At 39.0% G+C, this 134,920-nt stretch overlaps 5 protein-coding genes across 11 annotated transcripts; all 5 read right to left on the minus strand.

Annotated features, from left to right (window-relative positions):
• Window positions 1–3,264: 3,264 nt before the first annotated feature.
• On the minus strand, window positions 3,265–46,017 carry drd2a (dopamine receptor D2a). 2 transcript variants are annotated; one of them, XM_084418685.1, is made up of 8 exons: window positions 45,865–46,017; window positions 17,293–17,603; window positions 13,641–13,750; window positions 13,086–13,222; window positions 11,486–11,685; window positions 10,345–10,428; window positions 9,667–10,015; window positions 3,265–4,565 (listed from the first exon to the last, which is right to left on the minus strand). In XM_084418685.1, the coding sequence occupies exons 1-8, from the start codon at window positions 45,902–45,904 to the stop codon at window positions 4,378–4,380; spliced, it is 1,419 nt and encodes a 472-aa protein (XP_084274811.1). In that variant the 5' UTR covers window positions 45,905–46,017; the 3' UTR covers window positions 3,265–4,377. The 2 variants fall into 2 exon arrangements, with proteins under 2 accessions (XP_084274811.1, XP_084274812.1); XM_084418686.1 differs by lacking the exon at window positions 45,865–46,017 and adding an exon at window positions 20,101–20,485.
• Window positions 46,018–48,909: 2,892 nt separating this feature from the next.
• scn3b (sodium channel, voltage-gated, type III, beta) lies at window positions 48,910–71,439 on the minus strand. 6 transcript variants are annotated; one of them, XM_084418689.1, is made up of 8 exons: window positions 71,260–71,431; window positions 66,863–66,963; window positions 58,789–58,887; window positions 56,512–56,675; window positions 56,191–56,425; window positions 54,407–54,545; window positions 51,357–51,438; window positions 48,910–50,533 (listed from the first exon to the last, which is right to left on the minus strand). In XM_084418689.1, exons 3-7 carry the CDS (start codon window positions 58,841–58,843, stop codon window positions 51,375–51,377), a joined length of 657 nt encoding a protein of 218 aa, XP_084274815.1. In that variant the 5' UTR covers window positions 58,844–58,887; window positions 66,863–66,963; window positions 71,260–71,431; the 3' UTR covers window positions 48,910–50,533; window positions 51,357–51,374. The 6 variants fall into 6 exon arrangements, with proteins under 6 accessions (XP_084274815.1, XP_084274814.1, XP_084274813.1 ...); XM_084418688.1 differs by lacking the exon at window positions 66,863–66,963 and having other exon boundaries at window positions 71,260–71,439; XM_084418687.1 differs by lacking the exons at window positions 66,863–66,963; window positions 71,260–71,431 and adding an exon at window positions 59,219–59,531.
• Window positions 71,440–73,726: 2,287 nt separating this feature from the next.
• On the minus strand, window positions 73,727–74,702 carry LOC311296341 (uncharacterized protein). The gene is made up of 2 exons (XM_084418045.1): window positions 74,577–74,702; window positions 73,727–74,458 (listed from the first exon to the last, which is right to left on the minus strand). Exons 1-2 carry the CDS (start codon window positions 74,631–74,633, stop codon window positions 74,207–74,209), a joined length of 309 nt encoding a protein of 102 aa, XP_084274171.1. The 5' UTR covers window positions 74,634–74,702; the 3' UTR covers window positions 73,727–74,206.
• On the minus strand, window positions 74,674–77,195 carry LOC311297340 (uncharacterized protein; the record flags this gene model as incomplete). Its single annotated transcript, XM_084419589.1, has 7 exons — window positions 77,011–77,195; window positions 76,791–76,928; window positions 76,100–76,420; window positions 75,287–75,390; window positions 75,105–75,211; window positions 74,932–75,011; window positions 74,674–74,708 (listed from the first exon to the last, which is right to left on the minus strand). The coding sequence occupies exons 1-7, from the start codon at window positions 77,060–77,062 to the stop codon at window positions 74,674–74,676; spliced, it is 837 nt and encodes a 278-aa protein (XP_084275715.1). The 5' UTR covers window positions 77,063–77,195.
• Window positions 77,196–77,511: 316 nt separating this feature from the next.
• LOC311297341 (uncharacterized protein) lies at window positions 77,512–106,773 on the minus strand (the record flags this gene model as incomplete). The annotated part of the gene is made up of 41 exons (XM_084419590.1): window positions 77,512–77,801; window positions 77,898–77,988; window positions 78,073–78,233; window positions 78,331–78,410; window positions 80,715–80,877; window positions 80,976–81,187; window positions 81,451–81,577; window positions 82,266–82,415; window positions 82,593–82,725; window positions 82,867–83,014; window positions 83,941–84,068; window positions 84,148–84,293; window positions 85,089–85,301; window positions 85,396–85,595; window positions 85,816–85,942; window positions 86,027–86,251; window positions 86,854–87,033; window positions 87,255–87,329; window positions 87,494–87,633; window positions 89,241–89,349; window positions 89,431–89,599; window positions 89,680–89,831; window positions 90,234–90,398; window positions 90,472–90,618; window positions 91,232–91,452; window positions 91,982–92,124; window positions 92,208–92,311; window positions 92,824–92,973; window positions 93,072–93,263; window positions 100,201–100,380; window positions 100,483–100,689; window positions 100,862–101,041; window positions 101,129–101,232; window positions 101,351–101,513; window positions 101,606–101,611; window positions 101,837–101,939; window positions 102,578–102,756; window positions 103,936–104,070; window positions 104,202–104,316; window positions 104,412–104,630; window positions 106,690–106,773. 41 exons carry the CDS (start codon window positions 106,771–106,773, stop codon window positions 77,605–77,607), a joined length of 6,123 nt encoding a protein of 2,040 aa, XP_084275716.1. The 3' UTR covers window positions 77,512–77,604.
• Between the last annotated feature and the right edge of the window lie 28,147 nt (window positions 106,774–134,920).

Below are 134,920 nucleotides of genomic sequence, written 5' to 3' on the forward strand. Positions count from 1 at the left end.
CTGTAAAGTGCTTTAGTAGAAATGTGTTTACTTAGAAATGAATGTAAATGTGGTGGTTCTAGTCGATCAAAAATCCCTTCAAATCATAACAAGGTTTTACTTTGAGCCGAAGGGATAGGTTCAATGCTATTTCCTCAAATAATTACATAATTGTGTGGACAAATGACTTCTATTTGCAATTCCTGATAGCATTGCCCTGTTAAATGAATCAGCGCTTTGTAGTTTGACTGGGTGGGGTGTGTGGCGTATGGTCCAGTAGGCAGCATGAGCACTCTTATTAACACATCAGAAAAACAAACACAGCACCTGCCTGTGGCTCAGCTGGTCCAGCTTAATTCTCTTTAGTTGGGCTCATAGGAGTGGGGGTTACCGTGCCAAGCAAGTGATTATAGCTTCAGTGCTTTGGGAGCCATCACACACCCTCCCTCCTTTTCTCTCTCTCTCTCTTTCTCTCTTTCTCTCTTGCCTTCAGAACTCATTCTCAGCCCAACATCTCCAGCAGCCCAAAGATTTAAATCCAATTGAGATGAGTTGAAGAGACAAATTAGTCCAAAACATGCTGTACGAGCTTGAATTAGTAAAGTGAATGACTACGTTTTAACCCTTGTGCATCAATATAAAAAAGTTTCTCTGAGGTCCATAAAAAAAAAACTGTCATAAAAATTTGATGTTTTGGAGCACAGATGTAAGTTTGGTCTCATTTTAAAGAAAACCCTTGGCTGGGTTATGGAGGTTTAAGTTTTTAAAAATGCATGATAATATGAAAATGATTATGATAATTATTTTATATAAAATATATACTTAATAAAAGTGTTTCAAACGTGAGGCTGATATCTCAAAAAATGAGCTTTCAGTAAGATTGTTTTTTTTGGGGCGAAGTACCAAATTTTCCCCATTAGATGCCAGCAAAGCTCAACTGGTGCACACAGTGGTTGGATTTGTGATTTTCGGTAGAGTTTTTCTCTCTCAAATATTACACAGCCCCCCCCCACACACAAACCACACTCTGACATCATACCACACAATTATCATTGCATAATTTATCTAATTGGCTCTATAATCTGCAGAAGCAGAAAACAGGAATAAAGTGAGTATTTGAGTAACTGAGAAAATGGCACCATCTGGAAAAAATAAGAAAGATTTAAATTTTGAAGCCTTGCCAACAGAATGAAAGCCTATCAAAGGCACACTATGCAGTTTCTGTTTTTCTCAAACAGCGACCCCTAGAGTCGCTGTGGAGTACTTGTATTTAACATTACTGTCGTAAATACCACTCACTCGGAGCCGTCGTTTTCTTTTCCTTGACTCTTCCGACTGCGCTTTCTTTGTTTTCTTCGTCGACTCTGCCATGATTCACGTCTGAAATGCGTGCAAGTGTCTTCCATAGAGGCTGCTTCATATGTTGTTGATGTATGTGACGTTGTGCCGTAAAGCAAGTCGTGATTCTCGTGAGATTTGCCCCCCTGCTTTGCTATCGGGATGATTCGCCCTACTATGAGTTCGTTTACCATCAAAATGATTTTTAAGCTGTTATATTAAGGTACAAATCTTGCATAGTGTGCCTTTAACAAAGATTGCATCATGTATAGTTAAATGGCCCTGGGACTAAAAATTGCAGTTTTAATGGGTGTCAATGGGGACATTTTTGTCCTTAAGTTCCTAAGTGTAACTATTTTGTGTACCTAGTGTAAAATAGATTTATTAAAGGAAAAGGGTGAAATAGTAAAATTCCAGTAAGAATACACACTTGTGCCAATTTTTTTGCAGTTGGCAAAATTATAAAAAAATACGTAAAAACTGAAAAAGACAAAAATGTACATGAGGACACACAAGGGTTACATTTTTAGCTCTTTTAGAATAGCTTAAATGATTCGTAAATGTTTCCTTTCCTCCCTTGTCACTTTCTGTCACCTTTCACATTTCCAAAATGACTTAATTTCCCATCCACGACCCCTTTCTTGTTAAGTGCCGACAGCAATCAAGGGCTGTTGAATGCCTCGTCTAATGATGAAACCTGTCTTTGCATTTGTTCCTCATTGACTCGCAAGAAAAGTAGACCTGATTGCAGGGTATCAAATGAGCAATTTTGCTAATTAGAAACTGTCCAGATTCATGACGTTTCTTACACGGAATGTCGTAGTTTTCTTCCAGGAATATTTAGAGCAATTTACCAAGCTGACGCTATTTTTCACAGGTAATTTAGTCAGCTAATGAGGCATGAAGAATTTTAAGTTCTTAATCTATGTCTATTGAAAAGTCAAGTGTGGGGTTTACTTTGCTCAAGTGTTTCTCATTTGTCAGAGCAAAATCATTATTCACAGACCTCATTTACTGCACGTCCACATCCATCCGCATTTGTGATTGGAATGCAAGCAAGTGGTGAAAAATGTTCTCGGCAGATTTTATTTAGAAATATGCAATGATTGATTAGTGCCCTACACCCCGTCGTTGAGGGTCAAGCACCACAGATTTAATCTCATCTTAAGGCCTTCAATGCATGTCTATACGGATGACCCTGGGAGTTCTGACAGTGATTTGTTTTTCACAATCAATGCAGGATGATCATTTATAACATGTCCCTTTACCTTACACACTGAAGTTTACTTTGTGATACATTTATTGTTATGTTATAAGATTACACTTAATGCCAACATATTAGTAAATAATTTAACTTTTTTTAAATTAAGATTTTACAAGAATTTAAAAGTGGAAAGTGGAGAATCGTTTTCTCTGTTTTCCTCTACTAGTAGATGCTGTTTCTCCACTGGCAGCCAATCAGAAGGCTTTGTGGAGGCATTTGAAAGAATGCAATGGATGTTTTTCTCTTTCTGCTGTATTTCGACGTCACAGCTCAGGGTGGTTGTGGGCTGATTAAGGGCTTTGGACTTTAACATTGTTTCCAGGGATTTTGAATTCAAAATGCACATCTGAAGTTCTGCAAGTTTAGCAGTGTAGTGGTGTGTGTATAACCAACAAAAAGCAGTGCGTTGATCATCAGCTGTGTCCACAGATGGCTGCCATAGGGCTAATGGCATCGTGTTGTCCACAGAACATGCATTCATTTCAAATGTTCTGTGCCACAGCATTTGAGTCAACCCTCAGGCCAGAGAGGAACTTCGTTTAAGCTCCAGTGTTCTTTTACCCCATGAAGTTCACAGGGAAGTCTTTCCCCAAAGTTCTCGCAAGGTTTACGATGATGAACAAACTAAGATTTTGCTATCGGATAGCAGATATTGTCACTATCACTAAAACATCTGTCATGATACGGTAAACCGCCAGTGCACGATTACTTTTATTCATATAAGCCTATATAACTGTGCAACATACATCTCATGAGAACATGCATTACATTGCAACGGCAGGCCCATCACATTCAAGGTGTGTCATATCAAGCATGAAAAGCTACGTATATAAACATAATAAATAGTCAAATGGAACCTTAAATAAAATTTACACTCATTTTGCTGATGCTCTCGTCAATCCACACAAACCAATCGTCAGGGACTGCATGCAGTTCATCCTTATTCTCCCCTTTTACTCCGTCAGTATTATCGTATCTTCCACCAAGACAAAAAAGGAACCGAAATGGTTAATGCTTCCACCGGGAACATTGACAAACGACGGTCAAGGTTGTTATGTTTGAAAATCTCAGCATTTTACTGAAATTATATACTTTGCTTTTTTTTAAATGTTAAATCCACTTTGCTAGGCATGGCACAAATGCTTTGATATTTGTACAGAAATTACAGTATGACCTGGCTGAATGTATTAAGGATTCTGCCTGCTGTTAGTTGCTGAGAGTACATCTAACAAACATATTATAAATGTGGGACATAACGTTGCAGACATGACTGGCATCAATAAGCTTTTCAACAGAAAAAAATTACAACCTCCATGCAATGCATGGCCTATTGGCTACTACAAAGCATCTGTTTGTATCGCAGTACTGCATGTCCTACCATGATTTAACATTTCCACCTACTGTAGCTGCATTTAGTTTCTGAGCAAATAATCAAAACAAAAAAATAATACTGACAAACAGATAAGCAAAGGCATTGCTTGAAGTTGTGTTCCAAACAACAATCTTTGTCTGTGCTGAAGAGACTGCTTAAAAAGCCCCATCTCCCCCAGGGATTTTATATGCATTTTTCTTCTCTTTTTTGGGCAATATGATCTTGGAACAAAATCATTTTTATAATACAGGCAATTTATATACATTCCTTTAGTTTTAATCTCCGCGAAATGCAAGCGATATCGCCCCCAGGCCATAGTCCGCATGGGATCTGATTTTGATTCTTTAAATAATGTTTTACAGTGTGTCCACTGCAGATGAGGTATTATTTCCATCCCTTCTGCTCCATTGAAGCGAGTTCTCTCTCAACAGTGTAGAATCTTAATAAAAGCTTTGCGAAACTCAATGTTGAAAGTGGTGTATATGATGGGATTGACCGCACTGTTCACGTAGCCCAACCACGTAAAGGCAGTGTAAAGTTCAGGAGGGACTTGCCAGTAAGTGTTCACAATGTGTGTGATGAAGAACGGCAGCCAGCAGATGATAAATACACCTGAAAATAAAGAAAAAAGATGTTGAAGAAAATATTTGGGTGGGCAATGTTAAGAAACTGTGCTTTATATATAAACAGTTTCATTCAGGGGTTTTGCAGAGACACGTTTTTTTTTTTTTTTTTTTTGGCATTACAGGGATTATTCAAAACAAATAAATAGAAAAGAACAAAGGGAGGAAGCACACCACAAGTCAAACATACAAGTGAAACATGAAACCTCCATCTGTATCCCTTATTTGTTACCTTTGACTTGGAAGTCTGTTAACATACATATAAAAGTCTTGTTTCCACAGAAAGTCAAACTTGCTTAGGAGGAAAACATTTGGATCCTTTTTGAAAAACATTGACCCGATTTTAAAGTAATTTAACTGCATCGGGACGGGATGTGTCAGGCTGGTGGACAGGAGTAGAGGCAGGCAGGTTGGACAAGAAATCCTCCATGTCACTCAGTTGTTTGAAGAATTTGGCGCCATCATACTGCACTCAAACCGCCAGGCAAATCCCACTCCCTTCTCGCGGAGACGTTTTTTAACTGCGTCAAATGCCTGTCTTTTCCTGATGATTGCAGCCGAAAAATCCTCGTAGATGGAAATGGTATGTTGCTTGTACAGCAGCTTTCCGGCAGCTCGAAAAAACAGCCTGTAAAATGCTGACTTTATCCTGAAAATTGTGGAGCTTCAGTATCACCGTGCGCACGTTCTATTTTAATCTGGCCAGGCTTAACGTCGATATTCAGCAAATTGGACAGCCATGATTTTGAAAACAGAACGGGGTTAGTGGCTTCCTCGCCCTCGGGTAGGCCGATTATTCTGATGTTGCATCTCCTGCTTCTGTTTTCCAAGTCATCTATTTTGTCAAGAGCTGCCTCAAGAGTCACCTTCATCTTGACCAGATCTGCGTTGTCTCTGGGAACGGTGTCTTCCATCGGTCATATGCGTGCCTCAGCTCCAGCGACACGGCCTTCAACCTCAGTAACGTGCCGTCACCACGGAGAGCTTCTCCATCAATGGATCAATTTTGTTTTCGAGTGCTTTGTCCACTCCTGCGAGTACTTCCGAGGTGATACGTTTGGCTAGCACATCCATTTCGCCAGCGTTTAATGATCCGCCATTTCCGGTGTATGCGCCGGAGTCGGTAATTCCGATTGTTTTCGTCTTATGAGCGTGTAATTTAGATTCAATCTTTTCTCTGACATACCTTGTGTCAGCAACGAAAGACTGAAAGAGTTAAAAATCAAAGGGCTCCACAGCAGCTCGGCAGAAACGCAACTACTCCGCCATCTTGCGTCACGTGACTCCCAGAGACATTTTTTTAAATTCATGTAGTATTGTGCAGCTCACTAAAACAAATGGAAGATGAAATGCCATGTCTTACTTAAAGCTGCAGTCCGTAACTTTTTTGGATGAAAAATTATCCAAAATCATTTTTTGAGCAAATACATAACCAGCCAGTGTTCAAAACTATCTGCTTGCCTTAGCTCGATTCAAAACGGTAAGCTTGTAATAATGTTTTTAATTCCAGTGGTACTGATGGATTTCCGCGGGAAATTCGAGCATGTCTTTGCGTCATTACGTCACATCTGTACACATAAAGAAGGTGTCTCGGCTAGTAGGCTATATTGCGTGTGAGGATGTTGGAGGTGAAGATTTATAGCCTTTTCTCACAGCACTTTATATTATTAAACTTATAAATTTTATGGCGGATCCAGAAAGGTTCAAACGACAATCACCAGTGACAACTAGAGATTCACCCGTTGTAAAATGCAAAAGACTTCAGACTTCTGAGTGGCTCCAGAAAAAAAGAGACTGCAGCCGGGCCATGCGAAAACAAGGATAATATCGGAAGGGCATTAAATGTAGTTACTCAATGCTGATGTCTGTTAACATTAACAATTTGAGAACAAAGTATAATTTGCACGGTTTGACGTGATATGATAAGCGATCGTTAGATTTAATCAGCGCTATTTACTGCAATGCTTTTTTTTTCCCTTAGTTGGTCAGGACAAAAGTGGATGTTACTTACTTGTTCATATGACATTTTCCAGTGAAAATTCTTATGTTGGTCATACTTCCAAAAAGTAGAATCTGTGACTGCGAATGACAGTATCCACACCGGCGTGGTGACTGACAGCCGTACATTCTCCTCAAAACATTGGATTCATCCGCGCTGTGCCGTGGCGAGGCACAACCCACGTAAAGTTGATAATTCCGCGAATAACTGCAATTGCAGATTTCGAACAGAGATGGCGACAAAGAGGAAAAACTACGGACTGCAGCTTTAATGTTAAATGAAAACAAACAGTGTTGTTAAAGCTGAAGTGTCTAATTTTTGCACCATTATCTTTGTATCACCAAACAGGAAAAAAATGTAAACAGAACACTTAGTCTGTCTGCTATTGGTTAGGCAATCAGATAGTACCAACCCCAGAGTCACACTATTGGCTGAGACAGTGTTGCTGTTGTCAGGCTGGTCATTTCACTCAGCGGCCATCTTTGAAATGAAAGCTTACGATTAATTTTTACATTTGAAATCACCATTGAAATCTGACAATTTTCTCATAAATTTTGTTTCTTATGTTCTTATTTTTCCCGGCTATAGACCAGCCGTGTACAGTCCTAAGTGTGCATCTCAGAACACTGACTGTTTCTTCTAATGGCAGCTGCAGTGACGCGATGACTTTACCAATCGCGATTGGCTCTTTTATTTAGAAGGCGTGACTTATTATGTCATACTGCATGTTGCACTTTCGGTTACGCTTTAGGTAACTAGGTGACCTAGTTACATTGTACTTAAATAAGTACTGAGTAATATTACTTAACTCCATGTACTTACTATAGAGTTACGGTTAGGGTTTGGTTTAGGGTATAGTTACTTGCAATTATGCATAATTTACTGTTACTTACTATAGTATGTACATGTAGTGACGTCACCTTAAAATAAAGTTTTACTGCACTTTCACCCATTCATAAGTAATATGAGTGCATCGTCTTTCTATATCTAAAGTCTTTGGTGATGATCAAATAAACAGCATTGTTTTCAAAGTGCCACAGAGCCAACTTATTTACACTTTACGAGCAAATCAACCAACAAATCGTCGCTGTCGGGCGGAATCCTCGCATCTCCAAAAACATAATTTTTCAGGAAATTAAAAAAACTGAATTTTTTTTAGTTATTAAACATTGTAACGTTAAAGTTGGTATTATACCTTATATTGCTATCATATACTGTTGTGTACCAACATTAACACAACATTTCCCCAAAATCATGTTTAATCGGAGATACAAGATTTATGACTTGGGAGCAGGGAGATACGAGTTCACACTGTCATTGATAAGATTGGTACGGACACAGACGTCGCTGCTGCCAGCAGTGTTCATCAAAGTCTGCGGTCGCGTTGAGCCTTTTGACAAGAGACAAGGCTTTAAGAGCTAATCAAAGCTAATGATTGTGGTAAACATACATCTTCCTAAACTCTATTTTAAACGTTTAAGATAGGCTTTCTCAAACTCGGTCCTGGAGGGCCACTGTCCTGCACAGTTTAGCTCCAACCCTGATCAAACATACCTAGCTATGAGTTTCTAGTGATCCTGAAGACATTGATCAGCTTGCTCAGGTGTGTTTGATCAGGGTTGGAGCTAAACTGTGCAGGACAGTGGCCCTCCAGGAACGAGTTTGAGAAACCCTGGTTTAAGAGCTATGAGTGATGCAATACCAAAATAAAACGATGAACTGACTAGGCTGTCTAATAGGCGGAAATTAGCCTAATCTGCACGCACATTTACCTTCGTGGCTCACGGGCTTCCTTTCTGCACTTGGAGCATTACAGCTATCAATTTTTAACAAAACAGGCCTACTCAAATGTATCTAACCTAAATATTTTCACTCGTTATCCAAAGATAGGCTTACTTGGTGCCAGTAGACAGCCCTTTTTTCTCCCATTAATAAAAACCTTGCTATTTGTGTATTTGACATGCACAGTGCCAACTTCGAGTCAGTAAAATAATAAAAACCATAATTTAATGGTGGTATCCAAAACATTTAATTCAATTCAAGTATTATTTTAGATACATTTTAAAACTTCAATGCACATGTATAATAAGTCTATAGTAATAATAAGCCTAGTAATAAGATATTTAAAATACATCAATAACTGATATCATAGTTTAACACAGATAAAATCATAGTTAAGGCTTGCTTTACGTGTTGCTCGACGAGGATTTCTTAATCGTTGCGACTTTCAATCTTAATAAGACAAAATGCCTCGGAGGCTCCCGCGGAGTGAAGAAGAGGTGGAGTTACGAGACTTCTCAGACAGCTGAAGTGTCCAATGGAGTTAAGAGATTTGCTCTCAAGCTATTTTCAACACTTTAGATTGGTTAATAATTTGTAAAAATAACAGACCCACGTGGGGACTGACCAATAGCATCGATTTGTGAAAAAATATGAAATTTGACAAAATTTGGACATAGGAGGTTTCCGCCCGACAGCGACGAAATGTTTTAAAGGGGACCTATTATGCAAGATTATTTTTATATTGTTATTTAACATAATTATTTGTCCGCAGTGTGTGTATTGTGGTAAAAATCCATTCATAAATCGGTAACAGATGCTACATCCGAAAACAAACACTTCCCTACTATATAGTGTGCAAAAATAAAATTGGGGCAAAGAGTCCCAGGATGACCGCGAATGTCTCAAAATGAGCCGTTCAGGAAAGTACTCCAATGTCACCTCACACTGGAACAAGCCCCGCTCATGTACAATGTCACCGCGATAGAGATGACAATCAAAACCAAACAGGTGTTTTGTTCGTTTTTGGCAGATTATCCACGACACGAGCTGTAAAGCCACAGCACTGTTCTGGAAAGCAGGTGGGGAGCAGCAGCTCATTTGCATTTACAGATTACAGCATGTTTTTGGTTCCACTCAAAAATGGGCATTGGCAACATGGTATAATAAATGTATAATAAATGGTCTGTGTTGTTTTGTGCTGAAACTTCACAGACACATTCTGGGGACACTTGAGACTTATATCATGTAAAAAGGGGCATTATAGGTCCCCTTTAAAGTATTTTAACATCAAATAACATCACACACTTACCAAGGACAATAGCTAACATCTGAGTGGCCTTCTTCTCCTTCTGCTGGGAGATTTTACGTTTGTTAAGAGTTTTGACCGATGTCTGTGTTTTGCCAGTGGGGGAGACCTGGATCTCAAATGCTTTGGCCACTTTAGTGATATTGCTGGTGTTGCCATTTCTTTCAGGTTTGACACCAGCTTCAGGCGATGGGGGTGATATGTCAGTCTCTCTTACATTAGAGCTAACCAGCCTGCTGTGATGTTGACCTGCAGCAGACTGATCCTGCTTCCTCTGTTTCGGAGGGTTTAAGTTTGTGATCTCATCCATTTGGATGTCGTCCCCATTGTTTACCACCTCCTTTATGAAGATCTAACAAAAAAAGAGGTGAAAAATAAGTCATTTGGGCTAAATGTATAGCTGAAGTGCACATGATATAAAAAGAAACGAATCCCCTACAAAACAAAAATGGTTTACTCTATCAAACAGTTCATTTCATAACAACTTGTTTATTGTTTCAGTCAATATAACTTATTAGAAAGTTAACCGTGGGTGCAGAGATTAACATTTAATATTTGCTGACACATTGTCATTTCTCAAATGTCATCTGTCATCAATACTTCTGGTGGATACAACAAGCAGCAGCTCAAAAATCCTGTGAGCGATATTTTGAAAGAGAGCAAGAGTAAAATTGGCTGTACCACGTTTTTGTTGTTCACAGGAAAATTCCCGCTGGACTTGACGATCACAGTGCACAGTTTCACATCATCAGGGTGAGTGCATTTCTGAAACACACATGGGAGAAACACCAGACTGTTTTGACAGATTTAGACCAGAAAGGAATTAGTTGTCCAGCCCCAGGTTCAGTTTAAATTTATTTGCAATTATACAAATCGGAGAAACATGCAACTGCAAGGTTAGTAATTCCATTTGGTTACATTGCTATTTTTTGTGTGTGCAAATGTCAGCTTATAGATCATTTTTATAGGTAATGCGCAGGAAAAGTTTCCAAATCCTTGAACATTTTAAATTACCTGCTCAACATAAGGATGATTGCTAAAGCTTTGCATTCTCAGTCTACAAAGCATTCGTTTTAGATAGAGATGTGGCAAATCTGAAGCTCATTTTAGGTCTAAACCCAAAAGTTCAGTGTTCTGGAAACTTGCTATATAGATGGATACGTATGAGTTTTGCACTTCAAAATGAAAGCATTCCTGAAAGAAACATGATGTTGATCTGAAGCCTGTTTTCACATCAGAATGCTTTAGAGGAGTCACAACAAACCACTGATAGGAGAAGCGATGTTTACTTATGCCGTCAGGACACAGCATGAGAACTCCCTAAACACAAATGGCTCTCAATAATGCACTGATGCCCTTGAAGAAGCTTAGGATGGGTAGATAAGCTATCAGTTTCTTTGAATAATGCTATATTGAATTTATTCTGCTGTGGCATGCGCTCCATGGAGAAGCCTGAATGTCACTGCACTGTGTAAAACAATGCAAAGACTAACAATGTATTATAATAACAGTGTTATGAAGCAGTGGTCATTTCCTGCATTGATTTGCAGTATGTCGGGAGAATCAATACAAGCAGAAAAAAAGGAAAAGGTCATTCTAGACAAGCTATGATCACAGATGCACAACCTGAAATATGTACTACTATTCATTACTATCCACCTGCTCATTACTGATACACTGCTAATGGGAATTACAGTGCTGATGAATTACTATGAAATTCATTTGACACTGCAGTTTTTTAACAATCCCAATTCACTAAACTATACTGGAGTGCCAAGTAAGTAGAAACTTTCACAACTCGTCATCAAGCAGCTGTTCTCACCTTTATAGTCGAGCTCATATCCATGTCCGTTGCCGGGCATGTGCGTTTAGTGTTGACACGTTTCCGTCTCTTTCGCAGTACCACGTAGATCTGCACATATACTAGCAGCGTTATTATGAAAGGAACGTAGAAGGACACGATGGAGGAGTACACTACAAAGGCAGGGTTTGCGATAACACACAGAGCATCATCATGGGTGTCTGTAACAGAAAATACAATGAAAATGAGCTAGGAAAGAAGATGCCAACATTGTTATATTTTACAAGTTTTTGTCTAGTTTTTCAAACAATCAGTGCATTTGTTTCAACACATTTTATATATATATAAAAAATGGCATTGTCTGCCACATGATAGCTAGCACAAATGTCTGGGTCCATGGTTTCATATGGTTTTGAAAAACATTTTATACAATTTTCAAGAAAAGATTCATTTTAATTGCCCTTAACACACTGGTGCTCTGTAGGAGTTCTCTCTATGATATAATAACACACCACAGGACTTTGAGTTGGGTACAAAAATTATTCAAATATTAATAATCATTAATAAACATAATACGTGTATCTAACAGTGCAAAGCGCCCAACTTATCTTGCAGTGTGATTCATGCCCACGAGTACCTGACCCCCATCCTCCCACTACAAGCAGTCAAGCAGAAGAATGCTGATTATATTACTTTCTCTAATATAACTTTCACATGAAGCCGTGACCTAATTTATTTGAGCTGCCCTTAACACCAGTGTGCATGCAAGATAATGACACTAATACTCTGTAAATTCAGCTCTTTAAGTGCAAGCCGTTACATTGTACCATAATAATATTTCTAAGCAGAAGCCAATTTTTCAAGCTTAAGACAAGGTTTGCACGGAGTTTAGCTATCATATTCCTTATGGTTATTAATTTACATGTAGAATATAAAATGCAGCAAAGACAGTTAAGCACAGTAGGAAATAAACATACAGATATAAAACAGTATATTGGCTTCTAAGGATTCTTTTTATAATGTCTATTCAATCATTTACTCGTCTTCCACAATAATTCAATGTCTTTATCTTCATTTAAAGACATTTCTCAGCAGATACATAAAATTAATTACACCGATTAATTAATCAGATATGAATAATTGGATTACAAAGTTTAACAGTGCACTACTGTTCAAAAGTTTGGGGACGATAAGGTTATTTTAATGCTTTTGAAAGAAGTCTCTTGAGCTCACCAAGGCTATCAGAAATACAGTATAAACAGTAATGTTGTGAAATATTTTTAGAGTTTAAATGTATTTCAATTACAATTTAATTTTAAATGTAATTTATTTCTGTAATGTCAAAGCTTCAGTGTCATTATCATGAATGTTGGAAACAGTTGTGCTGCTTAATATTTTTGTGGAAACATTGATACATTTTTTCAGGATTTTTTGAGCAAACGAATGGTCAAAAGAACAGCGTTTTTTGAAATAGAAAGCTTTTACAAGATTATAAAAAATGTTTTAATGCATCTTTGCAGAAGAAAAGTTTTAATTTCTTTCTTTCTTTCAAAAAAAAAAAAAAAAAAATCTTACTGATCCCAAACATTTGAACAGTGATAGACTCCCAGTCCATATTTACCAGTATTATTGAGTCCAAACAGCAGTGGACATGATATAGCAAAAGACAGAATCCAAACGACAGAAATCATGACTGTGACCCTCCTCTTAGAGCTGTAGCGTGTGTTGTATAACATAGGCATGGCTACAGCTGTGTACCTGTGGGAGATACCAGACACAAATAATTAATTGTTGTTTTAATATATGACCTGTTTCATATTCTTACATGTCTCTGGACATGATTTTCCTAATATATCTGTAATCATCTGACTATTATTTTTGGTTTTTCCCATGACCTCTGTACTCCCTTCTGTTCTTTCCTTCTAATATCGGATTACTTACTGTATAAATAGAGACGTTTCGTATGAACCGCTATTGATCTACCAAGTGTTCCTTACTATTCTGAGCTCATGCAAGTGACGATGTACAATGTAGTTCTCATCGTTTGTCTATATATAACAACCTCAGCACCAAATGCAGTTTATTTTCAGGTGTGTAAAAGCTGAGGATGGTCCCTCTGAGCAACCAAATTGTCTTGGTCAGCATTAGACGACTCTTGTAACGGCAGTGGACCTACCTGTCGATACTGATGGCACATAGATTGAGTATGCTTGCTGTACACATCATCACGTCCAGGGTGACAAAGATGTCACAATGGATTGTGCTGAACCGCCACTCTCCCACCACCTAGGAGGACACACATGCAGCTTATTTTTACAACACTACATCGGAATGCAAACCTACACTGTTTACATGTAAATGTGCAATAGTTAGTTACTTGCACTGCATATTATTAATACAGTATCTTTAGATTATAAATATCCATGGTAACACCACAGTCACTTGCTATACTCGTCTGAAAGTCTGGGAGTCGATTTGCAACAGCTTCAGCCACTATAATAATGTTTAAAGCGATAAAATATTGGCATTTTCTCTGGTTTCATTGATAAAACTGGCAGAGAGAAGCAATATAGCACAGGTCAGCCTCATCCACAGTTTGCATCTCCTGAGTTGGCTGGCAGAGCTTTCTGAGCCTCCTCTGATTAATGCGTGCCCTCAGGCAAGCCGAGGGACTCAGAAAGCTCTTGATGGTCTTAGGTCCCTGCCTTTGGAGTTTGCATCGCTGTCATTGATTAAAGAATTATTTGACACCTCTAATGAAAGCGGCTGTGAGTTGCCGGAATCAGTTCATCACCATATCTCTAAACTAAGATGAAATGAGCCTCACCGCTATCATTCTCAGACATCGCTAGTGATCAAAACATGTCCTTGCACTAATAGAGGGAGAGAGAGGGGAGAGAAATAGAAACTTTTTAAATTGCTGTGCACAGATAGAGTTGTGTGGCATTCAGACATGACCTGAGAATGCATTTAAATTCCAATTTAATTTCGGAATTTAAGGAGAAAAGATTTAATAGAGTATAATGTATTCAGCATCCAGCATCCCCGTGACCCTAAAGGACATGTGGTTTGGAGAATGGATGGATGGAAATGCTATATTAACAAACTTATTTCAGACGTATGTTTCTTTTAGAATTCATTTAGAATGTCTGCTAGTTACATCGTTATGCTGGTATGTGGTGACAAATAACTGTTTTAATGAGTGAGAATCATTGAATCAATTCAAACAATTCGTTAAACACCACTGATTCATTCAGGAATGAGACACTAATGAGATGCACAATGGTTGATTCTGCTTTTTTTAAATAATTTCGTTTTCAGAGGAAAAATAGACAAAGTAACTTGCAATATTGTAATTAATTCTAAGTTATTCATATACACGTGATGTTTATATAATCAGTAAATTAAAATTTTGATCTGAAGTCTAAAAACAATGTGGCACTAGGTCTAATCAGTTGAAACCTCTGTAGTCTGATTGTGTTGAATTGCAAATCAGTAAATTCATCCTGCCATTACTTTTCAAATTCATTTGAATTACTATTCAATTCAAATTCATATTTGAAAATGAAAATTATGTCATTAATTACTCACCCTCATGTAATTCATCTTCAGAACACAAATGAAGATCTTTTTGATGAGATCCGTGACCTTTCTGACCCCTCCACAGACAGCAATGCAATTACCACTTTCAAGGCCCAGAAAGGTAGTAAAGACATTGATAAAATGTGATGCGATCTAGGAAAACCCGTCGGATGTCGCGCTGGGCCGTTTTCAGTAAATTCCAAAATAGTTTGAATGTCAGTTTTTTTGTAAATTTTTTTTTTTCATTAAATTATTATTCTATTACATCTTTTCTCTTATCTCTGAAAATATATTGGCAAAATTCCCTTGTTTAGTGCAGAAAAACAGCGATTTATAGTGTCAAGCTGAAAATACTCTCTTTCTCTAATGCATTCTATGCGACCATTAACGCCCGGCAGAGGTGAAAAAAACAAAACAATCGCCGTATATCCCATACACCTGTCTGTCTCGTAACACTACAAAGATAGTTTACCTTTAAAATAAACCACATACATGTACAGTGAATGTGTATAGTGCGCATTTCGCGCCAATCCTGTTTAAACTATAACGTCACGCAGTTTCATAACAATCGCGAGATGGACGCGTCTCAACGGTGACAGTTATTTAAACCTGTTTTTCTCAAAATTCCGTTCCAGAAAATCATAGAGATCGGCCGACTTCAGATAAACATAACTTCTGCTACCAACAAGCTATGATAAAAATAAAAACAGATTTGGAAAGGGCTTGATACCAGCATCCATATGATATCAAAACCTGTAATAGGTCAAATTTCACCATGTGGTGGGTTTTCCCAGATCGCATCACAAATAGTCCATGTGACTACAGTGGTTCAATCTTAAAATTATGAAGCAACAAGAATACTTTTTGTGCGCAAAAAACAAACAAAAATAATGACTTTATTGAAGAATTTCTTCTTCAGTCTCCTACACTGTTTATGTTGTAACCACAGTGCAGCGCTTCCGAGTTGTACGTCAGAACGCTGACACCAGTTGGTCGACGCTGTTAACGTGAGCACCACGACACATGCGTGTGATGCTGATGCAGGAGCTGGCCAATACAAAGCCTGCGTTCTGACGTGAAAGCACTGCACTGTGGTTACAACGTGAACAGCGTAAACCACTGTAGTCACATGGACTATTTTAACAATGTCTTTACTACCTTTCTGGGCCTTGAAAGTGGTAATTGCATTGCTGTCTGTGGAGGGGTCAGAAACCTGTGTTCTGAAGATGAACAAAGGTCTTGCAGGTTTGGAACTAACCCTTTAATGAACAGAAAGAGGGACATTTTTTAAACTGCATTTGGCCCAACCCTGCAGCTAAGCTAAAGCACTTGATTCGATTGGTCATTTCTTGCTAGCATAGTTAGGTTCTTTTTCATTACACATTTTCATCATGTTCTGAAGATATTTTAAAGTTGTTTACGAAAAACGTCTTTTGGAATGATGATCTCATCTGTCCTAATAACAATATTGAGGACATTCATTTAGCAACGCACCAACAGCAATTTTTTTTTAGCCAATAATCATAAATTTCATTTCTTCCATCTCACAGAAGCACTCCTTAATGTTCTATTCACGCATACAAATGATTCAAGCTAAATAAATTATGACCATGATTTATTAACTGAGAATGCAGTTACTCAATGCTGCCCTTTAAGAGAAAAACAACACATCACAAGATATCAAAAGGTTAATTTGATACAGGGAGTTATAATAAGGCTGTAAATTGAATGTGCTACATATGTACAGTAGTGTCACATTTTTTCAACCCATTGTTCAGAGCTCAATTTAAAATCACACAATCAACCTGCTTGCATTTATCTCAGAAGAACACGAGTCAAGATTATAATCTTTATGCACATTTCAACCTATGGATTATGCCTGCAGTCTGATAGCTTTGCTAATATGTTTGGCTCAATGACATACCACAAGGGAGGCTTCTCTTGATTGAAAATAACTACTAACCCGTGGCTAGGATCAGACATCCAAGAATTAGACATGTGCTTGTGGCTACTGCAAATTGATTGGTTAAAATGAGGTTTAAGACAATGGTGCCTGCAGCTCTTCTTAGTTAATTCTTGCCCAGATTGACTCTAATGAGTTATGAAGATGGCGAAAGAAATTACAGTCTAATCAGTTGAAATAATTGAATAATCTGTACTTGCATTATTACAAACTACATATGGTTCATGGTTAAAATCATTTTAGCATTCCCAACAAGGAAGGATCCGATCACGCTGAAACCTACCTCGAGGTAAACCACCCATGGCATCACAAGTGTGGCAACTAGCAGATCAGCCACAGCCAGGCTGACTATCAGGTAGTTGGTGGTGGTCTGCAGGGCTTTCTCCCTAGAGACGGCCATACACACCAACACATTGCCGAAGACAATGACGAAAATGAGCAGCGTGAGAAGCATGGCGTAATAATTGTACTGATGCCGTCCCCCTTCTTCCGTGGCATTGAAGTCCCGGGATCCATTTTCATTTTCAAAGAAGCTCTCATTATAGGCATACTCCGTGAAGACTTCCATCAGATGGTTGAAGCCAAGCTGAGACTCTAGAACCGAAAGACAAGAAACCAGACCAGCATTTAATTTTTTTTAAGTCACGTGTCAACCAGTCAACCCGTCTTATCACATCAACCAGATCACGCAGCATGTCTCACTAAGTTTTGGCATGAAACATCAATCTTTTATTGGAACACCTGAGCAGAAGCTTTCATTAGAAAGCTCAGGGCTGTGGCCTTGCGCTGCGTGGTACACTGTGTAAAGTCTATCCTTTATTTATGGGTGATAGTTCGCTTAGCTGCCCTGAAAAGCCTGTGTTTGAACTCTAGATCTGACTTGACTAACTAGGACAGGAGTCTCCTCCCTCCCTACTGTTTCCCTTGAACGATGTCCAAGAATACATACAGAAACATAAGCAGTATCAGCTCAATAATAAGTGCAACAAAAGGGCTTGTCGTTTATACTGTCTTTGCAAATTGAGAAGAAAAAGGAAACCGCACAATGAGCAGTTGTTATTTGTTCAATATTTAGCCGATTTTGCAGAATTCGTGAGAGCTCAGCACGAAATTTATTATAGCCCATAACGAGGAAATTAATTTGCATTTCATGACAATTTAACCTATTGTGGCCATCTCAATGATATCAAACTCAGGACAAAAGTCTACTTGTCTTCTTAAGTTATCGTGTATTTATGGCTTTGAGATGGAAGGGACAAGGTACAGCTTAAATAGACAGTTTAGGGGATTTTTAAAAAATGTCAAAACTCAATGGGGTCCAAAACAACACTGGATGCCATTGACATTGCCATTGATCACTGTATGGACAAACAAGATTTTTCTCCTCGAAATATCTTTTTATCGGTGTTCCACAGATAAAAGAAAGTCACACAGGTTTTGAACGTCATCCTAGAGATATATTTATCATATCAAAGTTTTATAAGTGCCTGGCTACATATTAAAATGTGGCAAATTCCATTTTGAACACATCACACCTGTCAATTTGCACTGCCTTAATTGCCTTGATTTGACTAAATCAGAACGATATGTAAGAGAAAAGACAGAGGCAAGAACGCTTGAACCTTGCCGCACCCTGAACGTAACATCACTCAGGGTCTCAGCAGCGCCTCGTCGGCAATTGTGCAATGTAAATGAACAAATGCTGTAGGCAGAACTACAAAAGCTATGTTATTGTCGCTTAAACCGTTCAATATGATAGTAAAAAAGGCATTTTGCTGGGGGAAAAAACCCATTCAAAAACACCACAATCACAGACGTAACTCACTCTTGTGTGAAGGGACCACCCCTTATTGGTTTTTCCACATAATTGCCTCTTTAGCTCTCTCAGTGTCGGTTTTGATCATGAAAGCTGTCTCAGAGTTGACACTCCCTGCAGAGGAAGAAATTATGTTTTTTCATGCTTTCTCATATCAGCCATTGGACTTTCATAATAATGTGCGATTGTGATTGTTTGTTGGGTTTTGAATGGGATTTTGAATCAACAATTCGGGATGTGCATTTATCTTTAGATAAGTGTTCATTAACAACTGAATCAAACCTAAAAGAAAGCCTCACACACTTCAGTATAAGCTTTAGTCCCTGCAGCTGTTTTGTTTTTGTTCATTAGAATAAAATTGTTTACACGAGGAACTTCTACATATGTATTTAGATTCAAATTAAACAAATTTAAACATTTGATAGGCTACTGTGTACTTATTGTGAACATCTATCTACCTATCTATCTATCGATAGATATTAATATTTTACTATCAAAATTCTCACCATATGCAGTATATATATGAAGAGTTCAGATGCAAAAGCCTCTAAGTGCCATCTGAAAATTTCTTCTAGAATGGTCATTTTTATCAAGTTCGTATATTTAAGTTCTGTAATTTCACTTAAATGACAATTAATAGGTCATTTTCATCGCCATTTAAGTGAAATTACTGAACTTAAATATACAAGCTTGATAAAAATGATCATTCTAGAAGAAAATTTCAGATGGCACTTGCATCTGAACTCTTCATTGCATATGGTGAGACGTTTGATTACTTTAACATAAATGCATTCATAGTGCAGTTTGTAGTGTTTAGTAGACAGTAGTAGTTAAAGACATATAGTATAATTGTCCCAAACATAAAAACTACTAAAATTAAACGATTCTAAGTTAAGATTAATTGAAAACAACATTGACAATGTCTATATTAATCATGGGTTAGATCCTTATTTTCTCTCCCTTATACCCTCTTATTCCCTCTCTCCCTCTCTCTCTCTCTCAATCGCTCTCTGTAACAAACACCCGCGCACACACAGAGATATTACAGTAATTGAGTCTCTTTGAAAAAAGGTTGAATTAATTGGAGAAGATAACAACCCGATTTTCCACATAGTCGTCTGAAACAAAGGCTTGTTTTTCCACACGCAGTGGAGTAAAGTTTGTCTGAAAGTGTCAGCATCAGCGAACATCTGTTAATTAGCAGCTCAACTGTTTCCTAATTATTCATGTACAGAAATAACTAGTTCACGAACAAGAGAAGATGCCGTGCTGTACCTTCAAACCGCAGCTTTCATCCAAAGAGCGGAAGTATTCCGTTTCTTATATTTTAAATCCACTTTTCTCCATCGGATACACTTGTCCATCCGAGCGACTGTAACTGTATTTCTCTTCTGTCTCAAGTACAGCTCCACGGGTGGATACAACCACTGTAAACCGGCGAGCACGAACACTACTTCCACGGGGTACTTTCATTTTGGTGGTTAAAAGAAAGTGAACATGATATAAATATGCCTTTCCTGGTTTTGTGGAGGTTTTAAACTGCACTTAGCAGGAGCAACCCATATCCGTTTGAGAGTCCAAGCGAAGTGTGAGCAATGCGCGGTGTGAGCGCAGCATCCGAGCGCGCGCTTTACGCACGCGGTAACCTTCAGCATCCACTGAGGGACAATCTCAGTCCCTCCAACAGAGATTGAGAAGGTTGGAAAACTAGGCGGGGCTGTTACATAAACATCAGTGAGAATAAAATACAAGCGTTGCATTCTTTAATCACAATCTTTTTCTTTTCAAAACCCTGTAACTGATCTTATAGTAGGCCTACTGATTTCTTTCTTTCAAGAAATGAATAACGATTCATCTTTAAACTGGAAACTATCTATTAGTGTATAGTTACTTATATGTTTTATATTTTGGGTTTAATAAAAAAAAAATTGTTGGAAAATAAAATGATTAAAATAAAGGTGGTGATTTGGATTTATTTAGCTTTTTCTTTTTCATCCCCTACCTTGGGCAAAAAAATTGACCAAGCCAAAAATGGCACAAATATTTAGTGGTCTTTTAATGGTCTTAACCATTTTAATCACAAATCACTGGTCAGGAAAGAATTGCACAAATACTGTAGATAAAGTAAATTAGCATGGAATAGCCTCTCCCTTTAAACCGTGTAAACTTGCAGACAGCTTTTTACAGGACGAAGAGTCAGCGTTGTTCCACTCAATGTTAATGGCTTCAAACAATTCATGATTTGTTGAAATTGTGTCCCAGTTCGTTTGAGTTTAATGTGAGACCAAATATTTATTATACGGTTCAAATCTGGACTCTGTGCAGACCAAAACATGAGCCTGATGGACATGAGTCACTTCTTGGTTAATTCGTTACATTTATATAGCGCTTTTTCTGAGACCTCAAAGCGCTTTACATAGAAGGGGGGAATCTCCTCAACCACCACCAGTTTGTCTTTGCAGTTTGAGCAGGAGAATTGTCTTGTTGAAAAATAGCATCTGATCCATTCCTCTTTAGATAACAACTTTTCATTTATGGGAAGCAAGCCATTCTGCAATGTTCTCCTGTACTCCAAAGCATAATGACTTCTCACAGTGAAGTAGCTCACCGATACCAGTAGCTAAAAAGGCTCCCCACACAATGACAGCTCTTCTTTCATGCTTCGCTGTGATAAAGACGCATCTATTATTATATTTCTCAGCAGATTTTTCTAAGACTGCTCTGGAGCATCACCATGCAACTCGTGTTTCATTGCAATTCATCACTCCACACAACTTTCTCTTTTCTGCCAAAAATATTATTCTGTCTTTGATGTTTTTCTGAGACAGCAATGGTTTTTTAAGTAGTGCATTTGCTTACACTTTCCTGTGGTTAAGACTATTTAAAAGCTTAGTGTTTAGCCAATTCGGGCTTGGCCTATAGAGTGTATGTCAATAAATGTCTTTTCATCTCTTAAAGTGCCCCTGTGGTGAAAATCAAGTTTTTAATGTTGTTTATATGTCTATGTGGTGTTTTTAAGGTGCTTTAAGACAAACCATGTGCAAATTCATAAGTCAACACCATTGCTGAGTATTTTCTCCTTAAAACTTAAGTGAAAAAAAGACGCGGTTTAAAATCGCTGGTGTTTCTGCCGTCACAAACTACCTTGTAACCAATCACGTCAACGTGCTGGCTTTAGCATATCATTAACAGCGAACAAGCAGGGGAGTCTTGAGAGATGCCACGTTATCCCGGTATATTTTTTTTGCTGTATTTTGCTGTATTTTACGATGTTATGATGAACTATATGCCTTTCTCCACTGACGCTCTGAGTTGTTCAAAGCGTTTCTGATGATTGTTAAGGCAGCTGTCTGACTCTGAGATGGCGAATGGGAACATGGTTTGTGTGACACATTAGCTGTTTTATAACATAGTCAAGCAAAGGCTAATCATATTAATTACCCTGTCCGACATTGTAAAGAGCGATACCATTGTACAGCATTTACTACAGTAAGTTGGCCGAGTGAATCTGTGAGCTGGCATGAGTGAATGGAGGTGAGGATAATTAGTATATTCATGGATACGCATCTATTAAATGAAGCTATTTTAAGACATGAAGAATTTTTTTTCACAGGAAAAAAATCAAAGTTGGTGATCAAAGATGAGTTTGATCATATAGTAGTAGGCTACTTGGATAGTTACTTGGTGAGACAAGATGGCGTCGTTATGTTTGGCAAACCGTCTGTCTCTCTTCCTATTGTGGACTCTGTTTAGTATTTTCTGCTTCTCTGTGATCAATACATGGCCTACAACCTTCATCTATGATCGGCAAATGCTGCTAGATATAAAAACTTTGCCGGCGTTGGATTTGGACTACTGTCCCTGGCTCCCTCGATGTGTCTATGGTGTGCCCACTTCCCCGGGTTTGTCGAGGTGGAGTGCACCCTCAGTATCTGCACCCGCTAAACAGAGGGATTCAATCAGAGAGCGATCCCCCACCGCTTAGGATGGCATTGCTCAACGTGCGGTCTTTGGTAAATAAGACTTTCATTCTACATGACTTCTTTATCTCACGGAACCTGGATTTTCTGTTTATGACGGAAACTTGGAATAAACTGGGGGTCTCAAGTCCCTTTTCCGTAGTCGTTTCCCAAAACTGCTCATTTCTTAACTCTCCGCGATCTTCTGGTCGTGGGGAGGTCTGGCTGTTGTTTTTAAAAACTCCTATCACGGCCACTTCATCCTGATAAACGTTTATGAGAGCTTTCAGGTCCAAATGTCTTTAATGGACATGGCAAATCCAGTATTATGTGCAGTTGTTTACCGGCCCCCACAGTTTAATATTTTTTTGAGTGACTTTCTGGGGAATGTACGATAAAATGTTACTGCTTGGTGATTTTAATATTCATATTTGCTGTCCCAGTAAGCTACTAACCAAGGATTTTTGTAATCTATTTGGATTCTTTTAGTTTTTCTCAATATGTACAATGTCCTACACATGTTCATGGTCATATCCTGGACTTGGTATTTGCTCACGGATTTTCTATCACGGACATGGAGATAAGAGACAATGGGTTTTCTGATCACAAATCTGTGACATTTACAACTGCCTTACCTCGTCAATCAAGTACTAAACCTGCTCAGGCTCGATGGGTTCGTCATTTTTCTCCTGCAGCCTGCGAGGACTTTGCTACTGCATATAAAGCAGCTGATGAATTATTAGCAATGAATCGGCTCTCAGAAAGCCTGTACGCTGATGCATATCTCAGTCTTTTTAGTAATACCTGTTTGGACGTTGTTAACAACATTGCTCCCTTAAAAACTAAACGCTCTATCAAAAAATCTTCACCCTGGTTTAATGACTCTATTCGCTTACTCCGACAAAACTGTAGACGGGCAGAACGCAAATGGCTCAAGGACCGGCTGCAGGTATCTTGCGATATTTGATGGGAGTCTCTCTCTGGTTTTCAGAAAGCCGTTGAGTCTGCTAAATCCAAATTTCTTTCAGAGATTGTCTCAAAAAATCATCATAGACCAAGATTTTTATTTTCCACTATAGATTCTGTTTTAAACCCTGTGGTTGATGGTTTCCCTGATGTGTCTGCTTTTTTATGTGAAAACTTTTGATCTTTTTTTGCCCTGAAGACAAGGTCAAGACCACAAACACTGTTGATTTCTCATGTTTTCTCTGAAGTGCCTAGGTGCTCATCTACCTGGAGCATGTTCGATCCAATTTCTCTACATACTTGCAGAGATATTGTTGAACATCTAAAACCTACCTCTTGTCCATATGATATTATTCCGACACACTTTTTTAAGCAAATCGTCAATATCATAGGGCCTGATCTCCTGTTTTTTATTAACATTTGTTTGAGTACTGGTACGGTCCCTGACTACCTAAAACATGCTTCAGTTACTCCCCTTCTGAAAAAATCGAATCTTGATATATCTGACTTAGGTCATTTCAGACCAATTTCTAATCTTCCATTTATCTCAAAAATCTTGGAAAAGGTTGTTTTCACTCTATTACAATCTTTTCTGAGTATAAATTCACTATATGATACTTTCCAGTCAGGATTTAGGAAACTACGCAGCACCGAATCTGCTCTATTGAAAGTTACTAATGACATTATGCTGGCTACACATAATGGGAGTGCTGTTGCTCTGGTCCTTTTAGATCTCAGCTCTGCTTTCGATATGGTTGATCATACAATTATTATTTCTCGACTGAATAATTATGTAGGCATTCAGGGTACCGTTTTAAATTGGTTCCAGTCTTTTGTAATACTTTACTTGATGACATGACACCTTAATAATCATGACATGACACATGTCATGAATATGAAGGAGGTTTTATGCATGTTTATGACAACTGTCATTAAGTGTCATTTGCTCAATTATGACATTTTTTATGCAAATATGACATTGTTTGAGATGTCTTTGTTATGACAACTTGACATAAACCAATACATCATAACCTGTCAGTGTCTTTGTCATGACAACTTGACATACACCAATACATCATAACCTGTCATAAATGTGTCATAAACATGACATAGCAGATTAATTATCGAACTTAAGAAACTACTTAGCTTTACTGTCATGATTATGAAGGTGTCATGTCAGTATTATGTGCACTCCTTCAAGTGTTACCCAGTCTTTTTTAACCAAGAGAAACTTTTCTGTATGCATTGGAAATCATACAGTACTTCCTCAGCAGAACATCTTTCCTGTGGTGTACCACAGGGATCTATTCTAGGTCCGATACTATTTTCTTTATATTTGCTGCCACTGGGTTCCATTTTTTCCAAATACGGAGTATCATTTCATTTATACGCTGACGACACCCAACTGTACTTCCCATTAAACGAAACAATTCAAGCTCTTTAGAAGTCCTGCTTGCATGTTTTCAGGAAGTGAAACTATGGCTTCCACACAATTTTTTAGCTTTAAATGAGAATAAAATTGAAGTAATACTGTTCGGACCAAGTGATTTTTTATGACTGCCACCACCATGCTTCACTGTTGAGACTGTATTGGACAGGTGATGAGCAGTGCCTGGGGACTTTATTCCGGACCTTGGCGAGTTAAATTCTCATGTTACCTCATCTGCAAAAAATGTAGGTGTTCTGTTCGATTCAGGCCTCAAGTTTGATAAACAAATTAATTCCGTCGTAAAATCATGTTTCTTTCACTTACGACGTCTTGCAAAAGTCAAATCTTTTCTCTCTCCAAAGAACTTCGAAATAGTCATTCATGCGTTCATCAACTCACGACTTGACTATTGCAATTCACTTTATTTTGGAGCTAACCAATCATCTATTGGGCGTCTTCAATCAGTTCAAAATGCTGCTGCCAGGCTGTTGACTGGTAGTCGAAAATTCGATCACATCACTCCTATTTTAACTTCTCTACACTGGATACCGGTCAAACAGAGAATTGAGTTCAAAATTTTCGTTTTAGTTTTTAAATCGTTACATGGCCTAGCACCAAGGTACTTATCTGATTTAATACATTATCACAATCCTTCCAGGTCACTTAGGTCTAGCAACCTTGGATTGCTCTCTGTGGAATAGCCTACCACTATCGATCAGAACAGTGTCATCACTTGCCACTTTTAAATCAAAGCTTAAAACACATTTTCTTAATGTGGATCTTTAACGTATTATTCAATTTTGAATCGTAATATATTTAATGTATTATTTAATTTCTTGTCTGTAATTGTATCGACTGCAACTTTTGTTTTTGATTATATTGTCCTGTTCAGCACTCTGGTCATCCATGGGTTGTTTTTAAATGTGCTTTATAAATAAATAATGAAATGAAATGAAATGAGTTTTATGGGATACAATTATTGACTACAGGGGGACTTTAAAAGTCACCACGTAATCAAAATAGTAAATTCTTATTTTTTATGGAATATTGCAGTGTTCATAATACATTATTTTTTTTTTTATTCATGTGCCCTAGTAGTATTAAATCAAAAACATTAACTTCCCCTTTCAACAACATAACTTCTTTGATGACGTGCATCGACGCAAGGACTGGGGAGTAAAGCCTTCCCTCCAGCAACCTGTCAATCATGAAATCGCAGCAATTATCAAACGACCACAATTCAACAATCATGCCGACTTTAAATTGCTGTTATCTGTTATTGCTCAATCTCCTGATTACAAACAGTTGTGACACATTTTCTAAAACTATTACATGGTTCAGCCAGATATGAGCAAGCATCACTGGTACCCACAGAAGATTATTTGTGCTCCTTTTCTTAGGGTAAGGATTGAATTCAATGCCCTCAAATGGTCTTCAAGAGTGGACACAAAACACAAGCCCACACCTGCCCTACAGCAACAGAAAGCTGCTTTGAGGATTGGATCAGAGTGCACAGACTTTAGACATGGTGTGAGTGGAGTTCACAGAAAAATGAATTTGGTGCCATGTGTGCTTTGGCTGTGAGACTATAAGCCAATGGAATGAAACTGTGTCGAGGTTATAAGTGCAAATACTGTGTGCAAGACTGATACAGCTTTAACAGCATATAGGAGCTTCAAATATATACAGTGGGTACGGAAAGTATTCAGACCCCCTTCAATTTTTCACTCTTTGTTATATTGCAGCCATTTGCTAAAATCATTTAAGTTCTTTTTTTTTTCTCATTATTGTACACACAGCACCCCACATTGACAGAAAAACACAGAATTGTTGACATTTTTGCACATTTATTAAAAAAGAAAAACTGAAATATCACATGGTCCTAAGTATTCAGACCCTTTGCTGTGACACTCATATATATTTAACTCAGGTGCTGTCCATTTCTTCTGATCATCCTTGAGATGGTTCTACACCTTCATTTGAGTCCAGCTGTGTTTGATTATACTGATTGGACTTGATTAGGAAAGCCACACACCTGTCTATATAAGACCTTACAGCTCACAGTGCATGTCAGAGCAAATGAGAATCATGAGGTCAAAGGAACTGCCTGAAGAGCTCAGAGACAGAATTGTGGCAAGGCACAGATCTGGCCAAGGTTACAAAAAAAATTCTGCTGCACTTAAGGTTCCTAAGAGCACAGTGGCCTCCATAATCCTTAAATGGAAGACGTTTGGGACGACCAGAAGCCTTCCTAGAGCTGGCCGTCCGGCCAAACTGAGCTATCGGGGGAGAAGAGCCCAAAGATCAGTGTGGCTGAGCTCCAGAGATGCAGTCGGGAGATGGGAGAAAGTTGTAGTAAGTCAACCATCACTGCAGCCATCCACCAGTCGGGACTTTATGGCAGAGTGGCCCGACGGAAGCCTCTCCTCAGTGCAAGACACATGAAAGCACACCTGAAGGACTCCAAGATGGTGATAAATAAGATTCTCTGGTCTGATGAGACCAAGATAGAACTTTTTGGCCTTAATTCTAAGCGGTATGTGTGGAGAAAACCAGGCACTGCTCATCACCTGTCCAATACAGTCTCAACAGTGAAGCATGGTGGTGGCAGCATCATGCTGTGGGGGTGTTTTTCAGCTGCAGGGACAGGACGACTGGTTGCAATCGAGGGAAAGATGAATGCGGCCAAGTACAGGGATATCCTGGACGAAAACCTTCTCCAGAGTGCTCTGGACATCAGACTGGGCCGAAGGTTCACCTTCCAACAAGACAATGACCCTAAGCACACAGCTAAAATAACGAAGGAGTGGCTTCACAACAACTCCGTGACTGTTCTTGAATGGCCCAGCCAGAGCCCTGACTTAAACCCAATTGAGCATCTCTGGAGAGACCTGAAAATGGTTGTCCACCAACGTTTACCATCCAACCTGACAGAACTGGAGAGGATCTGCAAGGAGGAATGGCAGAGGATACCCAAATCCAGGTGTGAAAAACTTGCTGCATCTTTCCCAAAAAGACTCATGGCTGTATTAGATCAAAATGGTGCTTCTACTAAATTCTGAGTTAAGGGTCTGAATACTTAGGACCATGTGATATTTCAGTTTTTCTTTTTTAATAAATGTGCAAAAATGTCAACAATTCTGTGTTTTTCTGTCAATATGGGGTGCTGTGTGTACAATAATGAGGAAAAAAAATGAACTTAAATGATTTTAGCAAATGGCTGCAATATAACAAAGAGTGAAAAATTTAAGGGGGTCTGAATACTTTCCGTACCCACTGTACATTAATGAATGGAGATTGATTTATAATCACGTTTTCAGATTTATAGCATGTCATATATGTGTACTACATTGCCAGAGCCTCACTAGTCAGCCAGACGATGGGCTATTGCTCTCCTTAGAGAAGGATGATAAGATGTGGGTGAATAAAAAAAAACCCTGTTGCCTTAGAAACTGGGGACAACAATTGCCCTTCAGTTTTTTGATATTTCTCAGAAAGTAACACCCTTGAAATGAAAAATCTGTCATCATTTACTCACCCTTATGTCTTTCCAAACCTGACTTCCTTTCTTCTGTTGACCTGACATACAGTGGTTCGCAAACATATCTCCTTTTGGATTCTGCCGAAGAAAGTAAATAGCATGTAGATGAGCAAATGATGACAGAATGGCCTTTTTGGGTGAACTATCCCTTTAAGCACAATCCAAAAATAAAACATACTGTAGTTGAACACAGTTCAAGCAGCACTGTGGTTACAGTATACCAAAGCCCTATATATTTATACCAAATCCCTATATCTTAAACTATTCAGAAGTGGCTTACAGCTCTCAAGTTGAAAAGTTCAGTGCTCAAAGCCTGGTGGAAAATGTAGGAGTTCTGCATTTATTTGGCTCTGAAAGTCAAATGTGAAAGTGACTTCTGGTCTCTGCTCTCGGCACGCACTTTCCTTCCAACAAGGTGATTCAGACCAAAAATCTGTCAGTTATTCAAGTAAACAGAGTAGAAAGAAACCCTTCTTTTGATTGACTTACTTGGAACTCTATGCATAAATCCATGTTGTAAATGAAAGGACGTTTGTCATAAGGGCATAGTGTCAGAAGTGTGTGTATGAATTAAAGAATAATTCACTGAAAAATGTGGAGAATACTCTGAACACTTACTTACCTTTCTTTCCTGGTATTTACCCTACTTTACTGTGTGTTTTAAGCTAGTCCCTTGTCCCTGTCCACTTTCATTTTATGCAATAGAGCAGCTCAGACATTTTTCAAAATATTTTATTTTGTGTTCCAAAGAAGAAAGTAAGTAATACAGGTTTGTAACAACATAATGAAACAACATTTAATCTCTTTAAATCCTCATAATAACTCTAATTGGATGACAGTTCATGTACACTAAGTGATTAGATAATACAGTTATAACATTGGATCATGATTGATTGATTTTTTTGTGGAGGTTTGATGTTCATATATATATATACTCGAAGCCACCAGGATGTGCAGAGCTCCATCACAAATGTTAAAGGGTAATTTTTAAAGGTCAGCTTGTTTAAAAACTTTCCAATGGATTGTTTTGGGGACTCAGATCTGAAAATGCCATTCCACAATGATGATAAATCACCATGCTTAACACAAAGTCGCAAAACTTTCAGAGACTAATGTCCTTTAAAGAATGTGAGGGACGGCCTTACATTACCCAAACGACTTGCTTTCATCGCTCAGGAGATTACTGTACAGTCTGATCAGGAACATTTTCTTCAATTTAAGGGCTGTATCATAACAATAAAAACTTCTCTATTTAAATAACTGACCTTGGGTTCCAGCAAATTGTGGGAGAGAGAGCCACATTATAACCCAACTCAGAATGTGTGGCCTCTATTAACTCCTGCTGATGAGCAGACTTATATAGAATGCAAAACAAATCACGCCGACTTTCATAGCAGCTGCTATGAAATGTGATTTTAAACTCTATGCAGAATTAGTAATGGCAGCGAGCGCTATGAAAAGACTCCTTTAAAATGCAGACTTGTGTTGATTCAAAATTTTCTTAGAGAACAGATGGTAGAAAAAGTGTTTTTCTGACTCGGTGGTTGTAAAGACTTGACAATGGCACATGCAGACCTTGAGAGCTGTCTGTTTGGCAGGTTGATGCAATGAGCTTTTGGCCAAGACATCTTTGAAAAAGGTGCACAGAAGCATGATTGCTTTTCCCATGTCTTTGAGCAAACTCTCCGTCTAGTTTATCTATGAATGGAACTTCTAAGCACCCTTTAACAGTTCAGTGCCTAATATTACACCAGAAAAAGCACTTCAAATAAATCTAATTACATATTCATATATTTCATAATATGTAATTATTTATTTTTATTCATTTGTTTTGAAACTTTTCCAAAGCATCAACAAAGAGCTCCATACATTTTCAACATTTATTTTTTTCCTCCCTTTTTTACCATAAAGAATTATTATTAATGATAGCAATAATAAAAATAACAAAAAAAAATACAAAACAAATTAATTAATTAATTTAATAAATAAAAAAACATATCCTAATCTCAAATAATATTATGACTACAAACATCTCGTCTCATTCTAGCTGCACCTGCTAGTGGCACGTGAGGGCTTGCCTGCATCTACCCCGTTTAGTATAGGGACCCCTAGTGTCTAATTAATTCGACACAACGTCGAAATGAGCGACAGAAAGGGAACGCCTCGGTTACTGTTGTAACCCCCGTTCCCTGATGAAGGTAATGATACGTTGTGTCGAATGAGTTAGACACTAGGGGTCATACTTGGGAGCCCCAAAAGCCAATGAAGTCTGGCCATCGCCTCAGGGGTCCGTATACTAAACGGCAAAACTACTGATCTGTGTCACGAGTCTTGGCGGTGCAGATGTAGGCAAGCCCTCGCGTGCCACAAGCAGGTGCAGCTAAGCTAATTCACAACCTTCCAACGCCCAGGGTAAATAGGTTTTCCTATTTCAGGGGGACCTCCTCACCTCTTGGAAGACATCACTCCAGCTCCAGGGCCTGCGTGAGGACAGTTGGGGTCTGGCTGCCAGTCTAGGCTGAGGCGCGGCCAGTGCAGGCTTCGCAGGGGGCCGACCTTATTGACGCTTCACACGCTTCACCTGTGGAACCTCTGGGTACCCCCAAACTGCCCCACCGTTGAGGGTAGTGAGATCAGAGGAGCCAGCAAATCTTGACCGGGCAGAAAACGGTGCCTTCCACGATTTCGTAATCGATAACAGCTTCACTTCCCAGAAGAAAGGAACTGGGGCAGAGCATGGCTGTGCATCACGCTCAGACCCCAGGAACCAATCGTCCAACTGCGAGCACTCGGGGCATGGTGGAGGAGTTCACTCCAGCCCAATGCTTGTGGCTGACCGGGCAAGCACGGCTGCCAACTCCACGTCAGCTTCAGACTGGGCCAACACGCCGGATGGTGGATGCCCAGCCGAGTCCTCCACCTCGGAAGGCATAAGCCCGCCCTCCGATGCTGCGATGGACAGCTCACCTTCCTCACAGTCTCTGAATGAGATATTAAGCTCACCCTCAGGTGAACTGCCTAACGAGCGTGCTGAGGAATGGGAGGCCCGCAGGGATTATCCCAGTGGAAACTCTCCAATTGTAACCCTCAGATCGTCCTGAGCGTTCGCCGCAGAGGTCTTGTAGAAGAGCAGGTCAAAGGACCAAGACGGGAAACAGCTGAAGTGACTCTCAGCCTTTTGTAAAAGTCCGAGAGTCATGATCGCTACGTTCCCATGCACAATCGCTGTCTGAGCATGAGTGCGGCCCATTCACTGAAGACAACGCTTGCTATCTTTATAAATATATTGTGAATCTATCACTTTCAGTCAACAGAAGCATTAAATACATTGCTAAACAAGCCTGTTTTAATTGGCATCATTTTAGTTTACTATACTGTTCTTTTCAATTCTTTTTGGCTGATGTGGCTGATTTCAGTCTCAAATATTTTGTGATGATAATATACATAAAATGTAAATACATTTAGCCTGTTTTCCTGGAATAATTGACTCTTGACAGTGTTATAAAGATAAATGACATATAGTGTCTAAAAAATGTGTTCCATAACTCCAAGGTGACAAATGAATGTTTTAGCGGAGTCTCCAAACAGTGTTACTCATCTTCATTAAGAAACTGGTCACCACTCAAGGTTGAGGTCCGACAGGGCCGTGGTGACCTTCAGTATTTAGCTAAACAGAAGGATTGCTACATTATTGCAGGAAACGATTCATCATGATGAATGCTCATACCGCAGTTCTTAGCGTTAGACTCTATCATCTTATGTCACCCATTTCCATCAGTAAGTGCATCTGGGACACTTCTGATACAATATTAATGAATGATGCTATATATATTAACTACATGCATCCAGTTCATGGGTTTATTAATTTACATTAAGTGCGAGCAGTTTAGATCCTTATTGCCGATTTGCAAAGAAAGGTTATAAGAAGAGATTTGATGAAGGCATAGGCTGATGTAACATAAATCTTGTTCCTGTCAATTATTCATTCTGCTGACAGAACAGAATAAAATGGGTTACTGATAGAATGATGAGATTAGAAGCAGAATTAAGTAGGCAAAAATTATTATTATTTTTTTTTTGTCTTTTCACATTCACTGATTTAGCTGGTGATGGACTATCTGATAGCTGAGGCAATTTGTATTATATTTTAATGTGAATCGAGTTAGCTATTAAAAGTTTATAATGAATAAAAAAAAAAATGCATTGAAGATTACTTTTACCTTGAGAATTTTTTAATTAATTAGCATCATGGAAACATCAACTTGTAGCCTTCAAAACGTCACTCTTGTGCTCATTGTGTTTTAAATGGTGCCATATTAAATATACAGTACTATATTATACAACTTGTTTAAGATTATTCTATACCCATGGCTAAACCTTTTGAGTTAAAATATATATATATCACAAATATCTATAATAATGTAGCCACACACACACACACTGTCACAATCACGTTAGTTTGGACTCATTATGTTTCGTCACTGTCACTCATTTGTTGTCACGGCCACGAATTATGTTCAGCTGTGCACTTATCAATCACTATTATTATCACCTGTATATATATATATATATATATATGTTCCGTTCTGTTTCAGTTCAGTGTCCGGTATTGTCTATTGTGGATATGTTGTGTGTAGCTCTGTTCGTTTGGGTTACCCATTGGATTTATTAAATATCACCTTATTGCCTTTATTATCTTCGTGTTTATACAAACTGCCCCGTGACATAACCATAGTGATTTTATATAGAGATATATCTATAGGCTAAATGGCAGCAAGTGACTGTCTTTTATTCTTTTATGAGTCAGTCATTTAAATCATTCACTCAACCAACTCATTCCAAAACACAGATTCCTTCAGAACGAATCACTACAATGTTGATTGGAGATGTGCAAAATTCAATGGCTGGTTCGCAAAAAAAAAATGCAGTGCTTAAAATTGGGAAAAGTGCGATTTCTGAAAAATGTTGTTGAAAGTGGATCAGATCAAGCACCACATTACTCTTGTAGCCAGTCAGCAGTAGGGGGCGTAAATACACTCGGATGGTGGAGGAGAGAGAGGGAACAAGAGGGAGATTTGAATAAAGACTGTAGAAAGAGAAATGGCTGAGACTGAGAGACATTACAAAAGAGAAACGCTTAGAGGAATATCACTGGAAAAAGAAGGGTTATGATTAGGCAAGAGCTTTAGGACCTGCGTTAATATTAGAAAAGCATTCCAGTGCTGGAGAAACCCAAGCAGGAAGGCCTGGAATTTTGGCAAGAGTGGTATGCTCACTCTTGCATTTCGTGTTTGTGCATTTTGGGGGGCGGAGCAATGAAGGGAGGGGTGTTTGTTTGGGTTGGTTTCAAATATCATCAGAGTTTCTCAAAAATCGCCTACTGCACCTTTAAGTTAAAAGTTCAACTTTGAAAAAATGCATCTTTAGACCGTGCTTTTTTTCTTTTATTCCATTGTCTTTCATCTCACATTTTAAAGGCAAAATGACATTTTGTGAGAGCAGCCCTTTAACTTGAACTTACCGTGTCTGCATGATATGAATAGAATATGAGTATATGGTACAGCCATTCACACAGAAAATGCTTTTGCATTTAAAAGCACAAAACATGGGCTAAATGTGCAACTGTCAAAGACGTCTGTCTATAGCGCATGTTTACCTAGAAAGACAACGGAGAAGCAGCACAGCGGAATGCAAAAATACACAAGTGGTGTTTCTTTTTTTGAGACTGCCTTGATGATCTGATCTACAGTACATGCTTTTCTCAAATATCCCCGCAACTTTAAACGATCAATCAATAATAAGTTATTCATTAACCAAATCCATCCATATTCCTTATTATGTTCTCTCATCCCAGACTAAACAGCATTCATTTGCTAAGGATGGCTTTCAGAGGGAGATCATGGCTGAGTTTTTGATAAGAGAACATCTGCCAGGCATCCCAGATCTCCCTCATCACATCCAGGTCTTTGACCCAGAACGTGGTGATCTGGCTCTGACCGTGCATCTGCCTTTTTAAGCCTGTTAAGCTGTGCTGTGCTGTCAAGGCTGTGAGCCTGCTGCTGCTAAACGATAAGTAAGAGTTAGATAAAAACTGTGCCGAGGAAACACTTACAAGCCTTATCCTTCTTTTCACTGATATGCAAGAATGAAGGCAGCAAAGCACTTGAAAAACAAAGATGGGGATGGGCTGATCAAGAAAATGCAAAGCATGTATAATATTGATTATTTCCTCATTAGTTTGAGACTATCTAGATCTACCTGAATGTCTTATTTTTTCCTATTGATAGAGGAACATTAACGCATGCAAATGGGGTGAGTGTGATAAAGCAGGCCCAAAGTGATGTTTCTGTTCTGACATTGACAATTTATCTGAGTAAGTCTGAAAACTCCATCTCTGTCGCAATGTAGAATTCAACCTGCTCCTAGAATGTCATTAAAAAATTCACAACTGACTGACTCACTATTCCCCTCCACCGGTTGGGTATGGGTGACTGACAAGAGTTGTCATCCATTTTTATAACAAATCAGACAGACTGCTCTATTGAATAACACTTCCCATACATTAAATTATTTTCTCTTTCTCAGCGCCCCGCAGAGCGTTTAATGGTTTGTGTGTCAGCAGGAGAACTGCTGACATAGATATTTCGTTTTTGACAGAATAGGAGAAAACTTTCAAGGTTGCTTTTGAAAAACAACAATATGAGATTAATCATACACTGCTTGTTTTCCTGAAAAAAAAATATATATTTCACGAGGAAATAAAATTTTCCTACATATTTTGACCAATAAGAAGTCACTGTACTACAAAAATTCTCTTTAGTCCAAAAGCTCTCCAACATTTACCATTTGCACTCTGCAAAAAAATGACTAATTTTCAAATGTGCCATATGAGTCAGTTTATAACCCCTACACCCCCCCGGTTCGACAGAGATCAACACATACCGCATCAAATTAGTTCCGATTTCTTTTGAGGAAAACACTTCCTTTTGCACAATTCTACGTACTCCATAAAGTAACATGGTTGATAGTTAAAAAATTAGATGGGAGAACAATTGATATTTCAATGCTTTTGTGTTCTCTCTGAGAAACTTTTGTGATGGAAAAACTGTTTAAAGTCCGCGTGAACCGGAAGTTGCAAACGACTTTTCTCCAGTGCTGTGACGTATTTCCCAGTGAAAAGGAATATTGAACAGAGGGCAGGGTTTTACTCTAGCGCTCCTCCTCTCCATCTCTCGCTCATTACAGACTAACGATTTGAGGGGAGTGGTTAAGCGTTTCCCAAACCAAGCCGTCAAACCTACGTCATCAGAGAAGGTCCTCCAAGGCAGAGGGGAGGGGCATTTTCAGATTTTGATTAAAGATTACGAAGCCAAAAAAATTTTTTCTGTGTTTTAACTTGCACGGATTAATTGTTCACCACAAGACTAGTAATATGCGCTAACAAAGTAAATAGGGTCCATTTTGATTTCATGCCGACTTTAAGTGCTTTTGTGAGCAAATACCAAATTTGGAGCGCAATAGTTTGGCGAAGAACGCAAAAGCAGTCTTGGGGAAAGTTACTCCCCCAAAAAGTTACTAATTGAGTGAGTTAGTTACTTTTTATGGAAAGTAATGCGTTACATTACTTTTGCGCTACTTTTTGTCACCTGGGCTGGGCTTGCTAGTTTGTTTTTTAATAACAAAAAATAATTGGGCAAACGTAAAGGCCCTTTCCCATCAAACCGGAAATGAATAAGCCTCAGGCTGAAGGAAATGCAAATTCATGCCTGTCAGCAATAAAATAAAATAAAATGTTTATCTAAAGTCATTTTTGCTTATTGGTATGGTTGAATTGTTTCATCGAAGGTCAGCAGGAAAGACATTGGCTAATAAAGTTCGATTAATTACATAAAGTATATTTGTATTATTTCACTTTTAATTATTGTTTGTGTAATATTCTGAGTTATGACTCAGACTGAATCTGTTTTTGTGCAAGTGAAATAAGTAAAGAACTGCTATAACCATCATGTTTACACAGCACACACAACGCCTCTGAGCATCACTCCCGATTCCCCTCAACATGGGGACTGAGAGGTGTCAGTCAGTAAATGGGAAAACAAAGTAACTTGCTTTACTTATTTGAAAAAGTAACAGATATTTTGTTGTAAATTTAAAAGTAATGCATTACTTTACTTGAAAATGTAATCTGATAACGTAACTTACATTACTTGTAATGCGTTAACCCCAACACTACACAAAAGCATTGAAATATACTGTAATTTTTCTCATCTCATATTTTTCCCATCACCATGGGGATCCGTATAATTCAGACAGAGACATTCAAGCTTTTATTAATTGCATGGACAAAGGGCTTTAGGAGGCATCCATAAAATGGACATAAAAGGTACTGAATAAAGACTTTTCATAAAATAAACCTTGAATTTATTTTTATATTTGGAGGGGGGTGGGGGGACCAGTCAATGATACTGGTACTCAACCTGCTTTCACACACATCGGTGAAGTCTGGCAGGAGTGTTGCACTTTTAGAACATCAGTGGGATACTGGCAGATGGGAGTGAGAGGGCAGAGTTTGGGATCACCATGAACTTTAGCGTTGTGAAAGCGGGGCGTGTTCAACACTTAATGTCCCAGCATGTGTAATTGGGAGGCAGATGAAGGCGCTGTGTGCCGTGATGTATTCATCAAACGCTGTTTTCATAGTTCAATGAACCCAGTAATTATTGAATAGTGAAATGAACTGCTGTGAAAAGCATCAACTCAGCTGTGTCGGAGAAAGGCCAGGCAGTTAAGATCTTGTTTAACATATTGGTGTTCAAGAAGGACGTAAGTGATGCCCTTTTTTTTTAGGTCTGGGGATCAGTTCTGTGTCTTGACATTATGGTTGATGTGGCATGATGACATGAAGACACATTGAAGTATCTTATTTATGTCCATTTCTTCCTGACCTTTTTACAGTGTAATTGATTAAAGGGGTCATGACATGGACTTCCGTTGCTTGAGGTTCACTTATAATATAAATAACGTTTGCACACACACACACATGCAGAAAAACAATTATTTTCAACCCTCATTCTAAACCCTGTGTCCTGTTGTCGACAGACTCAATTGCGTGGAGTATGTGTATCCAGTGTAGACAGCATCAGTGATTAAAATGAGTTCAATTTGCTTCTTGATGCGACGCGACGTGACGCTCGTAGGCAAATGGTGCGATGATTCATTGATGCCTCGCTCTTGCGGAAGTCATATGCAAATGTATTGCCCGTGTGACGTCACAAATCTCACAATATCCAAATGAGCTGTTTTAGAGCTTGATTTAATAAATGCTTTGTTTATAATGAGGAGGATATTTGAAACTATGAAACTTGCAGGATGTTTTAATGGTACAACGACCTCTTATATGTCAAAGGTCAAGGCAAATATGATATCTCATGTCACTACCCATTTAAGGTAGGTCTACAATAACTAGAGAAAGCTATCCATTTATCTGCAGTAGCCGTCCAGAAGTACGCAAAATGTGAAATCAGCCCCTGGTGAAATATCTGTTAAAACACAAAGAAATATTTGCAAATAAAATGTTGCTTGCAAAAATTTGTACTTCATCAGAAATTGACATATTGAATGGCCGCCAGTGGAGAAAGAAGCAATTACAGCATCTACCAGTAGAGGGTAACCAGCCCGCTTGACCCCTTAAACTGCTGTATAACATTTCAGTATCATTTTATGTCTGCATACGCATGACTGTAACTCATATACTCAGGGGATTTTTGTAATTCCTCCAAATGCACAAGTTAGCAACAAATTGAGAGCACATTTTGGGCTAGGATATCCAGTGTGATGATATTTAGAGCACTTTGGTCTAATTAGAGGTATTTGAGCACAAGGTGACTGACTGAATGTTTAATGGAACCAAAGGTCACATCCTCCAACGGAATCTTATCTCATAATACCTTGCTGAAGCAATTACAGTACTTCAGCTCTGAAACAGGAATAACCTTTCCTCAGAGGGTGCTTGATCCTTGTTCACTTTTTTGACATATATTAAATAATCCAATGCAAATTCAATACCTCACTGAATACACATATTGTATGGCACAATCTTGATTTATAGTATGCTGTCAGATTTTTCCAAGACAAGGCATGTTTTGTGGAAACTGAATGCCACTTTTGGTTATTATACAATGATTTCTGTCCTTGATTAATTCTATCTGTTCCTGTTCCAGTGCTACAAATAGAGCTCAGGCGCATGATTGAGTTCATACTGAGCAGGGAAAAATCGCCTGCTCTGCTAAACCTGCAACTGGGCGACTGTAAAAAGCTAGGATGGAAAGGTTAAAACCAGTGTTGAACCATTGCTTGGGAAGCTTAAGAATATTTTCCTCCCTGCCAATATCCAAAACTACTTAGTTCTGCACCACAAGGGAATCGGAGGCAAAGCAAAAGGATCCCTGCCAAGTGTTTAAATTGTTTGTACTCCTTCGAATGGATTGAAATCCAACATTTTCATGCTAGTCAAAGTTAATCTCTCAACACTGATCCTTTCAAAGAGAAAACTGTTTTCACAATCACTAGTCAAAGAAAGTTTCTCTTAAACTGACTCATTTTGGTTTATGTATTTAGTGAGATTCAGAGGCACTTATCATATATGTAGATGTTTTTATTCTGTCTCTGCAAGGATTTGGTTTTTGTGGCGTGAATGTGGTAAAAAGTCCTGGAGGAGAGAATGTATAATTAGACTAATTTACATCATTTTTTTCTCCTTCTTTCGTAATTTATTTGGCGTTTGGATGGCTAGGCATTGTAATTCTAGAGCCATATGCTAGAAAACACTGTCTGAGAGCAAAACCATGTGGATAAAAATGATAAATCTAAATTGTCAAGACACCTTATTGTGACAAATGATGTTTACTGAGTCATCAGTGCAATAATCATAAAAACACTCAACAGGTGATTTACAAAAGCAAACATTATTTCAGTTCTATCAGAAAAAGTGCCATGAGAAAGAAAACAAGCATGGCTTATCATGTTATTTTGTGCTTTTATCCTTCCTTACATGACTGGGAACCTTAAGGTTTAGTGACACCAAAAGAGTGAAGATAAATCACAAATCAAAAACAAACATAACATTTAAAGAGCAGAAACAAAGTCTGCCTCATGCAGTAGAAGGTTCAAGCATGAAAAGTGACACCCAATTTACTGCCAGAAATGAGCAATTGATTGTATTATTTCTACAACAGGATAACATGATTGCATGCAAATGAAATGTGCACAGATAATGTTTACTGTAATTGGCCTATTATGCTGAACCTGGTTCAAAACCTGCTGTGCTGTAAACAGATTCAGTTTGTGCCATGAAAAGCCAATAGTTGATACCTGTCATCCAAAAGATAAAAACTTCAGTCATCAGCAGATGTAACAATCTGTCCCAGCCTCTTCACTGTCATTGATTATGCTGTGAGGATAAGACTCAGTCTTTCACAGAGTGTTCACAGCCCACAAAAAGAGCCGATGTCCTCGAGAGTTAGTGGTCCTTACACAAACTGATGTAAAATGCTTAAGATAAGCTGAGAAGTGATAATGCGAGCTCTTGGTTTGGACATCTTGTCCTCTTAAAAACGCATTTTTCACAATTTTGCATGCCATTTGGATGACAACCCCAATAAATGAGAGCACTTCACAGAGCAGCACTTCAAAGACAAGCTAAAGCCAGCTAGTGTTGACAGATGTGATCATTATTAACTAATATTTTCCTCTTCACAGCTTACATGCTCATATATTTTATTAGTAATTGAGTAGTTTTCATGTGCACATATATATATATATATAAGCAACTGCTTTAATCCCACTGCAGTTTTGAAAGCTCTTTTTAAATGAAGCTAGTAAGCAGTTTATATATATATATATACTTATTTTTCATTGTAATAATATTTCACAATATTACTGTTTTTACTGTATTTTTGATCCAATACATCTAGCCTTGGTGAGCATAAGATACTTACCAACCCCGAACTTTTTAACAGTAGTGTATACATATTCACACTATTTAGTACACTACATACATTACAAATCACTTTTTGCACATGAAAAAAGAAAAGAAAAGATAAATTAGGAAATCTAATATCAGGATATCTGAGTTGGATTTGATAGATTTAGATTATTGGGGACTAGGCTCTACATGAAATATAATAAAATAATCATCAAAGAAGGAACCTTTAGAACTTCCACTCCTGCTGTGATATCAGCTGCTTGTCTGTGAAACTGAAGACGTAAATGTCTGAAAGTTTCATAACCTTTTTATGGATTTTAATTGGTCCTTCAGAATGGACCGCATACTGACCACTGCCTCCACTGAATGATCTTAATGAAATATACCTTAGCAGCAATTAATGGAAATTTGTAATCAAGAGCTATATCAATGTCCCTCAAGGAGAGCTTCTTATTTTTAATCATTGCACTTAATGAAATTCTGGCATGATAAATTATGCACATGCTCCTGCGGTCTCCATTGCTGTGTAGTTTAATGGGAGAAGGGTGTTCTTATGATTTTGATTTTGAATGTGGCTGATGCAATTTCCAACAAATGTGTTCTGTGTGGTTGTAAGTTAGTCTTTAATGATGGAAAAGTATTGGCCTTGTTTGTCCAAATCCATACAAGGCTGGTCTGTGCAATTGCTGTGATACTGGTGACACCAAACAAAACTGCTAAAATAATGACCGGTTTCAAACAGGCTTCCTAACTACTTCTTTTACTGGTCATTTTGAATCCGCATTTTCAGTATACTCATCAGAAAGAGAACCTACAGCTTAAATACTGTAGTAGAGGCATAATAATGATGCACTACGGAAGACATTTTTGGGGTTCAAACATCTTTCTGTTGTGCATGGTGCTAAACTTAGAGATAGTTCGCCCCCCCAAAAAAATGTGCTCACCCTTATGCCATTTCCGATGTATGTGACTTTCATGAATTCGCTTGCATTATGGATTCACCTTGATGGATTATTTTCTTAAAAATCTTCATTCGTGCTTATCTGAAGAACGAAAGTCATATACATCGGGGGTAGCATAAGGGTGAGTAAATGATGAGTAAAAAATTTATTATGAGGTGAACCATCCCTTTAAACGTACAGTATGGAATGTTTCGCCGCTAGGGGTCGCTAGCCTCTTTACAATAACAAAGGCGTAGTTTGATGACGCAACATTTGCTAAGAATTATGGATCTTGTCGTCAACGTCAAGCCGACCGATCTAATAATGTTTATGGATGACTGAATACATAGATGTTTTTATCATGACTGTGATATGAAGCAGTTCGGGATTGCTAAGAGACAGCTATCAGCTCCACACACGACGCGAGTCCCGCGGATACAAAAGGAATATGGACATTTCACTCTACCGAACTACACGCAAGTGCAGAATTACAACTCACAGGTCAGTTTATTAGACAAATTAAACGTGAGGTAACGCAGCGCTGTTTCACTTGGTCTAACATTACACTAGCACACTAAACTGCATTTGAATGTGTTGAAATGAATGTGTTAGTTTGTCTGTATGAGACTAGCAGTAAGCTAGATCAACATTAGAATAACATACCGATCATATTCTAACATTTTATCATTGTTGAACTATATAACACTGATTAGTTTTATGTAAATGTGCTCACCTGTTTAATAAAGTACATGTAGGAGCGGTCGAAGTCTCGGACATGGAGCTCTCGTTTATTGTCTATGGGAGCTCTAGGCATCTCGAAAACACCGCGCTGATATTGATTCTCATTTTAGTTCTCCTTTTTTATCCAAAGTCTGCTTGCCATGGTCCATAATGTTTGAACGAAACAACAACAGCGTGCAAATAGACATTCCGAACTACACAGTGGTCCACATCTGTCGCCTTGGTTTCTATCAGAGGGCTCTGGTTGCTATGGCAGTACGAGCGGAAACCAGGGACAACGCGGATATGACGCCATTGACGGCGACAAAACGGAAATAAAGAAACGGGACGTGTCTTCGAATTAAATTACAAATTTCTCCTGGTTTGAAAGTTGTTGGAAACAGTCGGGATAATGTAAGTACACAACTAAAAAATATATATAACATAGATATAGTGATTTTTGCTATTTTTAAAGCAAAAAAGTTACATATTGTGCCTTTAAGTGTGAGCTAAAATCACTGTGCTGATTATGTTTCACAGCTTTCGTAACTACAAAGAATTTTAAAAAAGGGAAGCATCTTGCGCTTCACTGCAGAACTGAAGAGTAGCTGCTACATCTCTGTGTCTGATTTAGCACTACACTGATGTCCAGGTGTTCATTACACTAACAATAGAGCACATACGTCACCGTGTGCTGTAGTCCACGCTGATTCTGCGACACTCATTAGCAATGCGGCCTGGGTTGTTAATGCTCTTTTTGTTTAAGGCAACACACTGGCCTGGATTTTAAATACAGATGAAATAAATTAGAGAAAGCCAGAGTCTGACATGTTGATATCAGTGCGTGTGTGTTCATGTTTGTGGTTTTTACTCACTTTACAACTTCTGCTGATTCCTGCTTTCTAACGTTTTGAGCCAGTGATTTCACTATTGCCTTGCGACAAAACCATTTACATATACAATTACTGTGCAGACCAACCAATTCCGAAGGTATTCCAGAGTCACAAACTCCGTCCACAGAAACAGAGCAACATTGCTCAGAACATTGTTGTTTTCCCACTCTGAGATGTTAGTATGCGGAACATGCTCATATAGGGGTGAAAGCAAGTGACAGTGCCACAAATAGAAAGATTCGCTACCGTGGCTGGCTTAAGCAAGCCGCTCACGATGCCCCTCATTTAAAGAAAACAGAGTTTCACAACAAAGCCTGAAAATTATCTTTGTGCACAAGCAGAGGACAGTATGAGAGACCGTTACTAATTATCTGTGAAATTATTAGAGTGTGGAACAGTAATGGCAGAGCATCCTAGAGGAACATCCGAGTGATAAGCATTTCTAAAAGGAACTGACAGATTCCATATTAACTATGCAATTCTGTGGAAGGAGATTTAAAATGAAAACGTAAAGCAAGAATAACTCTCTCGTCTCTCACAGCAATGTTCTCATTAGTGTAGATTTAAATTAGATCAATTCACTCCTGAGGCTGTAAACTGAATTCAGCTTTCTCTCAGAACAGTCTGTTTGCGTGAGAAGCAGAGATGTGTTTTAGTGATGAATGTGTTATTTTACGTTTTATGGTTTGCGATGACAACATGCTGGGCACTGGTACATGACTGAATTACTGTAATTTAAGCTTATGCAAAAGTGAGGCCCAAGGGCAGTCACCATGACGTTGAGCTCGAATTACTCTGAAGTCTAGAAGCCCATTGTCTTGCTGCGGAAGTCCTGACATTGACCACAGGCCCTCTGTAATTCACTTTTTATTGAAGTTATAACTTGACAGGGAAAAGTGTTTCATATTTAGATGAAGTTCCTTTTGCTGTTAATTAATTAAAAAATTTATATTTGATTTTGAAGTACCTGTAGGGGGAGACCGGGGATGAAAGTAACACCTTTTGATTGAGCATCGGCAACTCAGCGGTTGTTTGTGCTAGATCTCTTAAACTTTGATACATGGTAGCCATATTCGTCTCCAACAAATAAAACTCAATTGATTCACAGATTATGTGAGTTAAAGCTACAATATGCAAGAATTTTTTGCCTCTAGAGGGCGCTACATTCCAAACAACAACAATGGCGTAGCTTGATGACGATGTGAAGGAGCGTGGAATGATGGGAACTGTCGTTTTAAACTCCACCGTGGATGTAAATCAGTCAGACGGGAATCAAAAAATCATGTTCATGGATGAGGTTAAGTTTTATTTTTATAATGACATGCTTTTTGTGGCGAGGGGGGCGTGGTTCAGCGCGGTCTGTAATGGGAGAGAGAAGAGACGAGTGTCCCGCAAGTAGGTCAAGTGCAAATGACGAACACCTGTGTCTTATTGCTGTGATCCACGTGGAGAGACCGCTTATAAGCCGCGCGCTGGAACGAGAGAGAGACTGAAGAAAAAATTGGACGCAGAGAAAGAAAACCGGTGGATCCGAGCTCTCATTTTTGAACTGTTTTGTGCCGTCGCGGTTGCCACGGTGAATGCGCGTTGTGCACGACTTTTGTTTGTTTTGCTTTGTTTTAATAAAGTACGAGTCCCAGTCACGCCGACCCGTCTTCTTCCTTCCTGACTCTTGAACCTCATCACTTTTATTTCATTAAAATGAATTAACCGCAAGAAAAGTAAGGTTTAATACTAAATTGGTTATCATAGATGTTACTGTATGTCGAATTCATTGTTGTGATAACGCGGCGCAGCTTTACGTGTTTTACAATTGCTTTACAATTGCTGTGTGTGTTTGTGTCTGTACTGTATTCCTGTCTCATTCAGTCACTGGCTATGTTGCCACCAACCTAATTTTATGTGAATTTTGTAATATCACATATGCTGGAAATGGCAAGATGCGCATAAATTCTAAAAATGTGAAAAAATGTGCTCAATGAGGCCGATAATGTTTTTATCCGATAAGAAGACTTGCGCATAAACTATGAAGGAAACGTATTTAGCCTACCACAAAAATGTGCATCAAAAAAAAATTCACGTGATTTTTGTCTTAACAGCGGATGTGATTGATAACTGGAATCATCATAAAGGGTTGTAACATTTTTAATGAACTGTTAAAACGATCCCCACCCCAAACAGCCATAACATAGCTAACTGTTTTAGCATGTGGGTTTGAAGTTAGCATGAATGCAAAGCATCAAATTAAACTAGAGAAATAGCTACTTTAGATTATGCAGGTGACATAACTCTACAAAACATTGAGTGTTTGAAATCATCTTAATAATTGTCACCACAGCTCTTTTCTGACTTGTCAAATTTACAATTGACCCCATGTTACAACACCCGGTCACCCCTATAAATATCAGTGTGTGTGTTGCATATTTCAAAGCCTGAAAGTCATAGGCTAATCATTTGCTATTCTTGTAGCAAACTCTTTTCTTTCATGCTGACCTCACTGTCGATAAAATGTACATCTTTTTTTCCCCCTATCAGTTTATTGTGTGACAAACAGTCCCAAGTGTTATTTAGGTGATTGAGAGTCGAATAAAATCAGAGTAGACTCACTGAGGTGTGTCGGTTTCTCCTCTGGCCTGCTGTGCTGCATCAGATCATCCACGCCCCTTCTTTGATTTTTTGGTCATTTTTTGGTCTTCTCAACTTTAAGGAATAGATTTCTGCCTCCTTCTTATTCTCTACCATTATTCAATCTTACAGATCTCCGAGTTGAAAAAACATTCCACCGCGCAGGCTACTAAAATGAGTTCAGTGGGGGATTTGCGCTTTGTAAGGAATGTTCTGAGAGCACTTTAATCAGCGGGACTCTATTTGCCTTTCTTCTGCACCTAATCTCTGAATTTTGAGAGGCAATTACCAGACAAAACAAAGAATCATTTTTAATTTAAGAGGCGCACACTCAGAAGCACAGCACTGTCATAAGAAATCCCAGAAGGACATCAAAGGATGTTGACACTGGCAGACAGATCAAAATGTACAACTCTGAGGTAAGAGACGCCTGCATTCAGCACACGAAAATTAACCTAAATCAATTTGTTTTCAGATGTTGTCTCCCGGGACCTCTTTACAAATGTCAGCCACAGGAATTGGTCTCTGTATGTGTGGAATAAGTCTATTTCTATGGATTTTCGTCCATGAGAGTGATATTCTAGGACCATCACCTCACATAGCAAAAGCTGTCACTGTAGATCCATTAAACGTCGTTTAACACTACAAATCATTGAGAGAAGTCGCTTACCCGCAATGTTTTTACAGTGGTTTTGTGTGTCGTTATCAAAATAAAAGCACTGCACTCTTGTGGTCAAAGAACTCATAGCAGAAATATGTCTGTAGGCCTAGTTGTCACTTGTCAGTTTATGAAGTGCCCAACTGTTTTGGACACTTTGCAACAGTTGAAAATTGAGCTTTAAATTGGCTACCAATAAATCATAAAACGTACATTTGTATTAGGGGGGAAACAATTTGTGTGCTGTTAAAATGTACATTTTTTGTTTTCAAATACATATTTAATGAAGTTAATTTAGAGACAACTCATGTGTGACAAAATCTGCATATATTTCCACCATTAAAGAGGTATCCTGCGATGTAACTGCAACGATATAACATTTTTAACCCAAATAAAGTCAAGTCTCCTTTATTTATATAGCGCTTTATACAATTCATATTGAAAATACACATTTTATTTGACATGTATAATTAAATTAGTCTGTCAAAAATACATATTTTATTATATTTTAAGAAAAAGTTTTGTCTCCCAAATTGGGTTTGGTACAACAATGGATGTCGCCCCTTGAAATCAAAACACGCTGCAAATAGCACAGACCACAACGGAAATGTTTCCAGATGACCCCAATAAGTGATGAACCCGGCTGGGACGTGCTTACATCTCAAAGTCTACTTTATTTTATTTTATTTTTACTAAGTCTGTTTACCTTTAAACTGACCTTTACTGTTATCTATAAGCTAGTGTGCTCCAAAACATAGACAAAATTCACATTTAGAAGATATAAGCAAAACTTAGTTTCTCACTTCCGCCAATATGGATCAATGATTTTGATGACATCACTCTGCACTTCAGCTTCTCATCAGATTTTTGGTCCAATAAAATGCTCTCTAGAATCTAAAGCGTCCAGCCCCCAATATTATAAATAGACGCTGAAGCTGCGGCTAAAATCGGTCACTTGTTGTTCACTACAGTAAATAGTACACTGTAAAAAATGAATCATGAGTCTTGTAATTTTCATTAAAAAAATTGAGGTGATCATTAAAAATATTATGTATATTTTATTAAGAAAATTGTGGTTAGGGTTTTATTGAAAATATAGAGAAAATTTCACTAATAACACCAAGAGATGCATTTTCCTATTTTTTTTAAGGAAACATACACAATTTTAAGGCTTGAATTGAGGAACTGATAAACCTCATAAAATTAAGGAAAAGGGGCTACCTATTTATTTTAAGAAAATTAGCTCATTTATGCGGTTTTATTTAGACACACCATTGTTTGTTCCCAGCATGCTTTGCACATGGCTGGAAATGGAGAGTAAATCTTGAAATTAAGTGTTATTTCATGTGTTTTTGAGTAAAGGGAAACATCTGTTAATGTTTAATGTTCAGGTATGTTTGACATTTGAAAGAGTTTCTATTATGTTAAAGTTTTGATCGTTACCATTGTGCAGAAGAGTAGGGCTTATGGTTAGGTTGTGAATAACTGCATTTATTTAATATTATGAAGCATATTGTTATATACATGTAGCAATAACGCTGCTAATGATAGTGCAGTAATTGATTCTGTGCTGTTCTAGCAGTATATGGTCTTTTTATAAAACAATATATCTCAAAGTTAAATATAAACTGGTCATATCCATTCACTTAACTTCACACAATTTTGAGAATAAAAAATACTTCAAATAAAAAAGCACATTTCACTAAAAAATTGTGTGTCATAGACTAAATAAATTAGGGCGTTTTACATGATTTATTCAGGTAGATTCCATGAATGAAATCAAGCTTTAACTACTCAAAAATATTATGTGTAATATTGTTACCATAATTTTTTAAGTAAATAGCAGTAACATTTTTTACAGTGTAGCCTACAGTATAGTGCACTGTATAGGCCTAGGGGATAGGGAACGATTTAGAGAGTGTAAATATGCTTTCCATTGGGGCGAAGTCTGCTCCAGTTCAGAGGCAGGATAGCACAGAGCGGAACATTTCATGTGTCACTCTTCTGTGGTGTCCATGGTTTTACGCTTGTAAGATTGTCCCAATTTTTTTTATATTTAGTATTTCCAAAATGTCCCGTGATCTTTAAACTTTCGTGATGGCGGCCCCCATTTTAGATACTAATTTATCTATGGCGTAGCCTACTGAAACTTCTTTTAAATAAAAAAATAAAAAAATGTTGTATACCAAGCATCATTCCCAAAGTTGGTTTATAAAACCAATGAAACTGCTACATGTAGGTATGTTGTTACTGCCTTCCTTGGAAAAATGTAAATAAAACATAATGATAATACTTTTAATAAATTCTGCCTCAAGTTTGCTACTCCAATTGAAGACTGACCCAAGCATACTCATGCAGCACATTGAATTGAACTCCATTACATTTTAATTGCAAAATGAATAACTATGAAAAACGTCCACTTGAGTTAACTGCAGTTGCATGGCATGAACTACAGAGGGAGACAAAGACCAATTGTTGACAATACAACACGCCCTATTTGTTCAATAACGTCATTACATATTCTATGTATATTATGTAACTGTAGAATATTTGTTCACTGTGTATGTGTGATTATATAGCCCGGCTAGGCAAATACTTTAAACATGATCAGTGCTATAAGACAAAGTTCTCAATTTTCAAGTATGCATTATCCTAAAAAAAAGTAATTTGTTAGTGCACCTATGACATAGTCTGAGAAGTGTGATTATTTATGGTTTTGAAAATGCATGCTTTTTTTTTTAGAGTTTTAATTTAAAATATTTTAGAACCCAGATGCCATGTGTTAAGGCTGGGGGAGAAATGTCTCTAAATAATAAGCAGTCAGACATTTGTTTTTAAATGCATTGCCTGGTTTAATATACATGGCAAGCTTTGACAAGTGATGAGCAGCTCCATTATAACAGGGTAGAGCAAGTGCAGTGTTTGTGCGGTGGTAAATGACCTATATAAAACAATGCAAAAGGCAAAGTTAACAGTGAGTCAAGCCTGCACCACTGGAAACAAAAAAACAAAAAAACATTTAACATACAAATCTATATATTCATAACAGCAACAGTGGAAAAAAGGAAATACAAACAGCTGAACAGATTTTGTTACTACTTCCAGCTATCTGTCAAATGAGTTTGTGGAATTATAAAGCAAATGTTTAAGGTACGGTATATACTGTATATCCCATCCCTGCTGACTGACATGCACACTGACCAATAGCAATAGGTTGCAATGTGGCTTCAGTACAAACTGCCATTGTTGACAAAGCATCCAGTGGAATAATGTAATGACGCGCATTGATTGTTAAATATTAATCCCGTAAACTTGCTTTAGTGCTGCAAGAATGTCTGCAATAACCAATGTAAACGCAGATGACAGCATGTGTTCAGTCACACAAAGAGCATTCACAGCTGAACAGTGTGTCCTCATTACAGCCGTTTACCTGCGCCAGTTTTATTATTGATTGCAAAGTGGCAAATCTAAGTGACGCTGAAGCACTATAAAAAAACAAATACTATAATGAGATTCTTTGAATAGAAAACACTACAATAAAAACCAAGTCTAATTGGAATCCAGACTTATCTTCATCTATTTCTATCAAAAGAGCAAGAGCAGCGTATACCAAAGAGGGAAAGGCTCACATGGGCATTCTGACGATAATGATTGACATTTGTTTTTTTTAAAAGTGCGTGTATAGGCAGTATGATAGCTCTTCAGCTCTGGGCTGCTGTATTTGTGTCTCTACTAAGGCAAAAGTTGAGGACAGACACAGACACATACAGATCTTCATCAGTCTGAGATTAGATGCGAGTTACTGCTGACTTCCACTGAGACAGTGGGAGATAATGGACCAGTCGAGATTTTGTTCCACACATCACATTATCAAGACGAGAGGGATTTGATTTGGCAGGTCTCCTGGTTTCTCAAAGCAGCTTTCAGAGTGTCAGAACGATATCAGAGCCTGTTCTCCATTTTAAACCGGTTTCTAGTAAGACTGGTCAGTACCTGAAACAGAAAGCAATGTCCAGATTTGTATATTTGTAACACAAATCCTATATATAAATTGCAGTTGTGTTCCATGTCATGATCATGATCATGATGATAATCATGGAACATAACACATCATATATATATATATATATAAACATGATTTGATTAGTATGGAAATGCAGATGTTTATTCATGTGGAACACAACTGCAAATTTTTTTTACTACTATATAAATATATACTGTAGTATAATAATACTGTAGTAATACAAATTTGCAGTTGTGTTCCACATGAATAAACATCTACATTTCCATACTAATCAAATCATGTTTCTATAACATTCCATACTGTCTTCCATAGGATGTTACATTACCCCCATCAACAACAAAAATCCTCAAATTAAAAATCACTCTGGTAACACATATCAGATGACATTGCAGGAAGCTGCTTAGAATAAATTAACTAAATAAAAAACAGTGCAAATTAAAATAAATGGATCCATGTCATTTCACAACTATCTATGCATTCTAAAATCATCGATCAAGGAGTTTACACAGAGAACAATCCATGACCTCAGCATTCCCGCTGCTGTACTTTACCTCTTATTGAATTATGTTGAGAGATCAGCTGAGGTTAGTAATTGCTGGACAGATATGGTAGTGAACAGAGGAGTGGCATGAGCTTGAGTGGATGGGAATGGAGATCCAGTGATGTAAAGAGAGGATGTGGACAAGGAAAGAGAGAAACAGACTGTGATGGTGGAGGGGTTCTAGTCAGCTACTCGGGATGAGTGGGGAATTACTGATGACGTTTCTACTTGAGAGGTAAATTCAAAAATACCGTAATGGTGTAAGACTGTTATTCCGTTACAGCAGGGCCCGGGTTTTCTTTATTTTCAGAGGGAATGGCTAAGTAGTCTGTCCTGTAGACACATGGGTACAAAAGAAAAAGGCAAAAACTAAGAGTTGAGGGTGCACTTCTGCACCACCTTAGGTCCCTTCAGCAAAGCAGCAGTCAGGACAATTACCATCACCACATTAAAGGGATAGTACACCCAAAAATAAAAATTACAACTTTATTTTTTCTTTACTCATCATCATGTTGCTCCAAACCTGTATGGTGTTTTTTCCCCCATGGAACTCTTTGAAAAATCATTATGCAGCTCTTGCACAGTAAAGTGTTAACATGTATTTGTTAGGAGCAATTTCAACCTAATTTAACCCTTAAATGTGTAAGGGAAATCTAGTGTATTTAGGTCACTGATGTTAATAAAAAATAATATATTATAATATAATATATTTAGTGCTGTCAAATCATTTTATCGCATCTAACATGAAAGTTTGTGTTTGTATAATATATGTGTGTTCATATATATATATATATATATATATATATATATATATATATACAGTACACACACACATACATATATATAGATATATACACACACATTATATTAACGCAAACTTTTATGTTAGATGCGATTCATCGATTTGACAGCACTAAATACAATATAATATTTTGTCTTCAATAAAATATATAAATATAAAAAAAAAAATTTTCAGTGTGCCATATAGCAACAGTTCATAGTGACCAGGTGCTCCAAAAAGTACAAATAGACCCTTACAAATATAATAAAAGTCATAATTTAAGTCCAAATGTAAGTCATTATTCACTAATATATTTCTTTGGCTAAACTATTCCTATAATACTCAATGACTCTGATTGAATATTCAATGATGCTGATGTTTGGGGATCTCCATGTTTCCATCTGCTGGCAGAGTGAGGACAGCAAAATAAATCACATATTCATATGACTGACAAACAAATCAACAAGAAATGACTGACAACAAAGTAAACTTATGGTAAAGAAAGAGCAGGAAGAGATCAAATGACAGTCAGAGATCAATGAGTATCAGTTTGGAATCTGATTACAACAAGTACTCCTGATGTGCCACCAGGCCCACCACTTTTTCCCATCTGCTCTACATGACTGATGGAATTAGGTCGCACTAATGCACCCTTTTAAAAGCACTTATGCACACATTACCCATATGCCTGTGTTTGTGTGTTATGGTAGTCCATCAAGTATCCAAACAACTCAATAATCTCCAGAATACAGCATTAAATTCATCACTAATGATTGAACTTTCAAGTTAGTCTATAATGATGAATGTCATGTCTGAGTAAGAACATGTTTTATTCAGCTGTCGAACAGGCCGTACTTACGCCTACACAGTGGATTGAATGATGAAGTAAACTATAGAGAATGGAAGTAACATTTTGATGGACTTATATGGACCCTTTTCTCAGAAGAAGAGACATAGGCTGCATTTACACTGCAAGTCTAAATGCACAAATCCGATCTTTTGACCATATCCGATTTTTTGGCCCGCCTGTTTACATTCACTTTAGACAGCACTGGAATCCGATATCTGTTTACATTAATTCCCGCCCAAAATGATTTTCGGTGATCGTTTTACTATGCACTTGGTAGACCCTTGTTTTGAATGGCTGTGCTATTAAAATTATTTATATAATTCATGTCGGGTGGTCATGATTATTTGCCAGCATAAACAAGATAACAAGTGTCATGACTCATGAATTTTTTGCAGCGCAAAATCAGACGGAACAGCTATAGTCCGGAGATAATTTTAGTTTATCTACAGCTCAGATCAAGAATTCTGAAGTGAATAAAAGTAGCCCTATAATATTTTCTTTTTTAATCAATTCGAATGAATTAACCAGAGAGAGAGAACCAGAGAGAGAGAGTGCGCACGAGTGAGTAACCTAATAGTGAAGCTTGTTGGTTTAATTACAGCGAAGTTATCACCTCAGTGCTGAGAAATATAATGTAGCTTTCAGTAGTGAAGCTGTTTTGTTTATAAAAGTCACGGGCAGAGGTTGAAATTCAGCTTCTGAATGTTCCTGTGTTCGGGCAATTTCTTTTCTTTACAAAGATAAATATAAAGTTCCCACCTCAATAAAAAGCTGTGAGCGAGCGCTTACAGGCACGTCTGCCTCATAATACAACATTAAAAAGCTATCTTGAACGTGGTCATCCTTGCCTTGTGGTGGCTTGGAATTCAATGGGGAATCGGATATTCGTGTTTAGACGTGGGTCGGATGTCCAGATATCGGATATGTATCTGATTTAAAACCACATTTGGAATTGGCTCAGACTGGATGTGAAAAAATCTGATCTCATGCGGATTTTTGTGTTTACACGTGTGCAACAAATTCTGATCTGTGTCAGATGTGAGTAAAAGATCGGATTTTTTGTGCCAGTGTAAACCCAGCCTGATTGTGGCTGAATGTTATGTTTATTGATATATTTATTTTTCAACTTGCCCATTTAGAATATTTAACAGTTTGGATCCGTGCATTATTTCTTAAAGTGACAGCAGCCTAACATTCCTGCTGTCTGTGTTTTTAATGTCAATCAAACAACAAAAGTCAAGGAAATAATCACTGCTCTTGACTGAATAGCTTTTGTAACTTAAATGATGATTAATCTTTATTTAATTTATACAGTGAAGATTATTTACAATGTTGTTTTACATTTGGTAACTTTATTCAATTTCTGTACCTGAAAACTACTGTTAGATACCTGAAAAACTGTTTATTTTATTTTGTATCTTTGCTTTATTGTATTTATTTGTGCTGTTGCTTGTAGTTTGATTATTTGTTCTTATTTCCTTTATTTTTATTTGACAGGACTACTTTTCCCCTGAACAGAGCACATACCGAACCGTACAGAAACGGTGACCCTAAAACCGTGATAAAAACCGAACCGTGAATAATTGAAACCGCTACACCCACACACATGTGTATGTTTTAGTGAACTTGTTTCTTAGGTTATAGTGTTAAGTTCACATGAAAATACTCACGCAGAGTCCTGTGCCTGTTCGTCAGATCTGGAGATCTTCCTATAGCAGTAGATCATCTCCACCAGCAACCAGAATGTGAGAAACACCAGGAGCACATACATCATGATCTCGGAGTACAGCGCTGCGATGTCTTGACTCGCTAAGAAAATGAAAATATGTTATCAGATGGAATTTTGTATAATTAATTGAGCAATCAGAAGAGGCTTGCCAGACAGATACTGTGCCGATAAGGATGTTTGTGATGAATTCAATCTCACTCTCAAGTGTACAGGGAATGAGGACAAAAGTGCAGAATGCATGATTGGGCAAATCAATGCTGTAATGCACTAGAATAGTTTTCAAAGCTATTTTAGGTCACAAGGAACTATAATGGTTAGTAAAAACAAAGTGCAACTATACGTCACCTCAGAGATGAGCAGTCATGCTTTGTATCCAGGTGATACATTTGTGAGCAACTGGTTTCATATAACAATTTTAACCACTTTTTTTTGTGTGTGTGTGTTTTAATCTGTTTTTTTATTATATGAACAAGCACAAGACTACAACAGCATGCATAGTATGTCTGTAATCAGAAATGAATTGACTGCTGGCAAGAATTCATCTAAATAATTTATGAAATTTGCAATTGATTTTACTTGGTAAATCAGATTTTTAAGCGAGTAAGTAAGCAGAAATAGATGGATACATATTTCTGCATGTCCTTTAGAAGACACATTACAGTAAATAATTCACATGCAATTGCAAACACAAAACCACACAATAATACAAACATGCTCAGATACTTCATGTCAACTTTCCCTTGGAGGACAGTGAGACTCAAAAGTTAGATTTCATACCATAAATAGTCTATAAAAAGAACAACATAGAGTGACTGTGTGATCAGAGGTTCTCAGCTTCATCTTTCAGAGCAGAAGCCGACCCACATTGATCTGATTATATTCATAATGTATCCACAAACTATTTTGCATTTAAAAAATGTTTTTGTAAAGTTGAGAACCACTGTGTATACATAGACATTAGTGCAGCGCATGTGACATTTTAGAGAAAAAATAATTTGTACAAAATGATTTACTTAATCTTGCGTGATTGTTAAAAAAAGGATGTGATCACATTATAAAAAGTTTATTATGTATGTCTCATGCACTGCGGTGAATAGATCTTAAATGGCATGGAATGTAAAAGCACAGTTGTACTGTAAGTTTGTGGTTCTGGAAGGCTGGTTGCAATTCAAATTATCCTCTAAACCCATCACTTAAATACAACGTTGTTTATTTCTATCTGCGAACCGAGACACTCGCAGATAGAGATGATGCATTGGGGTTGCATGATTAAATATAGACAAATATACATTAGGTAAAGTATATTCGATTGAAGTGAGAGGAAGTACTCTGCATTCAGCAATCTCAGGCATCCAGATAATAGCATACAAACCAGAATCTTTACATTACCCCTTACAACAGATAGAGGTGTAAGTGGTTGTTTAGATAAAGCCCTGAAAACAACTTCCTGCCTTCCAATAAGTAAGCTTAAATAACAATAAAAAAAAAGAACAGAGCACACCATTACTAGAACAACACAAACAACATATCAGGACATCGTATTGAAGGAACGACTCTGTACTGAGCTCAGTAGTATCTGATTTTCAAGTTACAGCATGTTTGAAAATGGCTTACAGTGCAGCCATCCAAATCAAACTGTAGAGATGAGGTAATCAGATCAATTATTGCTAGACAATACTGTGATTCCAGTGTGAGAAATGTCTAGCGGTGTGTACGCTCACTTACCTTCCTTTTTCACCTCCAGATCGATTGTGGTTATCTTGGTGGCAGAATGCTTGAATGAATCGAACTCAAAGAAGCGGGACACCTTACATTCGTATGTGCCAGTGTCATTTAAAGTGACGTTTTTGATACTAATGGAGAGGTCCTGCAGGTCCTTGCTGCCGTTCCACGTCAGACGGCCCTTCCACTGCTCTTCTACGTCCTTTGGTTCCTGCGGCTGGCGGTCATACAGATAGATCTGTATTGGAGAGATGATTATGTGTCAGATATATATTCATTTATTAAATACAACATGTATAAAAAAAAGCTAAAAGGTGACCTCACCAGCATTGTTTCTTTATATGGACTGATGTAGGTCCACTCCACTTTGGTCTCGGCAGAGATCTCCTCTCGTTTCATGCAGTAGATGCAGGTTAACTTCATAGCACGCCCTACAATGGCCTCTGAGTTGGATGGCACATCCACACACACCAGCCGGACCTCCTGCACTGCAGAAAGCACAGAGAGTATTACTACATACACACATGCAAACTTCATAAATCTATCTGTTGGTCGATCGGTCTGTCTGTCTGTCAATCTAGCTAGCTAGCCATCGCTCCAAAGATGGAAAAGAGAGAAAGATCATATCCAACTATCTATCTAACTATCTATCTATGAGACCCGTATCTACTGGACAGTCCCCTAAAAAAGGCCTCGTCGACATGACAGCCATCAGCACAGATCCTCAGCAGAGACCACAAGAACCAGACAGGTCCTCCGCACAGACCCTATGGTCAACTTGGGCTACATACTGGCGTGATGAATCGATCTTCAAGCAAAAGAATATTTGAATGCTACTGATCATCATGAATCATAATCACACCGTGTTCGTTGGCCAGAGGAGAACTGGCCCCCCTACCGAGCCTGGTTTCTCCCAAGGTTTTTTTTCTCTCCATTCTGTCACCTGATGGAGTTTGGGTTCCTTGCCATTGTCGCTTCTGGTTTGCTTAGTTAAGGACATTTAATATTCAACAATATTATTGATCTTATTGTTCTGACTGTATTGACGCTGCTGTATGAGAAGTGAACAGAGCTGGACGATGACATCACTGTTTTCTGCAGAACTGCTTTGTAGATGAAATGAACTAATTTAATAATTGATGATCTTTACAATGGAACTGAATCAACACTGACTGAACTGACTTTAGCTGAACAACAGCCGAAATACATCATTTTCCTGTTATCACTGTAAAGCTACTTTGTAACAATCTATCAATCTATCTATCTATCTATGTCTATCAGTCCAACTATCTATCTACCTTTCAACCACATGTAGGACATACAATCATGCCTTTAATGGCCATTGGAGTGAAAAATTAACACCTTTCCAAAAATGTAGCTTCAATCTGCATGTACTTTATGGAGGTCAATTAAATCTGAGGCAGAGTTTTCTCAACGGAGCACCGGAGAATGAAAAAAAGAGAGCGAGAGTATTATCCATTACAAGCTACAATTCCAGAAAGAGCTCACAGCACATTCTTCTCCCGATCAGACAGACACATGTTCAGTATTGACCGCAGAGAACACCCCATTGAGCAGGGGCCGGGCCGAGGCCTCAATGATGTGAAGATTGTTCTGGAGTGTTCACTCGACTGTGAACATAACCTCTCTGCCATTGTTGAAACGGAGACCATCTTACATAACTCATTTGCCTCTAGCACAAGCTGTCAACACTGATCGTGCCTTTTCTGTTTGAAGGGTCATATGGGCCAATGGAAACACCAAATGTAGTTGTCCAGCCCACAAGCATTCTGTAGATGATGTATAATAATAACTAGTTGTGACATACTTCGGCACTAGTCAAAGAATGTGAACTTGGTGGTAGATGAAATACAATTCTAAATCTATTTCAGAACTTAATATTCTGATTACACCAGACTGCCACAGTCTGTGAAGAGAGGCTGTCTGAGTCATTGACACTAATGTTACTGTTTACAGCTGAATCAATGCCATCTCTGTATGCAGGGATTGTACTTGTATTTGATATGTAAATTTGTGGCTCATAATGTTCAAGCACCTCACAAATCTCAAACACTGTCTATACTAATGCTCTGTTGTATAATTAACTGATTGCTGTGTCCTAGGAGATACAGTAATTTAAGAGGCTAAGGGCAGCGAGTTAATGAGAATAATTTCTGATTAAAAAAATATTGATCAGGATGACCCTACAAACATCTTTATCTAAAAGCAATGTAATAGCATGCTGTAACCACACATTGATGTCTTTTACATTTACATGGGAGATACAATGCAATAAATTTATCTTCAGAGGTCTATTTATGTTTCTGTATTGCATGTATGACAACCACACGTTAGAAATGGCTAACAGGACAAAACCTAGTATGCTTATTTTTAATATGATCAGTTTAATACAATTCAGTTCCTATAAATAATATAAAACTATAATAAAAAAATGTATTATCTCAAACTATTAAACCATTACTGTATCTCACTAGTATTTTCTTTCTTTCTTTTTACTTTTTAAATGACAAAAATGTGTCTGTTACAAAATACTCGTTATTTATAGTTCGAATTATACATTTAAAATATCAAAACACTTACCAGCAAATAGGAACAGCAATAGCAAATGCAACACAAGCCTCATGTGAGTTGCCATGCTGGGAGTTGTAATAACAGGGCGGTGTCTCAGATTGAGTCCTGCTGTTAGTACAGAGAGAAAAAAGAAAAACCGACACTGAAACTTAATTTGAAAGAAATTAAATACTTTCTATATATATATATATATATACACACACACACACACAGATCTATATGACTGACAGAATATGGATTCCAGCACCACGGACAGCGCCCAATCGCGCGCGACTGTCAAATACTCACTATTTACAGCAGATGTTTACATCGCTGATACAGAGAGAGGTCTGTAAAGATTACACACTATGACTGAAACAATGAAACAACTCGGAGCTGAGGTTTACGGGACGGAAAGAACGTTTTTATGTTTCTCAAGAAAAAGTTTGAGGTTTCTTACCGAGATACAAACATCCGTAAACGTCTTAAGCTAGAAGCGGACGCTGCTGTTCCATGGCGACGCTCGTGAATCTAAAGACCTGTGGATCTTAATGATTCCGGTAGAAAATGCGCGCGAAGTAAAGAAATCCAGCGCCTCCACAACGAGCTGCTTCAGAAGATGTCAGTAACACAGAAGGATTGCTGATTCCTTGTGTTTCCTTTTGCATCCAAATGAGCAGTACAGATGCTTCATCGTCAAACCACCGCAGCTGTAGAATAAGAGACGCCTGTCTTTGTTTTTCTTACTAAGTAGCCACTTACTCATGACAGACATGCTCAGTGCGCATGCGCCGCTTGATCCACTTTCAAACTGGCTTTTTTTTTTTTACTTACTTGGCGCTTCTTATTATATTGTGAAATTTACTAGCAATTTCTAAGTCAAAATTGTTTCTACACCAATTTGTTTTCAGTGTAATAGAGTGTTTAATAGCAAGTTTCAATGTGACAACTTACCCCATACAGTGTGACATGTATTTCCTCACTTTTTTTAGTTAGTTATTTTTAGATTTTGTTATTTTAATATCTTAAGATGTCAGTGCCATTGTTTTGTCTCAAGATGCACACCAGTAAAAAAAAATTCTAAGACACATTTATAAAAGCTACTTAAATGTCCTAATTAAACTAAAGGCCAATTTATACTTCTGCGTCGAGTGTATTCCGTAGTGTACGCCGTAGGCTACGTACGTAGGCGACGCCGTCGTGAGCATTTATACTTCTGCGTTATGTCTGTGTTGCTCTGCAGTTACACCGCTGAAACGCTATTTGGCGGGGGCGGGTTTTAATGTTCCACTGTGTTTAGATTCCTCGCGGCTGTTTTGAGTTTAGGCTACTAAGCGACTGAAAGAGAGCGGATCACGTTGGAGTTGGAGCTTATCGAGGTGGAAAAACAGTTAGTTTTAGTGAAATTACTAAAACTAAAAAGGCAGAAACGAGAGGCGTCGGAGGAGATGGTACGTGCAACCCGTGAACCTGTTGACGGTTGAACCGAATTTAGAAATGACGGGCGGTGCAGAAGAACACACCGGAAATGCGTAGGAGGAAACGCGATGCTACCAATCACAGATCTTGCGGTCCGCATCGTCGCGACGTGTAGTTAGATTTTTGAGGAGGTGCGCGTCAGGGTACGACGAAGGGTACGACGTATGATACACGTCTATGCGTATGCTACGCCGTACCTACTGCGCGCACCCGACGCAGAAGTATAAATTGGCCTTAAGGCCTAATCCTGGCTTAATATAAACCCTGTCTGTGAAACCAGACCATAGTGTTCAATGAACTGTATAAATGTTCTAAGCAATATCAGTGGAAATGTTCAGCTTCTTTTTCGTAGCCAAAACCGTGTCTAGTACACAAAAATGGACCTTCAAGAATGAACCTAGATCGTTCTATTCAAGGCCCGATGCGATGCCTAATGTGTGAATTGTTCATACGTGGCAGTGGAGTCCTCACGCGCAACAGAACGTGACAGATGTGAAGCCGAAGCTTCGTCAGAGCCCACACATTTAACACACATCAGTGAGTTGTACACCAGCATCCATCGTTCAGTCATCAGCTCCTGTCTTCTCTCCCCTCATAAACAACATCCATCAACCCCAGTGAGAACAGCACATCATGAGCTGTATGCATCTGAAGGCTTCTATTGTATTCGCTGGAGAACTGCATTTCATCATTCAAACCCACACACTGGTCCTACTTAACCTACGCGTGGTCGGGGAAGCGGCTTCAGTGCAATTACTGCAATTATTATACGCATACCGAATCTATAACCTTTCCAGCTCTCAGTCATCACATGGATGACGAGTGCTGAAGAAACCGACAAATGCAAAATGGCATTTTGAGCTGAAATGTGCCTTATGTTGAAATAGCGCACAAAATCAAAACACTTTGTTTTGGCTATTGACTGCATTGCTATTAAGTTAAAACACTTTCAGTCACATGACTGACAGCACATATATATATATATATAGGTCAAACGCTTGATGAAAAACATCTGAGAATGAGGATAAACGTGTTTCCTGCACTCCAGTAATCCATACAGTCTGAAATGCATATGCAAATGCTACATGTTTATGCTCTCGACGGCTTAGCCATCAGTGTACATTTATGCCCATCTTGCTTTTCTATACACAAAAAGGACTCGTTACGGTACCGTCGTCGGGAAGGATATTTGTTGGGATTAGATCCCTGTTTGAATATTAACACAAACATAAGAAATGCGTCTAATCTTACAATTAGAATGTCGACGATTTAATCTGGACAAAGTAGTAATGTATGGGAACCCGGTGGAGCTTAGTGCAAAGGTCAGAGTTAAGGATTACAGATTTCATCATTGGGATTATGGCTGCTTTATTATGTTGATCTCACAGGAAGACAAAGAGCACATGATTCACAGTCCTAGACCTACACAACAAACGGTCTGATTGTGTGTTTCCACCAGTCGTGCCAAATGCTTTCCAATCTATTCGGACAAACAGGAAATGAATTGTGGAAGGGATTGAAATGGGTCTCTCTTAGGGTGGTGTGTCTGTACAGAGCTCTAATACAATGGCAGGACTGCATTGCTTAAAGAGGGAGAAATTGCCAGCAGGCTTGGTCTCAGCACAGGCTAAAAATGGCAGGCCTGGTGGTTGCTATACCCACGATACTGGGAAACCATGGCAACAGCAACGCAAAACGACAGCATGGAGAGAGCAGGCCAGTGTAATGCTTTCATCCAGCAGTGGAGGATAAAACCCTGTGTGTCTGATTATTAGCTTCAGTAAATGAATAGTTTACACTATAGATAAATAAATAATAATATTATATTATATTATTATATAGTTATATAAATATAATTTAAAAAATAATTATTTATATTTGAAAATGTTTTAAACTCAAAGTCCAAAAGTTTGAAACCACATTTTAAAATCTGCAATTCAAAACTGAAAACGTATACACGCGCACACACACACACACACACACACACACACACACGAAACAGTTTTAGGATTTTTAAGAGTGTAAAACAAAATTAAAGGTCCCATTGCATGGATTATTTTATTGATTTTAGAATGTTTCCTGGGGTGCCCTTATAATAATAATGGTAGAATGTTTTTTAGATCAAAATTTGTTATAATTTAGAAATAAAAGGCATTTTTCCTAGCCTGATTTTAGCCTCTGATTTGAACACTCTGTTTGAAGGGGCGTGTCTGCTGTGAGACTTCAGTGTAAACGCCGACTGCTGTGACTGGCTGCTGTGATACTTCAGTGTAAACGCCCACTGCTGTGATTGGCTGCTGTGAGACTTCAGTGTAAACGCCCACTGCTGTGATTGGCTGCTGTGAGACTTCAGTGTAAACGCCCACTGCTGTGATTGGCTGCTGTGAGACTTCAGTGTAAGCCTGTTGATCACGTGAAAGAAGATCTTATCATTGCAACACAGTTTCTGCACTCTCACTAATGATTTCACCAATGCAAACATGATGTACATACAGTAAGAGCTTCGTTGTGCAGCGTTACAGCGTCATTGATTTCTTAACGAGTTTTGGCAAAGTGTCCAGATAAACTCGCGCTGTGTGATTGACAGCTTGGGCGACTGGAAAGGGATTGTTCTTTGATCGCTATCTGTATATTAATCACAGTTTAAGTAAGATTATTTCCATCCTACTAAGAGAAACGACGTGAAGTTGATCGTTTAGTCACTGGCTTGATTTAACGTTACTGATGCAAACAGTATTGAACGACTTTGAGAGAAAGATTATCTGTCTGAACTTGAACAATTACACATCAGACATTCACATAACCCACTGGTTCTTCAGAGGTTCGGATGAAGGAACTAAAAAAATACCTTTGTGTTCATTAGTACATCCAAACACTGAGCAACTGCCATGCTTCGCTCGTTTGCAAGCCATGATGTCTCTCGAAGAAAAACGATTCGGACGATGATTTGGCTGTACAGTTCCGCCTGGCCTTGAACATGGGCTGGCATATGCAAATTTTTGGAGGCGTACATATTAATGATCCCGACTGTTGCGTCACAATCATAGACTGTAAAAAAATATGGACGTAGTGTCCGTGACGTCACCCGTAGGTTTCTGAAGAGCATTTTTGAAGCCTAAAGTGGGCGGAGTCGGCCGTCGCCATCTTGGCCTCGCGTCACCTTGCGTCACTCTCGAATAACAGAAAATGGGCAAAGAGGCTATCTGAGAGTGGAGCTGGAGCTCAGGCTTGGGAGGTAATGCTATAGAGCTGGTAAGTCCCGCCCCCTTCGCTAACCCCGCTGGACCTCTAGGTTGAATGCAAGTGAATGGGAGAAAATAATTATTTTCTGGTCCCGTTTGAATTGTGCCATGAATGTGAATATATGTTGTCTGTGAATTTTTTACATAATCTTTTCAAATGTTTCAAACGCGTCGAAAGCAGCGAAGAGTTGTAGTCCACAAAGTGCTCTCACACAAAGTCTAACCATATCAAACTTCTACCCGCTAAATTGTAGCATTCTTCACACGAAAGATTATATAAAAAATTCACAGACAACATATGTTCACATTCATGGCACAATTCAAACGGGACCAGAAAATAATTATTTTCTCCCATTCACTTGGATTGACGATTTTTCAACCTAGAGGTCCAGCGGGGTTAGCGAAGGGGGCGGGACTTAGTACCAAGTCTGCGATTGCACAGGGCCTCGCGCTAAAGTGACAGTTGATGATGTAAAGCCAATTAAAAGTTCCTGTTTTTGCCCTTTGAAATATTATTAAAAGACATGGCTACAAGTGAGACTGTGTATCGTGGTTCTGTACTATTCTGCTAGTTGAAAATGTATTATGCAGTAACTATTACTCTGAGAGAGTGTGTGTGACAGTGATTTATGTGCATAACAGTTGGTCCGTCAGCGCGGCATCGCTCGTCAAGTTCGTAGAGAGCTTATTCAGTCCATTTTAAAGGGTAACTAAACCCCTGGTCAGAGCCTGACTCCACCCACTGGCAATATTTGAAAAATGCTGGAAAAGTAGGCAGAGCCCAGTGGAGAGGGGGCGTGCATCTGAAACGTATCTCTCTGCAGGCAAGGGCGTGGTTAGCTAGTACTCTCTGACGTCAGAGGGTACCACAACTTCCAATAGGAAAATTCAACTGCAGTAGCCACCGTTCAACCTGAAGAGGGCAGCACTCAGACGTTTTTACACCATATTTTGTAAAATTAAAACACTTTAAACACAAATGTAAAAAAAATTACTTGAATAAATGAACAGCACTAATAAAGCCCCATTCTTACAGATCATTAACTAAAAAAAGTTGGTTTAGGGTTTAGTTACCCTTTAAATTCTGATTTTGGCCGCCTCTCAAACGGGTTAAACCATATATTACCTATGAAGTTCAAGTAAATGCGCTAGAAATCCGCGCTCATTCAATTATGTGCATTTATTGCATGGACGGAGAAAGCGCCGACACATGCAGGATTTCATCTGACGGTACATAAGCATATTATAATCTATCAGTTCCGTGAGAGCAGACCGAACGAGCCTTTATATCTATAGACGTTTTTAAATCTGAAAACTCCAAAAACCAACGAAATTGTCAGACATCCATTAGTGCATGTTCACAGAGGAAAACAACTGAAATACAGCGCTGGTTGTTCTCTCGAACGATACTCGACGACAACGACGGAATCCTAAGCCGTGGGCGAAGTAATGGGTGTATAAAATTGTATGAAAAAATCCCGAAAAAAGCACAAACACTGCAGAGATGGCAAGTTCAGCAGCTAAAATCTGCTGAGGTGAAGTGACGCGGCTAACAGCAGGCAAACGGCTAGCATTGACATCAGTGGGAATCCACCTGTCACTCAAAAGTGGACACACCCTTAATTATGCAGAACTTTAAATATTAATCAACTAAACGGATGAGTTATAAAAAAATTCACCCCCCTCACAGTTGTTATGAAGGGCAAAATTAGCTGTATAGACCAAAGCCACATAGAGATCCAGGCTGTAAACATGCTTTTTTCTGCTGTAAAGTTGGTAATTTTAACATGGGGGAGATACAGATTTGACTCACTTCTGCAGCCAGCCTCAAGCGGCCAGTCAATGAATTGCAGTTTAACTCACTTCCGTGTTGGTTTCAAGAGAGAGACGGGGAGGTTGCTGCTTAGTCACAATCGGTGTTATGTGGAGATTCGCCTATTTTTCAGGGGTGTTTTTCAAAAACGAGATTTAAAGGGATACTCCACCGTTTTTTCATATTAAACTATGTTATTCCCTTAAATAAGACGAGTTGATACATACCTCTCTCGTCTCAGTGCGTGCACTCAATCGCTCTGGCGCGCGGGAAACTTTGTTAGCACTTAGCTTAGCCTAGTTCATTCAATATGGGCCAAGAAGAGAAGCTACCAAACACCTCCACGTTTTCCCCATTTAAATACAGTTACTCGCGTAGTGTAACTCGACCTAGGACGGTGACACAAAACAAAACGTTGCGCTTTTCTAAGCGTGTAAAATGGATAACTATATTGTATGGCGGAATACCATAGCAAGTGCTTGGAAGCACTTCGACTTCGGCGCAGTAATATCTTCACTAGAGGGAGCGGGGGCCGGTGAGAGGATTTTTCACGAGTGAAGATATTACTGCGCCGAAGTCGAAGTGCTTCCAAGCACTTGCTATGGCATTCCGCCATACAATATAGTTATCCATTTTACACGCTTTTTGGGTAGCCATGTAATAAGCGGGATAATGTATGAGGGTAATCCGCTTCGCGTCGGGGTCCTGATCAGCCTGTTGGGGTTGTATTCGCTACAACAACCGCCTCGCTCTACATTATCCCTTACATATAATACAATATATAATCTGAGAACATCTGGGTTTAAAAAAATTAAAACTGGAAATAAGAAAAATTTGAGGATTTAAAAAAAATAAAACTTAATTCAACTTTTAAAATTTGTGATTAAAATTGTGATTAAACTGAAACGATTATGATAATATCATTTGTAATTAATAAATTATATTAAATTTGAATAATAATAATAATAATGCAAAATAGACATTTTCACTAATGGTCCATTTGAGTTCATTTGAGTTCGCCTTGTAGAAGGAAAAAAAAAAACCTGTTTTTTGAAGCTCATAATGGGAGAAGATCAATCCTAGGACAGAGCATCATGACCTGCATGATTCTCAGAAACGCTCTGCATGCTGAGTAGGTCAAGAAACAAAGAGGCCATTCTGTCAGTCTGCATAAATTGAAAGGCACAGCAGTCTCATTGTTTTCTGCTGAAGTGTTTAGCAATAAAAGGATGTTTTTTTCAGCAGTTTAAGAACAAGTTCCTGACAAAGACGACGTCTCATCCTAACTGTGGAACTCCAACCCTCTTACTGTTGCAAAGAGAGACGTGTTCTGACATCTTCACTAGGTTTATGCTTTCAGGTTTAAATGCTATCAAAAATTGGCATATTGTAAATTATTCCCAACAGGGAACACTTGCCACATCCTACATTTGCATCCTACTCCATCTCTGTTTGAAACCATCTCCCATGAGGAAACACTCTAGCTTTTACCACCTACTGTTGAACCTCCTCTCAATACAAACCTACAAAATATATTTTTTTCTGACCTTCTCCCATCAATCTCACTCACCTCATCAATCCATTCTTGACCAATGCTGCATCAGATTTGAACACAAACCCCACAGATATTAGTAACCACCAGCAGGAGCTCTCCTTTTCATCTGGAATGGGCTATACCAAAAAAAATTGGGATTATTTTGTATCTATCTGAAGCTGTCGCACTTTAGTTGATAGCCATCTTTATGCTCTGTTATGTTTGTGGCAGTACAGATCAATTTCTATAATGATGCACACAAAACAAATGACCAGGTCTCAAGAGACTTTATACACATGGAGAACTCGCATTCGTTATCACTGAATAACAACGAGGAGCAAGATAACACTAGCAATTCTCAAACATCACTGGACTCAAGAAGAGAAATTACTGTCTAGCACTATACCATGTGCTTCATTACAAAACCTTTCAAAAACCTCTGCTCAAAAGTATCTCCGGCCCCTTATTATCTGGTGTAAACCATTTAAAATAAGAAAACAGTAGATTTCAATAGACTTTCAGGTTTACTTACATTCATTTAAATTTACTTTATTGGGAGGTCTATTGAGTGGAACAGTGCCCGCCCCTTTTTCAGTGGCACTGGTTCCGGGAATATTTTTATTTCCATTCATTTTTCTCCAACATTTTTCTTTTTTTAAAGTTGTTAAAGAGTTATAAGCCATGAACCAAGCCAATCAGCTAAGAGGGCAATCACAACACTACACATTTTGATTTGAAGCAAAACGGTACAAGACTGTACTTAACGGCTTTAGTGAGGGAAAGAACTACAATCCCATGAAACATTGCGAACAGAATCAAATTTAAAAAAGATGGAGAAATATAAAACTACTAATTTAGAAATGTTGATTTTAAATATAAAAACAATATATTTTAAGTTTATTGTAAAACATGCATATAAATATAAACATTTAAGTCAGGATCTCAAGCCCCCCACACACACCCCAACCCCAGCAAACACATTTACGTTGTGGCAACGTCTGTGGCACGTTGCATTTCTGCTATGGCAACGTCACTGTCAACATTGTAACAAGGTAGACGTGACAGGGCTGTAGCAACATTGTTGCGCAACATTCAGCAACTGAGAGTCGACGTTCTGACAACTTTTTTTTTTAATGCTAGATAGGCCTATAGACCTTATGCGCCAGAGAAACGAGGGCACCGCCATCTTTAGAATATTGTCTTTTAACTTCCGTTTTTGCGGTCGCTCTGTATATTTCTATGGCATTGCTGTCCAGGAGTAATTAGCTTTTGAAGTGGATTTACTTAATGTAAAGTTAACGAAAGTTATCACGAGGACTGTACTGTTTAAAGCATATCTTAATTAGTTGAGGTAAATTAAACGCAATACTCACGTATCCTTGCTCGATGAAGAATGAGACAACACAATGAGCCCAACGGGCGGTTGAAATTTAAAAGGCTGATTTTCGCGCTTCATGACAGTGACGAGTAGGTTACATATCTCGTCCAGTGGTTGTCCAGACCAGTGGTTGTCCAGACCAGTGGTTGTCCAGACACCCTAGGCACAACCTTAAGCAACCCAGCTAACACAGAATGTTGGCACAACGTACCCAACCTTCTAACAACGTTTTAACAACATGGCCAGAAGGTTGCTATAACTACATTGTGTGGTGAAGGTTGTTACAGCGTTGTCACAATGTTGACATTGAACCACCGTTCAGGGCCAGGTCGTGCCTGGGTGTCTGGACAACCACTGGACGACATATGTACTCGTCACTGCCCTGAAGCGCAAAAATCAGCCTTTTGAATTTCAACTGACCATTAGGCCGTCTCTCATTCTTCATCGAGCAATCCTTACGTGAGAATTGCGTTTAATTTACCTCAGCTAAATAAGATACGTAATTATTCAAACACAACCTAGGCAACTACAACTTTCTTGTCTAATGTGACATTTATGTGAACATGTTCTGGTCAGGTATTACAAACATTTAATAACTTAATGCCAAAAGTATGAAGCCAAAATTACTTTAATGATGAGATTGATTTCAGCGCGTAGGCTACTTTTTGTACGTTAATGCTTTTTCCTTTTTTTTCTTGTATTTTGGAAACGCACAGAGAAAAAAAAATGTTTGTAACTGCTCGCACAACTGTTTTTTATTCCTTTCATTTGTCATCTCATTCGTTTCTTTGCTAAATTTTCTCATGTCTGCTCATGCTAGTTAAAGGTATAGTGGAGGATTTTCTTTTTCCGGGTGGATCATCAAGTCTATTGGTCCTCCTAGTTGTCAATCATTCTAGTGATATGTTTACGTAAGGCCATCGTACGTACGTGCTCATCCCTAGGTAGTTTTCGCTTTCTGCGCATGCGCACTTTCAGGTGTATGTGTGTGTTGAGCTACAGTTTCAGCCATTCATTGAAGCTCGCCGTTCTCACCGGGTTTTTTCAAAATGTCTGAGGGTCGCAAGAGAAAAAGTGTCTACGAATTGTATGACAAGAAGAGAAAGGCCTCTGAAGAAAGAAACAAGACCAGATTGTTTTTGGGAGAATATTTCACACGCCGGCGTGCGCGTTGGGCTTCCCACTGATGCCTCAGTCGCGAAGTTTCTACTCGACAGGTAAAGTTTGCCATGCTATTTGGAGAAATCCATTTAAATTCACTGCTAGTAAAAGTTAATGTAAGCTATGATTAGCGATGCTAGCCCTGGCACAAGTCACGCACCGCGCAGACACGGTCGGTAAACATCTCAATTTGTCTAAAGTAATTATGACCAAATGGTAAAAGGTATCACGCTGAAATGTTCTAAAACCTTGTGTGTTCATTTTTGATAATTCCAATGTGTTCACCATAGTATTTATTACACAAATGCAACAAGCTACTTCTCCATTGCAGATCATGTCTTGAGTCCTCACTCAATCGATCAGTATAAATAAAACACGGAAGGGCATTTGACATTTTGTCTTGCATGAATGTTTTTGAGTTAGTTTATAATTTGCAACATAATGTGCCACCAAACGTGACTAGCCAAATTTGGATGCCCTTCCAAACAATCTACTTTGATGCATATCTGTGCACTAAAATATAAAAGATGTTTTATGCTTGTACTTTGTTAGAACAAACAACTGACATGTGTATAAAGTAGGCTTGTATGAGCCATGCCGACAGCAACTTGTAAACAGAGTGTGCACGAGGAGAACTAGGCTCGTGCATGCTCTCTCCTGCTGCACACGTTTAATAGGCGTTCCCTCTCGGGTGCAAGTAGAGTGTTGCACATGTGCATTTTTTCAAAAAGTGGAGAGGCCAGTTCATTTCTAAAATTCGGGAAAATCCTCCACTATACCTTTAAGTTTAATCCACTCCCTGTTTTTGTTTTCTCACAAATGTATGACTTTTGGAAGTGCAATTTGATTACCATATGCAGTTTTAATAAAGTTGAATTAGGTAACCTAAATAATAATAGGGATAAACAATATTTAAAATTAAAAAAAATTTTTTAACATATGACTAATTAAAAATTAGCCATGAACGTCGTCTCTCAGTTGCGGAATGTCGCGCAACAACGTTGCTACAGCCCTGGCGCGTCTTACAATTCTACGTTGTTACAATGTTGCTAGCACGTAGACAGCGACGTTGCCAAAAAAAAAAAAAAAAAAAAAAAACTGAAATAATGCAAGTTGATGGGTTAGGACCTGTTCACATATCGCGTCTTTTGCGCGCGCAAGTTCGTTATTTCAAATGTAGGCGCGCGATATGCGCGCTCATAATGGAAGCGACGCGCTCGCTTTTTCCAAGCGCGTCCGCGCCGCATCGAGATAAAAACATCTCAACTTTTCAGAATGCCGCAAGCGCACCGCAGGTCACGTGACAAGAACCAAGCTTAGCAACGACAGACGTCTCTGGAGCGCAACCACCCGAGCGCTTTGGAAAAAGGAGAACGCGGCGCGCCTAGCGTTTTCTATGCGTTTTTAGGCGCGATATGTGAACGCCGCCTTAAGCAGAAGAAAATACCATGGATTAACAACCTCACAGCTCATAGTAGGTCTGTCTTTAAAGTCTTGTAAGTGATGGTTCAAAAATTAATTTCTTTATGGAGAATATGAATTGTGTTTTTACTTCCAGAACACTACTGTTGGCACTCTATAAAAAAAGTCAAATATGGCAGCCCCATTCTATGAAATAATTGCTTTGTTTTCTGAGGAGTTTAATTTGATCAGTCTAGCTTTACAGTAGAAATGTTATCCAAAGGTTATTCTAAGAAATAAGCTTGAGAAAAGTACCTAACCTATTTCATATAGTTCATTTGTTTATATTTCTCTGTCAGTTTTGATGTAGACAGATGTCATACATGCAGTTTAGCCTACTAAGAGGCATTACCAACAGATCTTTCTAGAAGATCGAATATCTACAAATGGAGATTTATATGCCATTATAGGACTAATAAATGACAACACTTACCATAGGACGGTCACTTAATGGACATGTCAGTGGATCTTCATCCCTATAACAGAGGACAATATTTCTGCCAGTAAAACAGTGGTTTCCATAATAAGCTACACTGCACAGTGGACTTGAGATCTGACTATGAGTTCATTACTCAAGTAGAGTGCTCTCAGGTATTGCAGCTGTCCATTTAATGAAGAGAGCCAGGACAGAAATAGGCACGATCACAGCTACCTCCTCCAGAAATACAACATGACAACCTGTTCTTTAATAATGTATATTAAACAAACAAAGCAAAAACAATTATATTTGCATTTCCTGCTTGCCAAGCAGCAAAAGAATAGTATTAAAGTTTTTGTTATAGTTATTAAGGTTAACCCAAAAAGATTGATATGCACAAAATAACAACGGCAAACACAAAAACACTGACAATTATAGTTATTGTCACTACAATAATAATAATAATAATAATAATAATAATTATGATAACAATGACCATTATTATTGTTTTTGTGATAAGTGATGTTGTTGCTACCTCTACAACTAATATTAATATACAAAACAATTACAACCCCAATTCCAGAAAAGTTTTACGAAATGTCCCAACTTTTCTGGATTTGGGGTTGTGCTATAATTATTATTATACTGCAAAAAAGGATATATACTGATATGAAACATTGTAGCAGTGTCGATAGAGGATTTAAAAACTTTAAATAAAGTATAACGTTTAACACTAAAATGAATGCCCCATCTAGGAATAAATGTAAACATCTACAAAATAAGGTTTGAATGTGAGAATAATAAGTTGTATGAGGGCCTTGCAATCACTGTATGTACTTCAGCGGCAGTACACTGAGGCTGACAGGTATGTGAAGTGGAAAGTCTGCTCTGGATGCCACGTGGGATACACTGTTTGTTTAATCTAAGTGATAAAGGCAGACGGCAAACAGCCAATGGAAGTTTCTTGAGCGTATCAGCTCAAGGACAGAGAGTTGTAACACCGATAGAGCGTGATGATAGCTACTGCTTTCCCTTCCCAATCTGTTCACAGTCTGTTCCCCTAGGCCTAGAGGAATAGAGTTTAGCCCGGCTCAGAGCATGAACACGCATGAACTGTTAAGATTACTGACTGGAAAAGCAGAAAACGAAGCAGAGATAAAGCACGTCACATAATTTACTGCTCAGAAGAGAGTGTGTTTAATTAGTAACATTTTACATGTTTTTTGAGCCGACTCCTAAGAAATGGGAAACTTTTTAGTATGTACTGAAACAAGACTTGGGTTTCAACTTGGGTTTCATTTAGATTTTATTTAGGGCTGACAATCATGTTGATTGACAAAAATGAAGATAAACCATTTAAAAACACCTAAACTTACGTAATTTTTAAAAGAAATTAATACTTTTATTCAGCAAGAATGCATTAAATTGATCAAAAGTCATAGTAAAGACATTTTCATTGTTACAAATTATTTCAATTTTAAATAAATACAGTTTTATTTAAAGGTGCATTAAGCAACTTTTCATGTTAAAAATACCCGTTTTTCTAACCCATACATGCTTAAACAATTGCCTGATGGGCTGAATGAGCCCTTCTATGATCACTGCGATTGCCTCTATAATCCTGTACAGTAAAATAAATAAGAGGGATTCGGGTCGGAATCGACTGGGCGTGACGTCATGCGCGTTCACGCTCACCTGGCTATGTCTGGCAGGTTTGTGTATTCGTCGCCATTATCCGCATCAGCGAAGACAACTCAAGCGACTTTTGCAAAAGTAAAAGATGGATTCAAAGAGACCGGCTTCTAGTTCATCCCAAAACCCAACGCAAACTCCACGTAACCGCGTGCACAACTCTGGTTGCAGTTTCGCGTGTCGCCAGAAGGGGGCATAGTTCTGCAAAAACTCAGAGACTTGCGCAATGCACCTTTAAATGTTATTTAAATAAATACAGTTTTATTCAGCTGACTCTCAGCTGATCCACGTCTACCTATAGATCTTATGCGCTAGAGAAACGAGGGCGCCGCCATCTTTAGAAAATTGTCTTTTAACTTCCGTTTTTGCGGTCGCTCTGTATATTTCTATGGCATTGCTGTCCAGGAGTAATTCGCTTTTGAAGTGGATTTACTTAATGCCAAGTTAACGAAAGTTATCATGAGGACTGTACTGTTTAAAGCAGATGACTTAAATCTCAGTCGACCGGGAAGATTTTAAAACGAGCCGTTCATTAATAAACACACAGAATCGCTGTGAAAATACAGACAAACGGAAGTCAAAAGACAACGAGCGCTGCGCTGAAAAGGGGCGGGGCTACATAAGGTCTATAGGAATACGACGCCTATCACTGTATACATATATAAGCTCCTTCAGGATTATCAACAGCTATTGCGTTTCTCAGGAGCGAATTACCCTCCTCCATCCCCAGCTCCTCCTCTCGTCAGTCAGGATTTGGCATTCTGAGTCCCCCTGAATCAGACTAAAATTCTCTAATTATGTTATACATTCAAATTAATTCATGATATCTGCAATACATTCATGTTGGTTCTGTTCTGTTTACCGTAAGGGGGGTTATTGCTGCTCTCAGCACAGCCTTGCTCAGAACAGAACTATACTGCCAATCCTGACTGTATGCTAATTGTCAATCGTATTTGACGATAGTGGTCCTGACACAAATATTAAGCAGCACAACTGTTTTCAACATTGATAATAATAATAAATGTTTCTTGAGCAGCAAATCATCATATTAGAATGATTTCTAAAGGATCATGTGACACTAATATATAATAATTTTAATATTTAACAGCATTACTGTTTTTACTGTATTACTTATCAAATAAATGCAGCCTTGGTGAGCATAAGAAACATTTATAATAAAATCTTATCGACCTCACACTTCTGAAAGGTCCAAAGTGATTGTCTCTGGTACAGTAACTTGTTATATTAGGAATTTGTCCAACATTACTCCTCACGCAGTCACACGCTTTTCCTCATCCTTGTCCATGTGCTTGCTCTGCTTTTTCTTGTTGCTGGACTTCCCTGCGGCAGGCGTCTGTTTCTCTGGTTTACGTCTGCTGGGAGTCTGGCTGTCTTTCTGAGCGAGCACTTTGCTGTGATCTGCTCTGTCTTCATTAGGACTCAGTTTAGAAAGTCTGTCTCTCATCTCCTTCAGCCTCTGATCCACCGGACACTTCTGCAGCTCCAGCATTATCTGTGGCTCCTGAAAGCATGGGGAGTGTGAGAGACAGACAGAAGTGAGAAATACATGTTACAATGTAAATGCATTTGGCACTCCCTCCCACGTTGTGAGGGTTATCGGGGTCTCCACTGGCTGTTACCTGTAGAGGTTTGTCAAACTTGGACTCTTTCCTTTCCGGTGGGGTACGTATGAGCATTGCCCTGTGGAGTTCAGAGGAGAGCTGCTGGTGAACTTCATTAAGTCTGTTTATTTCTCTCTCCACACACAGCACCTGAAGCACAGGGAGAGGAAAAAGGGACATTTCCATAGTTGTACACTCTTCAGAATAAATAAAACATAAGATGTAAAAGTGCATTCACTCACTGGGACTTGAGACTTTAGGCCAGTTTGCTCTCGTCCTGCAACAATATACACAAAAGACCCAAAAATGTTAATATTTGCTCGGCTAAGAATGTTTTCAGTAAAGAGTTCTCACAAAACAAGTAATTCCTCACCATCTCCATGTCTGTCTTTCAGAGTTGGTTTTAGTTCCTGCAGGAGCTGTTCCAGCTTGAAGTATTTATATACTTGAAGTCTAAAATCAATTGAGGAACTGAGTTAATATGTCCTTAATGTTCATGTTTTAATATGTTTATGAAGTCAAATGCACCTTAGATTTGATACTAACCTCTCTGCCAGCAGGTGCTGTGAAAAATGGGTTTCAATAGGTATTTTTACACTGAAGAAGTTCTCTACTAATGTTCCAAAGGCCTCCGGTGTGTTTTCCTTGTCCATCTAACAAGTGAAAAAGTCTGTTATAGGCCTAGCTCTTCCTGGATTTCCTATAAATATTTCAAACAGGTGCCTTACCTTTCCTTTCCTCTGGTCTTCGGCGAAAGAGTGATGAAACAACTGCATGCTTAACGCCGATATGGCCAAGTGGAAGGCTTTTATGAAGTCGACAGATTTTGAGCCTGTAAAAATTTAAATGGCAAAAGATTTTAACTTTTAATTTTGCCGCTCCTTGAGTTTGGAATACATTGCTGATGTCACTGAAATGTGATAACATCTCTCTACACTGTAAATATTAAAATTAAAATGATTAAGTCAATTAACTTATGTGTTCATATGTGAATATAATATATATGTGAATATTTAATTGTCTTATTTTGTGTCTTAGTATTTTTTTTAAATATATTTTTCACTAATGTTCAAAAGTTTGAGGTCAGTCATTACAGTTACAGTGTAATTATACATTTAAGTAATGAGTAATAACAGTTAACTGTACTTACTATAGGGTTAGAGTTAGGTTTGGGGTTTGGTTTAGGGCTAGCCACATGTAATTATGCATAATTTATAGTTATTACAACAGTATGTGTGTGTAACAAGGACACTGTAAAATAAAGTGTTACCTTTTTTAAAGAAACTAATACTTTTATTCACCAAGGATGCATTCAATTAAATACCTCACAATATTACTGCATTTTTGATCAAATAAAGCTTTTGAATAGTAGTGTTTGTCCAGTACGCTTTTGATTTCAGACTGTCAATGTAAACAAGAATTATTTACAATGACATGTCTTCTTAAATAGTGACCTGTCTTGTTAAATACAGGTGGAAAAAAAGCTTTAGAGATATTTGAGTAGACAACTCTTTATGAAAGGATAGGGCAATCTCTCTTACCTGAGGTTATGTAAGCCATAGAGTGCAAGATAATGGAGATGAACTGGCCAGCATTTTGAAGTTTCTTCTCCAGTATGTACAGAATTTGATTGGCTGTGTCATAATAGAAGTCTTTATGGCAGTAGGCCAGCAGGTTATCACAGTGCGAGACTGGCACCGTCCTGGCCAACAGCAGCATGACAGGGGGGAAGTGACAAGCTCTGCTCAACAGACGCGCAACATGGCAGCCAAACAGGAAGACTGCGAAATGCTGGGGGGAAAGGTTGTCAAGGGCAACAGGGATCAGATGCGATGGTTCACTCTCCGCTGGACTGATAATTACTGAAGGAGAAGAAAGCAGATGTAGATCACTACAAAACTCTGAAACGATTAGGAGACCTTACAATACACACAAAACAGACATTTGTGAGGGGATACAATTTATTATACTATATATATGCAAACTGGTTATGCAAAAATATACAATATATACTGTATATAAAAAAAAAAAAAAATATATATATATATATAATTTCTTTTATGTATATTTGTATAAAATAGAATATGTTTTATATTTGTATTTTTTTGTTATATATCAGTATAATTAATTACTTTAGCTCATTGACATGAACAGCCTATTCAAAGTGCATTTCTATTTTAGCCCACTGAGCAGGATTAAATACTGAATCCAAAAGCACAAATGTGTACTGACCGTCCTCAGTCCTGGGCGTTTGGACAAGCGTCTGGAGAGATTCCTTTATCTCCTGCAGTGTTTTGGAGAGAGGCGTCAGAGACACAAACTTGGCCAGTTCCTCTTCACTCACACAGGGGATGGTGCTCTGCTGCTGACCTGACAGACGAGAGCATGTACTTTTAGCACAGCAGCAGTCCTGGGGTGAAAGGTTGCAAACTGGTTTTTAACAAGGTCAAACCTGGATCTGAGGAAGCTGCCTCTGTATCAGCACCCACTTTAAACTCAGGCATGTCTGAGGGTGAAAACTGTAAAATGATATCGAAACACTTATTGGGATAGTTCACCCACAAATGAACATTCTGTCACTGTTTACTTATTCTTGTGTCGTTCCAAAACCTGTATGACTTTCTTTCCTCTGTGGGACACAAAAGCTGTAAGCCATTTCGTGTATAATTTGTGAATGAAATGTAAACTGAACGAACTGATGTTTTTTTTTAAAAGACAACCCAAAAGCAATGTTATTTTAGTATTATTTATGTACTATTGTAGTATTTATAATGTTTTTCCATCTAATATTTATAATTTATTCCAGCTTTATTTCAATTAACTAAAACAACACTGCCTGAAAGAAAGATTTGTTCACAAATCAAAAATAGTGCCAAATGGACCACTTTTATGATAAAACATAAAATGATAATAGCATAATATTTGTGAGCATAATTTTGGAAGAACTTTTCATTTTTGGGGCATCCATCCCTTTAATATCACTAAAATCATTACAGGTTTTTTTTTATTTATTTTTTATTCATTCATACATTTTTACATTCATAGCTTATAAATGGGCTCTGTGTTGTTTTAATTGGTTTAAATGATTAACCTGAATGTATCTGGTGGGAAGTTCACTCTCTCGGATGTCTCTGTGGCTATTTATAGCTGTGCTGTCCTGTTGCTGCCAGACCTCCCCATTCATCCTGCACATCACTCCCTCCAAAGATCTCAGCACGGCCTCCATCAGCCCCATCCACGGCTCTGTTGCAAACACAAATACTTTCACTGACCTGTGACTGTTAAGAATACAGAAACCCATGTAAAAGGCGTTCAAGTTCAAGCAAACTGCTGTCTCACCATGAGCAGTTTCTCTTTTCATCAGAGCTTCACTGTCTAGTATTTTTTTCAACTGGTTCAGTTTTGAGGGTTCCATATTTTCTAGTGTGTCCTAAATTCAAGATGCAAAAGCTGATTAGTTATAGAGACTGCTTGTGTTATTTTATTTTATTTCGACTTTTTATTTCGGTCTTACCCTCAAAGCATCAATTTGCTGGCACATGTTCCTGTAAAACTCCTGTGTGTCTTTGCGATGCTTTGCCAGCTGGGACGCCAGATGTAAGTTCTGATCCTCTAACTTGTCATACAGCGTTTTCACATTGAACTCCTCCAGCTCCATTAGTGAAGTTCTGAAACCTTCACATGTTGGATCAATATGTGATTTGACAGAATTCACCAGAAGAGTGTTTGTATATTTGTCAGCTTTCAGACATTTCAGATGATTGTCTGTTACCTCCTTTGCAGAGAGCAAGTTCCTCTGATTCTGCTCCCTCTCCCACCCCTCTCAGACCTAGAGGCTCAGAGCTGTCCAAACTACAACACAACACAGCACACTCAAAATTGCACCACTTGCTCAGTATGGTATTGATCGTTTTAAATGCTGCATGTGAATTTAGGCATCACAACATAATGTGCATTATGAAAAATGGATATTAATTTTGAGATCTGCTAATGTATCACGGATATAAGATATTTAGCAGTTTTCAACATTGGTAATACAAAAAAAAATGTTTCTTGAGCAGCAAATCAATATTTTAGAATGATTTCAGGAGGATCATGTGAAAATTCTGCTTTACAATCACAGGAATAAAATAATACATAATAAAATATATTAAAATATAATAATAATTTTTTTTATAATATACTGGTTTTACTCTATTTTTTATAAAATAGAGACAAGAGACTTTAGAAAATTAAAATTACTGGCCCTAAACAGCAGTGTATATTGGTCAATATTTTATATTTAGTCAAAGTTAATTTCTTACATTTTTACATTACATTTGCCATTACTTAACGCTCACTTAAAGGGGCTATACTATGTCGAATTCAGAAACCCTTGTTATTAGCATTAAGTGAACTGCAACCAGCAACTTATTGCTCGTGCTCGCACTCATGTACTGTACTTGACCGTGATTCAATCACGAATACTCATGGTGAAGTTCTTTTTCATTCTTTGCTTAGGAGTAAAAAGAAGTTGGAAACCTTTGCAGCGATATACTGTTAACGAACATCCAGACGCTGTCCACGCTGCTGAGAACAATGTTTAGATGAATATGTAAATATGTGCTGCAGCCTGCATGCTTTCCTCTCAATAACAAAATAAACTGTAAAAATGACAGTGGCGAGAAAGTAGCAGTTAAGAAAGCATCTGTTTATTGTGGATATGTTTGGACCATCTCTGCAATTCACTGGCATCATGTTGACAGATGAGGTAAGTAAAATTACACTGTTATGATAGTTTGATTATAAAGTATATTTGAGACCAGGCATAGACTATATAGATCTGGCTATATGAGACTATAGTTTTCAATTAATTCCTTTTCTTTGCTTGACACATTGACGTTACCATACATAACAGGGGCTTTCGCACCAGAGGAACATTTTCATAGTTCCTAAAACTATTGGCGAAAGTACCCGGATGTCGGCGCATTCGCACCGCAGGAACTACGAACCATTTTAGTTCCAGGAACTCTTTTGGAGGAACTAATTTAGCTCCTCCTTCAGAGTAGGGTCTAAACCAGCACTATAGGAACTATCAGTGACGTTAGTGTACGTGGATTTGCCGAACGCACACGAAACACCAGCACCCACCATTTAAAAAAAAGCTATGTAAACACACAGATTATAGCCTATATTTACTCCTGAAACTAACTCTACAAACATGGAAAACAGTGATAGATGGACCTCTTAACCTTTACGCTAAGGAGAAAATCCAACGCAGCTTTGAGGGGACCAACCAGGCGAAACATGATTATGTATTTCTGCTCAGCTAACAACACTGGACATCAACCGCACGACATACGCTAATAACTTTTCATATACTGTCTCCTTTCTATGTATAACAGTTCTATCTAATATCGTATTAGAAAGGACTGTTAGACAGATTGTAAACTAATGAACACGGAATGTGCAGGCACTGTTTGTTTGCTCAGGCTCTGGCGTTCTAACACCACCAAAATAAAAGTTACAACAACGAGTGCGGGCTTACGTTACTTCAAAGTTCCTACTGGCGGTGCGAATGCAACAGGAAAACGTTCCTAGGGGAACCATTAGTTCTCAGGGAACCACCCTGGTGGCTAGTTCCTAGAACTAAGTTCCTAGAACTATCTGGTGCGAAAGCCCCTTATAGCTCTTTCGGCATTATCCTGAACATTGTATAAGTATAGAATGGAAGAGAGGCTCTCGGGAGCGCACGTAAACGTCACATCCTTTTGATTTTCCAGGCAAAAACGTCTTGAGTCCTTCACATAAAAATCAGTCTACATGCTTTCATAGACAACCTAGGAAGTTGGGGAAGGTCTTTTTTAAGTTTCCTAGCTAGCTGTTCAAAGATTGTCAATAAAAAAGTGATTAATATGTGAAAATTCTTACATATAGCCCCTTTAATGTTGATCTTTAATAACAGTAATAATTTGATAAGAATGTTAAATGTAATCTATTGAAAATGTCAAAATGAATATATATTTTCATAATGTAAATTAACATGTAGCGTTTCAAACGACTGATTTTAGCGTTATCAGAATTGAAATATTGGTGCATCCCTAGTATTCTTGCACGTTCTAGTGAACATGCTTGTAACAAGCACCAAGAAACCTGAGCAATTAGCAGTTGACTTACCCGTCCGTATTAAAAACATATTCAATAGGAACACTGGGTTCACCCAAGCTACGCCACTTGGGCTTTGGCCTCCCTCGAGCGATGAGGTTGGACCGATTAGGCCTCAAGACAAGAGCAGAGGCTGTCAACACTATTATCAACAACACCAGCAGAAACAAGATCCCTATGGAGAAATACCAAGCACAGTATGTTAAGCATTCCTTTTGGCAAGAAAAATGCAACTTTCTATTTCAAATGCATCATAAGCTCCTCTTGGTTCACCTGTGATGAGCCCCCAGTCTGGAAGCAGGTTTAAGCTGTGTTGTTTGACAATCCCATGTCGCACTAGCTGTGCGGGGGTGGTGGGTTGGAACGAGGCTGTGGTGGGGTTACACTCAGAGCCCTGCTCACTCACGACTACTATCAGACTCCAGTCCGGCACTGCGTTATCCAGGAACACATACTTTCCCGGCTCCACGAACACATGAGCAAATCTATTAAGACAAATCACATGAAAATCAGATGCAGATGCAGATGGCTTTTAAAATTCTCAGGGGGGCTTGCGCTTGAAATCGTGTTCCAGGTGGTGGGGGTTGTGTCCCCTCGGTTGAAATCGCATTTGGATTAAATCGCTTTGCGGTTTAAATTGCGTTCCAGGTGTGGGTTGGAGGGGTTCAGATCATCATAGGAGGGCTAAGTCCCCGCATGAAGCCGGGCATGAAGCTAAATGTGATATATCTACTGTATCTATTTTTACCTGCTGGAATTTAGCTGTGTGTGTATGACGAGATGCTGCAGACGTCTGAAGGACCCAAAATCCCAGCCAGGGTTGCTGCTGAACAGGTGGTCCTTCTGGTATACTGGGAAGTGACTGTGGTGGCGGTCTAAATTGACAGGATGACATGAAACATGCATACATGTACACTGAAAAAAAATTGTTACTTGAAATGAACATCTAAATGAAAGGTTTTACTGTACTAAAGCATAAAATACCATAAATATGTTTGCAGAGATTTAGGAAACATGCCAAGTTCAAATTCTTGTTTCTCTGAAAAACAACGTTACAGCCATTTATTCTATTTTGAAATGTGTGTTCCTTGTGGAAATGTCTGTTTTTGTTTAGGTCCATGTGATCCGCCCCCTGCCAATTTACCTAATAGTATTAGCGATGGAAGCCAGAAAACAAACTGGGTCAGAGATCGCAAATTCTATCCGACCTAAAAACCCCCAGCAATAAAAACATTGCAAACATTGCAAACTGTAAGGCTCATCACTTTCCATTGTCAATAATGCAAATTTTGATTGTGTGTCCTCAATCTGGCAACCCATGTGAGTGTTGAGTCTGAGGAGAAGGGGAAAGAAATAACTCTCCAATATTTTGAATTCGGACTGCAGTACCCAGTCCAACCGCTAGCTGTCAATATTACATAGTGCACTTTTAACTGGTTTCGTTGAAGTCAAAAACATGATTTAATATCGCTAAATCAACTTAGATTCATAATTTTTTTAATCAGGAAGAAATAGCTCCTTAAGGTAAAAAAAACAGGTTACCACTTTTTAACAAAGCCATACCAATGTGGTTGATCGTGAGCTGAAAGATGAGCATGTCGTTTGGGGACAGACATGCTATGGGATTTGGAATCCGTGGAAGAGGCGCTGAAACCTCATTCTGATCAGCATGTCTTCTCCTCCTGTAATCTCTCTCCAGAATTTTGACTGGTTCTGAAAGGAAATTCCACAACAAGCATTAAAGTTTTATGATCTGGACAATCTTGATGAAAGACACACAAGCTTATTATTAAGTGTGGGTTTGGACCTGTACTTAAAGATTCTTGGGCAAAATGTTTGAGTCTGTAGGTTAGATCAACACAGTGGTGAGCAAAAGCACTGTCAGCTTACCTGACATTAAAGAGTCAATGAGCACAGGGTCTTTTAAAATCCAACCAAACACTCCCTCGGGAGCAAACTGGATAAAGTGGATCCTTCCAATGTTCTTAACGTGAACATCAGGTCCTAGTACATCTATCATATTCTGAGTGAGGAATGAAACAAAGTTATACTGAGGATGAGCTGACATCACTAAGCACAAGCTTTTCTATCACTATAACAACTGATACATATTAATAATGAATCCCCTTTCTAAAACAAACAGCTGATAAAGTCCAGAACTCACCCTGCTCCAGGTTCTGCTTTCATCTGTGGCTTTGATTCTCAACAGCAGCTGTCCCTCTGTATCCAGCCTGGCAGAGAGCACAGGTAGTGTGGACATGCATGAAGAGTTACACAGCTCCTCCACTGACACGTACCTCTCACAGTGACAACTGAAGAAAAACATCACATAAACTTCTCATGATAAAGTCAGCTCATTATGTAAGGGATAATGTGCAGTTAGATGGTCATTATCACAAAATAAACCCAGACAGGGTGGTCTTGTATTGTCATGAAGGGATTTATTTTGCGTTAATGTGCCTGTAAATGATTCTGCCTATTTAAATTAAATAAATAAATATGAAATATTGATCTAAAAATGATTTTATTATTTATGAAACTAGCACAGCATATAATATTGGTTATCAGTGACAATCGTCAAATATGCACGTATCAATCAGAATCAAGTATTACAGAGTGCCGTCTAGTAATAACTTTATATACACTTATAATAAAGTTCAGTTCGTTAACATTAGTTAATGCATTAGGTAGTATTATTGCATTAGGTTATTATAAACTAATAACAACTTTTTACAGAATTTAAAAATGAATGCAAAATAATTTAGCAAATATACTATTGACCATTATTTTTTTTATCATAATACATTAATTTATACAACTGTTAAAAATATTATTGTACATACCGTTCAAAAGTTTGGGGTCAGTAAGATTTTTATTACGCTCAGCAAGGCAGCATTTATTTGATCAGAAATACAGTAAAAAGAAATAGTATTACAAATTAAAACACCCATTTTCTTTTTAATATATTCTAAAATCTATGTAAAATGAATTCCTGTGGTGACAAAGCTGAATTTTCAGCAGCATTACTCCAGTTTTCAGTGTCACATGAACCTTCAGAATTCATTCTAATAGGCTGATTTGGTTTGATTTGAGTTGTGCTGCTTATTATTTTTGTGGAAACTCTGATACATTTTTTCGGATTCTTTGATAAATAGAAAGAATTGAAATAGAAATCTTTTGTAAAAGTCTAAAAGTCTTTACCATCATTGTGTATGTGTAGCACTGTATGTGAACTTACATGCCCATCCCTACATCCAAAGTCCCTCCCTGAGGTCCACACGTAACATTACAGGAATAAGTGGATGGGACGACACATTCCAGCGTAGAGGCCAGCCTCACTTGACCTGCCCAACAGCGCTTCTTTACCTTCACAGAATGAAGAGCTCCTTACCGTCTTATCACACAGTTATATGAAAGAGACATAGAGCTAAAGTACACATCTTACCTCAGGCTGACAGTCCAGTTCACTATCTGCAGTGAAGCTTTTTAAGTCCAATTGATTGTAGAAGACAAAACCGGTCTTACACAAGCATGACCCATCCGAGTGCTGAAACGCACGGTTTTTGCCTATGCAGGTACAAGAGGACGCCCCTATGAAAAGAATCAAAATAAATACATTCCATGGTCTCTGATTGTTTTTTAAGAGTATAAAGGGCCATTCACCCAGAACATGTTCTTGCTTTCTACTGTGCTACTTTTTCATTGTTTTTTTAATGTAAACATGTGCAGACATAAAAGAAGTTATTAAACTTATTAAAAACACGTCTCTAGATATTGCTATATATAGCTACAGCAGGTAAGCATGTCTGCTTGGGCTGGTTTGACAATATTGATTTCTCGTTTTTAATCGATTTTCATTTAGTCTATGCTGTTTTCAGTTAATTCAGTTAATTCATTTCTAATTCATTTAGTCAGCTAGAACTCTAGAGAGAAGCATTTTTCTAAATAGATGCACTGTTACTATTACTATTAATAGTATTACACTATTACATAATAACCTGTTGTCTTCATTATTTAATGTATTTTTGAATAAATCTGTCACGAAAACAAGTTTTTCTTACAAACACCATTTAAATGTTTCTATCTCAACAATTAACTGAATTATAAACATAATTATATCATTAAAAGGTTTATTTAAAAACTGCCTTATGTGCAATTTAAATATTTACATACAACTCAGTTTTGATTATTAAATTAACTTTTGGTTTTTGGCTAAATTAATTTTTTTATTTCGATTTCAGTACAAAATGTATTTTGATGCATCAGTATTTTTATTTTTTATTCCACTAACCTGCATCTTGTGTTTTTGAGGCAAAAACATGTTCAGTGTGAATGTCCCCTAAGGCTTGACAAAATATCCTTTAGTTTTCTACAACACATTCTGACCTGCATCTGAGGTGGAAGAACTCCCACAGGGGAAACAGGCTCTCTGGGCGTACAAGTGATTGAAGGTGCCTGGTGGGCATTTGTGACATTCCTCAAGTGATTCTGCACTAGTGCGGTTTCCATATGATCCAGGCGGGCAGGGAACAGGCTCAGAGCTGCCTTGTGGACAAACGTACCCTACTGGACAGGATTGATCGCTATAATGGTGTGAGCCTAGTAAACAGATCATTAAATTCATTAACATAATCAATCAGTGCTGCTTTTGTTAGTCTATTTGATTGTAATTTGGGAGTTCTTCAGTGCTGACCCGGAGGGCAGTGATGTCCTGGAGGGCAGAGGAGGCACTGGAGGTGAGGGGACCAACGAGGCCGATAGGTGCCGGCCCCACACATCACACAGCTGCTCTCCTGAGACTTCCTCAGTCCACTGGTGTTCAGCGGCATCCAGCCGTCCGGACAGGGCAGCATAGCAGAGCTGTGGGCTGGACAGTAATGTGGAAAAGTGCATCTGCAAAAGGAGATCATTTTGTTTTAATCATGTTTACATTTAATTACTAGTGTTTTTAAAGATGAACTTTAAATGAGCATTATATGACGGCAAACATAAAAATGTACATAATAGAGGAAAGGAGCATTACAATTACATATCCAATTTCAAAAATGTCTAATATCGCCCATAACCGATGTGGTCCCGATATATCGTACATTCCTAATTGGTTGGTGCTTACACTTGCTTCTGTGAGCTGTAGGTGTGAGATCCTTCAGGACAATAGTATCCTGCAGGACACGGTCTGGGCTCTCCTGTCTGGGGTCTACAGTATGAACCAGCTCTGCAAGGGATCTCTGTCACTGAGCCTGTATGATGGATCACTTTACTATACTTTACAGTTATATATATGAACTTTTTAGTGCACTTGTAAATGTGAATGATGCACCTACCTGCAGGACATTCATAAGAAGCTCTACATGGGATGCCTGCTGTATTAGGCTGGCCTGTGGTGCGAGGGTCTGGGCAGTAGGTTCCAGGAGGGCAAAGCTCACACTGGCTGACAGCAGCTGCCCCGGCCTGTGCCCTCATAGTGCCTGCAGGGCAGGACACTGGGAAACCTGTCCCACTGCACCAATGACCCGGTGGGCAAAGGAAGCTTGAGAAATCAGTGAGCCCTGAAAACAGTTAATATAGTTTACTGATGAAAGGAACAAAAAGATAATCTAGACAATCATTTTGAACATGAAATGAAGTGGTTATACAAGGATATATGATTAGATATGGTATATTATATACATTTTGGGATCAGTGCGATTTTTTTATAAGTTTCTTATGCTCACCAAGGCTAAATTAATTTGATAAAAATACAGTAAAAGTGTAATATTTTGAAATATATTATGCAGCAATTTCTCCAGTCTTCTGTGCCACATGATCCTTCAGAAATAATTCTAATATGCTTATTTGGTGCTCAAAATTTGTTTTGTTTTTATCATTATGTTGAAAAAAGTTGTGCTTCGTAATTTTTTTGTGGAAAAAAATTCAGATTCCTTAATGAATAGAAAGTTCAAAAGAACAGCTTTTATTTGAAATTGAAATCTATAATGTAACTGTAAATGTAATTATAAATCTCTTTACTGTCACTTTTAATCAATTTGATGTGTTCTTGCTGAATAAAATTATTAATGTCTTTAAAAAAAAAGACTGACCCCAAACTTTTGAAAGGTAGTGTACATAAATATACGATTATATATAGTATGTTATATATGGTATGTCAGACCTGAGGAGTTACAAAAAGTGCCAGGTGGGCAGGTGAGACAGTCTCCCTTGCTCCCTGCCCCAGATGTGGGCCTGTATGTGAACGGGGGACATTGTCTGGGCCCGGGCCGCCCCTCAGACTCATAATCAGCTATGCCATCACAGTAATAGCCTGGTGGACACAAGCGTGGGATGGGATCACCTATAAGAGGGCAGAAAGCAAAAGGATACTTATTTTTTCATTCCAATGGATGTAGCAAGACATGTAAAACTACTTTATATAAGTATATACTAAGTATACACTACATGGACATCTGTCAGGTAATCAAACACACAGTATTCACACATAGTAGCATTTAGCATCTGACATACCCTCTAAGCACCATTGTCTTGGAGGACAAAGCAAACAGTTATGTACAGCACTTGCTCCAGGGGTTTCTCTTATAGTGTTGGCAGGACAAGATAAAGGTTCCTCAGTACCTTCAGGGCAATAAAAGCCTGTCCAAAATAAACAACACCAGGAGTAAACACACACTCTGATGAACACCTACAGATTAAATATCTCAGATTTATAATCATATAAGATTCTTAATCACTTTATTCATGTATTAAGACTCTTCATCGGATTCATGGAAGGGTTTAGACGAAGCTGAATAACGTACCAGCGGGACATGGTCCAGCACACTGCGCTCCCCACTCACACTGGTCTCTGTTGAGAAGAAAAGCCGCCTGAGGGGTGAACTCTGAACTTCCAGAGATGCATACAAATCCAGCAGCACACAGACCTTTGACCTGTCCAGCCCTGAGGAATAATCAGACACAAAAACTCATCAAATTCATCAAAGTTTCATTACGTTCAGAAAAAATGGGATGTATGTCCACAAATTACACAATTGTTTAAAAGTTTGGGGTCAGTAAGATTCTTTTGGGGGAAAAATAATCCTTTTATTCAGCAAGGATGCATTAAATTGATCACAAGTGATCATACATGTATAATGTTACAAAATATTTATATTATATATAAATTATGTTCTTTTGAACTTTCAACAATCAAAGAATCCTGAAAAAATTGCATCATGGTTTACACAAACATATTAAGCAGCACATCTGTTTTCAAAATGTGTCTTGAGCTCCAAATCTGTATATTAGAATGATTTATGAAGGATCATGTGACACTGAAGACTGTAATGTAATGGCTGCTGAAACTTCAGCTTTGCCATCACAGGAATAAATTTAAATAATTTTTCAAATATATTAGTGGCAAGCAGGGTGGGGCAGAGAGCCGTGAGAACGGAGCGATGCCGGTGGCGCGAGTGTTAATGCGCACCCATGGTGGCAGACTCTACTTCGGCACCACTATAACAATGTTTAAGTTCAGCAAAGGAGGCGTGAACCGGCAAATTATCAACGTATCTTTAATTCACAAAATAAACAAACAACAAAACCAAAGTAAAGTGGCAGCCCCTCACAGACGACTGCCGCATAAACTAAAACCATTTCTAAACCTCAGTAGATTTTTCACATTGTATTTAACATTAATGTTTCATACAGCATTATATTTATGCATATAGTACAATAATCTGTAAATATTTTAATACTGTAATTGTGATCTGATGTTGCATGATCACCAAAGAGCAAAGAACAGCCTAAATTAAATGATTGTTTGCTCCTGTATCTGTTGCTGGGTTGAGTTGCACACACACATTCGTTTAGTGAAATTCAAAAGAGACTCGCTTACGGTAAAGGCAAATGTGTAATGAAAATGTGCGCCCTGAATTCATTCAGTCATGTTCGAAAATTTGCCATAAAACCACTCTGCTTGTATGATAAATATGTTTTTAGAAATTTGTAATTTTATATTTTAGAAAACCTAATGGGGCAATAGTCTGAAAACACAGAGATTCCACACTTGGAAATTACTCAAATCAAATTCCATACTTTTCCAAACTGTGTAGGAACCCTGTAAAACAAAACAAGAACATAAAGTCCAGGCCTGGTCCTCTCTCATCTTCCACTGTCGTCACTTCGGGAGCTCCTCCGTGGGACTCGAGACCGGTGTGGCGTGCAGGTGACGCTTATAAACACTCGTGCCACCGGCCTCATTCTAACGACTCTCTGACCCATCCTGCTTGCCACAATATTAAAATAGAAAACTGTTGTCGGCGCCAATAGCCTCGTGGGCAGCGTGCCGACATATAGTGCCGGTGCGCTTCAGGCGGCCAGAGTTCAAGTCCCGGCTTGCGGAACTTTTCCCGATCCCGATCCCATCTTTTTCTATTTTTCTATTTTCTAACAATTCTATAAAACACTAGATAAAATAAACTAGTGAGAGAATGTAAAGTGTCCTTTAAGTTTATTTTCTAATAGTTGAAGAAACACCCTTATACAGTATATGATCTGTAGACGTACTTGCAGAACTTTCCTGGTGGACACGGCAAACACTCTCTCTCCTCCTGCAGACCCCTGACCTCAGGTGGGGTGTATGTGCCATTTGGACAAGGCTGAGGAACCATTGTGGCTGCAATTAAAAGCACAGTCGGATAATGTAAATGTACCAATGACACCACGGAGAGTTACAGCAGCATGGGTTACGGGTTACCTGCAGGGCAGTAGGAATGTGGCGGGCATGGCCGGGGGTCTCCAATAATTGCCTCCTCACAGTAATAGCCTGGACGGCAGGGGATGCAGTTATCCGAGCCTGGATTCGGTTGGTACTGTCCCGTGGGGCATGGCAAGGCCAGGGGTGAACCCAAGGGACAATAATGACCCTGAGAAAGCAAAACCTGTCAGTCAGGCTGCTAGACTCAGATTGAAAATGGATAGAAGGTGTGAAGGAGGCCGAACTGACCTTAGGGCATAGGAAGGCGTGTGGGGTGGTGGAGGAGAAGTCAATGGGGCAGTAAAAGCCAGCAGCACAGGGCCCAGTTGGAGCATTCAGGCCCTCGCTGGCACAATAATGCCCTGCTGGGCAAGGAAGACAGCTTTCTATGGAGTAACCCCCTGTGGGCAGGTCAATAAATAGTTATATTATAAACACAAATCACTGTATATTAGTAAATAAAATATTGATGTGCAAAAGGTTATAAAGAATATGGGAAGGGCAACATTTAGATGGATGTGAATAGTATATTGCTAGAGTGCATTTATAAGAGCAACTAAAGTTGAATCTGTGCAATATTATTTGTGCACATTTGCTTTAAGCTACACAGCCTATTGTTTTTGCTAGCTCATTTATTTTGATGCTCTGTTGCGCTCACCCTGTTAAATTATTCATTTGCATCTAAATGCTGCTCCTTTAGTGTTTTTTCTATGCGTATAATAACTGCCCTTTGAACTGCTTTAACATGAGGCTCTAAATGTTTTATAGATTATATTCAAATAAATGTGTCGGTTTGTACACACCGGTGAGGTTACGAATGCTGCCTGCTGGGCAGGGCAGAGGCATTAGGGTCCCAGAAGGGCAAAAGTGACCACGTGGGCAGGGGCCATTCCGGAGGTAGCCAGTCGTATTCAGAGGTGCAGGATTTGGAGACCCTCCTTGGCAGAAATAACCCTGCTGGCACTGGCCTACAAACAAAACAACAGTTAGTACATATGATACAGTCACTGACCAAAACCAAAGTGTGGAATGATATCAGACCCTGTGGTTGAGATGTTCCAGGTGAACTGCAGTAGAGCCCAGTAGGGCAGGGCACACAGGCAGCCTCTGACTGAGCCCTTGTAACCTGTCCCAGTGTGCCCACAGGGCAGGGTATAGCTGCAGCAGTGCCAACAGGGCAAAAATGACCTGATGCAACACAGAAAAGACAGCAGACTGTGAGCAAACATAATAGCATATACTGTACACTACCGTTCAAAAGTTTCTTTTTTTTAAAAGAAATTAATACTTTTATTCAGCAAAGATGTATGAAATGTATCAAAAATAACATAAATAATGTTACAAAAGATTTCTATTTCAAGTAAATGCTAAAAAAACTTTTTATTCAATAAAGAATTTTGGGAGGGAAATGTAATAAAGTTTCCACAAAAAATATTATACAAAATCAGCATATTAGATTGATTTCTGAGGGATCATGTGATACTAAAGACTGAAGTAAAGATGCTGAAAATGTAGCTTTGCCATTACAGGAATAAATTACATTTTAAAATATATTAAAATACAAAAATATTATGTATATGTAAATTGTAAGAATATTTCACAATATTACAGGTTTTACTGTATGTTTGTTCAAATAAATGCAGCCCTGGTCAACATAATTGACTTTTTTTTTTTTACATTTAAAAATCTTACTGACCACAAACTTTTGAACAGCAGTGTCTTATTTTAATTTGTAGCAGAATGGAAAGACATAATTAATTACTCATTATCCATTATAATCTCAGCACTCGGCTGGACTCACCCATGGGACATGGAGAAGGCTCCTGTGTGCCAGGGGAAGGACACATAGTGCCAGCTGGGCATGAGAGACAGTGGGCGGCGCCAGGAGCACTGCTATATGTGCCAGGCTTACATGGCACTTCCAATGGAGCTCCGATGGGGCAACTGTGTCCGCTCGGACAAACATAACCCTGTAGTCCATCTACTGGTCGAGCACTACGACTGCCGTTCATACAAACATATCTGTGGGGGGACAAATAAGGCTGTCACAAACTATATTCCAAAAGAAAATCATTATTTTATAATTATATGCCAGATTTTGGATGCCAAATGTTTGTAGAATCCTCCACTGATAGAAATGAGCCAATCGCAAAAGCACTTCACTGCCACTCCACTGTATCTGTTTTCATTACTGACCACAACTGGATAGAAACTGGATCCACATAGTCATTTTAATAAGTTTTCTTTTCAAAGCCATTTTCTGACTCATTTACACTTCACGTCACATTTGCGTAATAGAAAATATCAATTATAGTTACAGTGCATCTCAGTAATGGACAATAAATCTTTAACATCTGAAATCATGCCACTAAGATCCATTAGCAATGCATGAGTGTACCCGGTTGGCTCAGCTCAAGTGGGTGTGGGTGTGGGTGTACAGTTGTCAGATGACTGTGTTTAGCTCCTGAAAAGCATAGATATAAATAATTACCCAGCATCACAGAGAGTTGCTTCTGATGGATGGATCATAGCAGTCTGCTCACAGAAGTACCCAGGAGGACACGGCTGGCACTGCTCTGCCCCACTCAACCCTGGGGAGCTGGAGAATGTTCCGGCGGGGCAGGGGAGAGGAGAGCCGATACCAGCCGGGCAATAATGGCCAGGCGGGCACATGTTGCTGCCTGTAGATTCCATCTGCAAATCACACATTTTAAATGAATTTAACCCTTTGTAAACACACAGTGTCTCTGTTAAGAGACAGAACTGATGATATATACCATGTTTCCAGTGCCATCGGGGCTTGTGGCACCCGAAGGGCAGTGATATCCATCCTGGCAGTGCCCTGTAGGCTCTGAAAGGCCATGGCGAGCACAAAACATGCCTAGATAGACAGATTACATGGATTAGATCCTTTTCCCACACAAATTTGTACACTACTGTTCAAAAGACTGACGTAAAGATTTTGAAAGTCTCTTATGCTAAATATATATATATAACAAATAACTAAAATATTTAAAATTACAATTACATTTCAAAACAAATGTTTTCTATGTAAAAATTGTTTTTATGTATTTGATTCCTGTGATGGCAAAGCCATAACCCCAGTTTTCAGTGTAACACGATCCTTCAGAAATCATTCTAATATGCTGATATGGTGCTCAAGAAACATTTCTAATTATCAGTGTTACAGTTGTGCTGCTTAATATGGGAAAACTGAAATCATTTATTTACAAAAAAACAATCATTTATAACACTATAAATGTATCTACTGTTACTTTTGATCTATGTCATGCATCCTTTCTGAATAAAAGTATAATTTCTTTCCCTCAAACTTTTGAAGGGTAGTGTATTTGCGCAATTAGTCTTGTTATTTTCATGTATTTTCAGTCTGACCTGCAGGACACGGTAGACAATCCTCCATACTGGCTGTCCCAGACTGTGGCTGCACTGTTCCTGGAGGGCAGGGGAACTGAGTGCCCTGTGATGTGCCCATGGGGCAGAAATGTCCCAGTGGACATGGAAGAGGCTCTGATACTGCTTCCCCTGCATTGTAATGTAATAGGATCTATTGTAATCACTTTATAAAAAAGCACAGAGATGGTTTTAAACGAATTTTCTTGTAGACAGAAATAATAACGCACCCGGACAGTAGTAGCCTAATGGACACGGATCACAGTTTTCTCGGTGGCTGTTGCCCATGACGAAGCTGAAAGTGCCTGCAGTGCAGGCCTGGGGCTTGTGTGTGCCTGCGGGGCAATAGAAACCGGCAGGACAGAGACTCTGCTCAGGACTGCTGGAGCCCCAGTCACAGAAGTAGCCTGCAGAACATTCACCTACACGGTACAATAGAATTAGACAATAATAACATATGACTCATGGTTGCATCATTCAACTCCAAATTCTGCCATAATATCAGTGCTTTAACTGTATTGTTATGGTTTTAAATCAGGGTTCTGTAAAACTATACCCTATTCCACAAAGGACAAATGAAGCAAATAATTTTATTTTAAAATGTTTGAAAGAAATAATAGAATCACTGCGCTCGACCAGATCAGGGTGCAAAGAAAAATAAATAAATAATATTTACACCCTTTATGTGTGTGAAAATTTAAATGATGATTAAAAAAATGAGGAAAAAGGGGCATGTAGCTTTTGTCTTTGAGACCAATTATATTACCATGATAATTTAATGAACCAATGAACTGATTATATAATGTAATAAAGTTAATGTTTTTTAATGAAAGTTATTATAAAGTGTTAGCAAGAAAGCTAGCTCCTTGGGTTGGCTGACAGTCTTTTTAGGGGACTCCGGGTTTGTAAAGATTGAAAAACCCTTAGTAAAAGAGCTAAACAGCTCGTCCACAGCAATGTTGTTATTGTGCCAATAATGAGCCAATAGCAAAAGCACTTCACTTCCACTCCACTGTGAATCCTGTTTCTAGTCTAGCCGTTGTGGTCGGCAATGAAAACAGATACATAGTCGTTTTAATACATTGGTGGTCAGAATTAATGGCACCCCTGGTAAATATGATCAAAAATGGCTGTAAAAAAATAAATCTGCATTGTTTATCCTTTTGATCTTTCATTAAAAAAAAAAAAAAACACAAAAATCTAACCTTTCATTGACATAAAAGAATTGAAAGTGGGGAGGAAATCACATTATGAAATAAATGTTTTTCTCCAAAACACGTCGGTAAAATATCTCTGAAGTATATTCCCATTAATATTTACCTTTATTTAGCACACCAGGGTGACTAGGAACATGAAATTGTCTAGCTATGACTTCTTGTTTCACAGGAGTTTAAATATGACGAATACACAAAGGCCACATTTCTTTAATCATCCATCACAATGAGTAAAACCAAAGAATATAGTTCTGATGTGCATCAAAAGATTGTTGAGCATCACAAAATAGAAAGTGGCTGTAAGAAAATAGCTAAAGAATAGAAAATCCCCATTTGACCATCAGGGCAATAATTAAGAAGTTCCAATCAACTAAAGATGTTACGAATCTGCCAGGAAGACGACGTGTGTCTATGTTGTCTTAATGCACGGTGAGGAGGAAAGTTTGAGTGGCCAAAGACTCTCCAAGGATCACATTATGGAGAATTGCAGAGAATACTTGAGTTTTGGGGGTCAGAAAGCCTAAAAAAAAAGATCAAACAACCCTTACACAACCACATGTTTCTGAAATTCCAAGATGGCGGCGCGAGTACATCGCGAGGCTCGCGGTCTCTCCAGATTCTGTAATTTAGCAGTATTTTTCTTGCTCATTTCGGGTCTGTTCGTCCAGAACAGTTGTGCCTTAACATCGTACACCCAAGGTGAGCTTTTGGATATTGGTTTGCGAATTTCCGACAGTTTTATGGACAACCTTCGACTCCTTCCTGAGATCGCCAGATCACCCGAGGCTATGCACTCTGCCCGGCCGGGCGGAAGTGCTCGCAGGCGCCGGCGAGATCGTAAACAAAGGCGGGGGAAGCGCGGAGGACTAAGAGCTAAGCTAAAGCTAACACCACACCGGCTCTCTTTACCCAGCATTTTCCTTGCCAATGTACGGTCGCTGTTGAACAAAATGGAGGAGATTCGACTCAACATCACATACAGCAAGAGACTTTTGAACTGTAATGTTCTAATTTTCACGGAAACATGGTTAAACAGCGGAATACCGGACAACGCTATTGAGCTAGCGGGACGCCATACATTCCGGGCGGATAGAACATTAGATGGCTCCGGTAAGACCAGAGGTGGTGGATTGTGCATTTACATTAACAAAGCTTGGTGCACAAACTCTGCTATTGTTGGGAGACATTGTTCAGCTAACCTTGAGTTTCTCATGGTTAAATGTAGACCGTTTTATCTACCGCGGGAGTTCACTTCCACTATTATAACTGCAGCCTATATTCCCCCGGATGCTGATGCCAAGTTTGCTATGAAAGAACTTCACGCAGCCATCAGTAAACAACAGACCGTTCACCCGGAAGCTGCGTTTATTGTTGCGGGTGATTTTAATCATTCAAACTTAAAGTCAGTGCTACCGAAATTTCACCAGCATGTTTCCTGTCACACCAGAGGAAACAAAACCTTAGACCATGTTTACACAAACATGGCTGAAGCTTACGTCGCGACACCCCTCCCCCACTTGGGACAGTCAGATCACCTTTCTTTGTTCCTCACCCCCAAATATGCACCTCTGATCAATCGCGTGAAGCCATCAGTGAAGACCATCAAGGTGTGGCCTGCGGGGGCAGATTTCTCACTCCAGGAAAGGTTTCTACACACAGACTGGAGTATGTTTGCTTCTCAAGCCACCAGTGGCTCTCACACGGACATTGACTGCTACACCTCCTCTGTACTGGATTATATTAATACCACCATTGACAGTGTTACAACCCAGAAGCAGATCACCACATACCCAAATCAGAAGCCATGGATGAACAGGGAAGTGCGACTCCTATTGAAGACACGCAATACTGCCTTCAGATCAGGAGATGCACAAGCCTATAGCACATCCAGAGCAAATCTGAAAAGGGGCATCAAAGAGGCCAAGCACTGCTACAAGCTTAAGATAGAGGGACACTTTTCCAACGCTGACCCTCGGCGCATGTGGCAGGGCATTCAGGCCATCAGTGACTACAAACCCTCTCACTCCACCCCCGCAGCCACTGATGTCAACTTCCTGAACGAGCTAAATGACTTTTATGCTCGCTTTGAAAGAGACAACAGAGAAACTGCCACCAAGCTCAAATCCTCAGCTGACCACCCACCGATCACACTCTCCTCCAAAGATGTCTGCAATGCACTGAGCAGGATCAGCGCGCACAAGGCTGCTGGACCAGACAACATCCCTGGACGCGTACTCAGGGCATGTGCGGAGCAGCTCGCTGGGGTTTTTACAGACATTTTCAACCTGTCTCTTGCCCAAGCAGCTGTACCAACATGCTTTAAATGCACTTCCATTGTGCCAGTGCCAAAACACTCCAGCCCGAAGTGCCTTAATGACTACCGCCCTGTAGCACTCACACCCATCGTAATGAAGTGCTTTGAGCGGCTGGTCCTGGCACACCTAAAAGACTCTCTACCATCCACATTGGACTCACACCAGTTTGCCTACCGTAGCAATAGGAGCACAGAGGATGCAGTCTCCATGGCACTGCACTCTGTGCTCACACATCTGGACAATAAGAACACTTATGCACGCATGCTGTTTGTTGACTTCAGCTCAGCATTCAACACTGTCATCCCAACTAAGTTAATAGCCAAACTTGGAGACCTGGGCTTCAACACCTCCATGTGCAACTGGATTTTGGACTTCTTGACCAACAGACCCCAGAATGTTCGATCAGGCTCCAACTGCTCCACATCCATCACACTCAACACTGGTGTACCACAGGGCTGTGTGCTAAGCCCGTTCCTCTACTCCCTCTTCACCTCCGACTGCAAGCCTGTGTACGGATCTAATTCCATCGTCAAGTTTGCGGACGACACTACGGTGATTGGTCTCATCAGCAACAACGATGAGACTGCCTATAGGGAGGAGATCAAGCACCTGGCCACATGGTGCACCGAAAATAACCAGCTCCTCAACACCACCAAAACGAAGGAGCTCATCGTGGACTTCAGGAAAGTGTCAAGAGGCACACACGACACCATCCACATCAATGGAATGGCTGTTGAGCGTGTCTCCAGTTTCAAGTTCCTGGGGATCCACATCTCGGCGGACATGACCTGGACAACCAACACCTCCAGCCTGGTCAAGAAGGCTCACCAGCGCCTTTTCTTCCTGAGGACACTGAGGAAGAATCAGCTTTCCTCCACTATCCTGGTGAACTTCTATCGCTGTGCAATAGAAAGCATCCTGACCAACTGTGCTACAGTGTGGTATGGGAGCTGCTCTGTTGCAGAGCGCAAGGCACTGCAGCGGGTGGTGAAAACCGCCCAGCGCATCACTGGGACCCCACTACCTGCCATCGAGCACATCCAGAGGAAACGCTGTCTGCATCGAGCTCGCAGCATCCTTAAGGACTCCTCTCACCCAGCCCACAGACTGTTTTCTCTCCTGCCCTCCGGCAGGCGTTTCAGGTGCCTCCGGACCAGGACCAGCAGACTAAAGAACAGTTTTTTCCCCAGAGCTGTCTCTTTATTAAACTCTAACCCTCATTGATCCCACTCCCCTCATATACTGATTGACTCTCCTCTCCCTCCTCACCAGAGGCGGACAGAGTACACAGCTTCATTACTTGAGTAAAAGTACAGATACCCCTTGCTAAATTTTACTCAAGTACAAGTAAAAGTACTACAGTCAGATGTCTACTTAAGTAAAAGTACTGAAGTACTTGTTTTTAAAAGTACTTGAGTATCAAGAGTACAAGAGTAAATTTTTTAAATATTGCATTACTACTGCCACAGTGCTTACATTGGTAAACACAGCAAACACTTGAAGTGAAAACTATCATTAACTTGTTCAGAAAATTGAAATAGTCTGGCGAGGTGGGGCCACGGGTTGGCACATTCCCGGGACGGACCTGCTGCGTCTTCATCCATTGTTTCGTCCATGGTTTCGTCTCTTATCTAAATCTGACCATGGAGTTGACTTTGGCGGAAAGCTGAAGGTGATTGCTGATAGGCTGTCCCAATCAGTGGCGCATCCAATCACGATTGAGAGGGAAACAACAAATTTAGGGTTTCCGAGATTTTTCTTTTTTCCTTTTTTTTTATTTTAGAAGAAGTAACGGGTACTCACGGTTATGGATAGAAATGTAGCGGAGTAAAGAGTACAATATTTGCCTCTCAAATGTACTTGAGTAAAGTCATGAGTACTCCCCAAAAATGATACTCGAGTAAAGTACAGATCCCTCAAAATTGTACTTAAGTACTGTACTCAAGTAAATGTACTCCGTTACTGTCCGGCTCTGCTCCTCACACCTGCCTCCATTTTGTTATTTGCAATACTATAATGTTCATTTGCACTGCTGACTGTTATTACAGTAACAACTGTTTACATATGCATCTTGCACTACTACCTTGACTGGAATATGCTCAATTTGCACTGCCGACTGTTTATTACAGTACCGACTGTTTATATATACATTGCAATATCGTACCTTAACTGTAATATGCAATTACTTTCCACTGCACTTTCACTCGGATAGCTTCTGTCCAAACTTTATTTGCACTACTTTAAATCCATTGTTACACTGCTCATTAGCCTAACTTATACATATATCTATTTGTTAAATTCTGTTTATAGTAATAGCCATCTGTATATTATGCTCACATTCTGTTTATAGTAACAGCCATCTGTATATATATTCAGTACATATCTATCTGTAAAATTCTGTTTATAGTAACAGCCATCTGTATATTATATTCAGTACATATCTATCTGTAAACATTCTGTTTATAGTAATAGCCATCTGTATATTATTATATTCAGTACATATCTAGCTGTAAACTCTGTTCACAGTAATAGTTATCTGTATATTATATTCATAGGACAATCTATCTGTAAATTTTTGTTTATAATAGTATTCAACTCTATATTTATTCAGTACATATCCATGTTCTGCACTTATGGAACCACTGTATATCCTGCACTTGCTGCTATAGCACTTCTGGTTAGACCTAAACTGCATTTCGTTGCCTTGTACCTGTACTTGTGTAATGACAATAAAGTTGAATCTAATCTAATCTAATGTTGTTTGGGAGGGTTTCAAGAAAAATCCTCCTCGCTCCTCCAAAAATAAAACTCCAGCATATTCAGTTATCAGACATGACTGGATCTTCAAAAGGGACCGGATTCTATGGTCAGATGAAACAAAAAAAGGGCTTTTTGGCATTGACCCATCCTGCGTGAGCTAAATAGTAAACAGTCTGCCATTGTTTCAACACCGGAGCAGCTGTAGACAAGAATGTCTCCTAAGCGATTGAGGTGTTTTGTTGTTGGATGTAAGAATGAACATAGCAGTCTTCATTTACTCTCGTTTTTGTTCGAGGATGGATCAGTACCAACAGTTCGTGACCCAGCTTACGGTCTCCAGAGTGATAGGCCTAATGTTACTGGTCACGGCAGTAATGAAAGGGAGAGCGCGCACTTTATTACAGCTCATCGAGTCGTTTTACGGATATAAAGTTTACCAGTTGATTAAGCACCCATTGAAAAGGCGTGTATATATTTGTTTACTGTTAGTTGTAACGAGTGTTTTGTGCACTTCGCTGTGTATGTTGATGATAATGAAAGGGAGAAAGAGAGAGTTTATGGATAAGACTTTAATGCGCACTTCTTATATTGTGTTTATTCAGCTCTTACAGTGATTCTCTGGAGTAAAACTAACGCCTCATCTTTTGTGTGATGTACAATAAACTTCATTGAACTCATCCGTATATTTTTGGCCATCATTCGGACATAGTCCGCTACAGCAGGCTTGTATTAATAGTGAATAAAAGATGAAAAATGAGTTATAACCGTAATTAAATTAGACTATACCCGTTCTATTTCCATACTGCATATATTCTCTGACTCTTAAAGGCATTACTGTCCAACTCCGGGTTGAAATGAACACTGCTACTGAGAGTTTCTGTTTTGATATTATCATTCCTTGAGATGAAATCGTCAAATGAGCTGCTCATTTGCATTTAAAGGGATACAATATATATATATTTTTTTTTTTTAGCTAAAACTTTACATACACACTCTGGGGACATCAGATACCTATTTTACATCATGTGAAAAGGGGCATAATAGGTGCCCTTTAAAATATTGATAAAAACCTGCTCTTATTCCCAGAAGGCAGTATGCCCCAGGTGGACACATAGTGCCAGTGCTGTTGTCAGTGGGGTTGGGAACTGTTGCTTGCACAAAACAGAGGAATCCAGGGGCACAGGGCCCAGAGGGCTCGGAGAGACCATCTGAACCGCAGAAATATCCCATAGGGCACACCAGGCACTGCTCTGCAATTATACAAAAAAATATATAAAATAAGCATGATAGAAATGGGAAAATGCATTTAATAATGTTCCTCACTTATTGCAGTACAATAGAGAATACATCACCTGCTGAAATGAGGCCTAGAGAATCACTGTATGTGCCTTTGGGACATGGAACTGGGTTTCCAGGCTGAGTCTCATTGGGGCAGTAAAAGCCTTCAGGACAGACCAAAGGAGTGCTGACCCCCGTAGAGCCGCTTGTGAGGTTGATGCAGTGGAAACCAGTAGGACAGGGTTTACACTCGCTCTGCCCCCTCTGATCCTGAAACTGACCTGCGATCAAACAACAACAAATAAATAAAACAATGACAACAATCACGATTGTATTTCACCTCTTCTAAAAAGTGTAGTAACTACACTGAAATGGAGCCCTACAAAGTCAATGGAGCATTACCTTGAGGTCAAAGAGCAGATAGTATATCTCCAAAATAGAGTATTACAGTACCTCCAGGGCAAGGCATGCAATCATCTGTGCCCTTTCCCCCACTATCAGAGCGCCGGCTGCCCACTGGACAGGGAGTTGGCACAGCGCTACCAATCTCACAATAGTGACCGGGAGGACAAATATCGCCATAAACGGCTGACAGAGGAGCTGGAGTCGGAGATCCCTCACTGCAGTAAAACCCTGTGAGAATACAACATGTCATATTAAAAAGAATCTACAAGAAGTGTGAAGGCTTAAAAACTGTCTGCCGTAGATTTGTATTCAAACCTGATAAGCAGGGTCCACTGACTGAGGTCAGGCTTGGTTCTGAGCAATAAAACCCGGGTGTGCAGTTTTGACACTGACTTATGTTGGATAGTTGATGCAGATTGCTGTAAAACAATTTATTTTATTTAATAGAATGAGATTTTTAAAATTGATTTAAAAACAATATTTTTTTAACGTAACATTTTTTTAGTTGTTTTGTACTATTATGTGTCACACTGGTACCTAAATGTGCCCTTGGGACAAGGTATTGCAGCAAAACTTCCGGCTGGACAATATGATCCAGATGGACATGGTATTCCAGTCTCATTATCATTTGGAGAGGGAGTGACGGATCCTCCAAAACACAAGAATCCAGCACTGCAAGGGCCAGTTGGTGACACATTCCCTGGACAAACAAACAAATATCAGCTCCACATTTAAGACCAAGCAGGATTAGCATGTTCTCTGGGGAAAATAATCATTGTTCATGCGTCATACCTGACCCTATACAATAAGTCCCAGGGTCACATTGAGAGCATTCAGCAGACTCGGCCAATCCAGACCGGTTCCCATAACTCCCTGGAGGACATGGATGTTGACTGGATGCTCCGATTGGACAATAAAATCCAGGCTGACATGGGAATGGGTGTGTCATACCTAGTACAAGAAACTCATCCTTAAGCAAATGCATATATTTCATCTGTTTATTTATTGAAATTTTATTTGTACCGTTCTCAGGGCAGAAAAAGCTGGCAGGGCACAGTTCACATCTATGCTGGCCGAGACTGGGCTGAAAGCTACCAGGGAAACAAGGCCTCTCCATGATGCTGCCCTGTTAGAGCGGGAACAATATGAGTATGTTTTGTAAAAGTCACACTGCCATTTTCAGATATTTAAATTAATAAAAAAAAAATTTATTTAAATTAACAAGTCATTTTAGTAAATTCATGCCATTTCAATTTTGGGTCACTCAAAATGTAACATTTCAGTCATGAAAAAGACTTCAAATACTACAGAAACCCCATATAAAAGACATAATTATCTAACATAACATTTAATTAAATAATGAAATGATGAGAACATTTTATATAATGTTATATTTAAAAAAAAAGTTAAATATAAATTTGAATTTGTACACCATATCTAATATAACTTCTTTGCCTTTTAAAGGTATATCCTTTTATAAATGAAATATTATTTCATTTTTCAGGTTAAACAAGACCTAAGAAGTTAATTTTATTCTTGAATTATTATTAATATTTTAATAATATAAATAAAAAAGGTTTGTCCCTGTATTCTGGTGTCATTAATGTTAAAAATAAATATGTATAAAGTTGTTCAAATGTGCATGTTCAATTGAGCAAAAAGCAAAACAATATATTTGAATCACATACAAATAAAAAATATGTGTCCCTGTATTTAGTATAAACAAATAAATAAATTCTGTTGTGTGTATGGTTTTTTACTTACCCTTTCACAGAAGTGGCCTGCACCACACACATACTCTGGTGGTCTGGATGTGTTCTGTCCTCCAGGGCAGTAATAGCCCTCAGAGCACAGACCAGAGGGCTCAGTTAGGCCTCTTTGCTCACAGAAATATCCCGGTGGACATTCAAGGCAATCTTCTGCACCGGATGCACCAGCAGATCCTGGTGAGTATTAAACAATAAAACCATAAAGCTTCAAAGAGTTCAAACCAGAAAAGTGACTTGTCCTATCAGAAAATAGCTAAAAAAGCTTTTTAATTGGTTAATGGCAGGTAAAATGTTAATAGGCAATAAAGACGGGATGTCAAACAACATCTACGCATTCTTCTTAAATAAACTGCATTATGGGTATACAGAAAGAAAGATTTGTAGAATGTAACTATGAAGCAATGCTGGTATATACTGAAGCTAAATTGAAGATGCATCTTGCAAAATAATGAAAATATTCATTGATCCTTCTAGCTCTAGCTTCTAGCTTCACTTACTACACATTGTGCTTTGTGGACAGGGCAGGGGTAGTGGTGTGCCTCGGGGACAGTAGTGTCCAGGAGGACAAAGCACAGCACTAGGATTTGAGGATCCTGTGGGGCAGAAGAATCCAGCCAAACAGAGGCCTACAGGTGTGTGCAGGCCAGTCTGATTACAGTAAGAGCCTGAATCGCAGGGCTGGGGAAGAGACGAACCCACTGGGCAATAAGACCCTGTAGAAATAATTCATTGAGCTTTATCCATCAGAACATAATCATCATGATCTTATACAGATAGAGATGGCCGACATCCATTAAAGAGATAGTTCACCATAAAAAAAAGAAGAAAATTCGGTCTTGATATACTTTGAAATAGTGATGTCTGATTTGTGAACAAATCGTCCTTCTGAGTCAGAACTTTTCAATGAATGGGTTCACAACTGGTCTGAATGATTTGTTAATAAATCAAACAACATTCCTCTGTCATAAACTTTCAAGCTGGATGTGAAGTTTAGTGAATAATGGCAAACTTTTTGGTCTGTTGCTCACCCAGAAAAATAACATGATATCAGAAGATTTGGAATATTGTGCGCAAGTCATATAAACAACATTTATGATGAATTTCTGGTGCATTTGCATCCTTTTTTAAAGCTTGACAACTCCAGTTCTAGTTCATTGTAACTGCATGGAAAAGACTGACCAGCAAATTCTTTGAAATACTTCCTTTTGTGTTCAGAAAAAAGTTTGCAATGCTAATGACGTTAGTCAAGTAAAGTCAGTAAATTAAGATTTTTTTATTTTTGGGTGAACAATCCTTTTAATGCAATGTTAAAGAAGCCTTTTATTAACAAATATATCAGTGTGCATTGCGTACCTGTAGGACACAGGTCCCCTTTGAAACCAGTACATGATTCTGTGATTTGTAGACGTAATTCTGAATAACCCTCAGACTCTGATAAATCGAATAGAGGTCTGGGATCCAGGTCATCCCAGACTCCGGCACCATCTCCTTGAAAAAGTGTCAGTCAGTTTTAACAGCCTCATCCGTTACCATATAAATGATTTAGTACCATACCTGGAATCCTACCTGGAATGTGAATTGAACAGGTTATATTGTGCTTCAGAAGGCAAAGATCATACTTTTGGAGGTGGGATAAAGATATGAGGTCACAAAAACAGGTCCTCTGAGAGAATGTGGCCTGAGGCACGGCAGTATCTGCACCCCCAACGCAATAATGACCTGGAGCGCAAAACCCTGCAGAAGGGCAAAAATAACATATGCATCACTTCTCATCACCATTCAGCTGAATTATTTTGTGGTTTACGGTGTAATATTTATTATCTGCCTACCTGAGGGCTGAGAGGAGCCTGGTGCAATGCAATATCTGCTTGGAGGGCAAGGGGAGCAGTCATTAGAGGAGGTGGCCCCTTTGTCTTGGAGAATAAAACCAACAGGACAGGGTAACGGAGCACTGCTCTGCTCAGGGCAGTAATATCCTGCTGGACATATATCTCCATATATCTGAGAGACTGGGGCAGGCTCTGTGGCCCCAGATGAGCAGAAATGACCTTTTAGGGAGGGAGAACCAGATGTAAAATTAAGATGTACACCACCAGAACAGATTCTAATGGGAATCTCTGTGGCACTGACCCGCGGAGCAGGGTCCGGAGGGGCTGATTAGTGCGCTGGTGTTACAGTAGAATCCAGGAGGACATGGAGAGCAATCCAGCTGTGATTGCAACCCCTCAATCATATTCGCAGTGCCCGGAGGGCAGGGAAGTGGGGTAGTGCAACCCTCCATACAGTATAAACCTTGTAGAAGAAAAAGCATATAGTACGGTAAAAATAATACAATTCGCTTGGTTGAATAATTAATTATGTTTCTTTACAAACAAAAATATGCTGATTTTAATTTAAAGAAAAACATTGTGGTAATGAGAATTGGGAGGCAAAATTGTCCTGAAAACAATGTCAATACTTAATTTCCTTTGTGAAATACATTTTACAATTTTACTTATGAATTTGTGGAGAAATATGACCCAGACATTTCTTGAAAGTCAAGAAACCTGTCAGGAAAATGTCTAGGTCATATTTCACGCGTGAATCTAAATTTTGAAACTTATTTTTAGGACCATATACAGACCCTTTCCAAAAAATGTGAATATCATGGAAAAGTTTATTTATTTCCATAATTCCATTCAAAACATTAAACTTCCATAGATTATAGATTCAGGGCCCACAACTTAAACGATTTCAAGTATTTAGTTGTTTATTTGTACATAATTTGGGCTTCCAGCTCATAAAACCCACGAAAACAGGATTTCAAAAAATTTGAATATTACATGAAATCACACAGTAATTACACAGTGATACCATGGTCATTGAACCAGGTTTTGGTTATTTTGGCAGTGTGGGCAGGTGCAAATCCTGCTGGAAAATGAAGGAAGCATGAAGTGCTCTGAAAATGTCCTGGTAGACGGCTGCGTTGACTCTGGATTTAGTAAAGCACAGTGGACCAAAGTCCTCTTTTCTGATGAGAGCAAATTTTGCATCTCATTTGGAAACCAAGGTCCCAGAGTCTGGAGGAAGAATGGAGAGGCACACAATCCAAGATGCTTGAAGTCCAGTGTGAAGTTTCCACAGTCTGTGTTGGTTTGGGGAGCCATGTCATCGGCTGGTGTTGGTCCACTGTGCGGTCCACTCAACGCAGCCGTCTACCAGGACATTTTCAGAGCACTTCATGCTTCCTTCAGCAGACAAGCTTTATGGAGATGCTGACTTCATTTTCCAGCAGGATTTGCACCTGTCCACACTGCCAAAATAACCAAAACCTGGTTCAATGACCATGGTATCACTGTGTAATTACTGTGTGATTTCATGTAATATTCACATTTTTTGAAATCCTGTTTTCGTGGGTTTTATGAGCTGGAAGCCCAAATTATGTACAAATAAACAACTAAATACTTGAAATCGTTTAAGTTGTGGGCCCTGAATCTATAGTTTAACGTTTTGAATGGAATTATGGAAATAAATAAACTTTTCCATGATATTCACATTTTTTGGAAAGGGTCTGTAGATCTAAAATTTTATTTTTTTAAAAATGTATTACTGTAATAAAAAAAAAAATCTGTATTATTGTAATGAAAATCATAATTGATAATGAGAATAGTAAATGTAAAACATTAAATGTCGGCTTTTTATGCTTCCATTTCTTGGCATACAGGGAATCTGACAACAACAACAAAAATCTCCATGTCATATTTCAATCAAAAATAATTGTATTTATTAATTTCCTTATTTCAAAATTTAGATCCATTAAGATTTTAAAAATTAAAATGTGCTTATTTCAAATTTGTGTTACAGTATTGTTTCACTGTAATGTAAAAAAATTCCCTGCAGTAACGTAAAACATCAGGATAGTCAGAGTAACTATAAAAATGTATGGAAAACAATGCGTAATTATCCTAACAATAATACATAGATTACTCAAGGCAAATTATAAATGTAGGCTTAATTTTTTTCTTAATAAAATACATTTACTTATTTGTTTTCTTTATGATATTAGGGTGAAATATGACCCAGACATTCCTTAAGAGGCTTAGAAAGACTCACCCATATAATATTTACCTGGTGGGCATGGTTGACAGGAAGGCTGGGATGGCAGAGGCTGATAAGTACCAGGCGAACAGATGGCAGGCTTGACGCTGCCATACGGACATGCGTGACCAGACGGACACTGACGGTCTGAACAGACAGATCATAAAGGTAAGAGACAGGCAGTATAAAAATAAACGATGTCTAGACATATTATTGCAGCAGTACTAAATAATTCAGACAGCACTAGGGCAACCCTGTAAAGATGCTGTGGCGAGTCACTAAGATAAATGGAAGGAGGAAGCAGACACTGTCTCTCTCTATTTATTAAACCTGCTCAGCACTGTGTACATCCAGTAGCCCAGTTTAACTGATGCCCAGAGGACAATATGGATTTCTGCTTCGTCAGTGTTGCTTCCTACCAGGTTGATGTCCTGTTACAGAACCTGCCGGACAGAAGCTGCCCTCAGGACAGCGGAGCTCTGCAGAGCTCTGACCCCAGTCGGGACAGTAGAATCCAGGGGTACATGGATGACACTCTGTCTCAGACACACCACCACGCTGGCCCAGGAATGAACCTATAATATAGAACAATCAGAGAACATTTGATTAAACGCAATTAGAGAGATACTAACAAAATACTGTCAAGTTGGATGTTGATTATTCTTCTGTAAATCAAACTGGAGGTGACAAGTGACATAGTACAAGATTTGCTTTGCTACATAGTCCAAGGAATAGTTAAACCAAAAAAGGAAATTGCCATTATTTACGTGGCATTGCTCTTTTTTTTAGTGGAGACAAAAGGAGATGTTTTGAATTACACAACACTGACGTGAAATGTTTTTAATGTTTTTGAAAGAAGTCTCTTGTGATCACCAAGGCTGTATTTATTTGTATAAAAAATGTACTATTGTGAAATATTATTACCATTTGAAATAACTGTTTTTTTTTGCAATATATTTTAAAATATTTATTTCTGTGATATCAAAGCTGAATTTTCAGCAGCCATTATTTTATTCTTCAGTGTCACATGATCCTCCATAAGGTTTTCTAATATGCTAATTTGGTGCATTTCTTATAATTGTCAATGTTGAAACGATTGCATATTTTTGTGGAAACCTTGATTTTTTTTTTTCAGGATTTTTTGATGAATAGAAAGTTCAAAGAACAGCACTTATTTGAAACAGAAATAGAAATATTTTGCAACATCATAAATCTCTTACCTGTCACTTTTGATTAATTGTACAGTATAATTTACAGTATATAGCGCTTTCATATGTACTACTGTACACCCAAAGTGCTTTACAATCATATCGGGGGATCTCTCCTCACCCACCACCAGTGTGCAGCATCCACTTGGATGATACGACGGCAGCCACAGTACAACGGCGCCAGTGCGCTCACCACACACCAGCTATAGGTGTAAAGAGGAGAGGAGACAGAGTGATAGAGCCAATTCAATGAAAGGGGATTATTAGGAGGCCATGATTGGTAAGGGCCAATGGGTGGAATGTGGCCAGGACACCGAAGTTACACACCTACTCTTTACGAGAAATGCCATGGTATTTTTAATGACCACAATTTAATGCATCCTTTCTAAGTAAAAGTATTGATTTGCTTGAACAATAGAAAGCACATCGTGGTCAGCAGCCAAAAAGTTCCAAAAAGTACAAAAAAGCACAATAAAACTAGTACATACTACTTGTGTGTTATATTCCAAATCAAAGTCATTTTTTCACAGAAAATCCTCCATTTTGGAGCTTGAAAACTTCTCGTCACTATATCCTTTCCAATATTGAATGAAAAAGAGCAGCATGAAAATCATGTCTCCTAAATATGTCCCAGAGAAGAAAGAAAATCAGTGAGTTAATGATATTCATTTTTCATTTTCATTTTTAGGTCAAACTCTACCTGGTGGGCAGGGTTCTGGTCGTGCACTGCCAATCGGGCAGTAGTGCCCTGCAGGACAGACATCCCCAATGAACTGAATCTGAGAACTGACATCCTCCGCTGTACAAGCCCCAGGTCCTTCACCATCTGAAACAAATTCAACTAATTACCGTTGCAATGCTTAGACTCATTACCATGATCAAACACTGCGGTAAGTGGAGAAAATGACCTGTGTTGTTGTAGTACTGAGGCGTAGGGGTGTGTGATCCTTGAATACAGTAGTATCCTGGACTACAGGGCCCAGAGGGTGAACTCAGCCCTGGTTCTGCACAGTACTGTCCTGGTGTGCACGACTGACACATCACTACAGATGCTGCTCCTATTCAAACACCCACAATGTTAGTTCTATTCATCCATATTGAACAGTGCAAGCATGCTACATATGCTGGAAAAATACCTTCTAATGAGCCAAATGTGCCCAGAGGACAGGGCTCCATATGGCTGGCACCCGGTGGGCAATAGAAGCCAGCTGTGCATCTTCCTCCCGTGGAATCTCCAACTGGCTCTGAGAGCGAGGCACCCAGGTTGCAAACATAACTGCAAAATCCAAGACATTAGCATGAGAAAACAGGCCTATATTATTCATCAGGACATTTGAGTGGAATAAACTCACCCAGGAGAACAGTTGCCTGTAGGGGTGTCCAGGCCAGAGGAGCTGCAGTATTTACCAGGGGGGCAGGGGACACACTGATCCTTCCTAGACAGGCCTAACTGGCCATTAAAAGTGCCCACAGGGCAGGGGAAGCTCACTCCGGACTCTGAGCCTGTTCAAAATACAAAGAATAGAGTAAAAAAGGGTTCAAGTGTCCTCATTATGTACTCAGAGTAATTTTGTCAGTACCTGGAGGGCAGTAATATCCCTTAGGACATGGCACAGGTATAGAGGTTCCTTCTGTTACTGTGTCTGAACCAGCACAAAAATATCCAGCCGGACACACAGAACATTCTGCCTATGGATGTAAAGTAGATAAAGTATTTAACTTTAAGCTTTCATTTTATGTTTCTTTTTGTGATATTAAGATTACATTAAAAAGGTCTTGCTAACTTTTTACCATGCCTTCATCACTTATTTTTTATTTTATTTTATTTAACAAAAAAGAGCTTTTTGAAGCTGAACTGAAGAGGAGAAGTGCCCACATGGATCTGGGAATCTGAAGGATCTGGAGAGATTCTGTATGGAGGAATGGTCTCTGATCTCTTGTCAGGTGTTCTCCAAACTCATCAGGCATTATAGGAGAAGACTCAGAGCTGTTATCTTGGAAAAAGGAGGTTGCAAAAAGTATTTAATAAAAGGGGACAAATAATTGTTCCCAACGTGTTTTGGAGAAAAACATTTATTTCATAATCTGATTTTCCCCCGACTTTCAATTATTTGACTTCAATGAAAGGTTAGATTTTAGATTTTTATTTTTTTTATAAAATATGAAAAGGATAAACAATGCAGATTTATTTTTTACAGCCATCTTTGATCATATTTACCAAGGCGGCAAATAATTCTGACCAGCACTGTATACCATGCTAGAACATTTGCTATATAAATAAGCAGTCTATCATTTTACTCAAACATTGCTCATTTTAATTTTACATAAACATAATTTCCACTATAAAATGCTGTTAAATACAATACATCGTTTGAGATGTGTTGGAAATCAGTTTTGTTTTAGTATTATTTAAATACTATTATCGTATTTATTAAAGGGGTGGTTTTTGATTTTAAATGCCTTTTTCACAAGATGTAAAATAAGTCTCTGAAGTCCCCAGAGTGTGTATATGAAGTTTCAACAGCTTGCACTCACACAGACATGCACTGAAAATTTTGAAAACTTTTAGCCTTTTATGTTCAAACTGGATTCCGACAAAGATGGAGAGACTCAAGAAGAAGTGACAACATGTAGAAAGCAACAGGACATTTCTGAATGGTTATTTGACAAATTTATGTAGCTTATGTTTAGTTATCTTCTAGTCATTGATTAGCATATTCTGTCTTGATAATCTTTAAATCGTGTTCCGGGGGCGGGGTTAATGTAAATTTTAGAGTTGGTGATGTTACTAACCCGGGAGGAATGTTGTGTAGTCCCTACCAGCCGTTTGTTGTAGTCCTTAAAAAACTATTTATTTTAAAAGAAAAGAGTTTACTGCCAAGTCTGTCTGACTACAGGAGGAGGATCGAGGACCACTTGGACAGCAACAACAGCAGGCAGGTGTGGCAGGGAATCCAGCACATCACCAATTATAGGACCAACCCCGGGGCTGTGGAAGGGGATGCCTCACTGGCGGAGGAGTTAAACCACTTCTTTGCCCGTTTTGAGGTTCAGCCACCAGAGTCAGCCACACCACATCCAGTAGCTCACAGCGACACTGTCCTCATGGTAAAAGAGCATGAGGTGAGGTGTAGGCTGCGGGCAGTCAACCCTCGGAAGGCGGCCGGCCCTGATGGCATCTGCGGACGCGTATTAAAGGACTGTGCGGACCAGCTGGTGGGGGTCTTTACTAAGATCTTCAACCAGTCACTCTTCCAGCTCACTGTCCCATCCTGCCTGAAGTCCTCCATCATTGTCCTCCTGCCCAAAAAAACTAATATAACCACTCTCAACGACTACCGGCCAGTAGCACTCACCCCTGTGGTGATGAAGTGCTTTGAGAAACTGGTCCGTCGTCACATCATGTCTTTTTATCCTCCTAACTTTGACCCACACCAGTTTGCTTACAGGGTGAACAGATCGACTAAGGATGCCGTGGCTACAGCCCTCCATGCTGCACTGTCCCACCTGGAGCAGCAGGGGAGCTATGCCCGGTTCCTCTTCATAGACTTTAGCTCTGCTTTTAATACCATCCTCCCCCACAGACTGGTGTCCAAACTGTCCAACATTGGAATACCATACTCCACCTGCCTATGGATTAAGGACTTTCTGTCAGACCGCACTCAGAGGGTAAGAACGGGCCCCCATACATCCACCGCAGGGCTGTGTGCTGAGTCCCCTGCTCTATACCCTCTACACCCACGACTGCACCCCTGCTCATCAGAGCAACACCTTTGTCAAATTTGCTGATGATACCACAGTAGTGGTATGGTGGGGTGGTGCAGAGTTAACAACTTGCTCCTCAATACATCAAAGACCAAGGAACTCATTGTGGACTTCAGGAGGAAGAAAACGGTTATCCAGCCGCTGTTCATAGGCGGAACCTGTGTAGAGAGGGTCTCTGACTTCCGCTTCCTGGGAGTCAACATCATGGAGGACCTGACCTGCGCCGTCCACACCACTGAGCTAGTGAAGAAGACCCAGCAGAGACTTTCTAAGAGTTCTCAGGAGGAACAACATCCCCAAAAAACTGCTGGTGTCCTTCTATCGCTGCTCAATTGAGAGCATCCTGTCACACTGTCTCTGTGTGTGGTTTCCAAGCTGCACTGTGACACAGAGGAAAAAGCTCCAGAGTGTCATAAAGGCAGCACAGAAAATCACTGGTTGCCCCCTCCCCTCTCTGGAAGAACTTCACAGCTCCCGCTGCATCAAAAAGGCCAAAACCATCATACAGGACTCATCACACCCCCGCCACACACTGTTCAGACTACTGCCGTCAGGCAGGAGATATAGGTCCATGAAAACAAGAACAAATAGACTACAAAACAGCTTTTATCCAACAGCCATAAGTGCATTAAATAATGCTGCTAAATTATAGTCCTCACCACTGATCTGTGTCAAAAGGGCCATGTGCAATTTTTAAATGTGGATGTCTGCATGGGTGTGTCTCCTATGTGTTTTTAGTATTAATGTAGTAGTAGTATTTTTATATTTTTAGATGTTTGGCACTTGACAAGGACTGTACTTAATTTCGTTGTACCTGTTACAGTGACAAATAAATATTCTATTCTATTCTATTCTATTCTATTCTATTCTATTCTATTCTATTCTATTCTAACTAAAGTTAGAAAAGTAAAATCATAATCAACCACCCCTTTAATATTTTGAATTAGCTTTTATTTTTATTAGTTTTGATTTTAGTTTGTTTCAGTAATTGTATGTGCTTTTATCATGTCTACTGTATGTAGCTTTAATTTATTTTCAATTCAGTTTTAGTTGTAGTTATTTTACTTTTTCAAGTTTTTCATCCAATATTTACATTTATTTCAGCTTTATTTCAATTAATGATTTTTAATACTTTCAACAGCTTTTATTTTAGTTTAACTTAATAACAACACTAATGGTAATGCTAAAGAGAAAAACCTTTTTATGTTACAAATTTTAAGGTAGCATTAAACAATCCTGCCTCTCTCTAAACTGACCTGCCCCTGGAGGCTCTGGAAAGTCCCACGGGGGCAGGGGATCTGGTTAGATCTGCCAGGTGGACACATATGTCCAGGTGAGCAGATGTAGTCGGCAGGCTGGCTGGAATTTTGACCATGTGGGCAGTAGTAGCCTATCTGGCACACATGAGAAGGGGAGGAGAGACCCCTACTGGAACAAGCAGATCCTACAAAGAAAATGTCCACAAATCAGTAGAAACAAAGTGATCTAAAAGGAAGTCTGAAGTCTCCAAAAGAGGAGCACTGACCTGGAGGGCAGGGCAGACAGTCAGACAGCTTAGTGTTCTGGCTGCTGTTGCTATAGCGGCCTGGTGGACAAGGCTCAGGGGATGAGGACCCTACTGGACAGTAGTGTCCTTGAGGACATTTACCACCTGTCCCTCCATCCATGGGTGTGGGGGACACGGCTCCTGAGAGACAAAAGTGTCCAGCTGCACACAGTCCAGACACAGCACTCTGTCCAGGAGACTCGCAGAAGAAACCTGCCGGGTGGAAAGTTTGTAGGAAATTTCACAGCTGAGATTTGACAGACGCTGAAAGAAGCACAAGGGGCTGCAACTGAAAATGGTATTACGCAAATGCTGTGAAGAAATAGGGCAGCGTGACCCTCTGAGAATAAGAGATGAGTAACTCTGAGAAATAACTCGATAGGAGTGCAGTCGCTTGTAGAAATGGTACCTGGAGGGCAGGGAAAACAGTCTTCACGGCTGGTCATCCTTGTATGTGGATTAATAGTTCCTGCTGGACAGGGGTGCTGATTTTGTAGATGGGTGCCCGTCGGGCAATAATGGCCTACTGGGCATTCAATGCCCTCAGAAGAGGAACCATAGGCAGGACAGTAGTAGCTGTGAGTGGAAAGAGATATTTACTTTACAATGAATGACTTGATGGTAAAGTATGTCATTTTTGCGGCACTAGCTCCACCAAACAGAATGCAAAATTAATGACAGGCTTCATGAACACTCCACTGTCTGCTATTGGGCGATCAAACAAATAGCACCCCCCCGCCTCCAAACTCACAACAGTGCAACTTTGCTTTTCCAGTGGCCTTGATTAATTTTTCCCATTGGGATTTAAAAAATTTCTTCATTAAAGAGTTATAAGCCATGAACCAGATCAACCAGCTACGAGGTCATTCACAATATTACAAACTTAGATTTGAAGCAAAAAAGTATTTAAAGGTCCCGTTCTATGTGATCCCATGTTTCAAACTTTAGTTAGTGTGTAATGTTGTTGTTAGAGTATAAATAATATCTGTAAAATTATAAAGCTCAAAGTTCAATGCCAAGCGAGATATTTTATTTAACAGAAGTTGACTACAAAAAACGGCTGGATTGGACTACACCCCTCTACATCCTGCTTTAGTGATGTCACTAGAACCGTAACCTCCGCCCACAGGAACACAGGCGTATTGATGGCGAAATGTCAACAGACGTGGTTGATGTTTATCTATAATCGGATACCGCAAAAGTTTAATTCGAAGTTGTTAGTTTGCTCTGTCCATTTCACCACGGACTGTTTTTCTAACCTGGAATAATATCAAGCAGACTTCTCTCAGCGTTTCATACTGACGAAGGGGGCAATTTCAACTATATTCCAGCAAGCGGTAAGTAGTGATTTAATATGGAAGTAGCGATCACTCTTCACATCGTTCGTTTCTCTTAGTAGGATGAAAATAATCTTACTTAAACTGTGATTAATATACAGAAAGTGATCAAAGAACAATCCCTTTCCAATCGCCCAAGCTATCAATCACACAGCGCGAGTTTATCTGGACACTTGCCAACACTCGTTATGAAATCAATGACGCTGTTACACTGCACAACGAAGCTCTTACTGTATTTATATGCCTCATGTTTGCATTGGTGAAATCATTAGTGATAGTGCAGAAACTGCGTTGCAATGATAAGATCTTTCACGCGATCAACAGGCTGTCATCTGCTCAGTGCTCATCACTGCAACCTTTTATGTGATTGAAATAGATCTAAATACTTAAAAAACTTCTCACGATTCGTTAATTCAGATAGCTGTAATAGTAAAAACGTATAATAGCTGTAATAGTAAAAGTTTTCCAGATAGTTCCACATTTAATGCCAGATATTTCATATGCAAGCATGTCAGCCAATCACAGCAGAGGGCGTTTACACTGAAGTCTCACAGCAGACACACCCCTTCAAACAGAGTGTTCAAACCAGGGAATGAAATCAGGCTAGGAAATATGCCTTTTATTTCTAAATTATAACAATTTTTGATCTAAAAAACATACTAACATTATAAGGGCACCCCTGGAAACATTATTAAATAATAAAAATAATCCATGGAATGGGACCTTTAAAAACCAGACAAAAAGACAAAGGTACAAGACTGTGCACTTAATGGGTTTAAATAAGGGAAAGAACTACAATCCCATGAAGCATTGCGAACAACACAGCTGAAATAAAAACGATGGAGAAAAATAAAACCATGCTTGTTTTTTGCAGAATCATGGGTAATGACGTAGTTTTCACCAGGAATTCCACAGTGAAACGTGATCATTTACGTTGAAATAATGTGGGCTGATGGCTCTGCACAATCTGGGATAGTAGAAAGTAATTTAACATTGAAACCCCACCCCGATACAGTTCACCTTTAAATGTTAACCATTTTTGTATATGCATAAGTGTATCTACCCCTGGGGACACAGGCTGCAGCTGTCCTGTCGCTCTCTACTGCTGATGGATCCTTCTGGACAGATTTGAGGAGCGCTGGAGCCTCTAGAGCAAAAATAACCTGCGCGGGAGCGGAAAACAGGATGAGGTGGGCCGGTGTGAGGGGAAGGTGGGTGTTTTTAATCTGCCCTGAATTGGGGATCTGTCATTTACCTGTCGGACACGGTCCTCCTCTGTGATCGTTGATTGGGCTGTTGGGGAGTACGGCTCCCTGTTTGCAGTAAAAACCTTCCCAGCATTCTCCGCTGGGTGAAGCCAGCCCAGATATGTCACAATAATGACCAGCAGAACATGACAAACACTCTTCCTATAAGAAAAGGGTATACATGGTCCTTACAGATGTAATAGGACAATAGGACTTGTGTGGTCCCATGCTGTTGCATGCTGTTATAAATAAAGAAATTCCTCTTACCACTTTGATCAGTTTGGTTTTATTACTGAAAGTGCCCTCCGGACAAGGCTGAGGTTGAGTGGTGCCTTGTGGGCAAAAGTGACCCACAGGACAAGGTCCTCCTGCTCCTTGGAGAAAAAAAAAAACCATTATTAAATTCTATTTTACATATATTTATAAAGTCTTCATATAAGGCAAAAACAATGTGATGTTGCCTTTTCAAAAACGGTTTCCAGAAATGTATTTTTATATATTTAATTATTCAAAAATTAAAAACTGTATTCACATCTTTAATTCAGAATTTTTTTATGTAATAACCCTAAATGATCTAAAATTCTCCAAATCCGTGGATGTAAATCCAGCTACCTGCAGACTGCGTGTGAGGTTGAGGTAAGATGTTCCCATGCACGCAGTAATATCCCTCAGAGCATTCTCCTGTGACAGAGGTGGAGTTCAGAAGAGGGCAGTAGTGTCCTCCATCACATTCCCTACACTCAGAGAGGACACTCAAACCAGAGTCAGGACTGTATGTCCCTGCTGGACAAGGCCTCCAGTCATACCCTGTGCCTTCAGGACAATAGAAACCTATAGGAAGACATAAGATAACAGCTTAAATATGATTGCTGGATTTGGATGAAATCAGTCAGCATGTTTGTGTATTGTCTCTCTCCACTGTGTGGTGCTGTTTACAAATTAATTGAGTTTCTTGTACTTAGACTTAGGAAGTATATCATTTAATTGAGTTTCTTTCAAATACTTAGGAAGTAACCTATTGACACTACTTTCACTACTAATCTAGCAGTAACATAAAATGGATATGTTCGGAATAGCATACTACCATACTATTATTACCATATCTGTTGTAAATAGTATAGTGTATAATATCGTAAATATTCTGTATAAAAGCAGAACTGGAACTGAAAGTAATAGCAGCTTTGTAGAGAGAGAGAGAGAGAGAGATTTATATTAATCATTATTTGATCTTATAGCCAAGGTATTTTAACATAAAACATTAATGCACAATAACAATTATTATTTACAAATTGATAACTGGATGCCTCGCAAAGAATTAAATAAGCAATGTGATGAGGACAGAAATGTAGCACACTACTGTTAAAACATGAACAGTTGCATAATGCATACTGTTTCACGTACTTTTGTTAAAACGTAGGCAGCATATACTGTGCAGCATCCAGTAAGCAGAACACTAGTACTCCATTCCGAACATAGCCAACGAGAGACCAAAGCACCAACCAGCTGGGCACAGCAGCCGGGCTCCATCCACACAGTACCAGCCAGCTGTGCAGGGCCAGCACTGGGAGGCTTGAGCGACGGTTACAAAAGTCCCAGGATCACACGGAACAGGGTGAGTGGTTCCTGGAGGGCAGTAGTGACCCACTGGACAGATGTGGCCGGAGACCCCATCAGTGGGAGTGGGAGTCTCAGCTTTCTCAGCACAATAAAACCTTTTGGGGGCATATGACGCCATACGTTAAACTGGGCATCTGTGTTGCAATTGTACTGTGCATATTGTTTTGCACATACCCATCTGAGCAGAGTCCACTGGGTTCTTTCAGACCGGTAGAGGCACAGTAAAACCCTCCAGGGCATGACTGGCACTCCTCAGCACTCCTCAGTCCTGTACTATTAGACCACGTTCCCACCGGACAGGGCATAGGACTGGCAGTGCCTATAGTAACACAGGGAGACCTTTAAAACACTTTTATGAATGAAATCACATCAGTAGTGTACCATAAGTTCAAATATCATACCAGTGTAACATGTTCAAAAGTTCTTCACATGCTGTGACATTTAATTTAACTAATTTAATTAGGTAAACAGCAAATAATATGTGTACAAAATATCATGTAAATTACTTTATACTTTTACTAATACTGTACATTATATTTAATATTTTTTGGCCTTTTTGTGGACAGGATAGTGGAGATTGACAGGAAAGCTTTTGGGTGGAGAGAGAGGAATGGGATCAGCAAAGGACCTTGAGTCGGATTCGAACCCGCGTTGGCCAGAGGCACAGTTGCGCCACATGTCAGTGCACTAACCACTATGCTATCCACACCGACATTACCAAAGATGTTATTTAGAGACAACAACTTTAGCAAATTTCTCATAAGACAGGACTGATAAAGGCTAATTCTGGTAGCTGAAATTTTTAAAACACCTTTAGGACAGTAGTGACCAGCTGGGCACGGGGCCCCTGTAGAGCCATCCATAGGACTGGGTGAATAGGAGCCCTCTCTGCACCAGAAACCAGCCAAACACAGTCCTACAAATACGCATTTGAACACAGGGCTTGTAAAGCAAGATTTTGGGGCATTTGTTTCAGAATTTTTACTGAAATGTCATCAGTCTCACCTGTAGGTTCTTCAAGTCCAACATCTGGACAGTAATGTCCTGACGGACACAACAGACAGTCACTTTGACTGTCCATGAGCTCACGGGGGTTATAGGTGCCGGCAGGGCATGGAAATTGTTTGGCATTACCAGCTCCTTCAGGACAATAATGTCCCTTTGGACAAGGCTGCAGGACAGACATATTTACAGCCCCAAATGTCGCATCGCAATAAAAACCTGGTGTAGGAGAAAAAGGAAAAAAAAACAGGATACAAGCTTCAGTATGAATTTCAGAAATAGAAATGTGGGAGTGTGTCACAGTTTGCTTTAGATAACTGCAGCTTGCCTGATACACAGATTGTACAGTTCGCCTGCTTCTGCTTGTCCTGATATGTCCTAGAGGGACAAAAAATTGGGACAGGGCTTCCTGGGGGACAGTAATGACCGACCAGACATGGCAGAGCTAGGTCATCTGTCTGACCAGGCGGGCACCAGTAACCTACCGAAAAATCACAAGATGTAGAAATTGAAAGATGTAGAAATTGTGTTTAGTGCAGTGATAGTTGTTCTCACCCTCCCTGCAGGGGGCAGTAGGAGCCTGAAGGCCCATGGTAGCACAGTAGTATCCTGCTCTACAGGCCTGACACTTGTCCTTGCTTACAAGGCCCGCTGCTGAGGAGAAAGTCCCCGCTGGACATGGCTGTGGTGCACTGGAGCCCTCGTCTGGGGAAAACGATAGATATTCAACTAAAATGTATTCGGGAATCTCAACTAAGGCTGGTTTAAGTGACATAAATCTACATCTGAATAACCCAATACTTACCACAGTAAGTCCCTGGAGGGCAGATGTTGCCTGTAATGCCATCTATAGGCCTGGAGGAAGTGGCTTCTCTTGTGCAGTAATACCCAGGAGAGCACGGTCCACTCGGCAGGGCTAGACCTGTTTCAGAAGGTCAGGTTATAAGCAAACCGTTTTGCAAAAGCACACAGGGAATTCATTGCTTTGTATCTGGTGATTACGCACCGGTTGCATTGCAGAAAGCTCCTGGAGGGCAAGGTTGAGGCTCAGAGGTCCCTGATGGACAGTAAAACCCCTCCTGGCATCTGCCCCCAGTGGAGGAAGCAGGGCATAGGCAGTTAGCGTTAGTGTAGTTGTCCAGGTCAAAGGGCTGAGCGTTCCAGGCAGCAGATACACAGAACCATCCTGTGTGATTAAGTAACTGGTTGAAATTCAAAATGAGTTCAATATTCAGTTGAAAATAGTCTCATTCAGGTGATGTACTAACCAGCTTTACATTTCCCAGACACAGCGGACAGGCGCTCTTTCTCACAGTAGTGGCCTGGAGGACAGGGTAAGCAGCTGTCCAGGCTGTGGGTCATCGGCTCGGGGTTGTAATAGCCTCGTGGGCAGGGGAACTGGGTGGCATGTTTTGTTCCTGTAAACAAAGACCAACACTGCATACTACTGAGGTGTGGTTTCTCTGATGAAAAGTGCATTTTGTCTAGTGAAACAGTTAGATTTTTTTTTTTTTCAATTTTTAAGTTTTAAGGATAGGAAAAAATCTGCCAGTGCCACAAGACAAAATACACTTCAATACATGTATATTTTGTGACATTAAATCTTAATATTAGTTATGGTTGATTTTAAAATATATACTATTTTATACTTTTTTGTCTAAATAAATTGAAAATAAAACATTAAAAAAGGCCATCACAACATTATAATGTACATAATGAAAAGTTTGATGGCTAAAAAATTAAATAAAAATTAGAAAATAAAAATTAGAAATTTGCTAATGGCATTTAACAGTGTTATAAATGATTAAGTGTTTTAATGTACAAATACAATACCGTTCAAAAGTTTGGGGTCTTTTTAATATTTTTGAAAGAAGACTCTTATGCTCACCAAGGCTGCATTTATTTGATCAGTTGAAACATTTATTGTTAACAATTATTACAATTTAAAATGTAATTTATTCCTGTGATGGTAAAGTAGAATTTTCAGCATCATTACTCATAGTGTGCTATAACTCAGTGATCAGTGTCACATGATCCTTCAGAATTCATTCTAATGCTGATTTTCTGCTCAAGAAACATTTCTTATTATTATCAATGTTGAAAACAGTTGCGCTGCTGAATATTTTTGTGGAAACCATCATATATTTTTCAAAACTATTTGATGAATAGAAAGGTCACAAGAATAGCATTTATTTGAAATAGAAATATGTTGTAACATTATAAATATCTTTACTAATACTTTACTGAAAGTATTAATTTTGTTTAAAAAAATCTTACTGACCACATTGTTTTTTAACGTTGGTGTAAATATACAATATCAGCATCCTTTGACTATATACAATATAATAAACCAATATATATATATATATATATATATATACACCAATAAAATAAAACATTTAATATTTATTGTTAACAGTTAAGGTATCTATTGATAAAATGTGCAACCATATTTAATATTGACCTTATCTGGTGAATTTGTTTTAACGACTAATACTATTTTACTACTATTGTTAGAATTTTTATTTTTTTTTGTATTGTAAGCAATAGTTTATATATCATTTTGTCTCTTACCATCAGGGCAGTAGAATCCAGGAGGGCAGGGGTACAGAGTGTATTTGCTGGTACTCTCTGGGCAATAGTATCCAGCGTGGCAGGGACTGCACTTAATCTGTCCTGTCAGGTTGGTATAAGTGCCTGCAGGGCAGGGAACAGGCACGGCACTGCCAGTGGGGCAGAAGTGCGCTTGAGGACAGAGACCACCTTCAGAATCAGAACCTGTACCAACAATAACACCACAGTCAATAGTAGAATACAAACAGACAATAAGCTAATGACGCTATCAAATTAACAAAAATGGTTGGATGGTCGCACCAGTGGATGACGATGCCCCGGCAGGGCAGTAGAACCCCTCTCGGCAGGGTCCAGATGGTCTACTCAAGCCCACCGAACCACAAAACTGCCCAGCAGGACACACAATGCACCCCGATTTCTTAGTGACATAAAGACTATAAAGACAAAAAAAAAAAGAATCTGTTTATCTGTTTATCTGTACTCATATTAGTATGGTATGACCTTTTGACCCTGTAATACGGTACCTGTTTGAAAAGGTGCCAAGTGGGCAGGGTAAAGGAAGGCTGGTGCCCTCAGGACAGTAATGACCCACAGGACACGGCCCACCCACCCCTGTGCTAATATTTGAATCAGGATTCTTGAAGTTTATGCCTGCAAAAGTCAAGAGAACCATAACCACAACTGCTTAGATGCTATGATTCAAATCAACAGAATGAGGTCACTAATTATTAAAAAGCAAGATGTCGACATAACTGGACATACCTGTGAGGCAAAAATACCCAGCCTGGCAGGGACCAGTAGGTTCAACTAGTCCCCAATCTTCACAGTACATTCCTTAAAATGATAGGTGTGTATGATGAACATAATACTACACCAATGCTATTAAAACTGCCAAAGGTGTAAGTAAAGCAGGGGCACTGCTCTCACCAGCTGAGCACAGTAAACACTGCTCTACTTGGCTTTGTCCTGCTTTAGGGCTGTATGTGCCTGGAGGGCAAGGGAGGATGTCCTCCACTGTGCCCCCCAGACAGTAATGTCCTTCTGGACACAACTGGAGCTCCTCCCCCTCCAGACACAGCCATCCAGTGGGACAGTCACTGCATTCTGCAGCACCTGCGTTCAGACACATTAACAATATAATGATCACAACTTACTTTATTATGCTTTGAGTTGACATTGTGAATGAGTCGACATGTGTATGAGCTGGCAGGGACCAGTTGAAGGCAAAGAACAGAAAAGATGAAAAGTATGTACTGCACTGGTGATGGTAAAGTATATAATTCAAAGTTTTCTGGATACATCATAAAATTGTGTCTAAGAGCACAAAACTTATACCCTATGATAACATAATGGGTTGTGATAACCCAAAAAGCATGCTTGGATGCATACTTCAAAAATCAAAACTCTTTTAACAAACCTTTTTCAAAGTACTATGGTTTGAGGCACAGTAATCCTAATCTTGCATTCTTGATACACCATCAGATTATGGTACAGATACAGATATGTTCTGCACTGGTAAATAATATACTATAACCGCGTCCCAATTTGCATACTATCCTTCCTAAATAGTATTCGAAAGTAAAATTAGTATATCCCAGAATATGTTGAAATAAGATACCCGGATAGTCTACTTTTTTCTGGTTTCAATCCAAAGTGCAGATCCATGAATAATGGCTAATATTGCACACAATCCACTGCACGCTTGACGAGGATTACAAACATGAACTACAAACATGAGTTTAAGAAGTGTTAAAAACTACAAACATGGCGGATGTACGAGTCTGACAGTTAAGTGTTTGAGTGATTAATAATCAGTATCTAACCTGACTTAAAGATATTTATTAATTGTTCTCCACTTTATATTTCACCTGCAACAACACTGTGAACTTTTATAAAGATACCTTTTTTTTCATTATCTTTTAAATGTATCATTATGCAAACACATTCGGAGTTCTCCTCATGAAAGACCCACGTCTGGGAGATCAACATGTTACTACATTTCTCTCCGATACGGTAGGAAATTCAATTAAATTGAATGTGGAGGATTTTAACTGTGACAAGATGGTTGACAGGGCAGTTTAAACTGTGACAGAATGCATGTAACCAAGCGACAGAGTGGTACCAAAGCTTGCCTGTTTACTGCTACACACTCAAAAGTATGTACTTTTTCTTCACAAAAACAGTACATACTTTTAGTACAAGTAGGTCAGTTGGGACGCAGCATATGTTTTTTGTACAATAATTTCATGAAATTGATTATACCCCATCAGAGAAGAAAGGAACCAATTATAGAACTCAAGTCATTCTGGAAAGTATTAACTCAAAAAGCATGCATGGATGGATGCAAACCTCAAAAATCAAAGTTCTTTTGACACAACTTTTGATGTACTATGATTTTAAAACACATTGATTGATCCCAATCTTCTGTTATACTAAATAGAGTGCATAATATGTTAAATTTACTAAATTATACTAAAACCACCATTAAAAGAATGTTTGATGTTTTAAGCCTCACAGATCTCTGGTTATAAACTCTGGATATTCAGGTTCAGGAAAATGTATAAAAGTATACCTGTTAAGAATGTAAAGTAAATGTATACCTGTGGTATTTGAATGTGTTCCATCAGGGCAGTGTAGAGGCGATGTACAACCCTGTGGACAGTAATACCGTGCCGGACACCTGTTTCCTGTTGCCCCATCGTCAGGCATGGCCGTTTTAGCACCACCTGCACAATAAAACCCTATATGACAGAACAGTGGAGAACTCAGTTTTAAAAACAAAAGTCAATAATATGGAGGGATTGTGATAAGAGTTTATGAATTTGTACCTGGAGCACATATTCCGGTGGGCTGAATGAGGCCAGAGCTGTTGCAGAAGAATCCAGAAGGGCAGAGCCAACAGGAAGACACAGTCTGGGACCCCAATGCATTACTCCAGGTTCCAGGAGGACAGGGGTACTCATGAGGGTGTCTGGTGCCAGCTGGACAGTAATAACCCATGGGGCATATGTCACCATACCTGGAGCTAATCTGTAAGAAAAAAAAAGATTGGATCACTGAGCTCGATATGAATCCCACTGATTAACATGTGTGACAGATATTATGTTGTTACCGGAGTGGCAATGTGGGATCCACCAGTGCAGTAAAAACCAGGCTCACATGGTCCTTGAGGAGCAGTTAGTCCAGGAGAGTGGCAGTACTGACCAGCATCACAGGGGCCGCAGTGCTGCAGATCCTCCGCTCCTGAACTTGCAGTATATGTACCCTTCATATATTGAAAAAAAGGAATTCTCCATCACAGGAATAAATTACAATTAAAATGTATTAAAATAGAAAACAGTCATTTTACATTGTAATAATATTTCACAATATTACTGTATTTTTAATCAAATAAATGTAGCCTTGGTGAGCATAAAAGACTTTCAAAAGCATTATAAAATTATAATATTGTATATTAGATGGAATATGAGGCTTCATACTCACAGGAGGGCATAAGTGAGCAATTAAGGAGCCAGCAGGGCAGAAGTGTCCAGGTGGGCACAGGGGCTGCTGGGATAGGCCTGTCCTGTTGCAAAGTCTTCCAGACTGGCACTCAATGCAAGAGTTGTAGCCTCTTCCCTGATGGAAAAGAAGTAAAACTCAATTAAATTAAAATGTTACTTGGTGTAAATTCTCTATCGCCGTCGCTTACTGGTTGGAAAGTTCCCATTGGGCACGGTTCAGCCCTCACAGCTCCTTCCAAAGAGTAGTGTCCCTCCTCAGCTTCATGTTGGACTGGTGTGGCTGAACCTCCACTGCAGTAATACCCCGCAGAGCACGGACCAGAAGGGGATGTAGAGTTTGTTCCTAAACAATAATAACTGAGAGAGCAACAAAAAAATCCATAAGAACTGGAATTCAAGATTTAAGAAGATAGTTTCAAGGGATAGTCCGCCAAAAAATGAAAATCCTGTCAACATTTACTCACCCTCATGTTGTTCCAAACCTGTGTGACTTTCTGCCTTGTGTGGAGCATAAAAGAAGATATTTTGAGAAATGTCTCAATGAGGTCCAGTGTTGTTCGGTTCCCAACGTTCTTCAAAATCTCGTTATGTGTTCCACAGAAAAAAAGGCATTCAGGTTTGGAACGAATTGAGAAAGTAAATAGTGACAGAAATTATTTTTTGGTTGAACTATCCCTTTAAGAAAGAGAATTGAATGTTTATTTATAACGTGCACAGTTTTGCAGTCATACCCTGGAGGACAGCGGACGCACTGCTCTGCATGTTGGAGACCAGTGCTGTTACTGTATGTTCCTGAAGGGCACGGCTGTGGGTGAACTGAGCTCGGTGGGCAGAAACTTCCAGCAGGACACACACCCCCTTTTTGGCCATCAGGAGGAATCTGTCAAGGCAAAAACAATTAATTGATTATTAAAATAATCAAAAGCAAATTAAATTAAAATGACTGTTTTTTTTTGTTTTTTTTTGCAATAATCTTACAGGACTTCTAGATCCCTGTCTACAATAGAATCCTCCTTCACAGTTCCCCGTGGGCTCAGATTTGCCCAGTCCTGTGCAGTATTTCCCACCACTACATGGGGTGCACTGTGATGCTTTACTCAGGGCTGGCCGGGATCCATACGTGCCCTCTTCACATGGCTCTGGGACTGAGCTCCCCTCAGTACAGTAGAAACCCTGAATTTTGAAAACAGAAAACTGAATTTTCAGCATCATTACTCCAGTCTTCAGTGTCACATGATCCTTTAGAAATCAGTGTAATCTGCTGATTTGGTGCTCAAGAAACATTTCTTATATTATAAATGTTCAAAACAGTTGTACTGAGTAATAATTTTGTGGAAACCATGTTCTTTTTCAGTATTTATTGAATAAAAAATTCATCTTTTTAATAAAAAGCACAGCATTTAAAGGTGCAGTCTGTAAGAATGACAACTAGTGGTCGAAATAGGTACTGCAGTCCAATTCAAAATATCGTAGATTGTCGTTTCTCCCGCCACCTGCTCCTCAGACTGGACGGTGCTCACACGGGTTGCCAGTTTTAGCACACGTAACAGGAACGTGAGCAATGGACAATGAAAATTGGCAAATTGGCAATGTGCAATATCACAGACCAAAACAAAAACAAATATTCCAGCCTGGAAACGCACATTTCAAAGTAAAATAACTGGCTGTAGAAGTGTTTTTCAGAGAAACGATTATGTGAACTTAGCACGTTTCCTCAATATATGCAAACATATTATGGTATTTTTATGCTTTAGTAGAGTGAAAAAGTTGCATGCAGCACCTTTTATAATTTATTGTACATGATAAATGTATTTACTGTCACTTTTGGTCTATTTATTTTTTTATTCATTATTTATTTCTTTCAGAAGAAAAAAATCTATTAGACAGTAAAGTAAAAATGTTATAGCATGCCAACTTTTACATTTACCTGTGGACAGACTGTAGGAGAGTGTGTGGCCAGAGTAGGACAGTAGTGACCAGGAGGACATTCCACACAAGCTTCTCCTCCATGGCCATACGAGTCATTCCTGAAGAAGCCCGACTGACATGGAAATGAGTTTGGATGTCCGGTACCAAGAGGACAGAAGTATCCATCAGGACAGTTTCCTGTCTGATAGAAACAATATACATGTTAAAGGGATAGTTCACACAAATCCAACTCTTTTTCCATACAATGAAAGAGGATGGGAACCCTACACAACCATGGTCACATTCAGTTACATTTTATGCACAAAAAAAGAGCAGCTTGGACATTCTTCTAGATAACTCCTTTTGTATTCAGGGAACAGTGTCAACTTGTGTAAAAGTTAAACATGACGGTTCATGCAAGTCGATGAGATGAATCAATGTAACTCCACAACAACTGCATAAATGTATCCACTAACCATTCAGAAACGTCCAGGTGCGTCAAAAAGTTGCAACCTCTTGAAGTGAGATTATTTGCGTGTTTTGTTATTGTATTTGTTATCGGGGCGCAGCAGCTCATTTGCATTTAAAGGGACACACAAAAACAGCACGTTTTTGCTCACACCCAAAAAGGGGCAAATTTGACAAGCTATAATAAATGATTTGGGGGGTATTTTGAGCTGAAATTTCACAGACACATTCTGGGGACACCATAGATTTATATTACATCATGTGAAAAGGGGCATAATATGTCACGCATGTAATGCATTACTATATTGTTTTACTTGCTAAAAAGTAACTAATTGTGGTAGTAACTTTTCATGAAAATTAATCCGTTATGTAACTTTTGTGTTACTTTTTCTCACCTGGGCTGGGTTTGCTTGTTTGTTTTATAATAACAAAACAAGAAAGTTATATTTTTGGCAAATGTAAAGGACCTTTCACATCAAAAGTGAAATGAATAAACCTCAGGCTGAAGGAAATAGAAATTCAATAAAAACAAAACAAAACAAAAACACAAATGTAATGTTTAACTAAAGTCATTTTTGCTTATTAGTATGGCTGAATTGGATCTTCGAAAGTCAACAGCAAAGACATTAATAAAGTGAGATTAATTACATAAATGCCCAGGCTTAAGCCTAGTCCCAGACTAAAATGAATGTTTGTGCTGTCTTAACTGAAAGAAACTTACATAGAACCATAGTTTTGTCTCAAGATGCACACCAGTAATGTTTTTTTCTAAAGCAAGTTTATAAAAGCTACTTGAATGTCTTAATTTAACTAAGGCTTAATCCTGGTTTAATCTAAGCCCTGTCTGTGAAACCAGACCATCATGCAATTATCCCTTTAATAGGCTAAATAATCAACAAACAGGTTTCAACGGTTTATTCAAAAACTACAAGGGAGCCATACTGGTTCAATAATGGGATCTTCCTGGGAATTCTCTGTGTAGCAGTATTTTCCCTCCGGACACTTTGTGCAGTCTGAAGGGTCACGTAGACCTGGCTGTCGACTGTAGGTCCCTTTGGGGCACGGAACAGGATTAGGATCCTGATTAGGACGTAAATAATAGAAAAGAAAATAATTGCTATGTTTCATGCCATTTATCATCTGACATGATGATCGACGATGGTTGTAATGTTTCTGACCCTTGAAATGATACTTACAACACTTCCACCAGGACAGTAAAAGCCGATTGGGCAGAAGACCGCTGAGCGCTGGGGTTCTCGATCCATGCCTTGAGAGCAGAGGAAACCCGGAGGGCAGACCATTACTCTGAGCATGGCTTCCTCACTGGTGGTCTCATCGCTGCAGTAGTGACCTGGCAAACATGGCAGACACTCCTCTGATCCCTCATCCTAATGAAAAAGAGCAAGACTGAATGAAATGATGTATTTATTTGTTACAGTAAGACAACATGCATTAGATTACAATGAGCTGTCCGGCTTACAGAATAACTTCCTGTTCCACAAACTTTTGGACTGACTGTGGCCGGATGAGGACAGAAGTAGCCGGCAGGACACACAGAACAATCTTCTGCTCTCCGTCCCCCTTTTATCTGACGAAATGTTGCCCTGGACACACAGGAAAAGTCAAATCCACTGAAGTCTTACCCATCTTTATTTCAGCCAAATGGGACTGTTACTCACGGTGGACAGGAATTGGGTTTGGATGTACCCTCCTTACAGTAATAGCCTTCTGGACAGACCAGACAGTCCTCTTTTCCACCATTACCTATCTTTGTGCTGTAGGTGCCTGGAGGGCATGGGTGCTGTGAGCCATATAATGTACCTGTAGATATACACACATACAGTATGGGTGAATTCCAAACGCCGTTTTTGCACCCTTAAAGGGAACGCCATTTCTAGGGGCGTCCCAAAACAAATTGAACAACTAAATCCCTTCACAAAGGGCCCTTCCACAAGGGAACATGTGATGGTCACTTCAAGGAACTAATTTAATTGTTTATGGTCATGTGACCCAGGGTGACAAGTCCCTGTCCACAATTCATTTAAAAGAGTTAATGTATAAACAGAATTATTCAAGTTGATTTTTTGTGATACTTCACACACATTTTTGTCATGCATTTCATATTGTTTAAAACATTTTCATAGGTAATAAATGTTTTTAGAGCTTTATGTGTTTAATGTTTAACTTATAAAGTTAACAGATCGGGAACACACACACATATAAAGCATATTTTGAAAAACTTCATTATAAATGTACATGTACTTTTATATACAGTATACATACGTAACAACGTAATAACAATAATAAATATTTTGGTTAAAGTTCAGCTAAATGTTGTATTGTCCTTCTAGTTCTAACTTTACATGGCCCTCTCACATCAAAAAAGGAAATGCATATCATGTAAAAAAAAAAAAACATCTGAAAAAAAAATAATAATCCGGTCTGATATCTCCAAAAGTGCTTGATTATTTTAATGGCTGACTACTTGAACAATTTCAAAGGTAATAATTATTTGAATGGCTTTGCAATGAATCAAATACATTTATATGACACTGTTCAGATGTTCCTGTAGGCCAAACTTAAAATGAATGTTTTTCTTCAAAGTGGAAGAACATTCAGATATTCACGAAGCTTTAATACCTTCAGGGCAGTAGTGCCCAGAGTTGCATCTTCCAGATGGACCGCCCACTCCTGCTAAACAGTACCAGCCTTTTGGGCATGGCCGGCACTCGCGCTCCGACTCCAGTCCACTTTGATCATTCCAGGTACCAGCGGGACACTTGTGCTGAGTGGGGAACATAGTGCCCGCAGGACAGTAATGCCCAGGAAAGCAAAAGAGTGGAGGCCTCTGGACACCACCCGTGCCTGTAAAGGCGAAAGTTGTTAAATAGTTAAAAATTAAAGGTAAATAAAACTTAAAAAATAAAATGTAAATAAAAAGGACATCCAGCTCTGAATGCACCTCTAAGACAGGCATAACGTGCAGGACACCGCTGGCACTGGGAGAGGTCAGTGAGGTCTGTGCGGTTACTAAGGGTACCGGGAGGGCAAGCACTGGATGGGTCATTTGGTCGGGTAGAACCTGGTGGACACACAAACCTGAAAAAACACACACAGAGATGTTTTGGACAGAAAAAAGCTCTTATCAGCCAAAGATCCCAGTCTGACCAGACCTTTAAAGGGGTGGTTGATTATGATTTCACTTTTTTAACTTTAGTTAGTGTGTAATGTTGCTGTGTGAGCATAAACAACATCTACAAAGTCAGGACGCTCAAAGTTCAAAGCAAAGAGAGATATTTGCTTTTTTTTAAATTGCTTTTTAAAGACTACAACAAACGGCTGGAAGGGACTACACAACATTCCTCCAGGGTTAGTGACATCACCAACCCTAGAATTTACATAAACCCCGCCCCCTGAACACGATTCATAGATTATCAAGACAGAATATGCTAATCAATGACTAGAAGATAACTACACATAAGCTACATAAATTCATCAACTAAACATTCAGAAATGTCCTGTTGCTTTCTACATGTTGTCACTTCTTCTTGAGTCTCTCCATCATTGTCTGAATCCGAAAATTTTCAGTGCATGTCTGTGTGAGTGTAAGCTGTTGAAGCTCCGCCCTCCGTGCGGGAGCACCAGCTCATTTGCATTTAAAGGAACAGACACAAAAAACTGTGCGTTTTTGCTCACCCTCAAAAATTTGTTTTAACTTGCTATATAAAAATATCTGTGGGGTATTTTGAGCTAAAAATTCACATACACACTCTGGAGACATCAAATACTTATTTTACATCTTGTGAAAAGGACATTATACCACCCCTTTAAATCAAGTACCTGCCCAAAACATTAAAAAAAACATACCAGACTGGCCTGACAAGTCTGAGAAACAAGCTTAGACTGTTTTTGTTTTTTTATTCTCGAGTACGAAAGACACTAACCCTGGCATACAATCCACATCAGGGAACTTCAGTGCAACTTGTGTGCATGATTTGCCCGGGTAGCAAGGCCTGCAGTCTGCCAGAGCATCCTGCCCCTCCAGAGGGTTAAAGGTGCCTGGCTGACAAGGCATAGGGTCACTTGTTCCTTCTGGACAATAGAAGCCCGGTGGACACTTTAAACAGTCCTTTACACCTATGATGAAAATAGAGACAAATATCAACCCAACAGCAGATTTAATTGTATGTGCTTTAATAAGATTGAAGATTTTGAGAAAGAAATCTTACTCAGCGCCCCCTGATGAGGGGTGAAGGTCCCTTGTGGGCATAAGATCTCACTGAGTGTACCTGCTGGGCAGTACCTCCCACGGGCACAAAGCAAACCTGGACCTGCAGAACCTAAAATCAAGGATGGTTTAAAGTGTTCTGTCCTTTAGTCAATGTCTATTAGCTTTTGAGGATGGTGTACTCTTAGAAGTTCACTCTCAACTTTTATTCAAAAAATATATATATATACACATGTACACACATACATTGTGTATACACACACACACTATATACAGTATATATATTATAATGACTAGAGATCAGTTACTGTATACAAACAGCACTTAAATACAATCCCTTTTAGATTAATCTAAGTTTAGTACAACAATAAACTAAACCGAAATGGTGATGTGTTTTAGCATATGAGGAAAAAATTGCAAACAAATTTTCCATATTCTCTGCACTCCTGACCCACATCAAACACTCTCTACAGCACTTTTCAGTCAGGAAACAGCTGAAGGCAGGAAACGGTTCAACAACAGTCGTTCTTGTGGGTTTAGTCAAATAAAAGTTACATTGTACTATGATTTTTGCTAAACGCACTCAAAACATTTAAGTAATTAGACTGTTTCTACAAAAAGAGTATTTCTATGGAAACACAGATCACAGATAATATAATGACAACAAAAAGCAAAAGAAAATGTATAGTATGCGTTTGTATAAATGTGCGTGTATAATAAATGCGTGTGTATAATAAATGCATGCGTGTGTATGATCATCTATAAGTGTGTTATGGGTTCATGCCCTAACCTGTGGGACAGTAGCGACCCTCTGCACACCTCTTGCAAGCTGCCCTACTTGTCTGACCCAGTTGTCCTCCTGCAGTTCCAGCGGGGCAAGGTGACCCGTGCGGCACACCCGTGCCCTCCTCACAGTAATACCCTTGTGGGCACAGAAACTGAGAGCTCGGCCTCCGAGAGGTGCCCTCCAAACAATAAAATCCTGGGAAGAACAAAACATTTCCAGCTATTATCATGCATATTCCAATTATTCATTATACAACATCTAGTTCTGGTCCTCGAGTTTGTCTCTTTGTATCACTCCTCTTTTCTGTTTGCTTGTTCCAGACAGAATGTCAATCTGTGTGTTAGTGGTGGGGATTTTACAGTGTCTCTTTCTGCAAGTTACATCATTACACCAGTAGGTGGCGACAAGTGACTGTCTTTATGAGTGAGTCATTGGATTCAACCAACCAATTGAAAACTGAGATCACTAAAAATAAGTGAAGCTGTAGGTAGGACAATATTAGTACCTGCAGGACAGATTGCACAGTCTCTCTCTCTCTGTAGCCCCTCCTTTGGTCCATAAGTTCCTGCCGGACACTGTATCGCAATATTTGCAACACAGTAATGTCCTGCAAAAAAACATTAACACTCAAAATTGTGGTATTGAATGTGAAAAGCATGCACCCCAACCTGAAATACTGCCTCACCTGCAGGACACACAACACAGTCTGATCTTTCTCCGTCTCTGTGTGTCCCAGGAGGACAGGAGATAAGCTGTCTTGACCTCTGACCAAGATGAGACTGTCCCCTTGACCAGACCGGAGTCACTGTACTCCTGTAGGCTGAGGAACCATTGCATTTTTTACACTCAGTCTGGCCCGGCATGTATGAATAATGGCCCACGGGACAAGGAAGAGGTGCGGACATCTTTTTGTACGGACAGTGGCTTCCTTAAAGAGAAAATTTTATATACTTTAAAGGGATGTACAAGGAATTATGTGTCTGTAAGTGTGTGTGCCTGTTGTGACATTGATGTGCGTGTTTATTTTGGCTTTAGCAGGTGCAAGTAAGACATCAATTGCATGTGAATTAAACATGGGAGTCCATGTTTACCTGTGGGACACAGGTGACATTGAGCACTGCACAGAGTGGAGTAGTAGCCTTCAGCACAGTCAACACACTCCGTCTGGTTGAAGTTTGGCTCTTCTCCAGGGCCGCACTAAAATGGTAAAACAAACAAATAAAAATGGTTTACGGTACAAAGATGAAATGTAAGATTACAAATATGGTAATTCACATCAGTTTGTACCCACCTTCATTTGAAAGCCCTCTATGCAAACAAAGCCAAAGGGGCATGGCAGGCACTGGGTGAGCCCCTCTGGAGAATACTGTCCCGAGAGACATGCTGTAAGGTTGCCTGATGCACTGTCACAGGAGAAACCAGCCGGACAAAGCTTGCATTCCACACGGTCTTCTGTGCTAACCAAACCTGGGACACAGGGCTTTAAAAGACACCAACAATTACACACAGACATTGGGTTTTCATGTTTTATGGGGACATTCCATAGACATAATGATTTTTTTATTGTAAAAACTGTATAATCTATCCCCTAACCATCACAGAAAACTTTCTGGATTTTTAGATTTTCAAAAAACATCACTTAGTATGAGTTGGTTTCCTCATAGGGACAAAACAATTTCCCCACAAGGACAAGGATTTTAAATATTGCCATCTTTGTGGGGACATTTTGTCCCCATAAGGTAGAGTATATATACCGCATAAATAAAAAATAGATACAATTATAGGATACCTGGCAGTCCTGGATACTGCTTTTCCCAGTATAAGGGTTAAACATGCCAGTGGGGCATTTTCTGGGTGCAGACACATTTCCAGGACAGCTGAAATGCCAAAAAAAAAAAAAAAAAGTTCATGTTTTTTTAAGGTTTAATGCAATTACACAAATTCTTCTATAAAACGAAAATTACACTTACAACTGCCCTGCAGGACACTCAAGGCAGATCCCTGATGAAAAATAGGTTCCCTCCGGACATGATATTTGAGTCTGATTACAGCAGATTACACAATCTGAACTCTCAGGCCTCATGTCAGCTCCTGTATCATAAAGATATTAAAAAAAGAATTACTAACTGCATCAGTTATCAATATATATCCACACTCTTAACGCTTTTCAATGCTTAATCAGTAAGCATGTTTCATTTCTTTTACACACTAGTCTGTATCACTAATTTCATCTCATGCTGATGATGCCTACCTGATACAAATACATTCCATCTTTGTCTGAAGCCACTCCATGTCACGCAGAAGATAAATAAAATAAAATATCGGTTCATGCCGATCATTTTTAAGCTCCCCGTTACATCGCAGCGGACTTCTGTCCTCAGTCGCTCTATAGCCCCTTTAAGTCTATCAGTGAATAGGAACACCTCAATAATTGAAAGTGAAATTCAAGCCATGTAACTCAATTCCAGTCAGAAGCCAGTGATACACTCATTGGGCAGAACTGTGAACTTTACTGTCTAGAATATCAGTCTGTTTTTTAAACCATGGACTGTACAGGATCTTATTTACCTTCCGATTTCTTAATGTTAGGATAATAAATAGTTTATGCCTACATGCACTTACATTTGAATAGACATTCTCCCCAAAATGAATTTAAAAAGAAAGGATAAAAAGAAGTGATCATTTGCAACATTTTTACACTATGGTACTGACAATTGAAAGTGAATGTAACAATAAAAAAAAACCTCTAAAATAGACTATAATTTCTTAACTCTTGGAATTTTGATTAAGTTTTAAATTTGACCTTAACATTTCTTCATAATATTCACCCACCCACTGTTACAGTGCACATTTGAATTTCTTTTCTTTTTTTAAAATAACACCTTAAAAAGGAACATATACATGTAAAATAGCATCCAGTGCTGTAAATGTTAAAATAGATTGTAGGTTTTTGTGGTAATGCGAAGGCACAATGTTTCCTGTTCCTTTACGTTGAAATGGAGCTTCAAACCTCTGCAGCTGCAAACTGTATTAACCTCCAGTTTCCACTGCAAAGCTTGAATGTGATCCAG

This window comes from Rutilus rutilus, assembly GCF_951802725.1.
Source record: "Rutilus rutilus genome assembly, chromosome: 9".
NCBI lineage: Eukaryota > Metazoa > Chordata > Actinopteri > Cypriniformes > Leuciscidae > Rutilus > Rutilus rutilus.

Excerpts from the sequence above, each read along its gene's own strand:
- drd2a (XM_084418685.1), bottom strand. The coding sequence starts at position 45,904 with ATGCAGCACAGCAGGCCAGAGGAGAAACCGACACACCTCA. Across the intron at positions 11,686-13,085 it reads GTTTGGACTCAATAATACTG|ACACCCATGATGATGCTCTG; the intron begins GTAAATATGGAC and ends TTTCTGTTACAG. Across the intron at positions 10,016-10,344 it reads CTGTGAACAACAAAAACGTG|ATCTTCATAAAGGAGGTGGT; the intron begins GTACAGCCAATT and ends TTTTTTTGTTAG.
- scn3b (XM_084418688.1), bottom strand. The coding sequence starts at position 58,843 with ATGGCAACTCACATGAGGCTTGTGTTGCATTTGCTATTGCTGTTCCTA. Across the intron at positions 56,676-58,788 it reads ATTGCTGTTCCTATTTGCTG|TGCAGGAGGTCCGGCTGGTG; the intron begins GTAAGTGTTTTG and ends TGCTTTCTGCAG. Across the intron at positions 54,546-56,190 it reads TCTGGAGGTGAAAAAGGAAG|CGAGTCAAGACATCGCAGCG; the intron begins GTAAGTGAGCGT and ends TCATTTTCTTAG.
- LOC311296341 (XM_084418045.1), bottom strand. The coding sequence starts at position 74,633 with ATGCTCATACGTACCCCACCGGAAAGGAAAGAGTCCAAGTTTGACAAA. Across the intron at positions 74,459-74,576 it reads AGTTTGACAAACCTCTACAG|GAGCCACAGATAATGCTGGA; the intron begins GTAACAGCCAGT and ends CCATGCTTTCAG.